The sequence below is a fragment of the Lagenorhynchus albirostris genome, chromosome 12 (genome assembly GCF_949774975.1).
Source record: "Lagenorhynchus albirostris chromosome 12, mLagAlb1.1, whole genome shotgun sequence".
NCBI lineage: Eukaryota > Metazoa > Chordata > Mammalia > Artiodactyla > Delphinidae > Lagenorhynchus > Lagenorhynchus albirostris.
The window spans coordinates 47,895,487-48,012,087 of record NC_083106.1 but is presented as its reverse complement, the minus strand read 5'-3'; the positions used below and the strand labels follow the sequence as shown (position 1 = coordinate 48,012,087).

The following is a 116,601-nucleotide window of genomic DNA, read 5'->3' as shown; positions in this document are numbered from 1 at the left end:
TTTATATTCATTTAAATTGTATTGGGAAAAAGCATAACAGTAATTGAAAAGCAACTAATTATAAGCAATTACAAGCCAAATTATGTTTATACCAAAATTAGTGTTTGAGGTGGTTTAGTAGACTGATTCTTCATTTCAATAAGCAACTATCAAATAATCGAATAGCTTGTAAAACACATAAATACTTCTTTTATCTTTATTCCAAGTGTAACCACCACATTCTCTTTGAATTATTATTATAATAAAATAAGCAAAATTCATTATTTTTTGTCCCAATCCCCAGTTTGAGTTGGGTGCTTTTAAAAACAAGGCAAGAGTAGCATATGTACCTAGTGCATAACATAGCTTCTTTCAACAGGTTTGACATAGAAATGCGAACAAATTCATGCTCCTGTAAAGACAACTACTATCCTGCAGGGAATCTAGAGTACAAACTCAAAGCACTTGACGCTTACAACATTGTCTTATTTCACTTGTAGTTGAGGTAAGTCTTTCTCTAAGGATGATAAGGAAAGGTCTTTTGTCTTGTGACTGCTGATTTTTACATCAGGTTGGTTTTTTTCTCCCATATTTCTGAGTAAAAGTCACAACTTTGTTACCACAATTTTGCCACCTCAGGTTAAACTGCTTGACTACGACTCGACAACTTTTACAGTTTACTTGATTACTGAAATTACAGATTCATGGCTCTAAATCACGACTAGTGATAGCTCTGAATCCCTGTTACGTTCATTTCCCTGCAAACAATTTCAGATTATATTTATTTTTGGTTCATTTTTATTGAATGAAGGAGTCTTTAAACTCTATAGTGCTTCACAATTTTCAAGTCTCACACAGATGATTTCATACAATCCCAAAATAACCCCCCCCTCCCTCCTACCCCTTTATGTCCCACTTTCAAATTATACTTAATAAATCAGGTTCTAGAAACAGTTTTGCAGAATAAAGTCCCACCAGTTGACCTAATTGAGCGCGGAGTTGCCAGTGCTTCACGGCAGCTACTGAGCTGGGCCAACTCGGAGGCTTGGCGAGCCACATGCTGGGAAGTAGGTAGAGCCGGAGCCCTTCGAGGCTGGGCGCCACGTTGCTTCTCCCTTTTTGAATAGGGAGACAACGCTTCTGGCTATTGTGTAAACCGGTCGAGAACTGCGTTCATTCGCACATCAGTTAAAGCGAGAGCAGCATTAAAGCGCCTTCTAATCCGACCCCTGGCAACATGTGCGTCACGGACCAATGTTGAGTTTTAATGCCTGGCTTCGTTCGCCTTGGGGAAGCTTACTTGAGAGAATGGCCGAGTACCTCGACAATCGCGACGAAGTGCACAGGATCAAAACCCCCACGCCAGCCCAGCAGTGGCCACCGCCCCCGCCGAACCCCGCCAACCCTCCAGAGGATCCACCCATGTTCCCCGATAACCAGTTGTTTTACGCAGCGCTACACAGCCTTTCCTCACTCCGTCCCCGCTCTCCCACCCACTCCGCATTCGACCCCAGGTTTGTAGTCCCCAGCCGAACAACAGACCGCCGTCTCCCGCCCAGCTGCCAGCCCGAACCCGCACCGCAGCGATGGAGCCAGCTCCCCGCGCTCCTCGCAGGCGGGCGGCCAGCCAGCCGCAACTGGGTGGTTGGTGATTGACAGGAGGCTGGAGCAATGAGCCGCAGGGGCGGGACGCTGCGTCACTTCCTGGCTTTTCGGGTAGACGGGGTATATAATTTCGGTGCTCACGCAGCGGCCTCGCTCCCACAGTATGGCCGGCGACATTAGCTAGCGCTCGCTCTACTCTCTCTAACGGGGAAACAGCGGACTACAAGAGACTGAGCTGTATCTGCCTCTATTTCCAACAGACTCACGTTCAACTTTCGCTCACACACACACAAAAAAAAAGCCGGGAAAATTTTATTAACCCTTTTTTTAAAAAAGTTAATATAAAATTATAGCAAAAAAGGAACCTGAACTTTAGTAACACAGCTGGAACAATCCGCAGCGGCGGCGGCAGCGGCGGGAGAAGAGATTTAATTTAGTTGATTTTCTGTGGTTGTTGGTTGTTCGCTAGTCTCACGGTGATGGAAGCTGCACATTTTTTCGAAGGGACCGAGAAGCTGCTGGAGGTTTGGTTCTCCAGGCAGCAACCCGACGCAAACCAAGGATCTGGGGATCTTCGCACCATCCCAAGGTGGGTGCTCGGGGCTCTCGCCCACAGTCGGGTCTGGGGGCTGTCGCCGCCTGGGAGGCACCAGCCCCAGGCTGGGGGGCGGGGGCTGGCTTCCCGCAGCCTTCAGGTGAGGGCAGGTTCGCGGGCGGGGGTCGTTTGGGCGGGCGGGGGTCGTTTGGGTGGCCGTGGAGGGCGGCCCCGGCGCTATCGGGAGAGGCCAGGTCCACGCGCGGCCCGAGCCGGCTTCTCCCGCCACCGTTGCAGGGCCGGGCGCTGCCCGGGGGGAGGGGAGAAGGCCGGCGCCGCCGCGTGCTCAGGTAACGTCCCCCGCGCGGCGTGCGGTGCAGCGGGCGGCGACGCTCGGGGTGGTTTGGCGGCCCTCGCCTCCCAAACTTACCTCCTCCTCCACGGGAGTTGGCGGTTCGGGGCCCTGGGTGAGGTGCCCGGGGGTGGGGGCCGCGCGGGCTCCCTCCCAGCAGGTGTGGCTCGGCGGGCTTAGTCAGGCGCTAATTCGGGCGTGTCTGCCTCGGGAATGGAGGAGGGAGGGAGCGGGACAGGAGTCCGACTCGTTCTCTCCGCGTGCTGCGGGAGGAGGGGGCCCACCCGGGGCCGGGCCGAGGGGCTGACGAGCAGGCCTCCCGCCCGCGGTCGGCGCTGGCAGCATGTGGCGCCCGGGCGGCGGGGATTGGGCGGGAGCAGCTGTGTCGCAGTGGCTGGGCCCCACCGCCGCCCTAACGTGCTCTGCACCAAAGCCTTTTCGGGGCGGCCCAGGGAGCCCACCGAGGCTCGCTCCCGACTCTCTTGACCTTGGGTTGTGTAACCTGTTACCGAGTCGGCGGGGTCCGGGCGAGGTGCGGGGTAGAGTGACGCTTGCCTATATTCACGGGCTAGAGGCCCGTCCGAGCTCGGACATAATACCTTTAATGCCTAATCCAGCAAAGGAATCTGGGGCCCCAGCCTCCCACCCCGGGCAGTCACGCGAGAGAGCTGGGCGATCGCGCAGAAAAGGAGAGGTCTTGTAGTGGCCTTGATCCAATCGCAGACGAGGGCGCAGGCGACCCCTGGGGTGGCTGGGCCGGCTACCCCCGGCTGGGCTCGCTAAGCACCCCTTGGCTTTCTAGGCTTCTCCGCGCACAAGTGCAGCTAGCTAGAGTGGCCGTGCGGCGGCGGCGGCGGAGCCGGCGCGGCCGCTTCATTGAGAGGCGACGACCAATGAGCTCGTTGGCCCGACCGGGAGCCTGGCCCCGGGGTGTGGGCCAATGGGCGTTTCAGGAATGTTGGCTGCGCTCGCCGCCTTCTCTGACAAAAAGCAACTGGAGAAGGGAATCCAGGCGGACACGTGCTGCCGGGACTTTAAGGCGATCTATGTTGAAGGAATCTCCTGTAGAAGAGCATCGCGTTAGCTAAAGTGTGACCGGTTTCATTTTTCAAGCTTTGTGCGACACTTAAAAATGTCTTAATATATCCCTTTACTCTAAGCACTTTATGTTTATAGGAAGCAGTTACTTACAAAATATGGGGAAGCTTAGTATTTCCTCCATTTCACAGATGGGGAAGCTCCCTGGTGTTGTTAATGCGCCTTTGGTAAAACGATTGTGATGGGATTATCTAGAAAATGTTGTCAGGAAGAACTAATGAGTAAGAACAGTCTTATAAAATGAATAACAAAATTTTCTGCTCTGGCTCTTTAAATGGGTTGAAGCTTTATTTGTAAGCACGCGTTCTTAATAAAGGGAAGGGAGTGTTTCCTCCCCGAGTTCTTGGGCAAAAATGCCAGAATTTAAGCTTGGGCCTTTTTGGTTAAGGGTTCCCTGAATCAAGGAGGAGAAAGGCTTATAAATGGCCAACTTGCTTTCTTTAAATGTTTGAGAACCGCTTTTGTACTTTAATCAGCTGAAATTGTTTTACTGCTTCAGTGTGGATCTTAAAATGATGGCAAAAGTTATACCTTCAAGGACAGGATGTTCAGTTTTGTTGAATTCGTGATTTAGTGCCATACGTTTTGTAGACACTTAAAATTTGTTACGTTACTGTTGTGAGAGTTTAGCACATTTCAGCTGTTGAAACATCTATTGGATTTAACAGAGATGTCCGTTGGTAACCTTCGAGGAACATTTTTCAGTGACCTCTCAGGCAGAGATCAACTGGTTAGGTTATTTATTCAGAAGTTTAAAAAAAAGTACCTGAAAAACAATACATGCTTGATACATCACCTAAAACCAATGGCCTGGCCAGAGAAAATCACTGGCTTCTGGTCTCCGAGGAGGTGGGGTGCAGGCCTCAGAGACCACAGAGGAGTTATCAGTCATCCAGAAGAGTAATGCATAATGAGATGGTTCGTGGATGACCTATGGCATGTCTAGATTTGAATTCAAATATCATCTAATAGCTAGCTGTTCGATATTTCCATGTCTCTAAAATGGAGAAAATAATGGTACCTACCTCATAGGGTAATTGTGAGGATTAAGTGGGTTAATACATATATAGTACTTAAAAACTGACTGACAAATTGTAACCATAAGTGTTAACATCTTTATATTTGATTCTTTGCCCTTAAGGACAGAATCTTTTTTTCTTTTCCTTTCTTTAAGCAAACCAGGCTGGAGGAGAAAGTATATCAGATACTTAACATTAAAGGGTGCTCTACCAAGTTCATGTATTTTTATTCAAGTAGAGGAGATATGGTGAGTTTTGGATTGCTTAATGCAGTTAAACCTTAATTCTTCCACAGAATAATCAGTCTTTAGTAGCTTTGTTCTTTTTTTAATGATATAAAAGTTTGGAAGCCAGAAAATCCTTCCTTGTCCTTAACCTCACATCTCCAACCTCAGTAATACTGCCAAAATGCAAATAGACAAAAGTCATAGTCGAAAGACATTAACTAACAGACTGGAATAAAGTTAACAACTTAACTACACTGTTTATAAAACATAAAACTTAAGGTTATGGAAAGGGTTAAGAGGTCCTAAGAGGGCATCACTATCGATTAAAAGATAACAAGGATATTATGGGGAAATTCCTAGAAAAATACTTTTCCACACTGATGCAAGAAGAAACAGAAAATCTTAATAGTCCTATTACCATTGCATGAATTGAATTAATCAGTAATCATCCCATGAATATAAATCTAGGCCCAGATGGTTATACTGGAGTGTTCTAACATTCAAGGAAGAAATAATTCCAATCTTCATACATTCTAATAGTTAACAGAAAGGGAATACACATCACAGTTCCTTTTGTGGTTTGTATAATTTTGATATCAGACCCCTGACAAGCTGTGAAGGAATCAGAATTTTCATGCACTGCAGATGGGAATGGAAAACAGTATATCCACTTTGGAAAATGGTTTGGCAGTTTCTTAATAAGTTAATACATCTGTCATATGATCCAACCAGTCTAGTCCACTCATGTATCTGTCCAAGTGAACCGGAAATGTGTCCATACAAAGACTTTTACATGAATGTATTCATAACAGCTTTATTTTCCAATAGCCCCCAAACTGGAAACAGGTCTCTATTAACAAGCAAATAGATAAACAAATTATGATTATTCATACGATAGAATACTACTCAGTAATAAAAAAAAGAGATGAACTGTTATTGATACATGCAACAAATAATTGTGCTGGAGAAAAAATAATAAGCCTCACAAGAAGTACTATACTGTAAGATTTCATGTCTATAAAACCAGAAAATTCTAAGAATCTGACAGGCAGATCAGTGGTTGCCTGAGGATGGAGTTAAGGGGGAAGGGTGGATTACGGAGAGGCCTGAGGGACCTTTTAGGGGTGATGCATGTGGTCAGTGTTTTGTGATAGTTTCCCAGGTATACATGTATGTCAAGAATCTTGTAGATTTAATGTAAATGAAAAGATTCAAATGAATTTGAAGTTTAGAGTACTATATGTCCCCAAATTCTTTGTACAGTAACAACGATGAATATGAATTTGGAGAATTTGAAAAGCTGCTGAAATAGTTTTATAGAAAAGATTCTGCTATCATCAGGTATAAGGATCCAAAAAAATACTTAGTTGGAAGCAGTGTGGGGTTTGAAGAATTTGTGACATGAAAATTATTCCACAGACATCAACCAAGAGAAAAAAAACCGTAGGGCCATTTTGAAGGAAATATTCCAGCAGAGCTGGAGAAAGTGGTAATCTGCCAAAATAAAACAATATGATTTGAAAAATCTGACTAATAGTAAAACAGCATATCTTCTGAATACAGATATTTTGGGTTTTTTGAGCTTTTTGTTGAAGCATAACACAAAAGTTAAGAGAATCATGGGCTTCTCTGGTGGTCCAGTGGGTAAGAGTCCATGCTCCCAATGCAGAGGGCCCAAGTTCAGTCCCTGGTTGGGGAACTGCAGCGAAAAGACCCCGCATGAAGATGCCAAGTGCCGCAACTGAGACCCGGCACAGCCTAAATAAATAAATACTCATAAGTACATCTCTGATTTTCACAAATTGATCACATTCATGTAACCAGCGCTCAAATCTGAAGAATGTAACTAGCCAGAAATCCCCTGTACCTCCTTCCAATTATAACTATTCCCCTCTCCACCTAAGGGAACCACTGTCCTGATTTCTAACACACCATAGATTAGTTTTCCCCATTTTATATATAACATGGAGTCATTTAGTATGCATTATGCCTCCTTTGGTCAGCATTATGTTTGAGGTTTTTTAGTTCATTCTCAATGTTGTATTTTGTGTCCATATGCCACAGTTTATCAAATCTATTGTTAACATGGGTATTTGAGTGATTTCCAGTTTGCTAATACAAATATATGGCTATGAACACTAGTGTGTCTTTTAGTAAGCAATATGTATGCTTTCCTGTTAAATATACACATACCTAGGAATGGAATTGCTAAGTCATAGGGTGTGCATATAGTCAGCATAAGGGTGCTGGTTGCTCCATATCTTCATCCAACACTTGTATTGTTTTTTTAATTTTAGTTATTATTGTGGGTATATAGTGGTCTACGTATTTCCCTTCAGACTAATGGAGTTGAGCATCCTTTCATATCTTTATTCACCATTTGGCTATCTTTTTTGAAATGCTTGTTCAAGTCAGCCTGTTTTTCTTTTGGGATGATTTTTCAGTTTGCAGGAGTCTTTATATATTATGGATGAATTATACGTCCAGTATGTGTATTACAGATATTTTATACACTCTGGTTTCCTTTTTCGTTTTATTAATGATAGCTTTAGAAACAAAAGTTCATAATTTTAATGTAGTCCCATTTATCAGTGTTTTCACCTTTAATGGTTAGTGGTTTTGTATCCTATTTAAGATATCTTTGCTCATCCTGAGGTAACGAAGATGTTATTTTTTCCCTCTAAACTTTGTTTTACTTTTCATATTTAGATCTGCAATCCATCTGGAATTGATTTTTTAATATGGTATGAGGGAATAGAAAGCACATGAAGCAAAGTTGGCCCATCTTTCCAAGCTTTAACTCCAAGTCAAGCTGGAACCCACTCTTTCTTTTTTTGTGGGGGGGTGGGTGGCAGCACTGCGCAGCTTGTGGGTTCTTAGTTCCCCAACCAGGGATGGAACCCAGTGCCATTGGCAGTGAGAGAGTGTAGTCCTAACCACTGGACTGCCGGGGAGTTAATTCCCTGGAACCCACTTTCTGTTAAACATTTCCCACTCTCCTGTAGGCCATTTAGTAGAATTGCAGCATTTACCTTCAGTGTAATCTGAACAAATGACATAATACTGAGAATCTTTTTTTTTTTATTAATTTCTCAAGGGAGTCAAAAGGGGCACATTATATAGATTTTGTTTTATTTTTTTAAGAAAGAAAATCTTTTCTGGTATGGCTTGGGTTAAATAATACTGGTTAACAATATGTTGGAGAAAAGCAGTAGTCCAGACATCCAAATGAATAAGGAACAGATGATGTGTTCTAAAACTGACTTATTTCACACAGTAATTAAAGTTGAAATATAAAAAGAGGGAGTAGTATATTAGGTTTAACCTGCAGTTTTCTCTACTGAATTTTTCAGATTTCAAATGATGTTGAATAGAAATAGACCATTTACGTCTATTTCCATAATGTCTTAGAATTGCTGGACTAAAATCCTGGACCAAACAAAAGCCTTTTTATAAGAAATGGCAGCTATGGGGAGGAAGTATGTTAGAAGATAAGAAATTTTGGTGAGGAAAGATAGTTTAATCTGATCTTTCAGGACTCTAAAATTGGCTTTCCTTTTTGCTTTAGAATTCATCTCAGACCTGAGCTATATATATTCTTAGTAATGAGGTAGGTTCACATGGGAAATTGTAGTGGATGGAGGTGAAGAGAATATTTTACTAATTGTGGGAAAGTTAGAGGTGTTAGACGTGTTACTAATTGTGGGAAGGTTAGATGAAAACTACCATCTATAATTTTAATATTGGAAAAGACATTTAGGACTAGTGGCATGTTCTGCTCTTCTTTCTTTCCTTCACTCAAATTTGTAAGCTAAAATAAAATCTTCAGTAAAGGACTGGGGGCAGTTGCAAAAATAGTAAATTACACCTCAGCGTTAACTTTCCCAGAACTCATGCCTTACTTGACTAAATGCACCATATTGCAATATCAATAATTCACATTTAAGGAATTTACAACCCATTGCCAAGAAACCTTTTAGCCTAAATGTTTAGGAGTGAAAAGCTTCTTATTGAGTTAAGCTTCTCGTTACACTCCTCACAGCAGTTTCAGAAAAGTTTGAACTGTTCTCTTTAAACCACCTTTCTGGGCTTCCCTGGTGGCGCAGTGGTTGAGAGTCCGCCTGCCGATGCAGGGGACACGGGTTCGTGCCCGGGTCCGGGAGGATCCCACGTGCCGCAGAGTGGCTGGGCCCGTGAGCCATGGTCGCTGAGCCTGCACGTCTGGAGCCTGTGCTCCGCAACGGGAGAGGCCACAGCAGTGAGAGGCCCGCGTACCGCAAAAAAAAAAAAAAAGTTAAACCACCTTTCTTTGAGAGGTACACATTGAAAGTAATAATCAAATGAAAGTAGCAGTAATTATACTCATTTAATTTTTAGGTAAAGCTTGAGATGGAGAATTTAGTACTCTGATTATAATTAACAGTGCATTCTGGGTTGATTTCTTTGAACAAAAGATAAAAGCTTATTTCTCTGGATAATCTGAATTAAATTCTGGTCAGTCTAGACGTTGCTAAAGAATAATCTCATGTTCTAGGATAGGTTTGACTCAGACTGCTATTACTAGTACTACTACTTTGGGTATGGTGTTGAGGCCTGAATGTAATGTGATAAGGAGAGTCTCTGAAACAGATAGGTCAAGCTAATAGCTAAGGTCACAGTTCAGGGAAGCTTCAAATAGTTCAGTTGGGTGGCTTTTTGGGTAAATTACTTGATAGTCCTGAAACCAGTGATTTTTGCTTAAAGGAAGAAAACCATTAGAGGAATCTAATCACATGGAGCCCTTTTATGTAAATGTAGGTTTCGAGGCACCATCTGCAGAGTATCTGACCTACAGTATCTATGGGTAGAATCTAAGTGATAAGAGTGAAATGAAACTCTGCTCTAAAGGGTTTCTTCCACCTGCTTGCAGCATTTTGTTCCCTCCATCATTTACTTCTTTTAATTGATGTTTTAAAAAGTCTAACAAAGTGTACAGTTAAGCAGTATTCAGTGTGTGTGTTTACATTGTTGTGCAGATCTGTAGAACTTTTCATTTTGCAAAACAAACTACCCATTAAACACTAATTTCCCCTCCCCTCTTTCCCCAGCCCTTAGCAATCACCTTTCTTTATGATTTTGACTACTTTAGATACTTCATATGAATGTATTGATTACCTCATTTAAGTGGAAACCTACAGTATTCATCCTTTTGTGACTGGTGTATTTCACTTAGCATAAAATTCTTAGATTCATCCACGTTGAAGCATGTGATAGGATTTCCTTTAAGACCACATAATCCATTTTATGTATTATACCACATTGTCTTTATCCATTAATCCCTTGATGGACATTTGGGTTGCCTCCTTCTCTTGACAATTGTGAGTAACAGTGAACATGGATCTGCAAATATTTCTTCCAGATCCTGTTTTGTATTATTTGTGTATATACCCAGAAGTAGAATTGCTGGATCATGTGGTAAATTCTATTTTTAAATTTTTGAGGAATGTCCATACTGTTTTCCATAATGGCTGCACCATTTTACATTTTCACCAACAGTGCATAAGTGTTAAAATTTCTCCACATTCTTGCCAACACTTGTTCTTTCATTTTTCCTTTTAAATAGCAGACATCCTAATGGGTGTGAGGTGGTATCAAGAATGTGATTGGCGTTTCTCTTATGAATAGTGGTGTTGTGCATCTTTTTACGTGCTTGTGGGCCATTTGTATATCTTGGAGAATTGTCTACTTAAGTCTTTGCCTACTTTTAAAATGGGTTATTTTTGTTGTTGGAGTTCTTTGTTTATTCTGGATATTAATCTCTTATAAGATATATGATATTTTTCCAATTCTGCTTTTTCACTCTATTGAATGTTTTCCTATGATACATAAAAGTTAAGTTTTATGTAGATCCATATGCCTATTTTTGCTTTTGTTGCCTGTGCTTTTTGTGTAACATCCAAGAAAGCTTTGCCAAATCCAATGTCCTAAAGTTTTTCCCTATGTTTTCTTATAGGTGTTTTGTGTCTTAATTTAGGTGTTTAACATTTATATATATATATATATATAAAATATTTATTTATTTGGCTGCACTGGGTCTTAGTTGCGGCACGGGGGATCTTCATTGCGGTATGTTGGATCTTTAGTTGCAGCAGCATGCGAACTCTTAGTTGTGGCATGTGGGATCTAGTTCCCTGGCCTGGGATCGAACCCCCTGCATTGGGAGCGAGGAGTCTTAGCCACTGGACCACCAGGGAAGTCTGTTAATGTAGGTGTTTAAGTCCATTTTGAATTATATGGTGTAAGGTAAGTATCTAATTTCATTCTTTTGTGTGCAGATCCAGTTTTCTCAACACCATTTGCTCAAGAGACTCTTTGCCCAATTAGTCTTGTACTTTTGTTAAAGGTCATTTGACCTGAGGTGTTTACTTCTTAAATTTTTACATTAAAGAGTGTAGCCAGGGAATTCCCTAGCGGTCCAGTGGTTGGGACTAGAAGCTTTCACTGCGGTTGCCCAGTTCAATCCCTGGTCGGGGAACTAAGATCCCACAAGCCATGTGGTGTGGCCAAAAAAAAAAAAGTACTCAGTTAGCCATTACAAGTGTTATTGAATCAGATGACATAGAAGTCTCTTGTCATTTTAATTGCCTCTCTTACTGTGTTAACACCCCAGTTTGTTCTATTTTTATTAGACCACAGACTCTTTAAGAAAACTTATAAAATATGGCATGCCATTAATGTTTTACTTTTCTGGCATAGGGACTAAGATCATTCAATCCATGTACTGTCATTTGTAAAGAGCATACTATTTGGGATATTTATCATGATCTGAGTGTGGCTAGGATCCAAAAAAAGCTTTATTTACAAAAGGAGGCTTATTTTCCCCTCAGAAATGTGATATTAATAATTTGCTGAAATTCTCAGCTGTTTGGTTTTCTCCTTCTTTGTGTTCATGTATGGCATTGTATTAACTTCTTCAATTCTGTATCTCTGTTGCATCTTTCCTGCCCTTTGATTTATTATTTTTTTGAGCCAACAGTGCTCCTAAGATTGTGTTTTTATAATCACTTGGTTGATAGACTGTTCAACTGTGTTTGGCTTAGGGTGTTTTAAAGCAATTCCTTTCATACTGTGACTTTGAAAAATCCTATTTGAAGGTTTCTATTAGGTGAGGAAGAGTTTGGTTGTAGAATTAACAGTGATGAATGAGTGCAAGAGCATTCTTGTTCCATCAAGATGGAATAAGCACACTCTATTCTCACTAAATGCAACTAAAAATCCTGGACAGAATGCATGGAGCAGCTATCTGAGAACTCTGAAAAGTAAATGTTAGGTGAATTGGAGAAGGAAGCCAAAACTCAAAATATCACTGAAATAGTCGGGAGTTTGTTTCTTTTTTTCTCTGGTATCTCCTGGGGTGGTCTCAAAAGCTGCCAGAAACCTGGAACTGCACACAAACTGAGCTCTGAGAGAGGTCTTTTTCTGGAATGCAAAGAAGGAAGGGAAGGGGGGCCCCTTTGGGTTAGAGAGAGTGGGGAAAATCCCTTTTTTATTTTCGTATTGCTTTGCTTTTTTTCTGTTCTCTCCTGCCACAGCTCAGGCAGTCCTGTAGCAGACTGCTGCAGAGTGGGGAAACTAAATTGGCTTTCTAGCCAGAGGACCAAGAAGCAGGCCATCTTCACTACCACCCCAGTCCGCCCCCCAAACCCCCCCCCCCCGCCTTGAGCCAGAAGTTGTTGTGGAGATTATGGAGAGAAAGAGGTGAAGAAGGTGATCCCTTAATGATTTATATGAACACTCCTTAGCTGATCATATGTGGATCTGACCCTAAACAGTGTATCAAAGGCTTTGAAAACTGACAGATTGGCCACTGGGTGGCACATATGCAGGGCAGCTCAGAATTCCATAGCAATGGCTTTCATAACTCTGAAATCGTAACATAACCCATAGAAGTTGGATAAGAACAAGACTGAACTTAACCATTTCAACTGTCTGCTAGCACAATTTTTTTTTTTTTTTTTGGCTGCGTTGGGTCCTCTATGTGGTGCACGGGCTTCTCATTGGTGGCTTCTCTTGTTACAGAGCATGGACTAGGCGCACGGGCTTAAGTGGTTGTGGCTCGCGGGCTCTAGAGCGCAGGCTCAGTAGTTGTGGTTCATAGGCTTAGTTGCTCCATGGCATGTGGGATCTTCCCAGACCAGGGATCAAACCTATGTCCCCTGCATTGGCAGGCGGATTCTTAACCACTGCATCACCAGGGAAGTCCCCTAACACAGTTCTTTAAAATCAGCATGCTCCATAGGATTTAAAGGAGATGTAAAATCGTATAGTGTGATGTCCAGGATGCGATCATAAATTACTCGACATACAAATAAATGACCAGGAAATTCTTTCAAAGGAAAACAATCAATAGACTCCAGCCTCTAGGTGATGCAGATCAAAATTTAAAAGCATCTATCATAACCATTCTATAAGAAGTAAGGAGAACACTTAGAAGTCTTAGCAGAGAAATAGAAGATGGAACTAAAAAATAACTACTGGAATAAAAAGTTTACTGAATGGGCTTTATTTAGTAGGATGGAGATGACAGAGAGTGAGTGAACTTGAAAACACATCAGTAGGAATTGCCCAGTGTGAACAACAGAGAAAATATTGAGACTGAAAATGAACAGATCCTGGTGGGACAAACCAAAAGTTTTAACATTTTGTGTCAGATTCACAGAAAGAGGAGTGTGATGCAGAGAAAATAGTCCATGTCTAGGTTCATTATAATGAATGGGTTCTATAACAGCTAAGATATTAGACAGTGAAATGACTAAGCTTCATTTATGCAGCTTAAGATAGCATTTCAAGTGGAAGATATATGTGTAGCTCATTAACAGAATAATTCTGTTAAATGAATCTTTTATTTTTTCTTTTTAAGAACTCACCCTCTAAATACCTGAATTATTATGGTGACAAATTTAAAAAACTGAATGGGATCATGTAGCAGTTTAGATTTTTTAAATTTAAGGCTCTTTGATTTTTTAGTAAGTTTGTAAGATCTAATCAAAATTATTGCCAGATGCAACAAATATTTTAGGACCTGCTGTGAACTGGGCTAGGCACTGAGGATGGAAACAGTAAATTACACATTCAATCCCTAACTACGTGGAATGATTCTGGTGGGATTAACATGAATACCAAAATAGCCACACAACTAAAGCACTTAGGTAAGCCTTCTGAGTTTTAAAACATTTTAATGGCAGACTTGATCTGGTGGGGGTAGTGGGGTGGCTTGAGCTGGAGGAAGGGAGGTGGGGACAGAGGTTCTAGGTAGAGTGAAATCCATTCAGCAGTATCCAGAACAGTCAAAGTTTGCACCTGTTGTCTCAGCATAATTATAAGGATCTAGTTCACTCTCAGGTGGCTTGATTTGGGTGAATTAGTTATCTATATGTCTGTCAATGTACACTTTATTTGCTTTAATTATTCTTCTCATTGTCTTTTGTGTGTGGGTGGCTACGTTGGGTCTTTGTTGCTGCCCGCGGGCTTTCTCTAATTGCAACGAGCTGCGGGGCTACTCTTCATTGCAGTGTGCGGGCTTCTCATTGCGGTGGCTTCTCTTGTTGCAGAGCACAGGCTCTAGGCACGAGGGCTTCAGTAGTTGTGGCGCACAGGCTTAGTTACTCTGCGGCATGTGGGATCTTACCAGACCAGGGCTCAAACCCGTGTCCCCTGCGTTGGCAGGCAGATTCTTAACCACTGCGCCACCAGGGAAGTCCCTCGTTGTGTCTTTATCATATAATGTGTCAGATGAGAAGGGGGGATCCCAGGAGATCTGAAGATTAGATAATAGTTTACTCTTTGGAGAGAGTAAAACAGGATCTTTCTGAAGTAAGGGAAGCAGGTACAGTTGAGGGGTAGAGTCACTACACGGAAAACAGAATAAAAAGTTTATACTGAGTGTGAGATCCGTAGCCCTTTATCAGCTCTTTTACCTACCAGAAATCTTAATATGCTCCAGGCAAGACAACCGAATATTTGGGTAATCTGACCTACCCAGGAAAGAACAACAGCAAAAAAACACGGAGTTCCCAAGTGAAACAGCCTAGATAGAGAGAGGTCCACTAAACAAGCATAGAACTTCTGACTAGCTAAGTCTTAGCACCCTATTCTTGGCCAAGAACCACTTAAAAGAAACGTTGAAAGAGGAGACATTTGGGGGAACATCTGAGGATAAATTTGGATAAGTGTGTAGAAAACAGAAGCAAATGAAAAAGCAAGACAGCTTTGAAAAGCAAATGAAAAGCAAGTCCAGGAAAAAAACCTATACAAGCGAGGAAAAGTTCTTGTTATACTATATCTAGCTCAGCCACAGAACACGTTTAAAAGTCTTAACATCCTATAGTTAACACTGCTGTATGATATGTGAGGAAAATGTTAAGAGAATAAACCCTGAGTTCTCATCACACCGAAAAAAATTTTTTTCTTTTAATGCCTTTTTTTAAATTGTATTTATGTGAGGTGATGAAAGCTAACTAAACTTATTGCAGTAGTCATTTTGCAGTATACATAAGTGAAATCACTATGATGATGGGCACCTGAAACGTACACAATGCTGTATGTCAACTATATCTGAATAAAACTGGGGGAGGGTAGTTAACTTTAATCACCGCTTTTCAGTTCTATTCACTATTTATGTTATGTCCCGTGGATAGAAGAGAATATTTGCAGGAGTGCTTAATTCTAGTGGGAAGTCAGTATGTAATGACATTAGCCAGTAGCATTATTGGAAGATCTGAATTAGATCTCTAAAAAGATCCCTGTGCTCCAGAATTTTACTTAAATGCTTCTAATGTTTATAGTGGGTATTTTTATTATTTACCTTCATATTCAGTATTTGAATTCTAGTAGGTAAATTTTGTATGCATTATGTAATTTATTATCAGTCATGTGAGGTAGGTTTTATTAAACCAAGCCCAGGGGTAATTGTAAGAAATGTCACAAAGCAGAAAAGCAATAGCTTCAATAAGAGCCTCATGTTTTCCTTTAGTTCTGGTTATTTCTTTTTGCATGAAGGCATATTCTTTGTGGAATTGAAATACTGTGGGTTCTGGAATGTTGTTTGCACATTTAGTGACCTTTGAATCTTAGAAATATGAAACTGAAAGCTACTACTTCAGTACCTAAGACAATCTATAAATTTGTGTTAACTCAGAACTGGGTCTTAATTGCAACTGTTTTTCCTTCCCTAAACAAATTGAACCATTTTTAAAATTTGAAACAAACTGCAAAAACATGGCCAAGTCTAATACGTATTTTCTTCTTTATATAAACAATCAGTAGCACCTCTTAAAAAGAGTAATTGTTAGCTCTTTTTAAAAGTTGCTTTGTAAAAAAAAAAAAGTTGCTTGATAAAGTTATGGGCAAATAGGCTTTATAATTAATCATTAGCAAGGCTAAATTATTTAAGTTTTCAGATGGGTCTGAGTAATGTTCAATTTAATCTACCAGTGGGAGGAATTACTACTGCCTTGTGGCTGGTCATCCAATAGCCCATTGGGCCAATAACATTCTTCCCCCCCGCCCCGGTACGCGGGCCTCTCACTGCTGTGGCCTCTCCCGTTGCGGAGCACAGGCTCCAGACGCGCAGGCTCAGCGGCCATGGCTCACGGGCCCAGCCGCTCCGCGGCATGTGGGATCTTCCCAGACCGGGGCACGAACCCGTGTGCCCTGCATCGGCAGGTGGACTCTCAACCACTGCGCCACCAGGGAAGCCCCCAATAACATTCTTTTAGAAAAATGATGAAACAGGCACAAAATTCTAGCAGGATTGATTGGTATTATGTTTGCCTTTAATACAAAAGAATAAGCATACCTATTTCTGTGCTGGCTGTGCTGTTGAGGATTTCTCTCACAAGGTCTTAACTGGAAAAGAAAACTTTAATGTGCCATTTTCTTGGGTATACAAGAATGAGTTGCCAAATATTAAGAGGCTTAAAACATATTTCTAGCCTTTAATCTGGTTATTTTAAGCTGTCCTGTGGGAATATTTTATGTTAACTTTCTGTTTATAGTGGGCACACTGAAGAGGAAGCACTACCTTAGGTCTCAATTGGGTAGATTAAGACTAGCCCATGACTTCCTTTTTGCTGTCTACTGCCTTACTGCATTTCAGCTTTGTTGAAATGGGCATTTTGTCATCCCATTAGAGTGTAACAGTATTCCCAAGATCTTATGGGTATGCTTGTACTATTGAATTGTCAGCCAAAGGCATTTTTTGGTTTTTTTTGACAATGCTTCTAGACCTTTAAACAGCACTGGGCATTGTGATTAGCTGCCAATTTGATAGCAGAAAATAGTATCAAAACTGTGAGAGTACCAGCTTACTTTTGCTGTCAAACTTAAATCTCTTTGCCAATCTAATTGGTGAAGGAAATGATGCTTTTAAATTGTAATTCATATAGTAAGGTTAAAAATCAGAATTTGAGGGACTTCCCTGGCAGTCCAGTGGTTAAGAATCTGCACTACCAATGCAGGAGGCGCAGGTTTGATCCCTGGTCGGAGAACTAAGATCCCACATGCTGTGTGGTGCATCCCCCCCCCCAAAAAAATCAGAATTTGATAGGGGAAAAAGTATCTCATTTTAACTTGTATTTCTTTAATCACTTAGTGAAAGGTAATGTTATCCCTTGGTTTATTGGCCTTTGGTATTTCCTCTGTACATGGCCTATTTACATTATTTTGTCCATTTGTCCACACCCCCCCATTTGTCTTTTTCTTAATAAATTGCAAATACGTAGTATAATTTCCTGGGTTTCGGTTTGCTTTTTTGTTTTTTACATGCTATAGCAAAATGTATCCATCTTATTTGGTGGATATGTCTTTTTTTTTTTTTTTTTTTTGTACGCGGGCCTCTCACTGTTGGGGCCCCTCCCGTTGCGGAGCACAGGCTTCAGATGCTCAGGCTCAGCGGCCACGGCTCACGGGCCCAGCTGCTCCGCGGTATGTGGGATCTTCCCGGACCGGGGCACGAACCCGTGTCCCCTGCATCGGCAGGCGGACTCTCAACCACTGTGCCACCAGGGAAGCCTCAATATAAATTATTTTGAAACAAAACTAAATGTTGGTATTCATAAGAGAAGCTGGAACAAGAATGTGACAACAAATATAAAATGTGGTCTTAAATCATTGGAAACCTTTGAGACCTTTGTAATTTTTATGAGTGTACTGTTATGAATTAATCATCCTCTTTTTGGTTAAATAATAGATCCGAGTGGGACATACTTTTGAAGGATGTGCAATGTTCAATCATAAGTGTGACAAAAACTGACAAGCAGGAAGCTTATGTACTCAGGTAAGTCCTGTAAAACAAGTGTTGGCTAACCAATTTCAGTCTGAATCATACTTTACATGGAATAGCAAATCATTTTTCTGGATCTTAGTTCTATAATTGTTTTCATCTTATTTTTTAAAATATGATGTAAAATAAAATGTTTACTTCTGATGTCCCTAGGCAGTAGGTTTTTGAAGTCCTACCTAATAGCTCTTCAAGATGGTTGCCATCTTTACTACCTCCTTGAGGTTAGCAGGAAATGTCTGTGAAGGAGGGGAGGGTAGAATGGCACTGTTCCTTTGCCCACAGTCCCTGATACAGGTCTTCCTTTTTAGTATATGCCTCTCTCTCTCAACTTCAGGCAAAGTGAAAATTAGCTTCATCATACAAATAGGATTGCTGTATGTAAGAGAAGAAAGCCATGCAACCTTTTTATAGGTATAAAGATACGATATTGAATTCTTATAATAATATTGTAACGGGCCTTGGGGCTATTGTATTGAACATGGTGCCTGCTTTTTATGAAGCTTGTGCTTGGCATGTACAGATGTTTATCAAATGATTATTATGTGCCAGGCCCTAGGGATATAATGGTGAGTAAAAACAAACATTCCTTTCCTCATAGAGCTTATTATCTAATGAAAAGTAATGAGATGGTTACAGAAATACATGAGAGTGGGCAGTTCAAAATGAGGTAAAGTATGAATTTAGTGTCCTAGGTTAGGTTAGGTTAGGTGAGGAGGAAAGTTGACTACTAAAAGAGAGTTTGTGTAATGAGCTAATATGCTTTATACCTAATTTAAGTTCTGTTTCTGTGGGGTCCTATAACCTTACACTGATTTTTATATAATAGAAGAGGAAGAATACGATAGTACATTATTTGCCTCCTTGAGATCTTAACATTTAAAATTATTAGCCAAAAATTTACACTGTAAATGACAGTGCAATAATAGATTAAGCATCTCAGTAGTACATAAACATTGTTATAATATTGTGACTTTTTTTTAAACTGCAGTGAGAGTAGCATGTTTGTCTCCAAGAGACGTTTCATTTTGAAGACATGTGGTACCACCCTCTTGCTGAAAGCACTGGTTCCCCTGTTGAAACTTGCTAGGGATTACAGTGGGTTTGACTCAATTCAAGTAAGTAATCAAAAATCATTTATCCTTTTGCGGGGTGGGGCGTAAATGTTAGGGTTTGGTGATGTGCCTGGTAAATAAATTTGTATACTTGTTCAGTTTTAATGGGTAAGGACGTTCACAACATGGGGAGAAAGAGTGCCTGTTGCTCATTAATAGCAAAAAATATGGAGGAACCAGAGAATGAGTTGGGATAAAACTCAAATGGGAGAAAAGAAAACCAGACACTTTCAGTAGTTAATTCCTTAATATTATTACTATGAATGGTAGAGAAACTAAGGAAAAGAAAAGCAAGAAAAATCATCCAGTCTTCATAATAAAGAATTGATTATGTTAAAGAGCAATAGTCAGTTAATTCTTGAATGCTATCAGAATTTATACTTAGGGTATAATTGTTCTGATAAGCAAATGTTGAATTTTAATAATTAACTATGGCAAGGATAGCTGTCATTAGGACCTAAAACAGTTTTTGTTAATTATTGACCCTTTTAAGAAAATCTAAATTTAGCAATATGTTCTTAATTTTTGGATCAGTGACTCTTTTGAAACTAAATATACACATGTTCTGCCACAAAATTTTTGCTTACATGCCTGTTATAAAGCTCAGATTAGGGACTCTGGTGGCACAGTGGTTAAGAATCCACCTGCCAATGCAGGGGACACAGGTTCAAGCCCTGGTCCAGGAGGATCCCACATGCCACAAGCAACTAAGCCCGTGTGCCACAACTACTGGGCCTGCACTCTAGAACCTGTGAGCCACAACTAGTGAGCCCACGTGCTGCAACTACTGAAGCCCGAGTGCCTAGAGCCTGTGCTCCGCAATAAGAAAAGCCACCGCAATGAGAAGACCGCGCACCACAATGAAGAGTAGCCCCCACTTGCTGCAACTAGAGAAAGCCCGCACGCAGCCAAAATTAAATTAAAAAAAAAAAAAACGTATTAGAAACTCCTGCTCTAGGGCTCCCCTGGTGGCACAGTGGTTAAGAATCTGCCTGCCAATGCAGGGGACACAGGTTCGACCTCTGGTCCAGGAGGATCCCACATGCCGTGGAACACCTAAGCCCGTGCGCCACAACTACTGAGCCTGCGCTCTAGAGCCCATGCTCTGCAACAAGAGAAGCCACTGCAATGAGAAGCCTGCGCACTGCAATGAAGAGTAGCCCCCGCTTGCCACAACTAGAGAAAGCCCATGCACAGCAACGAAGACCCAACACAGCCAAAAAACTAAATAAAACAAAATAAATTAATTTAAAAAGAAAGAAAGAAAACTCCTGCTCTAGGGAATTCCCTGGCCATCAAGTGGATAGGACTCCGTGCTCACACTGTCAAGGTTCCAGGTTCAATTCCCTGGTTGGGGAACTAAGATCCCACATGCCACGTGATATGGCACAGAAAAAAACAAAGAAAGAAAAAGAAACTTCTGCTCTAGAAATAAATATTGTACCTTGTCTCTACAGTTGTTATGACCCATCATTAGTAGTTGGGCATTTTTTAGTTTCTAGAAATTCAGTGACACTATCTACATGGTTAATGTTCTATTTAGACTCTCTTCACAGCTGAAAAACAAAGTTGCTCTGTATAACACTAACCCATGGGTATTGGTCTGAAACCTTGCTCTTTGACACAGTGGCCTTTGCCTTTGTTTGTCGGCCAGCAAAGTACTTATACATCTATTTAGCATATTAAAGGAAAAACACTATGTTAGGTGTCATTGGGGAAAATATTTGTGGATATAGTTTTGATTTTGATATGTATATGTAGAAAATAGTTGATTGGTTTAGGAAAGGTGATAGAATTCAGTGTATGAAGTTATCTGTCTGTCTTTTTATAGAGCTTCTTTTATTCTCGTAAGAATTTCATGAAGCCTTCTCACCAAGGGTACCCACACCGGAATTTCCAGGAAGAAATAGAGTTTCTGAATGCAATTTTCCCAAGTAAGTTTTAATAGAATTGAATCCTGCTTTCTTAAAGTTAGAAGATATATTCTCTCGAATGTGTGTGTGTGTGCGCGCGCGCCTATGTGTCAAATGCAGCACATTATATAGTTAAGATAAATATATCAGTGTAGCTGATTACAATTTTTGGAGTATGTTGTGTAAGTGTTGTTGAAATGATGGGGGGAAAATCAAGGAATTGATCGCCTGCCAGAGGGAGAGCTCATCTTCATCTAGCCAGTTGCCCTCATTTATATCTAACTTAGTGGTTATGAAGGCTGTAATCCCTTCACCCAGAAAAATGCCCAGTCACCTCATAAACCCAGGCTAAGGCACTGGTCCATGTTAAGAAACTCTGTCGCGCATTCTATATAGGAATTGTCCTAGCTTAAAAATGGTCAACTTAGTGAGAGCATAGTGTCACTTCAAGTAAATTGGCAAGATTTTTTCCATCCATTTGCTAAGCTTTTATTTATAGACCTTCCTTTTTGAGCTTCAAGGACAGGGAAGTAAAGTTTATCTAATCTAACACCCTCATATCCTAAAGGAGGCTGAAAACCTGGATGATTTTAGTAACATGGCACAAAGTTGTCCACAGGGATGATTTAAAAAGAAAATCAGATTTCTATCCTACTGTTCTTACCTCATCTACTAATATGAAATTGTACTAGTTATATAAATAAGAGTGCTGAGTATAATTTAGTTTAAATATCTACCAACTATTAATTTACTGTGTTTAATGAGGCTTTGAAACACTATGGACAGGAGGACGTATTACATAAAATAACTTTTTACTTGAGAGAGTAGATAAATGGGTGACCAAATTCCATTTCCTAATGGAGTTTTAGGGGAGAGTAAACCATAGTTTTCTCAGCACCATTTAGACTGACTCACTAGCTGAAGTGCATCTCTAAATGACAGCCAGTAAAGTTTTTTCTTAAAAGGTGAGGGGGATCCTGCCTACTTGCTATCGAATGGATCTGTTAAATTTATTTTATGTTCTCCTTCAACAGATGGAGCAGCATATTGTATGGGACGCATGAATTCTGATTGTTGGTATGTTGGACCCAATTTGATGGAAGTTTTGTTCTACATAAGATTTACTTTGAACTTGGAGTTGTCATTTTTAGAAACTATTTTGTACTTTTACATAGGTACTTGTATACTTTGGATTTCCCAGAGAGTCGGGTAATCAATCAGCCGGATCAAACCCTGGAAATTCTGATGAGTGAGCTTGACCCAGCAGTTATGGACCAGTTCTACATGAAAGATGGTGTTACTGCAAAGGATGTCACTCGTGTAAGCATTTTCAATAATAATTCTGTATTCTGCTTGGTGACTAAATATTTTAACTCATTCTCCATTTATTTTTCAGATTTGTTTTTAATTCAGTTTTTGGGCTTTTTTCCAGGAGAGTGGAATTCGTGACCTGATACCAGGTTCTGTCATTGATGCCACACTGTTCAATCCTTGTGGGTATTCAATGAATGGAATGAAATCGGATGTAAGTAAGAATATCTTGCTTAATAATTGAAATATTTAAGTGTGCCCTTTCCATTATTAACACAAAACTATTTCTCAAAGGGAACTTATTGGACTATTCACATCACTCCAGAACCAGAATTTTCTTATGTTAGCTTTGAAACAAACTTAAGTCAGACCTCCTATGATGACCTGATCAGGAAAGTTGTGGAAGTCTTCAAGCCAGGAAAATTTGTGACCACCCTGTTTGTAAATCAGGTAAAGTATTTTATTATCGACAATAAAATCTTACAGAAAATAAAGATAGTGAAGCATGTCATAAAATGTATTCTGAGATGGCACATAATCATTCAGCTATTCAGAGGTACTACTAATTGAGGTGTTTGGTAGATGAGAAGCTTTATGTGTTTCATTAGACTTCTGTTGGTCCTTGTTTTTATATCTAACCCAGTTCATGGGCTCCTCTTGTCCTATTTTCCCTGTTGATAGACCTTGGGGTGGGGGGTGCCAGGGGACATAAGGTGCCCCACTTCATCCCACCCCTAAGAAGTCAGCTAAAATATTTCAGTGCCACAGTTTGACTAAAATAATAGTCTTAAATATTTATTGCATGGCTGCTTTGTTCGAAAATACTTCTGCAGGTTGGAAGCACTCATGGTTAATTTAATTTTTTTCCCCAGAGTTCTAAATGTCGCACAGTGCTTTCTTCACCCCAGAAGATTGAAGGTTTTAAACGTCTTGATTGCCAGAGCGCTATGTTCAATGATTACAATTTTGTTTTTACCAGTTTTGCTAAGAAGCAGCAACAACAGCAGAGTTGATTAAGAAAAATGAAGAAGAAACGCAAAAAGAGAACACACATAGAAGAAGGTGGTGGCTGCTTTTTAGATATTGATACCAAGGGCCATGCTTTCCATAACCACCACCTTGTAGTTGCAGAAAGCCCTAGATGTAATGATAGTGTAATCATTTTGAATTGTATGCATTATTATATCAAGGAGTTAGATATCTTGCATGAATGCTCTCTTCTGTGTTTAGGTATCCTATGCCACTCTTGCTGTGAAATTGAAGTGCATGTAGAAAAAACCTTTTACTATATGAAACTTTACAACACTTGTGAAAACAACTCAATTTGGTTTATGCACAGTGTAGTATTTCTCCAGGTATCATCCAAAATTCCCCACAGACAAGGCTTTCGTCCTCATTAGGTGTTGGCCTCAGCCTAGCCATCTGGGACTGTTCTATTAAATTGCTACCAGGATTTTGCATCCAGTTACCTCCACTTTCTAGAACATATTCTCTACTAATGTTATTGAAACGAATTTCTACTTCATACAGATGTTTTTGCAGCACCAATCAAAGTTCTTCTTCCACGAGTCGAGTCCTCTACGAAAATGACTGCAGTTATCCATTTTGTGTATTACTATCTCACTGCTTCCTATACTTGTGTGACTTTGATTCATTCCTCACCATGGTGTCTCCCTCCCAACCACACCCCCTCCATAAAGCAATACACTGTTACACTGTGGGTTTACACTAACCTTATACCCCAGAGGGGGAACGGGGTTGGGGGTGGACCCTGGGCTTAATTTTCTTTTAAGGTCAAGGGAGTTTGGCATTTTTCGTTACCATGAGCTCTTTTGGAATAAGCTGGTGTTGATTAGTGAAGAAGGTGTAGATTGATACTAGGGAATATTGGCAGAACTGTATGCCATACTGTGCCCCCCATTAAATGAGATTAGCTTCTCATGGGTACCATGTCTTTATTAACTTGCTAAGTAGTAGTATAGGAAAATTATCACTAAATTTGTTAGCAAGGAGATTTAAGATAAAGGTTGTGTTGGATTCAACAAGTTGAGTCAGCTCAGATGATTCACCTCAACTTTTACTTTCATAGCCATTTCCACTAATTTCTATTAATGATATGCCATAAACTTTCGTTCAAAGCAGAATCGATGTCTTTGCCATCTTTGTGACTTAAAAAGTTCTGTGACTTTGTGATGCATGTGATAGTGTTCTGACGCTTCCTCTTACTGGTATTTCTTTCTCCATGGAGTAACATCAAGTGATGAATGAGAACTGTTCAGGTTATTCAGACATACTACACAGTGAAGCAGAGTGCTATCCATAAAACATAACATATAAAATTCCAAAATGGTCAATTGGAAATGACTAGAAATACAGGCTTAAAAGAGTTGGCATCTTTTAGCTGTATTTGCTAATACGGACATTTATTTAAGCAGCTGAGAAAAGAGCAAAGTTGACTCAATTTTGTATTTCTTCTTGTCCTCAAACAATTTTTGATTCATTCTGGATTGATGCAGTGATGTTTTTGTTCCTTCCGTACTTATAAATGAAACACTTTTTTTTTTAGTGTTTCTAAACATAAATTCTACTTGGTTTGAAATCAAGTGGTTGGAACACTTTTGACTTTTAAACATGTTGATTCAGAGCTTCATTGAAGAAGCTTTCAATCAATGGATCAGTCCGATTCTGTAATTAGTGCACAGTACCTAATGTTTTGGTGCTATTATGAGGACCAATGCTCAAAGTGGATTTTGTTCTTGAACAGTGTCCCAGTAGATTTGATGAACACTTATTGGCTTGAGGTCTGATCCCTGCCCCAGCCCAATAGATTTAAGATTTCTATTTAATGTTGAGAAACTGCACAAATTTGTATGGAACAAAGCCTAGAAAAATAAAAACTATAGATTGAATAGTAATCTAAATTAATCCTAGTGTGTATGATAGAGGAGGGAAAATTTTGGTGCCATAATTTCTCTCTTCATGGTGTTGGACTTAAATCAGTTGAAATGTATTTCTGTACCACAATTTAAGCTTCAATAAAGGTTTGCTTAATTCATTGTCTAGTGACATTCAGAAAGTTTTCTGTTGATGTACTTTTTTAAATAGTATACATGACCAAATACTAGACATCTAAAGTTTTTATAATTAATTGAGTAAATCAGTATTTAATGATCATTTTTTAAGATGTATGGGAGTTGTCATGAAGATAAGATCTCTAAGCTCCTGGGAGAACAGATTTAAACATTTTTTTGTTAGTGGCTTCATACCTGAAGCTCAAAGGAAATCATCCGGGCTATATACCAAGATATCAAAGAGTAGAAAGGGTGTAAGTAGTAAGAATAAGAATGCTAGAGTTTGGAGCTAGAAAAGTGAAAAGTTTGAAGGTGGAATAATCTAACATTTATTATGAAATAGGCTCTTGATGGTGGGGTGGGGGCAGAGTTTAACTCATGGTTATTTCTATTAACTAGAACAGAGTTATAAGCTTTTGATCATTGTGCCATGCGGGTACATATCTCATCTGAGTTTAAAAAGGTTGATCATAGAAAAGCAGGTTGTTACATATGTGTGCAATACTTACAGCACCAAATTCTTTTACATGAACAGGTAACTGAGTTTGGCAGACACTTGGTGTTAATCAGATTCAGGGACATAATCTGAAAAATATGGTAAATGTGATATCACACTATGAAAGATAAAAGGCTTTTATTGTCCTAGTCAGATAACTCACCATTTCCTGGCTACCCACCCTCAAACTTAACATTCTCATCTACCCTTTTTGTCATAATGGAAGAAGTATTGGTCCTTTGGATTCTATCCACCCATTCCTACTTTCAGAGACTTTATAACTGAGTTCACTGCAAGCATGTCCACTGTTGATCACCATCAGTTTGTTTTACTTTTCTGGTTTCTTCCCACTTATGTTTGCTCCTTAGGGTCTACTTTATTAGTCCTTTACAAGATGATAAGTGTCAATTCTTACCCCAAACTGAACCCTCTTCAGACTACTTCTTGCAATCTAGCATTTTCCTGAGTTGTTGAAACCAGAAACCTAGGATGAAATTGAGGCAGGGTCAGAGAGATCTGTTAATGTGACTAAGTTTGGAAGAAAACCATTGGCAGTGTCAAGAGATGTCCAATATGCTGTTGGATATGTGAGCTAGGAGCCCATAAAAATAGGTTGAGATTTGTAATTAAACATCTTAATTGGATGTATATTTAAAAAAATTGTACCTTGAACCTTCACACCCTAGCTTCGATAGTCCTCAGTTCTGCTTTGGTACATTCATCTGTCCGCTATGCACACCTCTTACTAGGTAAGATTTATTAAAAAATTGAAATACGCAAATCTTAACTACAATTTTGAAAATGGATACTTTTAGCCCACAGCCATATCAGGACAAGGGAAGTTTCCCTTATACCCCTACCTAAGCAACAAAGCCACTACCCCTACTTTAGTTGGTAGTTTAACTACTATCCATATTTTTTCACCATAGACTAGGGTTTCCCTCCCCCCCCAGCTCTGAAACTAAATTGAATCACTTAATGCTTTCATTAGTATAAAGTTTTGAGAGGTTGAACCATGTATTTCTTTTTATTGCTGAGTAGTATTCCATTGTATGAATGTACCACAATTTGTTTAGCTATTCTCCTGTTAATGAACATTTTGTTTCCAATTTTGGGAAAATATGAATAAAGCTGCTATGAACATTTGCATATAAGCATTGTGGCTTCTGAGTATGTAATAGTATCTTGTATTAATCTACATTTCTCTAATGAACATGCTCTGTGTCAATTAGCCATTTACTATATTCTTTGAATGAAAATAAGTTTTGTATATTTTAAAATTAGGTTGGCTTTTTATTAATGAGATACAGGACTTTTATATATTTTGGATACAATTTTTTGGTCTAGTATTTTGCAGATATCTTCTAGTCTGTCCTCATTTTTCTAAGTGTTTTGATAAGTAGAAGTTCTTAATTTCAAGTCTTAATTTATCAACTTTTTTAATGGATCTTTTCTGTGGATAAATCTGCCTTCCTCCACATTGTGATGGTGTTGTTTTCTTGTAAAAGCTTTATAATTTTTGGCTTTTACATCTATGATCCATCTCAAATTTTTCTAAGTGATACAAGGTAGGGATCGAGGTTCATTTTTATCCATATGATCAGTTAATCCAGCACCATTTGTGCTTTTTCCATTTAATTAATTTGGTGCCTTTTAATAAATTAGGTTGACCATGTAAGTGTAGGTCTACTTATTGCTTTGACTATTTCGTGTACTTTGTATTTCTGTGTAAATATTAAAGTAAGCCTGTTGATTTCTATTTTTTAAAAGCCTGATGGGCATTATGATTAACTAGCATTGAGTTGAATCCATCTGTCATCTTTAATTTTTCTCAGCAATATTTTGTGTAATGTGTGATTTTGATTGTCATAACTATTTTAGGTTTCTTGACGCTAAAAACCTATCAATGGGATTGTTTTTTTTCCAATTGCTAACTTACACAATTAAAAAAAATTTTTTTTCTTGTATCATGAGACCTTGCTTAAGCTCACTGGTTTTAAAAATTTTTTATTTTCTTCTCTATTGCCCTGTTAGGACCTCTAATACATGTTGAGTATAAGTGGTAAGAGCAGGCCTACTAAGATGAGGTTGGGAAGACAACCTAGGGAGCAGAATTCAAGGAGGTAGTGTCAGGGTGATGCAAGTGGGCATCTGGGAGTGAGTGCATCCTTGCATTTTGCTCCCTAGGGGCTTTCCTCGCCTCAGCCTTATCCTGGTCTTCTGTTAAGGCATGCTCATCCCAATTTTAGGAAGAAAAGAGCAGTCCGTCAAGAATGCTATTGGTAGCTAGCGGGAACCTGCTGTATAGCAGAGGGAGCTCAGCTCCGTGTGGCGGCTCTGTGACAACCTTAGATGGGGGGGATGGGGGGAGGTGGGAGGGAGGCCCAAGAGTGAGGGGATATAGGTATACATATAGCTGATTCACTTCATTGTACAGCAGAAACTAACACAACATTGTAAAGCAATTTTACTCCAATTAAATTTTTTAAATGTATTTGTATTAAATAAATATTTATTAAATAAGAAAAAATGCTATTGGTTTTATGTAGATGCCTAGATGGATACCTTTTACATAGTCTACTTCTGTTTAGTTTGCTCTGTTTTTCTCATGAATGGGTACTGAATTTTGGCAGACTCCTTCCCCCCCCATCCCCCCTCACCCACTTTTTGCATCCACTGAAATGACCATATGGTTTGTCTCCTTTATTCTGATAACATACTATTCCTGTCCTTGGGGAGGAGGATTTAGTTAATGGAAACTTAAGACTGAAACATCCCCCAAACTGTCCTGTTTAAAGTAACTTGCCCAAGGTTGCACAAGTAGAAATGTCTAGATTCAAAACTGGCTCATTTTCTTAATCACTGTGCAGTCTCAGCTAAACCTTTTCCAAATAAGTCTCCCTTTTATAGCTACCTAAAACTTGGGGATTCAGTTATTTCACCTACTTTATTTACAATTGAAGAATTCGTTCCCCATCCTTGATAGTACATTTGCTTCTTCTGACTTCAGTTTTAGCATTTTAGTAGTAAGGTTGAGTTGAACCCTGGAAGTTGGCCGCCTTCATTAACCCTGTGATGTCCTTTACCCTGATGCTCCACACAGGCTCATGGTATCTCCCAGTCAACATTTTCCCCAACCAGCCCTCAATATTTTGCAAGGATTAAAAGCCTGCAAAATAAGGAAAAATAATGAAATCTAATGCTGGTGAAGCTTTTATGGAAATACATACCAATTCAATGATGGTACCCTGGAAAATAGTTCCTAGGAAGGATGATCTGGCAGTGCGTTTTTAACTTGAGGAAATATGTAGGTAGATAGCCATATACAAAGTCACTTGTAGAAACAACCTAGATGGAAAAAATTAGGGTCCCAGTTAATCTGGTCATAATGTCTATGCAAGTACATTAAAATTTTAAAGGAAATGTGCTCACTATAATAACTAGGTAAAACTACATGAATAGTCAGTTAAAAATACTGGGTGTGAATTAAATGCAGAACATAGTGCTAGATGCTGAGAATATAGAAGTGAGTAAGACGTAATCACTGTCCCTCCTAGGATCTCATTCTAGTAGAGGAAGTAGATTATAAAAGGTGATCTGATGTAGAGAACAAACGGTATGGACACCAAGGGGGGAAAGCGGGATGGGGGGGGTGGGATGAACTGGGAGATTGGGATTGACACGTATACACTGATATGTATAAAATAGATAACTAATAAGAACCTGCTGTATTTAAAAACAAAACAGTGATCTGATAGTGACGTGCTGCAAGAGCCTCTTACCCAGGGAGGTTAGGAAAGATTTAATGGAAGAAGGTCATCTTTGAGCTAAGAGCTGTGGGAATATACTAAGTAACAAACAAGGATGTAGCCTTCTAAGCAGATCTTTTCTGAAAGAGTTCCAGGTGAATTGCTTGCTATAGAAATAGCAAGAATCTCCATTTAGGTGGAGGGACTGAGTGTGGAGGGAGGAGGGAAAGTGATTAAGATGGTGGAAAGATTGCCAGTGGGTACTTTGGTGCTAAATTTGGATTTCATTTCCCCCTTGGCTTGCCCCCCACCCCCACCCCAGTACTGGCTACTGGCGGCTCATAGCTGACTCTAGAAATTGTTCTCAGCTAAAGAGTTCTGTATCATAAGGAAAATTTTTTGAAGAAACTTAACTTGGGGGCAAAAAATCCTGGAGGGAGCTTCAAAATGGATTGCAGAAAGTTAGGCTGGGAAGTTCCCTGGTGGCCTAGTGGTTAGGATTCCGGGCTTTCACTGCCGCGACCCAGGTTCAGTCCTGGTCAAGGAACTGAGATCCTGCAAGCCGCACAGTGCGGCCAAGGGGGGAGAGAAAAAACTGGATGTCAGGAGACCAGCTAGACTCCTTCAAGAGGAGAGGTAAGAAATGTTACCACTAATGCAGTGAAGTCACTGCAACAGAAAATGATAAACATGAGACACTAAAGAGGTAAGTAGAAGACCTAGTGTTCTCTAGCTTGGCTCTACTGATAGTTCGGGAAAGGGAAGAGGACTGGGGTCGGAGATAACAGGTCTGTTTTTGGACATGTTGAGTTTAATGAGCCAAAAGGTGGATAAAGGAGCCCAGATTTGCTCTGCTGAGATTGTGAGATTATGGGCACTTTCATAAAGAATAAACTTTTATGCAAACTTCAATTTATTTACTTACAATTTGAAAGAATTGCTTAACAGGCCTGTGGGCCTGTAGGGAACTGGTTAAATAATCGTCCATTGAAATGTGTTGAAGCTGTCAAAACTTACAGGTCTATGTTGGCATGATAACAATTTTGTAACATGTTAAGTGAGAAAAGTAAGTTACGGAGCTATAGTAAATAAGAGTATCTAACAGAAAAGTTCCTGCTGTTGCTCACAGCTCCCCTTGAGCCACCTACCATACTCTATACCATTCAGGGACAGTAGTATGAATTTAGAAGACAGCTCCCTCTGGGCAGGCACAGCCCTGTGAAGACATGCTGGGCTGAGTATATTGTGTTTCAGCCCAGATGCAAATATATATAGGATGGAGGCCAAGGTTGCAGTAAGGCCAGGTGGGTTCAGAGACAGGCCAATGGAATTCACACATTCAAAAAGACAAGGCTGGATTGATGCAGGAATCACTAGGCCTTTTTTTCTGTTGGTATTTGGGCTAAAGGGTCACCTAGAACAGTGTTAACATTTTTGACATGAAGGACCAGTTTTTGTTTCCAATCTGTCATGGACGGATGACTGTGTAAACTGCTATAAGTCAATAACTATGAAAATGAATTTTTAAAAAGATACAGCCTGATTTTTAAAAGTTCAACCGACAAAATTACTCTGCCAAGTATTATAAAAGCTCTTAAACGCTTGCCCTCAGTTTCTGTACTTAACTGGTTGCAAGCTGGTAACAGTTTGGGACTGACAGGAGTCACCAGACGTTTTGTAGCACTGATAAAGCTCTGTACTTTAGAATGTAGAAACTGGGGAACAGGGGAGGGGAGACATGACACGAGTGTCATTTTCCCATCTTTCTGGAAGCCGTGCCACCCTGATAAAGAAAACAGGGATCCAAATGCATTTGGGGGCAGATGCTAACCCACCACACAGCTCACTCATTCATGATGTTGTTCAAAAAACACTGAAGTTCTGGTACCACCTGTCCTGAGGAGATGAACTCTATGCTAAGGCAGAATAATTCTGAGTAATTTTTTGAAGATTTTATTTATTAGGCATTTATAAAACATGTTATTAAAATACACATAAACAAGTGTAACAACACTCACTTCCTATAGAACATAAAGTTCTTACAGCTGAAAAGCAGGTCATCACATTTAAAATAATTTTCATTGTAGAACCTAATTAAAGTGGTTGCTTCACAGTCTAACCTTTCTTGCACCTGACAATTATGACCAATAAGTCACTAATCTAGTAGCTAACTGTTCTATGCCCTGGAAGGAAATTTGATCAGATTCTTTCTTATTAAATTATCAGATCTTAACATTGTACTCTCCTTTTAAAAACACTACATTGTGACTCAGTGACACTATATTTGTGATGCACTGCTTGTGGTCATAGTATAAAAAGCTATCATGTGTTGTCAGAGTAGACAAAGGGAAGCCGCCTTTATTTCCATTCAAAAGAATGAGACAGTGGGACTGAAGACCTTTTTTTAAGTATGTAAATTATCTTAATGGTATTTCTAAATTATTTTTAGCTGCGTGGTGTAGCCTGAAGGTTCCACTATGTTTTATCTGCCTCAAAACAACTCCCCTGATTCACTTTGTTATAAAGCAGAAACTAATACACCATTGTAAAGCAATTATGCCCCAATAAAGATGTTAAAAACAAAACAAACAAACAAAAAGAAAACTCCCCTTCTGGCTGCCCTATCGGGCAGTCATCACTATTAGTATGTAACTCTTAAGTCAGCATTTTCACATATGGCTCCCATTGAAATCAGTCCACAAATACTTACTGAACAGAAGTGCAAGACATAGTAAGAGGGAATGAAAAAAGTATAAAACCCTCTGCTCAGAATCTTCCAATAGTTCCCCATTTCACTCAATTTTATTCCCTCATCTCTAACCTCATCTACTTTACTTGCACACTCCACTCCAGGTATGCTGGCTCCTTGCTGCTCCTAGAACACATCAGGCATGGTTCTGTCTCAGGACCTTTGCACTGTGCCCTAGAATGCTCTTCCTTTAGATACCTACATAGCTCACTCCCTCCCCACCCAAAGTCTTTGTTTAAATATATCAGTACGACCTACTGTGAACATCTTATTTTAGAATTGCAAACTGACCCCAAAGCAATCCTAATACCACTTAATCTTTATTAAATAGTTTTTTTCCATTAGTTGCTGAGTAATTTATCATGTTATTATTTATTGTCCAGCTGCTTCTACTAGGATGTAAACTTTGAGGGCAGGGAGTTTTGTTTCTCTATTTCTCAAGTGTGGAGGCCACCTTCCAAGATGGCCCCCAGTTATTCTCACATTGATAGTGCTGATTTAAGTAGCCAGTATGATAATGCAGAAATTATAGAGTATGACTTCCAAAGAAAGGTCATAAAAGGCATCTTGGAAATTAATCCTCTAGACCCAGTCAAGCCGTTAGATAACTGCAGTCCTGGTCAACAACATCTTTTCTACAACCTCAGGAAACCCTGACCCAGAACCAATTAAGCTGCTCCCAGATTTCAGACTTATTGAAAATTTATTGTTTTAAGCTGCTAAATTTGGGGCTATTTAACATAGTAAGAGCTAATGTACCAAGCACCTAGAACTATTTCCCTGGCACATAGTAGGCATTTAAGAAATAACAGAGGAAGGAAGGAACAAAACTGCCAGAAATAACCCAACTTTCATCAATAATAGCCAGGATTATTGTCACTTAGCAGAAAGTGACGTAGGCTTTGAGGTAAGCAGGTATACAGTAGGTAAATTTTAGAAAGAGAAGCTGAGTTTGAGATGTAACATGAAGTAGAAAGGAATGTTACTCTTCCCCAGAATTCCCTCCCATCTTTTATTGCCAATCATGTCTTACACCTAAGAGTTCATTAATTTTTGAGCATTAATAAAGTTGCCTAGGGTACCATCTCTGCCATTTTGCCTATGTAAATTATAAATTAACTATGGTATTATAAACACATAATATTATTTCTGTAAAAGTTGGAGATAAACTTACGCTTCTGGCCAAGATGGACTAACAAGGAAAGGATTTACCCTCTCACCTGAAACAAGTAAAAAACTATGTACTTCACAGGACATTGGATAGGCTAAAGGCTTTTGCTTCAATAGTGAGCCCTTGACCAAGTGCTTCCTGCAAAGCAAGACCCAAAGGGATCTAATTGCTTCTAACTATTGATAACTGGGTCCCAGAACAAAGCTCAAGAAATGCTATCATCCAATACATTACCAGGCATGCAAAGAAGCAGGAAAATACAACCATACTGAGGAGAAAAAATCAATCAAAATGGACCTAGAAGTAATTCAGATGATCAAATTTTGAAGACATAGCAATAGAAAAGATCCAAAATGGAACAAAAAAGACTAGAAAAAAGAGATGGCATCAGTGAGCCATAGGACAACTCCAAGAGGCCAAATGTACATGTAATTGGAGTTCCTGAAGGGCGAAGATATTTGAAGGAAGACTGGCTAGAAGTTTCCCAAGTGTCATAAAAACTAAAATCTCACAGTTCCAAGAATTTTAATAACCCCCAAACACAGGAAACATGAAGTTTTAAACATGCTTAAAATCAGTGATTAAAAAAGATCTTAAAAACAGCCAAGGGAAAAAAGAGATACATTACCTACAGAGGAACAAAGCTAAAGATGGGAACAAATATCTTGTCAGTGCAAGCCAGAACGTTTTCAAAGGCATGAAAGAAAAACTTCTAAACCTAGAATTCTCTACACAGTATTTTGAAAATACCTTTCAAAAACCAAATGAAATAAAGACTTTTTCAGACATACAGTATTATTAATCATCAGGAAAACGCAAACTAAAAATCACAATGAGGTGTCACTACATACCTATAAAAATGGCTTCAATTTAAAAGGCTGCAGTGTAGGGCTTCCCTGGTGGCGCAGTGGTTAAGAATCCACCTGCCAATGCAGGGTACATAGGTCTGAGCCCTGATCTGGGACGATCCCACATGCCGTGGAGCAACTAAGCCTGTGCGCCACAACTACTGAAGCCTGCACTCTAGAGCCCGCGAGCCACAACTACTGAGCCCACATGCCACAACTACTGAAGCCTGCATGTCTAGAGCCTGTGCTCCGCAATGAGAAGCCCGTGCACCGCAACAAAGAGTAGCCCCCGCTCGCCGCAACTAGAGGAAGCATGCGTGCAGCAACGAAGACCCAACGCAGCCAAAAATAAATAAATAAAACAAATTTTTAAAAAGCAAAAAGAAAATAATAATTTAAAAATTTAAAAATAAAAGGCTGCAGTGTAGAATTAACACAAATGTCCATACACTAGTGGGTGGGTTTCTGGTATAACCATACAATGGAATAAACGGGAATGAAGTACGGATACATGCTGCAACATGAATGAACCTTGAAAACACTAATGTGTGTAAGATGCCAGTCACAGAAGTCCACATATTGTACGATTCCATTTACGTAAAATGCCCAGAATAGTCAAATCCACACAGACAGAACGTAGATTAGTGGTTGCGTACGACTGGTGTTGAGGGCTGGGGAGCGAATGAGGAGCAGTGACCTCGCTGTGATGTGGGGTTTCTTTTGGGGATGATGAAAATGTTCTAAAATTGACTGTGGTGACAGATGCACAGCTCTGTAAATACACTAAAGACAATGTAATTGTATACTTTAAATAAATGGGTGAATTGTATGGTATGTGAATCATATCTCAAAGCTGATTTCTTTTTATAAATATATTTGTTTATTTATTTATTTATTTTTGGCTGTGTTGGGTCTTCGTTGCTGCACACGGGCTTTCTCTAGTTGCAACGAGAGGGGGCTACTCTTTGTTGCTGTGCGCGGGCTTCTGATCGCAGTGGCTTCTCTTGTTGCAGAAATCTGGCTCTAGGCACGCGGGCTTCAGTAGTTGTGGCACGCAGGCTCAGTAGTTGTGGCTCACAGGCTCTAGAGCGCAGGTTCACTAGTTGTGGCGCACGGGTTTAGTTGCTCCGCGGCATCTGGGATCTTCCTGGACCAGGGTTCGAACCCGTGTCCCCTGCATTGGCAGGCAGATTCTTAACCACTGCGCCACCAGGGAAGTCCCTCAAAGCTGATTTTTAAAAAAGGTTGGAGTGTTGGAGAGAATGTGTAGCCACTAGAACTCCCATGTACTGCTAGTGGGTACAATCACTTTGAAAAAGTTTGTCAGTTACTTAAAAAGTTAAGAATACAACTACCACATGAATCAGCCATTCCATTCTTATATATTTACACAAGAGAAGTGAAAGCATATGTTCATTCAAAGACTTGTACATGTAATGCAATGTTTATAGTAGCCTTATTTGTAACAGTCAAAATCTGGAAACAACCCAAATGTCCAGCAATAGGTAAATGAAAAAACAAATTATGGTATATTCACACAATGGAATACTACTCAGCAACGAAAAGGAATAAACTGATGTGAGGGGTATGGTTGGGAGGTTGGTGAGGTTATAGGAGGGCAAAATGAGAACTTTGCAGTGATAAAACTCTTCTGTATCTTGAAGGGGGTGGTGGATACATGAACCTACTTGTGATAAACTGTATAGAACTGGTGTGGGGGGGAGGACAAATTAGGAGTTTGAGATTAACATATACACACTACTTTATATAAAACAGATAATCAACAAGGACCTACCGCATAGCACAGGAAACTCAATATTCTGTAATAACCTATATGCAAAAAGAATCTGAAAAAGAATGGATATATGTATAATTGAATCACTTTGCTAAAACTAACACAACATTGTAAATCAACTATACTCCAATATAAAATAAAAATTAAATTAAAAAAGAATCAATAACAAATAAATTACTCTTAAATTTAAAAAGAACTATAGAACTAAATGTACCCACACAAAAGACTATAAGATTAGTAGATTGTATCAATGCCAATATCCTGGTTGTCATATTGTACTATAGTTTTATAAGATGTTACCATTGGGGGAAACTGGGTAAAGAGTATACAAGATCTCATTGTATTATTTCTTTCTTTTTTTTTTTTTTTGGCTGCGCCATGCAGCATATGAGATCTTAGTTCCCCCACCAGGGATTGAACCCATCCTGCAGTGGAAGCGAGGAGTCTTAACCACTGGACCACCAGGGAAGTTGCAAGCAAAGGGGTTTCTGTTTTTTTTTTTTTTAGGTGTTGGGGGTAGGAGTTTATTAGTTTATTTATTTTTGCTGTGTTGGGTCTTTGTTTCTTTGGGAGGGCTTTCTCTAGTTGTGGCAAGCAGGGGCCACTCTTCATCGCGGTATGCGGGCCTCTCACTATCACGGCCTCTCTTGTTGCCGAGCGCAGGCTCCAGACGCACAGGCTCAGTAGTTGTGGCTCACGGGCCTAGTTGCTCCGCGGCATGTGGGATCCTCCCAGACCAGGGCCCAAACCCATGTCCCCTGCATTAGCAGGCAGATTCTCAACAACTGCGCCACCAGGGAAGCCCCTGTATTATTTCTTACAACTGTATGTGGACCTATAATCTCAAATATTTTAATGAAAAAAAATTCTTCATACTTACAACATAGATAAACCTCTAAATAATTATGCTGAGTGTAAGAAGACAAAAGAGTACATACTGAATGATTCCATTTATATAAAATTCTAGAAAATGCAAACTATTCTCTAGTGATAGAAAGCCGTCAGTGGTTGCCTAGGGAGGGGAGAGGGCCTGGAGTGACAGGAGGGAGGGATTACAAAAAGGCACAATTTTTACAGGCGATGGAAATGTCTGTTATCTTGACCGTGGTGATAGCTGTACCCATACCAAAACATGCGCAATTTTTGTACATCAATTATACTTCAGTAAAGCTGTTTAAAACTCTGAAAGTTAAAATATCTGCAACAAAACTAAATTTTGTAATCATGATTTCACCAAATTTGGCCCTCCTAGTTCTGTGAAAGAATAAGGGGTTTCATGATCTAAACTTTGTTTGGGACTGAGTGGATCAATTCAGATTAAAAGCCCAGTACAAGCTGTCCTGTCGGGGTTAGTTGTACAAGAAAGCACAAAACCCCTGAAGCCTTGAGTGGAGGTTGGCCACCAGCTGAACCTATTCAACAGTGTGTCTATTGTATGAAGTGAAACTGCCTCAGGCGTCTTTTGAAACCTTATCTAGAGAATTTTGATTGCTGAGAAGTTTTCCCTACATTAGCCAAAGGCCAGAATACTTCAGTTCCCTTATTTTCACAAACACCAACGTTTTTGCTTGTTTCCCTGCAGCAAATATGCACACACACATACTATTTCTTTGACTGTTAAGTTTGTAACATTCTTTGAATGTTACAACTTAGAGAAAGCTCGCTAGTCTATAAAGCGTGTCAAATATTTGAGCGACTTTCTTTGTATATAAAACCTCTATTCCTAGGTTTCTGCTTACTATTTTCAAACCTCAATTTTTAAATTAATACTTATATATATAATATATTCAGTAACTGAATTCATAAAAGTGCAAATGATACAAAAGAGTGTAGAGTGAAAGGTCACCCTCCTACCTCTATTCCCCACCTGCCCAATTCCCCTCTCCAAGAGCATCCAGTTTTGCTAGTTCTTCTTATGAAATGCCAGAAAGTCTATGCATACAGAGGCAAATATACACAAACACATACACATACACATATATGTCTTAGTACACAGTCTTATTATCTCAGTTTTTAAAAAACAATTATGACTTTTGAATAGATTACACATGATGTGTTAAAATCCAGTAGGCATAACACTGGTTCCCCTTCTACCCATGCCTGTTTCCATCTTCTTCCCCTCCTAAACAACCAGTGTTACCAGTTTGCTGGATTCCTTCTAGACTTAGTCTATGCATATAACTGTTTTTCTGTGGTTTTTTTTCTTAAACTAATAACACAATCTTGCTCCATAAATGCAGGGACGTGGCCTACTTGGGTCACTCTTCCTGCCCGAGCATGGAACACAGTTCCTGGCATATAGTAAGTGCTCAATAAATATTTTTGGAATTAAGTCATCTAGACACAAACATCCTTACCTTCCTAATCTCTCTCTTCTGCATTTTCAAATATATCTAGCAAGTCTGATTGATTCTCCAATGGGAGAATTTCATCCCTTCCTCACTTTTTTCTGTGATCACAGTCCATGCTCAGGGTCTAATCACTATATGCCTCAGAATACCACAACCTCCTCAGGAATCTCCTAGGTCTCTATCACATAGGTAAAGAGCTCTATGGAGGGCTTCCCTGGTGGCGCAGTGGTTAAGAATCCACCTGCCAATGCAGGGGACACGGGTTCGAGCCCTGGTCCAGGAAGATCCCACATGCCACGGAGCAACTAAGCCCATAGGCCACAACTACTGAGCCCGCGTGCCACAACTACTGAAGCCCGCGTGCCTAGAGCCCGTGCTCCGCAACAGGAGAAGCCACTGCAATGAGAAGCCCATGCACCGCAACAAAGAGTAGCCCCCACTCGCAGCAACTAGAGAAAGCCACGCACAGCAACAAAGACCCAATGCAGCCAAAAATAAATAAAATGAATAAATTAAAAAAAAAAAGAGCTCTATGGAAAGAGAGGCCACGTCACATAAGGGGTAGGAACACCAGGTTTAGAGTCAGACAGCCCAAGTTCACATTATAGGTCTGCTATATCAGAAGCACTTTAACAGATCTTCGCCTCAGTTTCCTTGTCTGTACAATAGAGATGTCAGTGTCTTCCTCATAGGGCTGTTGTAAGATGAAATGGGCTAATACATAAATCACTTACATATATGCATCTGGCACATAGTAAGTGTTCAATAAATGTTAGCTATTATTGTTATAGTGCAATTCATCTTCCTCAAGTGCTGTTTTTTTTTTCAAGTGCTGTTTTGAATACATCGCACATCTGTAAGCAGCTCATAGACACTGTCCATAATTTACACTGAGCCTTCTGCTCCCTTTTCAGTTTACCTCTTCCTCCTTACTCTACCATTCTCTTAACCTGCTGCGGCACGTGAGCGCCACTCCAGCAACCCAGTCGTTTAAATATACCACACAGACGTCATCCCCACTCACCCCAAAGCTTCACACAGCACCATCCCTCCTTCCTAGGACCCATTCTCATCTCATCTAATCTCACCTCCCCTTCCTTCCTTTCTTCCTTCCTTCCTTCCTTCCTTTCTTCCTTCCTTCTTTCCTTCCTTCCTTCTCCCCTCTTCTTGCCTCTCTCCTTCCATCAGGCCTTCTTTGACTACTTCTGGCTCTGATATAGAGATAGAATTGTTCATATATCATATATACATTTGTATTTCTATGTTATACATTCTTACATATTTTCAATTGTGTGTATCCAGAGTATCCCATTAGATTATACTGAACTGCAGTGTCTATAATGTCTATTCTTTTGCTACCCTTTGTACAGTATGTTCATGATTAACCCTTGGAAAAACATTTTGACTTTTTTTTTTAACATTTGATCTTTCTCCAAATCCCCTGGCTTCCAGAAAAACTATGACAATAAAATATAGAGAAGGCTATGGCTGGGTACAAGCTGAGCCAGGGTGCAGGGATTTGGAAGGGAGGCCTGTACTGAGGAACACAGGAGCAAAGCTGTCACTCCCAAAGCACTTGCCTCCTAGAAAACATGTAAGTGAAGTATTTGGGGTTTGCTATAAGCAACTGATCTGAACCCTCAACAGTAAATCACTTATTATTGATCATTACGATCACTGAGATCATCATCAAGAAATTATTTAGCACCTATATTGTGAAGGCGCCATGTTTACAGGATACAAGGAGACATTGAACTCCTCTTCCCTATGATAAACTGAAAATCTAATGTGATAGAGACCCAATATGCTCAGCCACCTGAGTGGTACAAAAAAATAAGCCATCATCAAAGGCTGTGACAACCAATTAGTGCTTCACGGAGAAGGCTGAACCTGATCTGATTCTGAAGAAAGGGTCAAATGTTCAATGAGCATAAGGAAAAGCATACATTTTAGGTGGTAGGTACTATTTGAATATTATATTCCTTATGTGAACCTCTATTTAAGAGTTCGGTTTCAAAAAAAAAACAAGGGCTTCCCTGGTGGTACAGTGGTTAAGATTCTGCGCTTCCACTGCAGGGGGCGCGGGTTTGACCCCTGGTCGAGGAAGTTCCGCCAGCCACACACGGTGGCCAAAAAGGAAAATAAAAGAGGGGAAAAAAAAAAAAGAGTTCGGTTCCATTATTATTTCATTAACAAAGAGATCATTCCAATGACATTTATTGAGTACCGACTATCTGCAAAGCACTATGCAAGGTAGAATGGGATACAGACCTGAATGGGGTGTGATCCCTGCCTTGTAAGAGATTACAATATAGTGGAGAACACCAACATTTAAATCCCGGACTAACAGCTTGCAGAGTAAAGGAAGCTCAGAAAGTTGGTCCAGGACAGAAGCAAAAATCTCCTGACTGCCACACTGTTGTGTAGTCCATTTCCAGAACACAGTAAACCCCTTTAAGGGCAAACTCTGGCAAAATGCTCTAATTGTGGATGACATCAGGTAAATAACAAGAGGGTCTGGTACAGGGCTACAGAATGGTGATACTATGTATTTTTCTATCATCATCCTTTTCACTATTCTCATAGGAACTGTTTTTTGTCAATTCCTTGTCTCAGCCAGGAGACCTTTTTGTTCCTGAAAAAGCATTAAGCAAGCTGTGTGGAAGGGACCTTAGTATTATCCAATCCATTCTTCTAATTTTATAAATGAAACAGCTGATGTCTGTTACAGAACTTGCTTAAAGGTCATGAGGCTTTTTCTTTAATTCATTTCTTTAATGATAACGGCACTTACATTTAAGTTTTATGTTATAATTTGCCATTTTTAGACATTTCTTAAACTTATCTCATGACTAATCCAGGATGTGACACTGGTGACAGTAAGTTAGACTGATATAATTAAGTGCTCTGAGAAGCTTCTGCTGCCCATCCCCATCTCCCCACTAGTGATGCAACACTTTCTTTCCGTGACAGTTAAAAAAGAACCTTTGGTACCTCTCCAAAGAAAACTATCAAACACAATAATACATAAGAAATTTAAAATTACTTTTTATTAGTACATATTTTTTCCCCCAAGCTTTAAATGACACCCAATTGGATTTGTTAATATACTTCTGAATAGAAATATATGTGGTTTTAATGTTAGGAACATTAGAAGAACTGAGGTTGCTTTGTTCCCCCAAGTCAATCCTTTTTTGCCCTTATGTACTGAATTTTTATCTGCAAACTGGACTTTTGCAATGAATTGTTCCAATTCATCAAATATGTATCAATTTCCTACAATGTGTACTGTTTTATGCTTGACACTGAAGGACACAGTAATAAGTAACACATAGTCCTCTACTATCCAGTTGCTTATCAGATACTGGGCAGTGTTTCATGGAACACAAGTTCATGAGAGATAAATAGCTGCTGTTAATTTAGCATAATGTGAGTAAGATATTTCTTCTTTTTCCTAAAGTGTATCTAAAGTTATCAGAGGCTTATGAAAAGCCACGGGTGATACCCATTTGTGTTCCGAACATACCAGAGTGACTTCCATATAGAAAATTATGTGATGAATCATTATAGGAATTCTGTGACACTGAAGCGAGCACCTCCCTCCAAGGGAAAAACAACCCCAACCCTCCCCCCCACACACAAAAAGCAGGTGTATGAATTAACACCTGAGAAAATACATATAAACAAAAAACAGAACATGAGGGAATCCACTCAAGATGAAACTTAGTAGTGCTCATTGCTTACAGTCAAGATGTCATTTTAAACAAAGAATGAGGTGAAACAAAATAAGAGGAAGATCCAATGACAGCTACTTAATCAGGTTCTTTTTTTAAAACACTGGACATTTTCTGTTTAATGTTGGAAGCTCTTATCCTTAACTAGTTGCTATCCTGTTTCACTCAAAGCATGAGAAGAAACATTATCTTCGTGGAAAAAATCACAGCCTCATAAATCATAGTGCAGACTAATCAAATTGCATCATCAACTTTTAAATTTATTTCCACATTTCACGAATATGTAAAAGAGTATCTCGCGTAGCAAGGGAGCTTGATAAATATTCACTGACACTACATTTCTACAAAAGGCAATAAGGATAGCTGGGATTTTTTTTTACCAGTAGCCTTTGGCCTATCAACACAACAAAAATAAGGTGTATTTTACTTGTGTTCATATTATAAAGTATTTTTCTTCAGACCTTAAATAACCAAAGACACATTGGCACCAGAAAGATGGCAATACCCTCGCAATATCTGATGCTACTAAAACAGTAGGTCATGTTCTATTCATCTGGTAAGAGGCCAGTTTCACATCAGGGAGCACAGAATGATGAGGTTATAACTAAGGTTTAGACATCTTTCACAAATGTGTCCTCTTAAATATGAGAAACAATTGTGTTCTAAAGGCTTTGCTTAAAACCAGGAACAAGGGTCTAATTGTTGCCAACAATTTGTTGCTATAGAACCTTCTTGCTCATAGACATGAGCTTGGCTTACAACAGGCCATTTTGTGCTCTGATTATTTACGCTGATCTATATAGTGATGATAACTAACTTTCTACCCAAGGGTGCTCTGTTTGGAAAAGACAGCACTGGAAATTTAAATGCTTAAATAAATGCCAAGTATTATTACTGACCCTCTGTCCTCTTTTGCCCCTCAGAGCTCCTGTGGCAATTTTAATCTAAGGGCTCCTGTGTTAATTGTCCACTATACCCTTATATGATCTCACAAACTCTATTGCTATTGATGCCAAGGTAATCAGGATTCATGTGGAGATCTGGACTGAATGTGTATTCAAGGCTGACAAGGGAAAGGGTTTCCTTAAGTACTGCAAGCATCCAGTGAATGTTAACATCATTTGGAAGACAATGCAATAGAAGCAAGTAAGAGAAACTTCTTAAAGATCTGTTTGACACCATCCAATTTCAGTGCAACTTCAGCAAAAAGGAAACAGCTAACACAATAATGAAACTGCAGAAAGCAAAACTGAATCCTTAGAGAGTTCAGAACTGGTCGTTTTAGATCTCTGATTTGATACTTTGATCGTTCATCCATAAGCAAATGCAATTTTATTTTAAATTCTCTTCTCACTCTGAAAGAAAATGCTTCAGTGTATTAGGGGAAAATAGGGGAAAATACAGAGAAGTCTTTGTTGAGCTCAGCAACTCTCAAATGAGCAAACTATGAACATGTTTTATTCTTTCATTCATTTAGGGCACCAAAATACTCTTTAGTAAATACCTATTGAGCGAAAAGACTGTATTAATAATTCTTACAGCTAGATTTTTATCTACCATTGTTCAAGTCAGAAGATGCTACAATTTGAAAATGATGCTATCAACAATGATTATTATCTGCCTGAGTGGGTGTTGCTGAAAAGACCGATACTGGATTACTCTAGAGTTACTGGGTGTGGTACACTTTTTCCAGTTAAGAATTAAGGTTAGAAGGGCATCATGCCTGCAACTCACTCTTTTTATTTTTTTATTTTTTTTATTTTTTAACATCTTTATTGGGGTATAATTGCTTTACAATGGTGTGTTAGTTTCTGCTTTATAACAAAGTGAATCAGTCATACATAAACATATGTTCCCATATGTCTTCCCTCTTGCGTCTCCCTCCCTCCCATGCAACTCACTCTTAAATGTCTCAGGAAAAAAAAAAAAAAAAAGTGGATACGTGAATAAAACTAAAGAAATATACTATATGTATGTAATGTTTTAAGGTGAAGACTAGCCAGGAGATTCTTTATACTATTCTTGCAACTTTTCTGTATATCTGAAATTATATTTAAAAATCTTTAAGTATAATTAAAGTTCATGGAATTGAAATATACTTTTGATGAATGATGGAAAATTAGAATCATTTTTAATTGAGATATATACCATAATGAAATAATTTTAAAAAGAATTTTTTCATTAAAACATCAATTAAAATTATGATCCCAAATTATTATGAAAAATATGTATTCACAGAAACCATAAAAATTCTATATCTTATGTTTAACAGCAAAGCTTCTATTATATTCTCATTAGATGAAATACTAGAAAATAATTCTTTATGTTTTTATTCATTAGCTAGATTGTCAGAAATAATACCAAAAAAGTAAAATACCAATGCATTAAAATTTTTGGCCTTCAAGCAAAAATTTCATCATTTCCCCAATTTTATCCCTTTGTTAATAGCAAAATTAACTAAATTCCACATGTTTTATTCCTGACCCAACCACTTACTTGCTCTTTAACCTTAAGTAAGTCCCTCAACCTCTGTGGACCTAGCTTCTTTATAAAAATTTACTGAGTTGTATTAAATTCTTAGATGTTCCTTCTAGCACTAACATTCTAAGTTCCTTTTTACAAATAGGGAAATAGAAATTCTAAGTAACTTTCTAGAAGTCACATGATAAAAGTCTAATTTTAAAAGAGTCTATTAATCATATCCAGTCTGGAGTCATACACCAACATGAAACCCATTGTCAAAAAACCTTCCTAAACTTCCCAGGCACACCTGCTGTCAAGGACTCATCCTCGAGTCATCAGTTGCCAAAGCTCATCTCACTCTATGAGGGAGAGTTATAAACTCTCTGGTTTGGTCTTGGGAATGTTTTCCATCCACCAGAGGCTAACAAGTGTCCTGGAGACAAGAGTAGGAAGGAAGAAGAGGCCCCACAGTCAAGGTGATCTCCACAGAGACTTGGGACACGAGATGACTTGGCTGTAGGACTGTGGCTACAATAGGCTGTTTTGTTACTCTTTGTAGCTATCCAAACACTTTCTGGTAAGTGAGAGAACATGTTAGACTCATTTGAATCCCTGCCCTTTTTATTTGATTTTAATTATGGGTAAGCTGTACAAAAGACTGAATACTGCTCTCCGGCTCAGCAGCATGTGGCAAAAGATCTAAGCTTTCTTTGTGCAGGTTTGCTCTGCAATAAGGTAATACCCTATCCTGAAGTGTCTACTCCTTTAAAACAGAAAAGGAGAAAGGAAATAAAGAACAAACTCTGCGGGTTAGGTCTTCTTACAATAAGACAGGCTATATATAGAAATGTATCTTTTTGTTGTAAAGTACATACTTTTCTGATAATGGGAAGTATAAATATAGTATTTACACCGCCAGGCTCTGTTCCAGGCACCTTAACGTATATTGACTCATATAACCCTCACAACAACTTTCTGAGATAGACTGTTCTTCCCATTTTGTAGATGAGGAAACTGAGGCACAGAGGTTAAATAGCATGCCCAGAACATACATTTAGTGATAAGCTAAGGCAATCTGGCTTCAGGGTCTGTGCTCTTAACTGCTGAGCATTCATGGGCCTTGTTTATTAATCCTACAATACCTTGTACTTAGGGCAATGGTGCTCAGACTTATGGGAGCATCAGAATCACCTGAGGCATTTGTTATAAGCGCATATTTCTGGTCTTTACACCCACCCACCCACCCACCCAACCTCACCCCCAGAAGATTCTGATTCTGGTAGGTCTGTGGCTGAAGAATCTCTATTTTTAACAAGCATCTCAAGTGATTCTAATATAGGGGGTCCAGTATCACACTGAGAAACACAGACTTAGGGAAGGAAGGCTCTTTCTTCTAAGGGTAAAACATTTTTCTTTGCAATTTATTCATCCACTCCGGAAACATTTATTAAGTATCCACTGTAAATTCAGAATTATATTAATTCTAAAAATTTGTGTGTGAAATTACTTCAAGTATTGGGCCCCTGCAATGAAAGAACTTGTACCATTATTGCAAAGGCAACATTAATTCCTTTTAATAATTAATAAGTGTTTTCTGAACACTTAACATGTGTCAGTCACTGAGTCAAGTCTTCTGTAGAAAAGAAATAATGTAAACAGTGAATGAATAAGGGTAAAAATTGAGTGATTCCAGTAAAAAATGCTTATGGAGGACTGCACAGTATATAGAGATAGGTCACTCAGCTGAATCATCTACAACATAACCCTCAAAGCTGTTTGGACTTAGAATGACTTTCTTTAAAAAATAAATAAATTAATTTATTTATGGCTGCATTGGGTCTTTGGTTGCTGCATGCGGGCTTTCTCTAGTTGTGGTGAGCGGGGGCTACCCTTCGATGTGGTGCGTGGGCTTCTCATTGTGGTGGCTTCCCTTGTCACAGAACACGGGCTCTAGATGCGTGGGCTTCAGTAGTTGTGGCATGTGGGCTCAGTAGTTGTGGCTCACGGGCTCTAGAGCGCAGGCTCAGTACTTGTGGCGCACAGGCTTAGTTGCTCCGTGGCATATGGGATCTTCCCGGACCAGGGCTCCAACCTGTGTCCCCTGCATTGGCAGGCAGATTCTTAACCACTGCACCACCAGGGAAGTCCTTTGAATGACTTTTATCTAGTTAAGACTTAAATTCTAGTTAAGTATTCCCCTCAAATCCTCTGAGTTAAACCAGTTTCACATTATTTAATTCATCCATCCACCCATTCATTTAATGATCTTAATGAACCCACAGCAGTGTGCAAGGAAGCCAAAAAAATTAACTCAAGGCACTTAAAATCAAGTTGAGGGCTTCCCTGGTGGCACAGTGGTTGAGAATCTGCCTGCCAATGCCGGGGACACGGGTTCGAGCCCTGGTCTGGGAAGATCCCACATGCCACGGAGCAACTGGGCCCATGAGCCACAATTACTGAGCCTGCGCGTCTGGAGCCTGTGCTCCGCAACAAGAGAGGCTGCGATAGTGAGAGGCCCACGCACCGTGATGAAGAGTGGCCCCCGCTTGCCACAACTAGAGAAAGCCCTCGCACAGAAACGAAGACCCAACACAGCCAGAAATAAATAAATTAAAAAAAAAAATCAAGTTGAGAAAAAAATACACATACATGAACTAACAAATACAAAACAGATGTGAGCAATATGATATAAAGTTGTCTTAAAAGATAAAGTGAAGCATATTAAAAATTTTAAGAGTTTATTTGAAAAAAAATCGGGTCCCATTAGGCAGTGCCAAACTGGAAGTGGTCAGGAGTGCTCCATCCACAGAATCTGGGGACAGACTTTTTTAGAGAAGACAGGGAAGCAAAGTAAGGAATTTATTGGTTGGTTATAGCTTAAAGCTTAGTTGGCTGTTTGTGATTTGTTGTCCTTAGGTTTCAATTTCATAACCTTGAGGCATGTACAGGCTTAGATCTCCAATTGCTTACTTAGGCTGCCACAGAATTAGAACCACTTCAGTCTAATGTCCTTTTTGTTTAATTAACAGCTGCATAGAGAAATTCATAGGAAAAGTAGAGGGAGGGTCTGGCATATATTAAGTGCTAGTAAATGTGGGTTGAATGAATGAATATACTATTAGAGTAGGCTAGTCAGGACAAGTTTCCTGGAGTATGAGAAGTAATAGGCAGAGATAGACTAAGGAGCAAAGGTCAGCCTGGAAGAGCAAATGACATTAGGAAAGGCCCAGTGGCAAACAGAAAAAAAAAAAAAAAATGCAGGATGTAGAGTTTCAACAGATTGGCTTGGTTGGAACAAAAGGGTTAGTTGATGGGTGAAAAGGAAGAGTGTGAGGTTTGATAAGGTATGGTACATTGGTACATATGGTACATTCTGATACAAGCCAAACTGTCATAACAAATTAAACATTTGTAACACCCTAAGTATAACAGTTTTGTTCTTAAAACTTTGACTTCCTCTCTTGAAATGTATTGATAATAAAACGTTAATTCTGTAAGACCAAGCTATTTAAATAAGTAATATTTTGTATATAGAATAAATGCCATCAAGATGATAAAGCAAAAATATAATGGCCTAGGCAATGCCATGGATGGAGAAAATTTAGAGACTCTCTCTTCTAATGTAACCCCTCTTTATAAGCTGAGGGGTCAAGGATCCAGGCAAATTAGGGTCCTAAGGTATTGACAGTGCCAAGTTAGGCTGCTGCCCTATTTACCAACAGCTGATGGAATCTTTAATGTTTACAATTCCACCTGAACTGCATAATTGTTATAATTTGAAGATCAATACAGAAAATATGAAGCATATAAATAATTAGAAAAAGAAAAGATAAAGACATCATACACAGAAGATGTTGAAATTGAAGGGTGGGAAGTTTAGACCTGGATTAGGGCAGTAGCTGAGGAAAATGGAAGGAGAGGTCAAGAGATATTCCAGCTAAAAGTACTAAAAGTAAAAAGTTTGTTTGGGTTTTTCCAAACGACCTTTTTGGCCAACCCAATACTTTTTTGAGTGACTGCCTGAATAAGGAGGCCAATAAGAGAGTAAAAACAAACAAACAAAAAACTGCAAATATGAACCTGAGCATCAGACCTGATGGTTAAGTTTGGAAGTTGCTCAGTTGTCCAGGTGGAATGGTGATAGTATTAATATAGATTTCATCAAAAATTAGTTCTTTAAAAAGCAATTCTTTGGGCTTCCCTGGTAGCACAGTGGTTAAGAATCCTCCTGCCAATGCAGGGGATACGGGTTCGACCCCTGGTCCAGGGAGGTCTCACATGCCGCGGAGCAGCTAAACCAGTGCACCACAACTACTGAGCCTGCGCTCTAGAGCCCGCCAGCCACAACTACTGAAGCCCGTGTGCCTAGAGCCCGTGCTCTGCAACAAGAGAAGCCACCACAATGAGAAGCCCACACACTGCAACACAACAAAGAGTAGCCCCGCTCGCCGCAACTAGAGAAAGCCCACGTGCAGCAACAAAGACCCAATGCAGCCAAAAAAAATAAATAAATAAAATAAATTTTAAAAAAAGAACAGATACCTAAAACACCTAAAATTAAAAAAAAAAAGCAATTCTTTGCAAGATGAAAAAATTCTGGGAGTTCCCTGGTGGTCCAGTGGTTAGGACTCACGCTTTCGCTGCCGTGGCCTGGTTTCAATCCCTGGTCAGGGAATTAAGATCCCGCAAGCCATGTGGTGAGGCCAAAAAAACACGAAAGAAAAAGTTCTGGCGATTGGTTGCACAACAATGTGAATATACTTAACCACTGGACTGTACACTTAACAATAGTTAAGATGGTAAATTTTATTTTAAAAAAGAATAAAAAATAAGTGCATAATTTTTTTAAAAGGAATTATTTCTATTAAACTTTTGCTCCATCTACTCTGGAGCTATATCAGCTTTTTATGTTTTAGGAGCACAGACTCACAGGTCACCTCAAGTAACTGGAAGCCTATCTATTTTAAGGATACACATGACAATAAAAGATAAGAATATCATAGGTACCTAAGAATAGCAGTATGATTAGGCTTCACTTGGGAACTGAAATGAACATGGAACTAGACAAATTCCATGTGCACCTAGAGACTGGGTTAACTTGTCACTCTTGGCTGCCGCAGGAATGCAGTATTCCCCAGCCATAGTGTGTCATCATTCCTGTATCCCTGTGACTACCAGCCAACCACCTCATTTAGTTAGTTATAGCTCTGCTTACTCATAATTCCAGCTTACTCATAGTATCTATGGCTGACTTCCAGCTTCTCTCCCCACAAGCAACAGACTGATCCTCTCTGTATATCCATTTCAAATTCTTAAAAGGAAAAAAAATCTGGCCTAGCTCCATTTTCACCTTAAGTGTGCATCAGAATCACCTGGAGAGTTTGTTAAACCACTAATTGTTGGGCCTCATTCCCAGTGTTTCTGATTTAGTAGCCTGGGGTAGGATCTGAGAATTTGCATTTGTAGCAGAATCCCAAGTGATGCTGACTACACGGGTCTGGGGACCACACCTGAGAACCACTGGTCTGGTTAGTCCCTCTTGTATCTGTTTGGACAGAGCAGATGGGGCTCTACCTCATGTTGTAAATACCATACTTCTGACTCTCAGGCTCATAATTGGAGACTTTTTAAAACTTCCATCTCTTAATGGCCTCTTCATTTAGGCAGTCACCCAAGTCCTATTGCTTTTTCAGCTGGAATGTCTCTGACCTGCCCTTTTATTTTCCTCTGTCACTGCCCTAATCCAGGGTCTCATCTCCCCACACCTGAACATCTACAGAAAAGCGTCCTGTTCCAAGCCACACCAAACTACCTTTCCCACTGACAGTCCCAAAGTGCTTTTTCTTTTTTCTTTTTTTTTTTTTTTGTGGTACGCGGGCCTCTCACTGTTGTGGCCTCTCCCATTGCGGAGCATAGGCTCCGGACGCGTAGGCTCAGTGGCCATGGCTCACAGGCCCAGCCGCTTCATGGCATATGGGATCTTCCCGGACCGGGGCACGAACCCGTGTCCCCTGCATCGGCAGGCGGACTCTCAACCACTGCACCACCAGGGAAGCCCCCAAAATGCTTTTTCCATTGGCTCCCTTTGCCCATCTCATGAAACTAATCACTGTAACACCTCTAAACTTTTCCCTTTTAAGTCAATAATATTTACATGCTTATTTTCCCACACTGACGTTTCCTTTCTATCATGACCTCCTACTCTTTCCCTTGAGAAACCCACCTATTTGAGAGCTCTTAGGACCAGATTTACTTAGAAAAAAAACTTCAACTTCTTTTTTATAAAGATGACTCTAGAATTTAACCTCTAAACCCTCTCAAGTTCCATCACTACATTTCAACTACTAGCTGCTAGCTCCACCTAACTACTCTGAGAAGCTCGAACTTGGTGTCCAAAGCCAACCTCAACATTTATCTACTCATACAAGTTCCTCCTCGAGTTTTTCTTATTCCTTTAAAAACAAAACAAAATAAACAACACACACACACACACACACACACACACACACACTCCCATTGTACCAGTCATCCAGGCTCTTAATCACAGTAATTTCGATTTTTCTATCTGCTCCTCTTCTTTCTACTCCCCTCACCCTACTCCATCTAATGAGAAGCCAAGTTCTACGGATTGTACCACATATCACAGGTGCTGCTGAAACCTGGCACTTTCCAACTATGAATGTCATCATGATGTTCTAAGCCATCAACCACTTTTGATCTACACCAGTATTCCTCCAATGTTTCTACAAAAGTACCTCTAACAGCAGAGAAAATATAAACGGTGGGGAGGAGGGTACCCTTATGGAATGTAACCCTTAGCGGCTTTTAAATCTTTCTATACCCACTTTGGAGAAATTTCTTTGTAGACTCCTGTTATCTTTAAAAAGTTAGGCAGATTTCGCATCCTCCCCCATCCTTTTTTTAAGAATACAAAAGGCTTATTTACATATCCAAGGTACTCAGATCCTACAGATGTGGACATGCTAGCTCCTTCTTTTAGAATAAACTGATGATGGGCAATAATCAATATCTGAAACTTTGTATTACTCTTTTTTTTTTTAAATTAATTTATTTTTGTCTCCACTGGGTCGTCATTGCTGCACGCGGGCTTTCTCTAGTTCCAGCGAGCGGGGGCTACTCTTTGTTGCGGTGCGCGGGCTTCTCATTGCGATTCCTCCATCTATTTTCGCTTTAACATTCTAGGAAGCGTCTAGTTAGCTGTCGGTGAGACAAACTGATGCTTTGAGAACATTTTCTACGTTTATCAGGAGCTTCACATGGCGTATCTGTGTTCTGGTTTGAGAAGAATCCCTGTAGACCCCACCTGGTCTCTCTGCCCTCGGTCTGTGTGTATGTGCCATTTTACTTCATCACACACTCCAGTAGTGCCACGCTGCTACCAAATTAAGTATAAGCTGGTTTCTTTTGATTCAAAGCCCTCCAAAAATGATCACTCCAATTTTATTTCTGATACTAAGTTACTTTTTTGCAAGCTGAAATGCTTTGATTAGTATGTTCTCAGTATTTTAATTGAATCTGGTTGTTGGCATGTGGCTTACTTCCATAGCCATTTAGCTAGCACAGTGGTTCTCAGAGTGTGTTCCCCAGACCAGAAACATCAGCATCACCTGAGAACTTGTTAGAAATGTGTATTTTACGTCCTGTCCTATACCAGACCTGCTGAATCAGAAACTCTGGCTGAGCAATCTGCGCTCTAGCAAGCCCTCCACGGTGATTCTGATGCAGCTGAAGTTTGAGGGCCGCTGGTCTAGCATTTAGTTTTTGAATTTCAAATGGAGTAAGAAATGGATTTCAAAAAAAAAAAAGAACCACCTAATGGAATATAAACTATTATTTAAGTGCGAAATCTTTTTTTAAGACAAAATGTTAACACTCACTAAAGGCTCTTTTACTAGAATTCTGCTACTAAATATAATTTTCATATAGGTTCTTCTTAATTTAGAAAATGTGTTCTAAAGGAAGACCAGATTAAACAATTTTTAGTTCATTTGTCTCCTCCTAGTGGCAGGCTTTTAAATATTGACCACGACAACCTCATTTATGTTTCATTTATGTTTCTCAGAAATCATAGTTCTGAATTTTTTTCATGATTCCTCTTATTAGCTACAATTAAAGTCAATTGGCCCTCCTACCAAATTACATAGATTCTTCTATATTAGCTCCAACTATGGCTGTAGAAAACCATGTAATTTATCTCTTCCTTGGCTCTTTTTTTTTCTTCTCTTTTTTTTTTTTTTGCGGTACGCGGGCCTCTCACTGCTGTGGCCTCTCCCGTTGCAGAGCACAGGCTCGGGACGCGCAGGCTCAGCGGCCATGGCTCACGGGCCCAGCCGCTCCGCGGCATGTGGGATCCTCCCAGACCGGGGCACAAACCCGTGTCCCCTGCATTGGCAGGCCGACTCTCAACCACTGCGCCACCAGGGAAGCCCCCTTGGCTCTTTTTAATCTGACTTGTAAATCTTCCCTCATTTTATTACCAACTTCTTAGCAGTAGAAATTCATTACTTAGAACATTTGAAATGAGTTTTCTTCCTTTACAGAATATCAACAACATCCAGGTGTTTACCTTTATTCCTCTCACCACCGCTCCCTTTCTGGCAATGCCACGGGAACCACACAAAATCTCCAGGGTACTGGGAGAGCCACTGCCTCCGAATCTCTTTTCAGTGAACACTTTGAGCCCTCAAGCCCCTAGGCTATATTGACTTAGGGTGTGAACAGATTCCTTTGACTCTTAAAATCAACAAGACAGGTTTGATTTCTTCCAAAAGATTTTATGAATATGGCAGGATAATTTATGGAGATACTAGTACACTACATTTTCCCCTTGATCTCTTCCAAGTGGGCAGCCAGGCCATTTGTATTCCTTTCCAAAGGATGGAAAGCTGAAGCTACTTGAAGACCGTGGCTTTTCCCATCTATTGTTAGAGTCTGAGCTCACTGAGGAAATTATGCTACATGTCTGAGAGGTAAAAGGGAAGAGGTGCCTTTATTTACACTGGAGGAAATAAATGAGATTTCCTTAGGCTGGGAAGGAGTGTAAACTGGTGCATCCTCATTCCCCTAGCAGCACCCTGGAGAAGTGTCAAGACCTATGGTCTGCTTAGAAAGGCTAGACCGCTAGCACTAATTGCCTATAGAAAGGGGTGCTGGGGGACAGGGATGGAAGGCTTACTTTTCAGTCTCTATCCTTTCGTAAATCATTCAAAATAAAAATAATAATTATGTCTTAAATAGTAAACAATAATAACCTCGACTAGAAGTATGAGGTTTGTTTATTTTAAAGGGACATCTTGATTACACTGACCTCGTAAAACATATTTTCATTCCTCAAGCCTTCCTTCACTGTCTGCTGCTCCCTCAGCTTGGATTGTCCTTCTCCTCTTTATCTTCCCTGAACCTTCAATAAAATCTGACAGTTTATATAATTTTTCAATTTACAAAGCACTTTAAAAAAAAAATTTTTGGCTGCGCTGCAAGGCATGCAGGATATTAATTCCCCAACCAGGGATGGAACTCTGTGGCCCCTGAATTGGGAGCAGGGAGTCCTAACCACTGGACCACTAGGCAAGTCCCCTACAAAGCACTTTTAGATACATGATCTAATCTTCAAACAAAAAAATATATACAGTGAAGATGAATAATTTTATCCTCATTTAATAAATAAGAACACAGGGGATGAGAAAGTGCAGCAGCTTGTGCCAGGTCACAATTCTTATATTTCAGAGCTATAATTCAAATCTACAACTGCTAACAAGTCCAGTGATTTTTCCCACTTTTTTTAAGCTACGAAATCCTATTCATCTAATGGAGGAACTGGGTAAAAATGCACAAAGATGTTTACTAAAGTGTTGTGCAATATCAATATTGCACAATAAATACCATCACATAGATCTGTATTTATCATGGAAAATATAGACAAACATCCATAATACTACATATAGTGAGAAAAGCAAGTTTAAAACAGATGTACACATAAACAATGTGTTTATGTAGAAAGAAGCTGGAAAGATATGTGTAGGTGAAATGCCCAAGGTCGCGAGGCCCCTCCACAAGACCACCAGAGTCGAGAGTCAAAGCCAAACGGCAAGGGTCATTTATTGCAGGTTCGAACCTGGACCTCCGCGCACTCGTTGCCGGTGACGCTAAGAGGTCCTGGCGGAGTTTAGTACAGCTCTTTTATAGACCGGTACAAACATAGTCGCCGATTGGTTGACTTTTAAACAAAGACACTAGTCGCCGATTGGTTGACTTTTAAACAGACACTAGCCGCCGATTGGTTGACTTTTAAACAAAGACACTAGTCGCCGATTGGTTGACTTTTAAACAGAGACACTAGTCGCCGTCTGATTGGTTGGACGGTTGCGGGGGCGGGGTCAGCAGGCGTAATTACAGAAGCGAGAGCGGCTGGTTAAGTTTCGGTTTCCTGAGGTTTTGTTTCTTAATTGGAAATACTTAAGGCGGGGCCATGGTCGCAAAAAGAAATAGTGCAAACAGGAGGACTGATACAACCCTAGCAGTGCTGTGGCCTCCACCAGCCCAACGGCAGGGCGTCGGGAGGCTGTGCGCCCAACTTCAGGCGGCGCTCCCAAATGTGGCAAGCCCAGCGCCGCGCCCTGGAATGGTCCTTTTTCGGCCCTTCCCCTCCGGAAAGAACAGAAAAGAAATTCCAGGAAAAGCACAAATTGAATGCAGGGCGTCAACTCAGTCCTATTCTCACCAAACTAGAACATAGCCCCCTCATTCCCCCCTTTCTCATGAACCAGAGGAGCCAATCTTGGGTCCTCAAGGCTCCGTTTCTTCAATTTCTGAGGCCTCGCAGGGCTGATATTGTGTTCTTAATATCATTAGCTGGACTGTATTTATTCTTTCGCGAACAAAATTCATGACTTTACTGAGTATACAGGGGCCTATAGTGAGGAGAAGGAGGCATAGTAGAGGGCCCAGGATGGGGAGGAGGAAGGGGAGCATCCCATGAAATCCTGACCAAAGGGGATTATCCGCTAATTCTTGCCGGCGGCGAGCTAGGTCTTCCTGGAGCTGGTGGATCTTGTTTCTTACAATGCCTGATTTATTTGCATAGAAACAACATTTTTCTTTTAGGGCGAGGCATATCCCACCCTGTTCAGCTGTCAGCAAGTCTAAGCCCCTCCTATTCTGTAGGACCACCTCGGCCAGCGAATCTAATTGGTCCTGTAAGTCCTGAATGGTCCCAGAGAGAGTTGCTACATCTTCTATTAATTGCCTAGACAGCTGACTATAGGAGTGAAGGGAGACCCCAAGACCTGTACTCCCTGTGGCCACAGCTCCTGCAATTCCTAATCCTACCAGGAGGGGTAGGACTATAATGACTCGTTTGGTTCTCCCTGCCCAGAGGTCAAAGCTGGGAATGGGCAATGGGGTGTCTCCCGAGATCAGGTCTACATTGGGGAGGAGGGTGGCCAGGGTGCAGACCCCTGTCCAATTCGGGGGTAAATAGGTGTATGCTAGGTTACTTCCACAGACAAAGACAGTGGTATTAGGACTACAGAGGGAGGAGTTCACGGGGATATATTGACTACATCCAGTGGATGAAAGGATTCCCAAGTCAATACTGGCGTTAGAGAGGGAATCGTTCTTGACAAAGCATGAGGTATTAAAGGTGGTTGAAAATTTTGAAAATTGTATGGGGAACGGCTCGGGGAGTGAAGTAGGGTTACATCGTTCGCTGATATTTAAATTGGCGAAGGTGGGGATGGCTATAGGGCGGGGCGGTCCTTGAGGAAGGCAGAGCCAGCAATCCTGTGCTAAGTTGGGGTTGGTGGTATTCAAAAGCGCAAAAGTAGCTTCTAGTATGGACATGGTCTGGGAGTCCAATTCAGAGGGATCGACCTTAGGGAGAATTAGGGGTGGTAGCTGAGCTGTGGGTACAGATGCCGATAGGCCTCTTCTATTTGTCTTCGGGTTTCTATCTGGCGCACTGCGTCCTGGGCCCCCCCACCGTCTGACATATGTGTGGGGGCCCTGGTATTCCAGCATACCGGGGTCCCGGGGGTACCAGTGCATCCAGCCTGAAGGTGTTTATTACCCTCACTAATGGTGGGGCTTTTATTATTCTGTAGTATGGCTGTGAAATAAGTCTTGTTATTGGCCCCTATACATTGCTGGTAAGAGGAATAGCACATGCTATGCATTGATTCCTGCAAGGTAGAACAGGGGCAAGTAGCTCGAGGGGGGAGTGGCTTAGGCTTATGGTAGCATTGCCAGTTTTGAGAGGCCCCTGTAACCCTATATTCCTGAACAAGATACGCAGTTATGCCCCCGCAGTCCTGCATATGAGTATACCCTCGGGGAACAACAGGAGTCTCCATAGTACCTCCCCTGCACTCGCACGGTGCACCATATAGTAGTTGTATTAAAGTATTCTTATTGGGGGGAGGGCCGAATCCTCCCCTCGTGGCCCGAGGGTTGAGGGTTAGGACTATCATTAGGGCTATCAGCAGTACCTTGGTCATCATGGGGGAGGGAACGGCGCAAAGTCAGTTTGAGGGGATTGTTCTTACTCCGGTCAACAGTCCAGGTGACGTCAGCTTTAGTGGACTTGATGAGGTCAGAAAATGGGTCCACCGGCTTGACGTGTGTGTAATGGATCCAGGCAGCTATGCTGTCTACCTTGATGGCTGTCGGCGTTGTCAGGATGATCTGGTAAGGTCCTTTCCACCTGGGTTCTAGGGTCTCTTGTCGATGGCGTTTGACAAGGACCCAGTCACCTGGCCGGAGCTGGTGTGGAGTAGGTGGGGGTCCTGTTGCATATAGCTCTTTTAGTTTGGGCCAGATTGTCTCGTGTGTCCGCTGTAAGGCTTGGAGGGAAGACAGGAGATTATTTTCTGGGTCCAATTGGATAAGGTTAGTCTTTAGATTAGGGATGATAGGAGGAGGCCTACCATGCATTATTTCGTAGGGAGTAAATCCTAGCTTATAGGGGGAATTTCGCACCCTAAACAGAGCGTAGGGGAGTAGGACTACCCAGTTAGCGCCAGTCTCCATGGTCAATTTAGTCAAGGTCTCTTTTAGAGTTCTATTCATCCTTTCTACCTGTCCTGAACTCTGGGGGCGGTATGCACAATGTAATTTCCAATTAGCCCCAAGTATGGAAGCCAGATCCTGACTTACCTTAGAAACGAAGACTGGCCCGTTGTCGGACCCTATCATAACTGGAAAGCCATACCTGGGCAGGATCTCTTCTAGTAGCTTCTTAGCTACTATTTGTGCAGTCTCATTCTTGGTTGGGAATGCCTCAGTCCAACCTGAAAATGTATCTATAAACACCAGTAAATATTTATACCCATATTTGCCAGGCTTTACCTCCGAAGTCCACTTCCCAGTAGGCTCCAGGCTGGTTTCCTCTCTCCCGGATGCCAGTGGTTGGCGGGTGGGTGCTGGCATTATGGAGTTGGCAGACTGCACAGTCAGCAACCAGTCGTTCAGTCTTCTCGGAGACATTTTTAATTTTAAGTCCAGTCTGCCTGATGAGATCCTGTAGCTGTCGGGCGCCCAAGTGGTTGCTACGGTGGATCTGTTCAAGGACCAGGGTTCCTAGTCTCTCAGGAAGGAGGATATTGTTCTTAGCGTCCCGCCACCATCCGTCTCTAACCTGGGTTAGAGGAAGCTTGCTCATCCATCTGATGTCATCCTCCGAGTAGTCGGGTTGGGGCGGTAGTTCCCGGGGGCCTGGATCCGGCAGTTGCAGGGGAAGTAATGGTATTGGAGTGTGTGCCGCCTTTCGAGCCGTCTGGTCTGCCAAATTGTTGCCTCGGGTGACTGGATTCGTGGGTTTTTGATGCCCCGGGCAGTGTACAATGGCTAGCTTTTTGGTTTCCCATATGGCCGCTAGCAAGGCCAGGATTTCCTCTTTGTTCTTGATGTCTTTGCCCTCTGCTGTGAGTAGTCCCCGCTCTCGGTATATTGCCCCATGTATATGTGCGGTAGCGAAAGCATACCGGCTGTCTGTGTATATGGTAGCTTTTTGGCCTTTGCTCATCTTGAGAGCTTGGGTCAGGGCAATTAATTCAGCTTTTTGGGCTGAGGTCCCTGGGGGGAGAGTCTCTGCCTATATCACCTCAGTTTCTGATGTTACTGCTGCCCCCGCATACCTCTGACCTTGCTGGACAAAGCTGCTGCCGTCAGTGAACCATGTGACTTGTGCATCCGGTAGGGGCTGGTCACGTAGGTCTTCCCGAACCCCATGGATCTGGGCCAGTACCTCTGCACAGTCATGGAGTGGGGAGTCCAAATCTGGGTCAGGTAATAGGGAGGCAGGGTTTAATGCCCGCGGCGGAGTGTAGCTGATTCTGAGGGGATTTAACAGTAGACCCTGGTAGTGGACCAATCGAGCATTGCTCATCCATCGGTCGGGAGGCTGTTTGAGAACCCCATCGATGGCGTGGGGGGTGGTGACATGTAACTCCTGCCCCATAGTTTGTCAGCATCCTTTACCATTAGGGCCGTGGCGGTGATCATCCGGAGGCAAGGAGGCCAGCCGGCAGCCACTGGGTCCAATTTTTTTGATAGGTAAGCAACAGGCCTGGGCCAAGGACCGAGGGGCTGGGTCAACACGGCCTTAGCTATGCCTTTGCTTTCATCTACAAAGAGGTGGAAGGGCTTGGAGACATCAGGGAGACCCAGGGCGGGTGCGGATAGCAAGGCAGTTTTGATCTGCTGAAATGACTGCTCAGCCTCTTCTGTCCATTCAAAGGGCGTCTGCTCTTTGGTGGCTAGGTATAGCGGTTTGGCCATTTCAGCAAATTTGGGTATCCATAAACGGCAGAACCCAGCCGACCCCAAAAATTCCCTCACCTGTCGAGGCGTGGTGGGCCTGGGGATGTGGAGGATGGTTTCCTTCCGTGCATCTGTGAGCCATCGTTGCCCCCCTTTCAATAGGTATCCCAGGTAAGTTACCTCAGGCCTGCAGATCTGTGCTTTCTTGGCAGAGGCTCGGTATCCCAGGGTGCCGAGAGTCCGTAGGAGGTTTCTGGTTCCCTGCAGGCAGGCTTCAGCGGTCTCAGCAGCTATTAAGAGATCATCAACATACTGCAGGAGGGTTACATTGGGGTTTTGTCTCCGGTACTCACTGAGATCCTCGTGTAGGGCCTCATCAAACAAGGTAGGCGAGTTTTTGAATCCTTGGGGAAGTCTGGTCCAGGTGAGTTGTCCGTTTATACCTCTCTCGGGATCTGACCATTCGAAGGCAAAGAGTTCTTGACTTTTGGGCGCCAAGGGTAAACTAAAAAAGGCATCTTTGAGGTCCAGCACAGTATACCATTGTTTTTCTGGACTAAGGGCGCTCAAAAGAGTATATGGATTGGGCACAGTAGGATGGATGTCTATGACCCGTCTGTTGACTTCCCTCAGGTCCTGCACTGGGCGGTAGTCTTTACTGTTAGGTTTGCGGACTGGCAGCAGGGGTGTATTCCAGGCCGACTGGCAGGGACGCAGTATCCCCAGGTCAAGAAGCCGGCGAATATGAGGAGTGATACCAGTCTTGGCCTCTAGGGGCATGGGATACTGTCGGACACGTGCAGGATCTGCCCCCGGTTTGATCTCTATGAATAGGGCTGGGCGGTGTTTGGCTAGTCCCACCCCCCCTGTTTCTGCCCATGCTTCGGGGAACTGCTGAAGCCATGACTCTATATCTTGATTTTGGGAGGGTGGTTCCTGGTGAAGTCGGTACTCATCTTCCAAGTTCAGGGTGAGCACAGATATGGGTTGGTCGTGAGGGTCTGTTACGATTGGCCCCTCTGGCCGAAAATGAATTTGTGCTCCCATTTTAGTGAGTAAGTCTCTCCCCAGTAAGGGGCAAGGGCTATCGGGAATGACCAGAAAGGTATGGGTTACCCTTCCCGTGCCCAAGTCCACAGTTCTCTGAGTGGTCCAAAGGTAACGTTTGACTCCCGTAGCTCCCTGGACCCAGGAGGATTTGTTAGAAATTTTCCCGTGGGGCTTAACCAAGACCGAATGCTGTGCCCCTGTATCCACCAGGAATTGGACTGGTTTCCCCTCCACTCGTAGGGTTACCCTGGGTTCGGGGAGGGGGTCCGAACCCCGTCCCCCCTACTTTGTATCATGTGTAAACAGGACTGGGGTGGCGTTCGGTTGCCATTGCCCCTGGTTGGGGCGCGGCTGTCTTTTCTTGGGGCATTCCCGAGCCCAGTGGCCCTTTTCCTTGCAATAGGCACATTGATCTCTGTCCAATGGTCGCCTGGGAGGTCGAGTGGCTGGGGGGCCCTCTTGATCTTTCTGAACAATGGCCGCCAAGACTTTAGTCATTTTCTCAGTGGCTTTAAGTTGTTTATCCTCTGGGGCGTCCCGGTTATTAAAGACGCGCTGGGCGATACGGAGTAAGTCCTGTATCTGTTTGCCCTCCAGATCTTCTAACTTCTGGAGTTTCTTTTTAATATCAGGGGTTGCCTGGTTAACGAAGGACATTACAATGGCGGCCTGATTTTCGGGGGCCTCTGGATCCATAGGGGTATACTGCCTAAAGGCTTCCATTAATCTTTCTATATAAGAGGAGGGACTTTCTGTTTTACCTTGTACAATTGAATATACCTTGGCCAAATTAGTGGGCTTGCGCGCGGCAGCCCGGAGACCCGCCATTAGAGTCTGGCGATAAATGAGCAGTCGTCCCCTACCTTCTCCGGTGTTATAGTCCCATTCATCCTGCGGGGGGCGAGTTAAGGGAAAAGCTGCATTGATGAGGTCAGGGTTAGCGGTGGGTTGACCATTATCTCCAGGAACCAGTTTTCTCGCCTCCAGCTGGATTCGCTCCCGTTCTTCGGTAGTGAATAGGATCCGGAGGAGCTGTTGGCAGTCATCCCAGGTGGGCTGATGAGTGAACATAACGCTATCTAGAAGAGCTATCAAGTCTTTAGGATTATCAGAAAAACGGGCATTCTGGGTTTTCCAATTATATAGGTCACTGGTAGAGAATGGCCAATACTGGAGTCGGGGGTTCCCTGTCTCATCGGGAGGGCCTATTTCTCGCAGGGGTAGGGCTATGGTGGAATCAGGATGGCGGAACCCTGGGTCGCGCTGAGTGCGTCCGCGAGTGCGCCCAGCCGGCCCCTGGGAATTATTTTCATTGGGCAGGGGGACCGGTAGTGCCTCTGCCTCTCGGTCCTCCGGTTCTGGCCTGGGTGGCCCTCCGGGAGGGGCCGCAGGAGGTTCTACCAAGGGGAGAGGAGCAGAGCCAGGAGCAGGAAGGGGGACTGGTTGTGGGGCCACAGGAGGAGATTGATATGGGGGGGGTCTAGGAGAAGGAGGTCTTGGCTGTCAGAGAGTATGGGTGCAGTTCGGGTCTGAGGCTTGGGAGGTTTAGTTGGTCGGGCCGCAAGGATCTTATATGATCCTGATGACAAAAAGGGGGTCATCCAGGGAGGAGGGTTTTCTACCAGGTCCTGCCATACCAGGATGTAGGGGATCTGGTCCGGATGGCCTTCTTTTCCTGGCAAGAAAACTCTAGATTTAACTTTTAGGATTATAGGAAGACAAAAGGTACCCTCGGTGGGCCAGCCAACCCCGAAAGTTGGCCATTCAGAGCGGCAGAAGGTAATTAGTTTTCTTCTCCGGATATCCAGACTGAAGTTGTGTCCTCGGGACTTTACATCCCCGAAATTAGCGAGAAGGAGGGAGAGGGGGGTACTCTGTGCTTGGCCCATGTCTAGGTCCTGGAAGAGATTGATTAGAAAAGGTTACTCTGAAAACAAAAGTGATTAAGAGCAGTCCCAATAGCGGAGTCTGTAAAAGGAGGAAGGGGAGGTTATCGCGTGCGCGCTTCAGATGGGCTGTCAGCCCCAGATGGGTCGTGGTGGACGTCTCCAACCACACCCGACTAGGTGTCCTATAGCGCGTCCGCCAGGACTGTCCTAGTCCCCAAAACAGAAGGTACCCTGAGCCGGCTTACTTACCGATCGGTTGTCAGCGATGACCCGTTGACCTGATGTCTGGTGGGCTTGGGGGCATCCCGGACGAGCCCCCAAATGAAATGCCCAAGGTCGCGAGGCCCCTCCACAAGACCACCAGAGTCGAGAGTCAAAGCCAAACGGCAAGGGTCATTTATTGCAGGTTCGAACCTGGACCTCCGCGCACTCGTTGCCGGTGACGCTAAGAGGTCCTGGCGGAGTTTAGTACAGCTCTTTTATAGACCGGTACAAACATAGTCGCCGATTGGTTGACTTTTAAACAAAGACACTAGTCGCCGATTGGTTGACTTTTAAACAGACACTAGCCGCCGATTGGTTGACTTTTAAACAAAGACACTAGTCGCCGATTGGTTGACTTTTAAACAGAGACACTAGTCGCCGTCTGATTGGTTGGACGGTTGCGGGGGCGGGGTCAGCAGGCGTAATTACAGAAGCGAGAGCGGCTGGTTAAGTTTCGGTTTCCTGAGGTTTTGTTTCTTAATTGGAAATACTTAAGGCGGGGCCATGGTCGCAAAAAGAAATAGTGCAAACAGGAGGACTGATACAACCCTAGCAGTGCTGTGGCCTCCACCAGCCCAACGGCAGGGCGTCGGGAGGCTGTGCGCCCAACTTCAGGCGGCGCTCCCAAATGTGGCAAGCCCAGCGCCGCGCCCTGGAATGGTCCTTTTTCGGCCCTTCCCCTCCGGAAAGAACAGAAAAGAAATTCCAGGAAAAGCACAAATTGAATGCAGGGCGTCAACTCAGTCCTATTCTCACCAAACTAGAACATAGCCCCCTCATAGGAAAATGGGTTTTTTAAACAATGTGTTTACGTAGAAAGAAGCTGGAAAGATATATTGTGTAGGAAAATGGGTTTTTTGATTTTTTTAATAAACTTTTTTTTTTTTTTTTTTTTTACTTTTTATTATTATTTTTTGTCCGTGCCATAGGGCACGCAGGATCTTAGTTCCCCGACCAGGGTTCAAACCCGTGCCCCCTGCATTGGGAGCTCGGAGACTTAACAACTGGGCCACCAGGGAAGTCCCCTCGTTGTTTTCTTTGGCCGCACCGCGTGACTTGAAGGATCTTAGTTCCGGGACCAGGGATTGAACCCAGGGCCACGGCAGAGAAAGCACCAAGTCCTGCCCACTGGACCGCCAGGGAATTCCCGGAAAACGTTTTTTAAAAGTTGTAATACTCTAAATTTTTATATATTATTACTAATACTAGATTAAATGCACATTAGTGCTTAATATGTGAATAGTGGGATTATCTCATTTAATCCTCACAATAACCAACTTGCCTAAAGGCTTACTGTTAAGTAACGCAGCAGAACCGGAAGGGTATCAAACCCCAAACCTCATGCTCTTTGAAGGTAGATCATCCTGTCTCACGTACAAAGATCATTTATTTTATAATCAGAAAAATCCATGAGGTTAGTTTAAGAAAATCCTGTTCAAAACTCCACTTCTCGGAGTCTACTATACTCCGCAGACAATCTGGGTCTCTTACAGCACCTAGGGCCATCTGATTAGTATTGGTTGGTCCCTTATTCTACCTCTCCTAGCTGCCTGGAACCCCAGCTCACTTCCACGCGCAGTGGGCGCCCGATACGTGGAACACTGAGGACTGCCCTTTACTTAGCTCGTGGAGAACCTGAATTGATGATCAGTGCTCACACGACATTACGAATTTCTTTCCAAGCATTGTAGGCTGGGGCCACACGAGGCCTCTCCATTTCCCTCGCGCACCGTAGCCTCCTTGCCTGCACCTACTTCATCCCCTCGGCTTCCATAGTGCTCTCGTCCCAGTTGGGCCGGGAATCCGAAGGTTCCCTAGGTCGCGGGACCTGCCCGGCCGACCCGCCAGGGCCCCGGCTCCGGCTCTCGGGACAGGGACAACAGGCTCCACGTGGGCCTGGGAGCCGCCATCTCGCGTGCTGGCAGGAGCAACTGGCGCTGTCGGAGCCGCGGCGGGGCGGAAGCTGCTGCCCGTACTCAAGATGGCGGCTCCGGCGGGCGGGGCCCACGGCTCGGAGACCGCGCGGAGGAGCGGCGGCATGGCGGCGGTGGCCGAGGAGACAAGTCGGGGATACTGGGACGAGGAGGAGGAGAAGGAGGAGGAGGAGGAGGACGCAGTGAGTGCGACGGCGGAAGCCCGCGCGGCGGTGGAGAGGGTGGCTGCTCGGCTGTGTGCGCGGAAGGGAGTCGGGACGCGGCGGGCTTGCGGGGGCTGCTGGCGGGATTGTGCCTCAGGGCGCGCGGAGCGGCGGGCAGCTGGCCCCAGCCTTATGGGCTACACGGAAGTTCGAGGGGGAAGGAGGGAAGTTACCTTAAGTAACGGCGCGCGCTTCCTCTTGTTGAAAGCAGGACCTAGTTTTCACAAAGGTGGGGTCGTTGCACTGGCGAGGCTTGGCTTCTCTCGTTAATGCCTGCTTCTTCCTGCACACTCGCAAGCTAGCGCCTTTAACCCCTCTTTCTTCCACCAGGAGCAGTTGGTTCTGGTGGAATTATCAGGAATTATTGATTCAGACTTTCTCTCAAAATGTGAAAATAAATGCAAGATTTTGGTGAGTCTTGTAGAATTGGGGGGTGGTTGTAGATTTTCTTAAATTTAAAACAAGAATGACTGGTGAAATATACCCGTCCCTAAGATTGATATATTAATTTCACGTGAACAAAGCAGTGAACACTGGAGACAATTACAGGAGTACAGGGGGACTGTGGGAGCAGCTGGGAGAAAGTTAATGCCTAACTCTGCCTGAGTGTCTGCCTGTGTGGCTGGAGAGAGGTAAAGATTTGGAGGGTTAAAGCATTTTGATATGGAACATTAGGTTTTGAAAAAATACACCGTTTTATATAGTGAGGAGGGTGAGTAAAACACAAAGGGCAGAGAGGATAATTAGATATGCACACAGAGGTTAAACATGCAAACTGGTATATATAGAATGGGTAAACAACAAGGTTCTACTGTATAGCACAGGGAACTATATTTCAATATCCTGTGATAAATGATAATGGAGAATATGAAAAAATGTATATATGTACAATTGAGTCACTTTGCTGTACAGCAGTGATTACACAGCATTGTACTTCAACTATACTTAAGTAAAAAACAAAATTAAAGGGGCTTCCCTGGGGGCGCAGTGGTTGAGAGTCCGCCTGCCGATGCAGGGGACACGGGTTCGTGCCCTGGTCCGGGAAGATGCCGCGGAGCCTGCGCGTCCGGAGCCTGTGCTCCGTAACGGGAGAGGCCACAACAGTGAGAGGCCCGCCTACCGCAAAAATAATAATAATAAAATAAAATTTAAAAAACTTCAAAAAATAAAATATGGAAAACAAACAAAAATAGTGTGGAGAAGGGAGAGAGAATACCTATTAAGAAAGGACTTCAGGGCTTCCCTGGTGACGCAGTGGTTGGGAGTCTGCCTGCTGATGCAGGGACGCGGGTTCGTGCGGCCCGTGAGCCATGGCCGCTGAGCCTGCGCGCCCGGAGCCTGTGCTTGGCAACGGGAGAGGCCACGGCGGTGAGAGGCCCGCGTACTGTTGACTTGAGCTATGGTATCGGGAGTTACCGTCTGTTTTATGTTTAAAATCTTTTGAGCATTTTTTTTTTTTTTTTTTTTTGCAGTTCGCGGGCCTCTCACTGTTGTGGCCTCTCCCATTGCGGAGCACAGGCTCCGGACGCCCAGGCTCAGCGGCCATGGCTCACGGGCCCAGCCGCTCCGCGGCATGTGGGATCTTCCCGGACCGGGACACGAACCCGTGTCCCCTGCATTGGCAGGCGGACTCTCAACCACTGCGCCACCAGGGAAGCCCTCTTTTGAGCATTTTTGACAAAACTTCCTCTGTTCTTACTTTATGTTGAAGAGGATGTTGATTGAAATAGACCTTGCTACTTGGGTATGAATTAAGTAGTCTTCAGTTTGTAGCTGCTGTGATGAGAGCAGTTTTAGCTTATCTTTTACTTGCTAGGACAAGAAGATCCAAAGGTTCCCCAGCTTTGGAAATCAGTCTCCTTGGTAGCAAGGTTTCATGTAAAAGTCTTGTTCTTTTTTTGCCATGCCACACGGCATGCGGGATGTGGGATCTTAGTTCCCTGACCAGGGATCGAACCCGTGCCCCGTGCAGTGGAAGCGCAGAGTCTTAACCGCTGTACCACCAGGGAAGTCCCTTGTGCATTCTTTTTTAAATTGAGAAATAATTGACATATAACATTATACTAGTTTCAGCTGTACAACGTTTTCAATATTTGCATATATTGTGAAATGATCACCACAATGTCTAGTTAACACCCATCACTACACATCGTTACAATTTTTTTTTCTTCTGGTAAGAGCTTTGAAGGTTTACTCTCTTAGCAATTTTCAAATATAAAGTACAGTATTATTAACTATAGTCACCATGATGTTCTTAAACATCCCAGGACTTATTTATTTTGTAACTGCAAGTTGGTATCGTTTGAGCCCCCACTTCACCCATTCCCCCCACCCCCAAGGCTTTTTCTAATGATGATTTTTTTAATGATCCTATATTCTGTTGTAGGGAATTGATACTGAGAAGCCCATTCTGCAAGTGGACAGCTATGTCTTTGCTGGAGAGTATGAAGGTAGGAGGAAGTCAGAGAGATGAAACTCCCTTTTTTTTTATATGCCTTTCAGAGAAAGTAGCTCTGTTACTTCTCAACAAGTTGCCTTCATGTTTTTCTACAGACACTCTTGGGACCTGTGTTATCTTTGAAGAAAATGTTGAACATGGTAAGTGATTGCTATGTTGACTCAACTCTTTTTACTATGAAATATTTCAAACATACTTATGTATGGTGGATATTAAAATTATAAGATCTCATGTACGCCTTGTCTAGCTGTATCAAATCCTCCCTTTTGGTTAGGTAGTTAAAAAACATTCCACATACCTTTGAAGCCCCTTGTATACCCCTCTCCAAACCTACTCCCTTCCTCTGTCTTCAGAGTTAATCACTCTCCTGAATTTGGTGTTTTTCTTTCCTATACCTGATTTTATATTACATATGTATGTATCCGCACACAATAAATAGCACTTTCTGTGTATTTTCACACTTGATATAAGTTATAGCATATTACACATATTATTCTATGTCTTTTTTCAATTAGAGATGTTTCGAGATTTATACGTGTTGATATATATCTGTTTTCCCTGTTGCTTAAGATTCTATTTGTGACTATACCACAGTTTATTCTCCAATTTATGGACATGTAGGTTGCTTCCGTTTTTACCAGTAATTATTAATAACTACTAAAATTTATTGAGTGCTTTCTGTATGTCAGGCACTGTTCTAGGTGCTATAAGTATTAACTCATTGAATCCTCACCACAAGTCTATGAGGTAGATGCCATTGTTTTCATTTTATATTTGAAGAAACTGAAGCACAGAGAGGTAAATAACATTCCCGAGGTCATACACAAAATAAGAGGCAGAGCCAGGATTTGAACCCAGGTGGTCTGCTCCAGAGCCCATTTTCATAATTATGCTTATTAACTCACTACAGAAATGCTGCCATGAATAGTTTTATGTTTCTTTTTGCATATATGTAAAAATGTCTTGATGAGTGTGTGTACTAGATTCAACCATATGAAATTACCAATTTGGGCCGAATAGCGACAGTTTCATGTGGTTGAACTTAATAGATGTCACTGTGTTGCTTTCTAAAGTGTAGTATCAGCCACACAGTGGCAGGGTGTGGAAGTTTTCCGTGTGCTTCACATCCTTAGCACAGAGCCTCATCCTCCCTCCTTCCTACGCCCACAGTTTTTATAAAGCTGTGACCCCCAGCAGCAGGTTGGCAGCGGTTTTTTTCTCATCTTCTTTCATGATCGGTAATGTTCTCCACTCCAGTCTGGCTTCAAGCAGTAGGTCTACCTTTGGTCCTTCACTTTGAGTGGCAGAGTTTTCGACCTCATTACCCTGTAAGGCCAAATTCCTGGCCTCCCTTTCCTGCTTCCGAGCTGGAGCCTAATAGGCCCATAGCTTTAATCTCACTTTGTGTTTCTGTCCCGTAGAGATGTTTGTTGTCTTTGAGTTCACTGTGCCTTTTGTTCTTATGTATTTTATCTGATATTTCTCTGTGCTTGGAGCTGGAGGAAACTGGAATCATTGAGGCTTAACATGATTATTTGATGGCATCAAGCAGCATAATAGTGTTCATTTTATATTCTAGTGGATGCAGAAGGCAATAATAAAACAGTGCTAAAATATAAATGCCACACAATGAAGAAGCTCAGCATGACAAGAACTCTTCTGACAGAAAAGAAGGAAGGAGAAGAAAACATAGGTTAGTTCACTTAGTTCTCTGAAAATAGGTGATTTAGTATTGGCTTTATGAAACACTGCTGCCAGGATGTTCTTTGTACTTTGTAGTAATAACTATATGTGATAGGTAAAGTATATTAAAATTGAGGGTACTCCATGAAAAGTACCAAACATAGATTTAAAATTGAGTTGAATTCTCACATAGCAGGGGGCACTGGAGACATATAAGAAATTTCTATCTTCTTTGCATTGGAAACGATTGTGAGGAGTTTGTCAAGAAACTTGACATGATTTCAACCCCAGGGAATTCAGCAACTACTTATCTCTCTCTCTCTCTCTCTCTCTCTCATTAAAACTTCTTTGTAAGTGCAGAAGATATGATGATAGCAGTTCTCGATTCCCAAGGAGTAACCCCATAGGATCTCCTGAACTTTTGGCAGATGCAGTAACCTTCCCCAAGATGCTCACAACTGGAAGAAACTGGCTTTATATGTGGGAGGGACTCTAGGACCAGAGTTGTTAGTCCTGGGTCTCGTTCTTTAATAAGCATCCATTTAGCCTTCTCCAGTTGCTCGTCATCCCACACTAGAGACCTTAGGCCAGTGCTTCTTGCACCCATAGCAGGCGCATGTTTGTGGAGATGAGCAAATAAACACTTGGTGGCTTAAAGCCCATTGTTCACCACACCAACCTCCTTCTCTTGCCCTAGGGAATTTGTGACACAGTCAGAATAAAGGTGTTTGTCCACCAAAAAAAAAAAAGACTTATTGCTCAAAGACATATTTGAAACTCTAGTAAATGAGACCCTATTGATGAATATTCATGGTTTGATTTATTATATTTTAAGGAATAAACATTTGAAGGTACATTAATCATTTAGAAATTAATTATACCAGCTACACGTAACTATATAACAAATCTTTGTTCTTATATATTCCACAATTATCCCTTTTTTTAGGCACTCCAAAAATAATAGGAAGTAGGCACTTGAAGTTCTAGAATGAATTCGAAAGGCAGATACATACCAGATAGCTTAGCTGTCATTTAGATATTCTTTTTAAAGGAAGTTATACAATTTCCTCTCCTATAGTTCTTAATAATCTAATAGATCTTTGGGAAGATTTGTGTGTATCTTTCAATCAAATAAATTAGTAACGAACTATTCAAGGCTGTATTGGTTACCTGTTGCTGCATAAAAAGTTACCCCTAAACTTAAAGGCTTAAAACAACAACAACAGAACACCATCTTACACGTTTCTGTGAATCAGGAACTGGGGAGCAGCTTAGCTAGGTTGTTCTGGCTGGGGTCTCTCATGAGGTTGCAGTCATTGTGTTGGCTGGGCTGTAGTCATCTGAAGGCTTGAGTAGGGCCGGAAAATCTAATTGTAAGATGGCTCACTCACATAGCTGGTGAGTTTGTGCTGCCTGTTGCAGGAGGCCTCACTTCCTCACCTCCTCACACTACTGTTTGAGTGCCCTCCTGACATGGAGGCTGGCTTTCCCAGACCAAGTGATCCTTAAGAACAAGGTAGAAGCCACAATGTCTTTTATGAACTATCCTTAGAAGTCACATTCTGTCATTTCTGTGATATCCTATTCCATGTGGGAGGGGACGACACAGGGGCGTGCTTGTCAGAAAGGTGAGGATCATTGGGGACCATCTTGGAGGCTGTTTGCCAAACATGGCAAGATGCTGGAGGCAGAACAAAATACACAGGAAATGTAGTCCTTACTTTCTAGGAACTTGTACTCTAAAGCAAATCACGTTGAAACAGACATGGATGACTATGACTCCACACCCATTTCATTCAACTTATTTTAAGTATCTGTTATGTGCCAAGTATTATGCTAGATAACAGAGTAGGCTTTAGGATGGCTTTGAGGTTTTAAACTTGGTGACTAGGAGAATGACGTTATAGCAAGAAAAAACTATGAAGTCAATAGTTGAAGCTGAACTGGAGGGAAAGAACAAATCGATTTTTGAAAGAGGGAGACTTTATAGTAGTAATACATGAGGAAAGATATGGGATCAACAGTAAGGATGTTTCAACAAACAGCTGCAGAAGAGTTAGTTTATGAATGGGGACAGGAACAGATGGATGCGTGAACAGGGTGACAAGATAGGTTGGTATATCTTACATATATCTAATGGAACTTTGAAGGTGAGAGTAAACAGCTTGGGCTATAGGAATTGAGGATCCATTGAAAATACTTAACTGAAAGGGTCATAAGGATGAAAGAAAAAAATGGCTAGCATTATTGGAACAATTTTTTTTTTTAAGATTTATTTATTATTTATTTATTTTGTTTATTTTTGGCTGTGTCAGGTCTTAGTTGCAGCACACGGGATCTTCGTTAAGGCATTTGGGATCTTTCGTTGCGGCGCATAAGCTCTTCATTGTGGTGCACAGGCTTCTCTCTAGTTGTGGTGCACAGGCTCCAGGGTGCGTGGGTTCTGTAGCTTGCAATACGCAGGCTCTAGTTGAGGCACGCGACCTCAGTAGTTGTGGCATGCGGGCTTAGTTACCCTGCAGCATGTGGGAGCTTAGTTCCCTGACCAGGGATCAAACCCGTTTTCCCCTGCATTGTAAGGAGGATTCTTTACCACTGGACCACCAGGGAAGTCCCTGGAGCAATTCTCAATTATGGGAGTTCATTGACAGGTAAGGGCTTTGACTGTGAGTATGGAAAGGAACAAAAAATTTTTTCAAGGGTGTTTTTTGAGAGGTGTCTTATTTCACAATTGGATTTTTCAACTCAAAATGACAAATAAATGTTGACTCAAGATGATAGAGTGGTATCATCCATTGTATTATGAAAACTGAATGGGTAGGGAGAAAATTGTAGGGAAGTGACAAAATTTTCTTCAAGACAAAAGATGGCAGTGGGAGCTCAGTTATCTCTCAGAATGGGTTGGGAATTGGACTCTGGGAAAAGGGCTTGGAATAGTAACTGCAGTTGATTACTTTTAGTGATTTTGATGATGCATACCCTATAGGCATTCCAAGGTCTCCATGTAAGATGGAAATTATATGATCATTTATCAGTAGGTACAGGCACCATGTTCCTTTCTTTACGTTGGGGTTTTATTTTGATAAATATTCATATGAACAATTAAATTAAAAATATATGTAAGTAACTGAAATTCCTTTTTCATGTTTCTTGGTTTGTCCCCCTGCCTCCTCCATTAGGTGGTGTGGAATGGCTGCAAATCAAGGAAAATGATTTCTCCTGTAGACCCAACATGATTTGTAGTTTTCTGCATGAAAATGAAGAGGATGAAGTTGTAGCTCCAGACCCAGATAAATCTTTGGAGTTGGAAGAGCAAGAGATTCAAATGAAAGATAATTCAAACCTGAGTTATGAACAGGAGAAACCACCAAACTTGGATATAGAGGATTCTGGTCCTCTTATTGATATCCCTTCTTCTGAGACAGAAGGCTCTGTTTTTATGGAAACTCAAGAAACTGCCTTAGAAATCACTCCTAGATGAAATGTTCCTCATAAAAACTAGTCATGATGTTTTTAGAGTTTTTATATAAAATAACTGGCTTTGTAGTTTTCAGTTCACAATTTTATTATTTTTGTTGGCTATATACACATTTCCAATTATAATATAGTTTAATATACTAGAATCATTAAGGACCAGATACGAGTTTTTAAAAATATGGTTTCAATGACTGTAGGGACCCTTCTGTGATGAGTCCTTTAAAAGGGGGTTTTACTAAGGTAAGTGTGAGTTTCTATTGCAGCCATCACAAATTACCACAGACTTAGTGGCTAAAGTGTATTAAGCTACACAAGTGTATTGTCTTATAGTTTTGTAGGTCAGCCATCTGATATGGGTCTCACCTGGGCTAAAATCAAGGTATTTGCAGAGCTTCATTCTCTTCTGGATGTGGCATGGGGAACTCCATTTCCTCGTTCATTCAGTTGTTGGCAGAATTCAGTTCTTTGCAGCTGAAGGATCGCGGTCCCATTTCCTTGCTGTTGGCTGAGAGCCATTCCCAGCCAAACCACTTCTAGAGGCTGCCTGCATTCCTTCACTCATGGTCCGCTTCTCTTCAAAGCCAGCAATGGTCAAGTCCCTCTCAGTCTTTGAATCTCTCTTGCTTCTTCCATAATCCTATTGATGATGGACCCTTCTGCCTTCTTTTAAAGGTCCATTTGATTACACTGGGCACATCTGGGTAACTTCCCTGTTTTAAGGTCTATAACCTTAATTCCATCTGCAAAGTCCCTTTTGCCATGTAATTTAACCAGGCATAAAACTGAGAATTATGGCATGAAAACATTTGGGGGACCATTTTCCAGTCTACCAATGTCAGTATTACTCCTGAGAACAGAAAAAGAATTCAGAAGTGCTTAAGGGTGAAGGTACAGTTCTGATATTCCAGCTGTAATTTCACTTCTTTCCCACTGAATAAAGATGGTTGGAATTCAGCTGTAACATTCTACAATATTATGGTGATAACCTAGATCTACCCTAACTTGTATTTTTTAAGTAAATTAGTCACACACTTTGATACAGGTTGAACTATATGAAATTACCAATATTTGTTTCTGACTATAAAACTCTGCAATTTTATATGGTTTAACCTGGTACTAATAAGTTAAAACACTCCTCACGTTAATTATATCTCACAACTGTTGGAGGTGTAACTGTTGTGACAGATTAGAGAACTAATGTTCTAGGATGAGGAATTTTTTCCTTCAGTAGGTTTTGTAAATTTTTACTGTTTATTTGGAAAACAACTTACCCTGATTAAAAGCATTTCCAAATCATAAGTGTGTATCCTCCCAATTTTTATATGACTTTAGTGTCAGCTTTTGTTTAATCAAAAGCTTATTTTTTTCTACCAAATGGTATGAAGTCTCTATGTGGAGAGACTGCTAATTACTTGAGCCAGCATCTGGTCTTCCTTTCTTTGTAACAGAATCCCAGAATTTATTCAGGTTAGCAGTGTGCACAGCTTTCCTCATGTATATGAAAGTGGCCGTATTATCTAGATGTTAGTTCTTCCCAGCTTGATCTATAGTTTCAATGCAATCTGAAATAAAATCACAGCAAGGTTTTTATGGATATTGTCAAACCAACTCTAAAGTTTATATGGAGAGGGAAAGACCCAGAATAGTCAATACAATATTGAAGAACAGTAGGAGGACTTCACGACTTACTGTAAAACTACAGTAATAGAGACAGTGGGAACTGCTGAAAGAATAGACAAATAGGCCAATGGAAGAGAATAGAGAGCCCAGAAATAGACATACATATAGTAAACTGATCTTAGATCAAGGAGCAAAGGCAATACAATGGAGCAAACATAGTCTTTTCAATAAATGGTCCTGGGACAACTGAATATCCATATGCAAAAGAATGAAGCGGGACCCCCCCCATCTCTACTATATGTATATATAGATTTATTCAAAATGGACCAAAGGTCTAAATAAATGTAAGAGCTTAAAATGATAAAACTCTGAAGACAGGAGACATGGGTTCAGTCCCTGGTCCGGGAAGATCCCACATGTTGCAGAGCAACTAAGCCTGTGTGCCACAGCAACTGAGCCTGCGCTCTAGAGCCTGTGAGCCACAACTACTAAGCCCATGCGCCACAATTACTGAAGCCTGCACGCTCTAAGGTCTGCAGGCTGCAACTATGGAAGCCCACATGCCTAGAGCCTGTGCTCCCCAGGAAGAGAAGCCACTGCAATGAGAAGCCCACGCACCGCAACGAAGAGTAGCCTCTGCTCGCTGCAACTAGAGGAAGCCTGTGCTCAGCAACGAAGACCCAATACAGCCAAAAAAAAAAAAAAAAAAATCGTTTATTATGTTGGATTAGGAAATGTCCTCTTAGATATAACACAAAAATTGCAAGCAACGAAAAAAAAATGGATACATTGGACTTCATCAAAATGGAAAAGTTTGGGCTTCCCTGGTGGCGCAGTGGTTGAGAGTCCGCCTGCCGATGCAGGGTACACGGGTTCGTGCCCCGGTCTGGGAAGATCCCACATGCCGCGGAGCGGCTGGGCCCGTGAGCCGTGGCCGCTGAACCTGCGCGTCCGGAGCCTGTGCTCCGCAACGGGAGAGGCCACAACAGCGAGAGGCCCGCATACCACAAAAAAAAAAAAAAAAAAAAAAAAAAAAAAATTGAAAAGGTTTTCGCTTCAGAGGACACTATCTAGAAAATGAAAAAGCCTATTCAATTGGAGAAAATATTTCAAATTATATATCAGATAAGGGACTTGTATGTAGAATATATTGGAAACTATTACAACCCAACAATAAAAAGACAACCCAATTTAAAAATGAGCAAAGATTCGAATAGACATTTTCCTGAAGAAAGGTATACAAATGGCCAATCAGCCCATGGAAAAAATGCTCAAAATCGTTTGTCATCAGTGAAATGCAAGTGAAAACTACAATGAGATACTACTTTACACCTGCTAGGATGGCTTAATGAAAAAAGATGGACAATAGCAAATTTTGGAGAGGAATGGAGAAGTTGGAACCTGTGATTAATAGAATAATGCTCTCCCCAAAAGATGCCCATGCCTAAACTCAGGGATCTGTGAATACGTTACCTTATTTGGCCAAAGGGAATTTGCTATATGATTACGTTAAGGATCTTGCGATGGGGGTTATTATTGTGGATTATCCAGTTGTGCCACATGTAATCACACGGGTTTTATAAGAGGGATTCAGAAGTGTCAGAGAGAAAAAGAAGTTGTGGCAGTAGAAACAGAAGTTCAAGTCATGCCTTTTGAAGATGGAGGAATACTAAGGAATGCAAACGGCTTCTATAAACTGGAAAGGCAAAGAAACAGTCTCCCTGGAGCTTCTGGGGGAATGTACCCCTAGTGACAACTTAATTTTAGACGTGTAAAACTAATTTTAGGCTTCGGGCTTCTAGAACACTAACATAATACATTTGTGTTATGACAGTAAATTTGTGGTAATTTGTTACAGCACCAATAGAAAAACCAATTCCAAACCCTCTTACATTGCTAATGAAAATGTAAAATGGTGCAGACAGAAAATACTTTGGCAGTTCCTCAAAATGTCAAACATAGAATTACCACATGCAGTTCTACTCCTAGAGAACTGAAAACAAAAGTCTACACAAAAACTTGTACATAAATGTTCAAAGCAGCATAATGCATAATAGTATAAAAGTGGAAACACAAATGTTCATAAATTTTTGAATGGATAAACAAACATGGTATATCCATAGAATGGACTATTATTCAGTCCTAAGTAAAGAAATTAATGTACTAAGAAAGAAGTACTGATACATGTTACAACACATATGAACCTTAAACATGGACACTTATGAACATAGTAAGTGAAATAAGCCAGATGCAAAAGGCCACATATTGTATGAATCCATTAATATGGTATGTTCTCAATAGTCAAATTTACGGAGACATAGGTTAGTGGTTGCCAGGGGTTGACAAGGGTGGAAAGTGGAGAGTGCTACTGGGTTATGAGAGGGTGATAAAAATGTTTTGGAATTAGTGGTGATGGATGTACATCTTTGTGAATATACTAAAAACCAAGAAATTGTACACTTTACGGGGTAATTTATGGCATGTGACGTATACGACAACTTAAACATTGGGGGGAAAATAACAATCAGAAGTGTTATTTTCTGCATACATTTTATGTGCCAGGCACTGTGGCAGTTATAAACTCTGTTTATAAACTCTGCCTCACTGATCTCATAGTTTTGTCAACAGTGCATATTTCACATTGATAATTTTAGTGACTATGAATACCTACCATGCCACCAACCTTTCTAGCATCCTGGAGGATTCCCAGATGAATAACACCTGGTCCCTGAATATCTGAGTCCAGGTATACACATGAGACAGGCTGGGACCTGGGACCATTTCCTGCAGAGCTGCAATGCTTGCACCTGAACAAACGTCTCCTGGAGTAACAAAATACAAAAAAACTATAAGAGACTAAAAATATGTGCATGCACAGTTGGGGCAAATTATGGGCAAGAAACAAAAAGATCAGAAAAACCCCATTGCCACTTCTGCAGAGCTGGGTGCAAAGGGAGTAAAAGCAGGGTACTGCGCATGCCCCCTGCAACCAACACCACCAAATGCATGAGCAAACCACCTAAGCTACCCCTCCAGCCCACCCCTGGACACACCCTACCCTCACCCCATATAAGGAACCAGCTCACCTGCGCCCCACCCCCTACCTTCGGGAACTAGCAAGGGAACCTGTTACTTGGTTTTGCTCCTTCCTGCAGCCACAGAAGCCCCCCAAAAGCCTTGTCTGAATTTCTTGGCTGGCCTCTTACCAATTTCTATTGATTGGGGAAGGCCGAGAACCCTGGTCTATCACACACAGGTGTGTACATCAAGCTCCAAGAGGAGCCTGTTGATTTCCGGAAAAGAGCCAAGACAAACACCGGTAACCAAGGAAACAGAGCGCTATTTCATCCCAAACGGCCCCCAGCGCCTCCAAGCCTCCACGTCGGCGGCGGTGCCAGGAAGTGACGTCACGCCCAAGTTCCGGTTCCTCCTCGGTCGTTGCGCTGCGGTATCTCCTGTAACCCTGTGGTACACGTGCGTGCGCCAGGTGGGCGCTGCGGTAGCATGGACGCTTTGGATCGAGTTGTGTAAGTGCAGTGGGTTCTTTCCCCGGGTAACGTTGGGGAGAAGGGCCTCTGTAGCGGGACGGAGGAGTAGCGCCTCTGCCTCCCGTTTCTCCTGGCCGCCCACGCTCCTTCTTCACACCCGTTGCGACTCCGTGCGGATGTATCCACTGGTTTGGGTTTCCGTCTGTTGGGACGGCCTGCGGGGAGACGGAGAGCAGGGAAGGCCGTGTGTGGGAGCCGCGGCGTGGAGGTGGCACCGAGGCGTTGGCCGCTTTTATCCTAGACAATAAGAAGTGTCTCGGCTTCCGCAGAAGTGAGAGGAAGGTGAGAGAGGTGTTCTGGGCACAGAACACCTGAGTGAGGTGCTCTGAGCACAGGCCTGGGAATGTGACAGATTTAGGTGACAGTCCGGGCCCGTCCACGTAAAGCTATGCGACTGGGACATTTAGTCCCCCTAAGTCTCAGTTTACTCTGTAAAATAGCGTTCATAATAGTCGTACTTCATAGAACTGTGAGGAATATTTGCGAGAATATATGTAAAGGCTTTGCGGCAGCACGTAGAGATGCTCATTAGCTTTTTTTCTTTTTCCCAAACTTGTACACTTTTCTGAGTTATCCTTGGGTAATGTCTGCTTTATATTAGTCCAGAAAATGTTTATCGATCTCATAAATAGTTCTGCTGTTATTTGTTATGGGTTTCTTGCGTTTTACCTGGGTTAACATGTAATCAAAAGGACAAATTATTCTTTTGGTCATTAAATCAGCGATTTTTGCACATGTGCTGAATATTCCTCTGCAGGTGCGGGGACCGCAAAAATGAGTAAGACTAGTTTACTGTCTCATTGTGGGACAAACAGCTAATAAAACGTACAAGGTGTTATTTGCATTAGTTGCTGGTTAGTCAGAAGTAATAAAGCACATGGAATATAGAACATATAGCACTTTTATTGGGTTAGAGACACACTAAATCTCTCCTGGTTTGACTTAAAAAGTACTGTGTATCTTTATCAACCAGTAAATGATTAGAAGCTTTAAATGTGCTTGACATTTTATCTGGTGAATTTTTAAAGTCTGCATGGTAAAGTAAGTTTGTGCATATTCTGTTTTGCTTTTACTTCACAAAGTGTCCGTGGGACTGGAAGGAGGGAGGGTCATAGTTATTTAAGAGAAGAGGAATTATTTCAGTAGATGGCAGAGAACTGTTGGAAAATCAAGATTCTCACTGTAGTGTAAGCAGAGGTGAACAGAGTGTATAAAAACATTCTACTCCTGCTGTAACATCATACAATCAGAATAATGGATTTGTTTTCCCTTCATATCTTGCAGAGTGATTGGTCTAGGTTAGTTTTTTTTTTTAATGCCTTTTGTATTTATTTTTTAATTTTTTGGCTGCATTGGGTCTTCGTTGCTGCATGCAGGCTTTCTCTAGTTGTGGCGAGCGGGGGCTACTCTTCGTTGCAGTGCGCGGGCTTCTCGTTGCAGTGGCTTCTCTTAGTTGCAGAGCACAGGCTCTAGGTGTGCAGACTTCAGTAGTTGTGGCACGCGGGCTCAGTAGTTGTGGCTCGTGGGCTCTAGAACGCATGCTCAGGAGTTGTGGCGCACGGGCTTAGTTGTTCCGCGGCATGTGGGATCTTCCCGGACCAGGGCTCTTACCCGTGTCCCCTGCATTGGCAGGCAGATTCTTAACCACTGTGCCACCAGGGAAGTTCTATCTCTTTTTTTAAATAAAAGGTTTAGAAAACAGTAATAAAAGAATGCTGGGAATATAAAAATGGGAATCTTTTTAAAGACCATATCTAATAAAATTAACACTTACTTAACAGTAAGAGCTGAATATCTTTTACTAATATTCCCCTAAAAAGTGAGATTTTGTTTAGTGGTGGAATCCTAACTGATAAATGTCATGTAATGTCTTTGTTGATTTTTAAGAATTTGCACATAAGTCATGGTTTTGTAATATGAGGAACATGTTTTAAGTTGTTATGAATTGTGATTTTTCCGAATAGAAAGCCCAAAACAAAAAGAGCCAAGAGATTCCTTGAGAAAAGAGAACCGAAACTCAGTGAAAATATTAAAAATGCTATGCTGATTAAAGGGGGCAATGCAAGTTCAACAGTGACACAAGTACTTAGAGATGTGGTACGTATATATATACTTACTTTTTAAATGGTGTTGAAATCATTTTAGGAAATTTTTAGCATACTAGTTGGACTGCCTGAGAAATACATAGATAAGTTTGGCTTGCTTTAAGAAATGCTAGCCTTAGAGAAAAGCTAACGTCTCACCAAGGCCCTGACTACTGGTTTTCCTTACAGCACCTAGTTCCCTTAGTAAATTTCACCTGATTTCAATTACTAGCATTTGATTTACTCACATTTCAGGAACATATCTAATTTGTAAAACGAGGTAACTGCATATTACTATCTATTCTTTCAACAATACCAACTACTGTGCTAGGTGCTAGGGATTAATAGTTACGTAAGACATAGTCTTTCCCTTCAGTGAGCTTAGTGAGGAAGACAGACAAGTAAAAGTTAACAGCATTGTGAATGAAGTGCTGTGCTGGAGGTACACACAGGATAGGATGGGAGGCTGAGTTAAAATCCCACGGGGGTTGCCACACACAGGATGGGCTTCCTAGAGATGACACTTAAGCATCATTTTGAAGGAGGAGTTGGAACAAGGAGGAGAAAAGGAAGCGGAAGAGAAGGGCTTCCAAGGCTGAGGAAAAAGCTTGTGCAAAAGGGCATGTGAATGAGCATGATGCATTTGGGGAACTGCAGAATTGGGGATGGCTAAAGGAGAGTGGGCTAGATGAAGCTAGAATTTAAGGAAATGAAGGGAATCATTTAAATTGGATAGAATATTGAAAGGGCATAGAAATTTTTAATTAGGAAAGTCCCAGCTAAGAATACTAAGCTCGTGTTGCATGTTATAAGTGATCAAAAGGGAGCCATGCAGAAGATAGCAGAATAGGATTCAGGGACCAGGATAATCTTGTATAATGACTGTTATCATGCTTGATTTTTACCTCTGCTTTTCAGAATGTGCTTTGTTTTGAAAGCTATAAATTATGTTTTACAGTATGCACTGAAGAAACCATATGGAGTTCTGTATAAAAAGTAAGTCATGATTTCTTTTATTTCACTTGTTTCATTATAAAAGTAACAACCAACCACTTTATGGGAGATTTAGAAAAATATTTTGGTTAAAAAATACTACAGTTCCTTATATACATAGCTATGAGTATTTTTATTTAATTTATTTATTTTAAAATATTTATTTATTTGGCTGCGCTGGGTCTTTGGTTGCGGCGTGCGGGATCTAGTTCCCTGACTAGGGATCGAACCCTGACCCCCTGCATTGGGAGCACGGAGTCTTAACTGCTGAACCACCAAGGAAGTCCTGCTATGAGTATTTAAAATTTGTTTGTTTCCTGTTTGTGTTTTCATTTGTACTGAATATCCTTACAGAGTTGTAATCATAGCATTATGTATTATTTTTAAATAGTAATAGACTTACAGAAAAGTTACAAAAATAGTAGCGTTCCCATATACCCTCTCCCAGCATCTCTTAATGTTATAACTTCCATAACCATAATACAGTTATCAAAAGTAAGAAATGGACATTGGTACAGTAATGTTAATTAAATCATAGGCTTGATTTGGTTTGCACCAGTTTTTCCTTTTTCTTTTTTTATAAATTTATTTTATTTATTTATTTTTGTCTGTGTTGGGTCTTTGTTGCTGCGCACAGGCTTTCTCTAGTTGCAGTGAGCAGGGGCTACCCTTCGTTGCAGTGCGTGGGCTTCTCATTACGGTGGCTTCTCTCATTGTGGAGCACGGGCTCTAGGCGCGTGGGTTTCAGTAGTTGTGGCATGCAGGCTCAGTAGTTGTGGCTCACGGGCTCTAGAGCACAGGCTCAGTAGTTGTGGCGCATGGGCTTAGTTGCTCCGTGGCATGTGGGATCTTTCCGGACCAGGGCTCAAACCCATGTACCCTGCATTGGCAGACGGATTCTTAACCACTGCGCCACCAGGGAAGCCCCAGTTTTTTCATAAATATCCTTTTTCTCTTCCAGGATCCCACATTGTGTTCAGTTGTCGTGTCTCCTTAGTCTCCTCCAGTTTGTTACAGTTCCTCAATCTTTCCTTGTCTTTGATGACCTTGAAACTTCTGATGAGTGTTCGTCAGTTATTTTGTAAAATATCCTTCAGTTTGCACTTGTCTTAAGTTTCTCATGAGTGGATTGAGATTATGCATTATGGGCAGGAGTACCACAAAAGTGATGTGCCTTTTTCAATAAATCATACCAGGGAGTACATGATGTCTTATTACTGTTGTTGTTAACCTTGGTTAAAGTGGTGTCTGCTGGGTTTCTCCACTGTAAAGTTTCTATTTTCCCCTTTGTAATTAACAAACTTTTAGAGGAGATACTTAGAGACTATGCAAATAATCCTATTTCTCCTCAAACTTTTGTGTATTCATTTTAGCATTCATCAGTGGATCTTGTCTACAACAGTGATTACTGTGGTGTTCTAGTAGTGGTTTTCGATTTCTCTCATTCCCTCTGCGTTTATTAATTGGAATTCTGTAAGGAGAATCTGTCCCTTTTCCTCCATTTAATTACTTATTTATGTCAGTGTGGACTTACAGATATTTATTATGTTCTTTGGGGTTGTAATCCAGTGCTGTCATGATTTATTTATTTAATTTTTGGCTGTGTTTGGTCTTCGTTGCTGCGCGCGGGCTTTCACTAGTTGTGGCGAGCAGGGGCTACCCTTTGTTGCGGTGCGCGGGCTTCTCATTGCGGTGCTTGTCTTTGTTGCGGAGCAGGGGCTCTAGGCTCATGGGCTTCAGTAGTTGTGGCACGCACACTCAGTAGTTGTGGCACATGGGCTTAGTTGCTCCGCGGCATGTGGGATCTTCCCGTACCAGGGCTCCAACCCTTGTCCCCTGCATTGGCAGGCAGATTCTTAACCACTGTGCCACCCAGGAAGTCCTGTCATGATTTATTTTGTTGCATAAATTGTTCTCCATTTGGCCATTGGGATCTCTGTCAGGTTGGCTTTTCAAAGTGCCCCCTGTGTTTGAGCACTTCCTTTCTGGCACCACAAGATGCTCTGGGTTCATCTTGTAGTTTTCATTGCCATGGCCTTGGAATCAGCCCTGATTCCATATATTGGAGACTGATAATTTAGAAACAGATCTATGCTCAGTTGCTACTGGAGTGTCATTGTCTCTAGGTCCTCTCAGCAGACAGAGTTTGAAAATAAATATTATGTACATTAACCTATGCATGTATGCATGTCTATATTTGTTTATATTTATTTATATATTAAAAAACCCTGAGTTGATACTGATACTTCCTAAAAATTCATGAGTGCATACTAGTGCTTCCAATTCCAGTCGAATACCAGAGACTTCATTCCAGCCTTTCTCCTTTTCTTCTTTGTATCTTCTATCTTCTGACAGTATGAAACCTTGCTTTTGTTATATTTACTTATTTGTGTAATTCTAGTAGTTTCAGAATTTCTAACCTTATAAGAAACAATTTTACTAACTAGAGTATGGAATTTATGTGCAGTTCTTTTTGTCTTTAACCTCACAACATGCAGTAAAAATATTGTTTTCCAGTGTAAGTCAGGTTAGGTTATTTTTGCCCCTTCAGTGTGATTGTGTTATTCATTTATACTATAGTTAAGGTCATTTATTACAGTCTGTATTCTATTTTGGGTTTTCTATTACTTCCTGGTTTTTTTTTTTTTTTTTTGCGGTACGTGGGCCTCCCACCGCTGCGGCCTCTCTCGTTGCAGAGCACAGGCTCCGGACACGCAGGCCCAGTAGCCATGGCTCACGGGCCCAGCCGCTCCGTGGCACGCAGGATCCTCCTGGACCGGGGCACGAACCCGCGTCCCCTGCATCTGCAGGCGGACTCTCAACCACTGCGCCACCAGGAAAGCCCCCTGGTGGTTTTTTTAATTTATGTATGTAAAATTTACTGTTTGTGGTGTATACTTTCATGGGTTTTGACAAATACATTGAGTTGTGTCTGCCACTGCAGTCATGGTACAGAAAGTTTCATTATTCTGACAATTCTTTTGTGCCTTTTTCATTTGTCTTGTAAGCATTTTTCTACTGATAGGTGTCCTTTATATATTATTTTTAATGCTAGTATAATGCCTATTAAATGGTTATACTAAAATTTACTTAACTGTTCCTTAACTTGAGGAAATTTTGATTTTCTTTTTTTTTGTTGTTGTTCTTATAAATAATGCTAAAATGGCCATTTTTTCACAAATGAGTTCTTCTTTTGTATTGGTTCCTACATGAGATTTCTAGACGTGAGATTACTGGGTATAGCTTCATGCCCAATCTAGCATATTAACAGTAGTGCTTTTTGAGAAGTTTGGCAGAGTAAAATGTACGAGTTTCATGGGTCACTACCTACTTTTGGTTTGTTTTTTAAAATTAAGAAGTGAAAATGACATTTTGTTTAAACTTGCATTTTCCCTATGTTTCCAACAGGTCATATTTGCCTATTTGTGAATTGCCGTTAGCTGTTAATCATAAATGCTGCAGTAATTTTTCCTGATTTGTTTGTGTTGCATCATTTTTTTAAATACATTTTTTGTTTTTTACTGATTAAAAAAGTAATATATATTTATCTTAGATAGTTGGGATAAGAGTAAATAATCACCCATAGATAAGCACTATGTATATTTTGTCCTCATGCAGTTTTATATCTATATATCTTTGAACAAAATTGAGATCATGTGTATATGATTTTATTTCTCTTTAAATTCATAAAAATTATGAACTGTTTTATACTTTACTTACATGACTAAAAATCCAAAAATATACAGTGAAAATATAAACACACACTCTTCCCAGAACAGCCACTATCATTAGTTTCTTATATGTCTTAACAGAATTTCTTTATGCATATTTAAGCAAATAAAAATACATAATCTTATTTTTCTCCCTTTTGCATGAAAGATAGCATTCTGCGTTTCTCTACCCACTGTTTCTCCATCTCCACTACTACTATTCCTGGTCCAACCCACCATTTTTTTCTTTCTCTCCTGGATTACTGTGATAGCTCCTTACTAACCCCTTCACTCTTGCTGTGGTACATTCCATCCTTATATAGCAGACAGAGCAGTCCTTTAAAAAGAACATTTGGGGCTTCCCTGGTGGCGCAGTTGTTGAGAGTCCACCTGCTGATGCAGGGGACACAGGTTCGTGCCCCGGTCTGGGAAGATCCCACATGCCGCAGAGCGGCTGGGCCCGTGAGCCATGGCCACTGAGCCTGGGCGTCCGGAGCCTGTGCTCCACAGTGGGAGAGGCCACAACAGTGAGAGGCCCGTGTACCACAAAAAAAAAAAAAAAAAAGAACATTTGGGGCTTCCCTGGTGGCACCGTGGTTAAGAATACGCCTGCCAATGCAGGGGACATGGGTTCGAGCCCTGGTCCGGGAGGATCCCACATGCCACAGAGCAGCTGGGCCCGTATGCCACAGCTACTGAGCCTGCATTCTGGAGCCCGTGAGCCACAACTACTGAGCCCACACTCCAGAGCTACTGAAGCCTGCACACCTAGAGCCCGTGCTCTGCAACAAGAAAAGCCACCACAATGAGAAGCCCGCGCACTGCAACGAAGAGTAGCCCCCGCTCACTGCAACTAGAGAAAGCCCGGGAAAAGCAACAAAGACCCAACGCAGCCAAAAATAAATAAATAAAATAAGTAAATTAAAAAAAAAAAAAAAAGAACACTTGAATTCAATCATATCACTGTCTTGCCTAAAACCCCCCAGTGCTTCCTGTTACTCTTTTAATAACTTACGTTCCTTACCTTGACCAACAAGGCCCTACATATTCTGGGCCGAGTCTACATCTTTGACCTCATACCCCACCGTTAACCCTTTGTTCACTAAGCTCCAGTGACATTTGTCGTCTGTTTCTTGAATAGTCTAAGCTTGTTTCCATCTCGGAATCTTTTCTTATTCTGTTTCCTTTTCCTGGAATACTCTTAACCTCAAAACTTTTCCATGGCTAACTCCTCATTTATCAGGTCTCAGCTCAAATAATCATTTTCCATTCTTCACACTAACACAGTGCCCTGTTTTATTTTTGTCACAACAGATATTACTTTTTGAAATTGTTCATTTTTCCTCTAAAATGTAAGCTCCGTGAAAGCAAGGATCTTGTTTGACATGGTATTATGGTATCCCTAGCTCCTAGAACAGTGCCTGGCACATAATAGGCACTAAATAAATATTTGAATGAATAAATATTCTTCTAGCTTCTTTTTTTTGATCATCTGAATATAAAATTATCTTAATATTTATTGCTATGGATGAATTATTAAGATTATTAAAATTAGGGTAACTTTTTTTAATATTAGGAAAAATATTACAAGACCGTTTGAGGATCAGACATCATTGGTAAGTAGAATCTTTCTGATTTAAGAAGGCATATAAGTGATTATTCAAACTAATTCATTTAATTTAATAGTACTCCTAATTTATGATTTTGAATTAGAAATCATCCTATGTGAGGGAATTTTAATGCAGAATGCAGGGGAAATAAGACTTTTATACTTTCAAAAAGATGACTATAGAGCTTACATTTCACTGAATGTTACGTATTCACTGCTTGCAAGTATATTGATAGAATTTTAAAAATTGAATTACATTTTAAGTGCCTAATTAATGGATTGTCAAAAGGAAGCTTGTTATGGATCTTTTTATAGAGCAAGTTTGATTTAAAAAAATTTTACTTTTCTTTTTTTGAGTGTTTTTAGAACAAGAAACACTACCCAAATGATTACTAACAATTGTCAGTTGCTTTACTAGAGTTAATCAAATTCCCGTTTGAGTGTATTAGCAATCAAAACTAAATGAAAAAGTCTAGTGAATGAAATCAGAAGATAAAAGGTGGTATATAATAAATGGAGAATGATGAGTGGACTCTGAGTATGTGATGATATTAGTTTCTTACTAAAGAAAATCTTAAGGGAATACGTGGATTAAACTATTTAAGTTGACTTAAAAAAAATCAGAACGTGATTATGTTCTCTTGACAGGACCGCCATTGCTTGTTCTTTTTTTTTTTTTTTTTTGCTTGTTCTTTTAGTTAGTGAATTTAAAAGAAAAAATGTTTGAAAAGAATCTCAATAACTAATTAGAAAACTGAAATTGAGCATCTTATCCTAATTTGGCAACTAACTGCAGTGAAAATTATATTAAGAAAATATTGTCAAAATAAACATTTTTTTTAATAAAATTGCTTTTATCATAGTCTTGGGTTTTTCACCGTCATTTTTGAAGAGATCATGAAAGTAAAAATGGAGGGTCTAACCCAGAAATCTCTCTCTTCCACATGTGACTTATCCAGGGCTGATTTTGTTTTGTGACACCATGGTGCTTTCAGTTGAGTGACCACTTTGTAGAAGTGTTATGTTGTAGAATCTGTAGCATTCTGTACTTTTTTTTCAATCCAGTGTCAATATGACAACTTTTCTTATACTTAAAATTGTGGCATTTCCTCTCTTTGATCTCCCACTTCCAGAGACAGGAGATATTTCATTGGCTGTAATAAATCTCAGACCACTAGAGCTCAAAATGACTGTGGAAACAGTGATCATGTTGGAAATTTGGTTGAATTCCTCCTCCTGACTGCCCATCCCCCAATAGCACATTTCTTACGCTGTAATCTTGGAACTGTGCTTAGTACAAGAGTTAGCAAATATACCTCCTGTGGGCTAAATCCCTGTTTCTGTGAGGACCACAAGCTAAGAATGGTTTTTACATTTTTAAAGTTTTTTTTTTTACACCATATAAAAAGTCTAAAATATATACTATCTAGTCTTTTGAAGATAATTTGTCTACTCTTGCTGTAGAATTTTAAGAAAAAGCGGACTTTATGGAGAAGGATGACAGATGAGTACTATATATATGTGAAAGGTAGTTTATGGAAAGCTTTGGGCTGTTAACATGAGAATGTAAAAAAAAATTTTTTTTAAGAAAGGATTTTCATTGATTTGGACATTTAAAAAACATTTCTGAACACATGCTTTGTGCCAGACACAGTGTAAGTTGCTTTCCCATATGACGTGTCACGTGGCCCTTGCAGATTTTTTCAGGAAGTGTTATTGTCTTTGATTTACACATGATAAAAGTAATTCTCAGAAAGGCTGACCAGATCCCATAGCAATTGGCAAAGCCAGAATTCTTGGACTTTCTGACTCTGTATCCTCTACATAGGGAGTGGATAGGCAAGTAGGTAGTTGTTTGTTCCTATTTGCTTCTGCTTAAACACTGGAATGAATGATAACCAAACGAGGGGCCCATACCTCAGGGGGTCTTGCACTCAATAAAGAAAAGTTGAGGACCGTGGTTGCTTCGAATGTTCTTTAACATTTTTGTCATTAATTTAGGAAGCTTTTCCAACTATGCTAGAACTAGACAAGAACACATTCACTCTAATTTTTGTGCTAAGATTGGGAATCTCAATAAACTGAATCAAAGTATGTAGGATATAAAGTATAGGCACTAGTGTAGAAGGAGCTGTCCAGGATTGAAACCCCATAATTGTGTTTCCATCCCTCTCAAATCTGTAATAGAAGTCAATTTTTTTTTTTTTTTTTTTTGCGGTACTTGGGCCTCTCACTGTTGTGGCCTCTCCCACTGCGGAGCACAGGCTCTGGATGCGCAGGCTTAGCGGCCATGGCTCACGGGCCCAGCCGCTCCACAGCATGTGGGATCTTCCCAGACCGGGGCACGAACCTGTGTCCCCTGCATTGGCAGGTGGACTCTCAACCACTGCGCCACCAGGGGAGCCCTCACATCTTTTTTATTCATTCATCTGTTGATGGACCTTTAAGTTGCTTCCATGTCTTGGCTATTGTAAACAGGGCTGCAGTGAACATTGGGGTGCATTTGAATTATAGTTTTGTCTGGGTATATGCCCAGGAGTGGGATTGCTGGTTCATATGGCAACCCTATTTTTATTTTTTAAGGAACCTCCATACTGTTTTCCATAGTGGCTGCACTTAGATTCCCACCAACAGTGTAGGTAGGAGGGTTCCCTTTTCTCCACACCCTCTCCAGCATGTTACTTGTAGACTTTTTAATGATGGCCATTCTGACTGATGTGAGGTGGTATCTCATTGTAGTTTTAATTTGCGTTTCTCTAATAGTTAGTGATGTTGAGCATCTTCTCATGTGCCTCTTGGCCATTTGTATATCTTCTTTGGAGAAATGTCTATTTTTTTTTTTTTCAGGTTGGTTTTTTTGTTATTGACTTGTATGAGCTGTTTGTCTGTTTTGGAAATTAAGCCCTTGTCAGTCTCATTGTTTGCAAATATTTTCTCGAAGTCCGTAGGTTGTCTTTTTGTTTTATTTATGTTGATCAGTTCTAGTAGTTTTTGTGTGGGATCTTTAGGGTTTTCTATATATAGTATTGTGTCATCTGCATATAATGACAGTTTTACCTCTTCCTTTACAATTTGGATACCTTTTATTTCAAAGAGGTACAATTCTTAAGGTTCTTACATTTATGCATTGATTGAAGGAGATTTCTTTGGTTTTACAGGAATTTTTTTCAAAGAAGTCAGATTGTTCTTTATTCATGTTTGGCTCCCATAATAAGAAGCGGCCAAATAATCTAGTAATAGGTAAATATCATTTACTTTTTAATACTTTTATTTTATAGAGTCAGTTCTGTGACTCAGATTAATTGATGGTATTGAGGATTCAGGAGTAGCCAGTTAGCACTGAACTAGTTTTTTATTTTCCTTGTGAGTGTGAATAAAATTTATTTTTACCTACCAGTCTTCAGGTAAAGAAGGGGCATGTAAATATCACCCTACCTCAAGTTGTGGAAGTTTTTCAAATATAAAACATATATCCTAAATCAGTATTAGAGTTAGAAAAAGAGAAGTAGCATACTCACACACACAAATTAACCCTTCCCTAATAAATACCTGTATAATGAATACATTTGAAAATAAACCCTTGCCCTGTATTGTGTATTGAGGCTTGGGCTGACATGCTCACTGGCTTAGGTAAAGCCCTTTACCCTCTGTGGGCCTTTATTTACTCTTCTGTAAAGTAAGGGAGTTTGGCTAAGTGATCTTTTAAGATCCTTTCCAGGTCCAAAGTTGCAACAGTACATTCTAGGTAGAGTTGAAAATTTAAGAAAGAAGAGACATGTTTGGGAGGTTTAAGGAGAAAGAAAAGAGGCAGCTATTAGGACATTTTGAACACGCAGATAAGTAGGTGAATATAAGGTAGCTGTTTGGGAAAAAATAAATGGTTAAAAGAAAATGTATTTTCCTTCTAGGTCGTATGTATGACTACCATGTGCTGGATATGATTGAAGTAGGTATCGAGAAGTTTGTCTCCCTTAAAGATATTAAGGTAAGATACTGATCATAAAAATAAGCATTTTATAACGTTGCTCTTGGGCAATAGTGACATCTTGTGGTGAAGAGTAAAGATACAGACTTAAATAAGAAAGAACTTTGGTTTTATTCTAGTGTGCTCTAAACTGAAAAGCACAATTTCATTTTACCTTTAAAAAGAGAGAGATGTTTACAGCATATAACACATATGTAGGCAGTTAGACTTAGAGTCATTACTAACTTCTTGTCTAGGCCCCATAGTTGAGATGCTCTCCTCTCCCTCTGAATTATCACAGCACCCATTTTATGTAACCTCAGAAATACCACAATTTTCTTTCTTTCTTTCTTTCTTTCTTTCTTTCTTTCTTTCTTTCTTTCTTTCTTTCTTTCTTTCTTTCTTTCTTTCTTTCTTTCTTTCTTTCTTTCTTTCTTTCTTTCTGTCTCTTTCTTTCTTTCTTTCCTTTCTTTCCTTCTTTCTTTCTTCTTTTTCTTCCTTCCTTCCCCTTCCTTCCTTCCTTCCTTCCTTTCTTTCTTTCTTTCCTCCTTCCTTTCGTCTTAACTGTATTTATTTATTTATTTATTTATTTATGGCCGTGTTGGGTCTTCATTGCTGTGCACAGGCTTTCTCTAATTGCAGCGAGCAGGGGTTCTGCTCTTCATTGCAGTGCGCGGCTTCTCATTGCGGTGGCTTCTCTTGTTGTGGAGCATGAGCTCTAGGTGCGCGAGCTTCAGTAGTTGTGGCATGTGGGCTCAGTAGTTGTGGCTCGCAGGATCTAGAGCACAGGCTCAGTAGTTGCGGTGCACGGGCTTAGTTGCTCCATGGCATGTGGGATCCTCCCGGACCAGGGCTCGAACCCATATCCCGTGAATTGGCAGGCGGATTCTTAACCACTGCGCCACCAGGGAAGTCCCCACAGTTTTCAAAGTGAGCCCTGTTTTAAACCTAGGAAGCTTTGGCTGATCCTACAGTATTTTGGCTGCTGGGAACCAAATTGCTAGCTCACTTTTCCCCTTGAGGACTTGCATCTTTGTGTCTCCTTTGTTTGAATGGAATTATGAAACAGAAAGGCAAGAAAACTGTCCTAATGCAGTTCCTGGATCCAAATTGGGCTTCTGCTCCCTCAGACCTCTGCTCCTGGCTTAATCTAGTCCATCAAATACATTATTTCACTTAAGATCTCTTAGCTACCCTCTAAGGCTGAAATTATTTTCCCTATTATATAGATTTGGTGACTGAGGCCCAGGGGAATTCCACTGGTGACCTGGAGTCATACATACAGTAAATGGTATAACGAAGATTAGGACTGAAGGGCTTTGAAAGAAAGGATATTGAAGTTTGTAATGGAAAGTTACATAATTGTTCTCAGTCTGTGGGTCTTTGTATAGTTGAAAGAATTATAGCAAATATATAATCACTCCTTTTCCCAGCCTCCCCTAAGAAGAGGACATGCCTTCTAGGTTTCCTGTGTGTTTGAAAAAAGGCTCTTACCAGATCGCTACTTGGTTAGCTATACCACCTTCCTCAGGTACAGGGCAGAACAGTGAGATTGGATTTGGAGGCAGAACACTTGGGTTTGAGGCCTTTCTTGGTCAGTTAGATAGCATTTGTGACCTGACATTCAGTTACTTCCCTGACCCACAATTGCAATCAAGTATTAAACAGGTATAACAACATCAAACGAGGTAATATATGTGAAAATGCTTATCAATGAATTTAATATATTGAAAGGTATTTTGAAAACTGTATAAACTGTGATACTTTATTATGGATGCCATCATTTTATTACAGTTTATTACAGGTTGTCTTTGGGGCTGTGTGTGAATCCCTGGAGATGAGCAGTACCACTGCTGTTAGCATGGTTACCAGTTAGTGGGTGTGAGCAGTGGCTGATGCCTGCATGCCAATCCCTCTGCTCTTTCCACTTCCCTTCCAAAGCAAAGAAATACCCCGTCACTGTGCAGCTTCTAAACTGAACCACAAAATCAGTATCGTTTGGCAGGTGTATTCTTAACAAGAACCATTTAAATTGAGTACTAGATCTCGTGGCTGTGTCGTGCGCGTGAGCGCCATAGGGCCAGGGAGGCACCAGCTGCCGCGCAGGGCGGAGGCCGAGGCTGCAGCTTGAGGGAGGCCCTGGTCCCTCTGCACCTGTGTATGGCAGAGCTGGTGTGAGACCAAGAGACAGTCCTTCCCAGCCGCCGGGATCATCAAGAGTTTTGGCCGGAACTTTGAGCACACACCGAAATAGTGAGGAGCCAGGTGAAAAGCACAGATGATGGTGCTGAAACGGATTAATAAGGAACTTAGTGATTTGGCCCGTGACCCTCCAGCACAGTGTTTTGCAGGTCCAGTTGGGGATGATATGTTTCATTGGCAAGCCACAATTATGGGACCTAATGACAGCCCATATCAAGGCAGTGTATTCCTTTTGACAGTTCATTTTCCTACAGACTACCCCTTCAAACCACCTAAGGTTGCATTTACAACAAGAATTTATCATCCAAATATTAACAGTAATGGCAGCATTTGTCTCGATATTCTAAGATCACAGTGTTCTCCTGCTTTAACTATTTCTAAAGTTCTTTTATCCATTTGTTCACTGCTATGTGATCCAAACCCACGTGACCCTCTAGTGCCAGAGATTGCACGGATCTATGAAACAGAGATAAGTACAACAGAATATCTCGGGAATAGACTCAGAAGTATGCCATGTGATGCTACCTTAAAGTCAGAATAACCTGCATTATAGCTGGAATAAACTTTAAATTACTGTTCCTTTTTTGATTTTCTTACCCGGCTGCTCCCCTATCAGAACTCATCTTCTTTAATTTTATTTTTTGTTTACCTCCCTCCATTCATTCACATGCTCATCTGAGAAGACTTAAGTCCTTCCAGCTTTGGACAATAACTGCTTTTAGAAACTGTAAAGTAGTTACAAGAGAACAGTTGCCCAAGATTCAGAATTTTTTAAAAAATGGAGCATGTGTATTATGTGGCCAGTGTCTTCACTCTAACTTGGTTATGAGACTAAAACCATTCCTCACTGCTCTAACACGCTGAAGAATCATCTGAGGGGGAGGGAGGTGGATGCTGAGTTATCACATCAAAGGAAGCAGCATTATTCTAGCAGCATCCATTCATGTGTAAGCCTTCCACTGTTAGAGATTTGAGGTTACATGATATACTTTATGCTCGTAACTGACGTGGCTGGAAAATTGGTATTGAATTTATAGCATCAGCAGGACAGAAAATGTGATGTATTTTATGCATGTCAACAAAGGAATGACCTGTTTTACAGAGAATGGAAATTGGAAGTCAAACACCCTTTGTATTCCAAAATAGGGTCTCAAACATTTTGTAATTTTCATTTAAATTATTAGGAGGCTTGGAGCTATTAGTTAATCTATCTTCCAGTACACTGTTTAATATAGCACTGAATAAATGATGCAAGTTGTCAATGGATGAGTGATCAACTAATAGCTCTGCTAGTAATTGATTTATTTTTCTTCAATAAAGTTGCATAAACCAATGAGTTAGCTGCCTGGATTAATCAGTATGGGAGCAATCTTTTGTAAATGCAAAGCTGTTTTTTGTATATACTGTTGGGATTTGCTTCATTGTTTGACATCAAATGATGATGTAGAGTTCTAGAGAGTGAATATTTTGCCATGTTCAGTTAAAAGTGTGTAGTCTGTTACAGGTTGACACATTGATGGACCTGATTTATGCAGAATTAATAAGCTATTCAGATAGTGTAGCTTTAGTATGCTGCACATGATACTGGCAGCCCGGGGGTTCATAGATGGACTTGGGACCCAGCAGTTTTCAAATGTGTATATGGAGTTTAAGAAATTTATTTTCCAGGTGCAACCCCCATCTAACTAAATTTTTTCTTCACCTTGTACACTTGATAGTTGAAAAAACCATAACATTGGAGTAATAATGGGTCAAAATTTACAAAATACTGTTTTGGTGTGGGGAAAAAAATAAAAATAAAAAATTGAGTACTAAATTTTCACTCATGGAGCATATCCATAACTATAAAATTCATTAATTGATGAGAATGTGCTTACATTGGCAATTCCTACATAGACTATTAGCCAGTCCCCTTCACTTTGACCCCGTTATTTGGCTACAACCTCGTATTTTTAGTTTGTTCTGGAGTTGCATGTTTTGTTGTACTTTCCTTCCATATTTATTTCTTCTTTATTTCTACCTCCTCGTTTTTAAGACATCTTTACCAGGTATTTCTTCTCTTACTTGCCCACTTTTATTGCCAAGCCTCATCCCTCTATTAACTCTTAAGCAACAGGTGATTAGACTCTACCAGGAAATAGAGTGATTATTCTAGAAGCCTGTTTTCTAAGATGGCCAAAATTCTAGGGATGGTTATTCTGCATAAAATAAGCCTAAGAAATGAGATGATTTAAAATTAAAGGTTAGCTGGGCACAGGTGGAACACAGAAGAGTCATTGGGTCTGGAAGGTCTATTCAGGCCCACAATCAGACAGACAGATTTTAGGCCCATCTCCTAAGTTTAAACAGTTCAGGTTCGTGTTGGAAGCAGAGAATGTCAACAAGAGTGGTCATGGTGAACAGCGAAGCAACACGTGACCTCTGGTCCAAGGGCAGAGGATGTTTGTTTGTTTGTTGTCCTGTCTCCCCCTACCCCCTCCACTTGGATAATCCTTGATTAGTGTCAGAGCAGAGATATTAGAATCAGTGGGAAGCTCAGACCGATTCTTCTTCCTCCATAAATTAACCCTTCAGTTAAAGAATTTTTTCTATTTGATTTTTTCTTTCACTTTGGTAAAACAAAAATTCACATTCTTTTTGGTATAGAAAATCCAGAACTAGGGAGTTCCCTGGCGGTCCCGTGTTAGGACTCCACACTTTCACTGTCGAGGGCTCGGATTCATTCCCTGGTGTGGAAGCTAAGATCCCACAAGCTGTGTGGTGCAGCCAAAAAAAAGAAAGAAAAGAAAATCCAGAGTGAGACAAAATATCTTTTAGAGTAGAGCTTCGATCCTGCTGAGTGAGGATTGCCCATATTTTCTGTAGCTTGTATAACATTATATTGCTTCCCATGTTAATGTTTAGTTGGTAGTTCAGTTTAGCTTTCATTTAAAAATACTGCTGGTGTGACATAGTAGGAAAGGCACATTGTTACAAATAATTCAAAGAAATTAAATTTATTTTGACTCTGAGATGTTGGCTGTTAGAGGGCTGTGTTTGTTTTGCCGCAGGTTTAGCTTTTTATTTTATTCTTTGCATAGAAAGTGATAAAAAGTAGCTTACATCATTCTTTAATCACTTATTAATTTGGCACTAAGAGGGAGTGGAATGAAAAATCATTTTTTAGTATAAAAATCTGTAAATTAAAAAATCCCCACTCTGGTTTTAAGTCTAAAATCAGTGTTCATAGGGACATCCTTGGTGGTCCAGTGGTTAAGGCTCCACGCTTCCACTGCAGGGGGCACGGGTTCAATATCTGGTTGGGGAACTAAGATTCTGCATGCTGTACCGTGTGGCCAAACTAAATAAATAAATAAAATCAGCATTCATAGACATAGTTTTAGGACAGTTAAGAAAATGTGAAAATGAGTCACTGTATATCAGCGGTCCCCAACCTTTTTGGCATCTGGGACCAGTTTCATGGAAGACAAGTTTTCCACAGATGGATGGGGGGATGGGGAATGGTTCAGGCAGTAATGCGCGATGGGGAGCAGCAGATGAAGCTTCACTCGCTCGCCTGCCACTCACCTCTTGCTGTGCGGCCCGGTTCCTAACAGGCCGAGGACTGATGCCAGTCCAGGGATTGGGGACCCCTGCTATATATAAATATTGACTGCTTTAAAATCAGCATATAAACAATTTAGACTTGATAATTATGTAATTACTTTTTTTATTTCCTAGAATAGTAAATGTCCGGAGGGAACAAAACCCATGTTAATATTTGCAGGTGATGATTTTGATGTAACAGAAGACTACAGAAGGCTAAAAAGCCTTCTTATTGGTAAGTATTTTAATACATATCTGCAGGATAGCTCAGGTAGGCATTCTAAGAGTTGCCATTGGTCGTGGCAGTTTGCAACTTCACTCTAGATATACAGCTTTTTCTCTTTGATCTCTTTTTCTCCTTTTCATTATTTTGTTTATTCCCCACTAGAAGCAGGAGAGAGTTAAAAGGATGCTATACTCTATAGATCATTATTACTTTTTGATGGTATAGTAACTTTGGTAGCAACCTGTTTAATGCTTGCACCCGTCTCCTGTCATTATTGGCATTATTAAATTAAATTTAGAAAATTGAAAAGTTAAATTTTCGAGATTATTATACATCATCCACTTCCAATTCAAAAACTTCTATTAGTTTTTCTTAGTCTGATATACAAGGCTTTTCACACTATAACCCCGTATAACTTGCTTTCTTAATCTCCACCAATTTCATTCCTCCCTTTTCCATTTTAAAAAAACAAAAAAAACCTTGTAAGGTTGTTTTAAAGGTGATTGGTTCTTAGTGAACTCTGCTCATTCCTAATGTTTTATCTAATGACTACATTACTTTTTGTGTGTTCACAAGCCACCTTCTTAAAATCCAATATACAATATATAGTTATTGTCTGAGATTGATGTTAAATTTACCAATTTTAAACCACTTTTTCTCTCCTTTTTTGAAAAGCTGACATTATTGTTCTCCATGGTTTCTTAACGGTTACTAATACTTAATATTGTGTGATCACATCTGCCAGCTCTGTTCTTACTCTGGAAGGTAATTTAGTTCATCCCTAGAGATATGAACTCTTCTTATACTTAGTGGCATTTTCTGAAGTTTAAATAATTTATTCTATTTGAGCTTTTCTTGCACCGTTCTTACAAGCTATGGCTTAACTTTTTTGGTTGCCCTTTTGGATTTTTATATACTTTGCCCTAGATGACTTTTAAAAAGTTGGTGGGGGATATATTATAAATTATATACATGCTTTTTACAAATCTGAGCCAACCAAAGAATGTTTGTGGGCAGACACATTGCTTTCGGTTTTCCTTATTGGGATTAGCTATGCTCTTATTGTTAGGAATACAGTTTTCGGGACTTCTCATTTCTCTTGTTCATAATGGCTATTTTTGAAAAACTAAGTATCACTGTTACCTGTTTAATCCTTACTAAAACTCTTGAGTTTGGTAACATTTCACTTTACAGATGGGAAGTTGGAGGCTCAGAGAGGTTAAGAGCCATTAAGTAGGTGAAGCAGAATCAAAACCCAAAGCCTGTGCTTTTCTTCTTTTGCTCTTCATCCTGCCCACGGTGAATAATTCCTTTGCAGAGTCTTTGCTATAGGTTCTTACCTCTGTTTTCCATGAATTAAAAAAAAAAAAGAAAAGGGACTTCCCTGGTGACGCAGTGGTTAAGAATCCGCCTGCCAGTGCAGGGGACACGGGTTTGATCCCTGGTCCGGGAAGATCCCACATGCCACGGAGCAACTAAGCCCGTGCACCACAACTGCTGAGCCTGCGCTCTAGAGCCTGTGAGCCACAACTCCTGAGCCTGCGTGCCACAGCTACTGAAATCCATGCACCTAGAGCCCGTGCTCCACAAGAGAAGCCACTGCAATGAGAAGCCTGCATTGCACGTTGCACCGCAACGAAGAGTAGCCCCCACTCACCTCAGCTAGAGAAAGCCCGCACGCAGCAACAAAGACCCAACGTAGCCAAAAAAATAAATTAATTAAAAAAAAACCATACATGGAAGACAGCGACCAACATTTCTTTGAATATTACATAGCCCAAAACATCAAGGGAGTTTTTTTTAGCCAAGATTCCTAGTAGTTGTACTGCGTTGGCTCAGATTTCCTGCTTTTTTCCCCTTGTTCTTCTGTATAATTATTAGTGAGGGAATTACTTATAATTTGTTATAACAGAGCTTTGTTGCTTCTGTTTAAATGGTTTTATCTTACTATTTTGTGCTTCCACTAGATGGCAGGAATAACCACATGATGCAGTAATGAGAGGGAGGGAGTGAAAACCAAAAAGGAATTAAGAAAGAAGAAAGACAGGTAGCAGGATGGAGTGACATTGTCTGGCACTAAGCAAAGTTGAGTTTTTAATATAAATAAGAAGTAAGAAAGTTGCAGAGTTCTTGGTTTGTGTTGTGTGTTCAAATGAAATAATGTAGAGCAGTAGGTAAAGAGAATTTTATCAAGGGCTTTTTTCCTGTTTGGAAGTTGTGTTTTTGTTTTCTTTTTGTAATTGGCCAGAAAGAAAAGTTACTTCAGTATTTTCATGCCAGATACCCATTTTGTTCATTCGAATTTTGCTTCTCTTTTGCTTTAAATATTATATAGATTTGTAGTTAATCTTAGCAGGTCCTGCTTTTCTTTACAGAAAACCAGTGCCTGTTTTTTGATTCAGTCCATCCTAATTTTTTTTTTTTTTAATTCTGGTTGTGCCGTGTGGCTTGTGGGATCTCAGTTCCCCAAAAAGGACCAGGGATTGAACCCAGGCCACAGTAGTGAAAGTGCCAAATCCTAACCACTAGATCACCATGGAACTCCCAGTCCATCCTACTTTTTATGGTTATTTTTTAGTATGACTACTCCTCGTATATAAAGATGATAATGAATCAAGTAATAGGTTAGTTTTATTAAGTGTCCCTTTAAAGCCTACCTTTAACTTAACTACCTAACTGGGTTTTGTTTGTTTTTTTCTTCATTGCCTTTGTCTATATTAGTGGTCATATCTACATCTGTGGTCATTGTTATAATTTTTTTTTAACCTTTCTCATTTCCTAATTCTTATTCCACTTTAATACATATAATAATGAAAATAACTACCATAGATTAGGTCAGATAATTTATTAAATTTAATCCTTTCTACAGCTCTACAGAGATAATTGTATTAGTCTGCTCAGGGTGCCATACAAAAGACCATAGACTGGGTGGCTTATAAGCAACAGAAATTTATTTTCTCACAGTTCTAGAAGTCCAGGTTTCTGGTGAGGACTCTCTTGCTGGCTTCTTGCTTTGTGCTTACAAGGCTTTTCCTTGGGGAGGAAGGGAAGGAGGGAGATAGACAGAGGAAAGAGGGGTTTAAGTTTTCTGGTGTCTCTTCTTATATGGACTCTAATCCTATGGGAGCAGACCCTACCCTTATGACATACCTCATTTAACCTTAAGTACTTCCTTAGAAGCCTTATTTCCAAATATAGTCACACTAGAGGTTAAACAAACATTCAGTTCATTATGGTAATATTATTCCCATGTTGTGGATGAAGAAATTGAGACCAGTTCACTGATGTCCAGAGTGAAGAGTTAGTAAGTGTCAGAATCAGGATCTTATCCATTCTCTGACTCCACATCCCCCAGTCTTTCCCGTCAACACCCTGGTCATCCTCCTGTGCCCTTTCCCAGTGTTTTTACTCATGGACACAGTCACACTAAAGGTGTTATTTTTGCTTGGAATTGATCCATTGAAAAAATGTCCAAACTGGGGCTTTCTTTCTAATTATAACCAATTTATCTGCTACCCCCTTATTTCTGTTTAACCAGGTTTTTCTCCTTATCCCTATTCTCATAATATCTTCCTTTTTACCTCAACCATCATTCCTGCCCAGTTTAGGGTCAGCCTTTTTGACAGTGCTCTGAGTTTCAACACATTTTAATCCATCACCCCCTTGATGTTTTAGACTCCTCTTGTACTTTAATTGCTCCAGTCCTGGAATCAGCTATTTCTGTAAGGATCCTGGGTTTTTTTTAAGTGAGATTATTTTAGAAATCACATTTTGTGTGCTAGGGAGTATTTCTGGGTTGGTCATTGTTTCTAGGCTTTTTCAGTGGACAGAACTATGAGATTTATTTGTTAAGATAAAATATATCCTGAGTTCATACTGAAACTTCTAACTCAAATTTAGGACAGAAGGATATGTACACGTACATACCTTCTTTCATCCATGACAAAAATCCAGGTTCTCAATGACTCCAACATAATGATGCATTTACTTTATACTGTACTACACATACAACAGTCTCAGAATAAAATACTGTTATTACTACTGGTAGTATGAATATTGAGTGCAGCTGAATGGTGTTTGGTTTCTTTTGTGTGTGTGGTTTTTTTTTTTTGCAGTTCTGTATGTCTATATATCCTATTAGGAATATGGTCAAATTACTGTGTTTTGAAGTCATTTGAAACAGTCCTTTTCTGTATGATTATGCCTTCAGCCCAATACACAGGTTCATTTCATTTTGTTTTCAATTTTTAGGGATAACTTTATTAAGTTTTTTCATTATAAATTATTTTTGGGGGTATGATTTACATACAATCAAGTGCACGTATTTATTTTTAAATTCTTTTTTTAATTCTTTTTTTTAAAGTTTTATTTTTTGGCTGCATTGGGTTTTTGTTGCTGCGCACGGGCTTTCTCTAGTTGTAGCAAGTGGGGCCTACTCTTCAATGCGGTGCGCAGGCGGTGGCTTCTCTTGTTGCGGATCATGGGCTCTAGGCGCGCGGGCTGCAGTAGTTGTGGCATGCGGGCTCTAGTGCACAGGCTCAGTAGTTGTGGCGCACAGGCTTAGTTGCTCCGCGGCATGTGGGATCTTCCTGCACCAGGGATCGAACCCTGCATTGGCAGATGGATTCTTAACCATTGCGCCACCAGGGAAGTCCAAATGCACATATTTAAAGTTTTAAAATTTAATGGATTTTGACATATTTATATACCTCTAAAAACACCACTGCAATCAAGATATAGAACCTTTCCACCACCCCCCAGAATTTCCCTGTGCCCTTTGGTAATCCATTATTTTTCTCTATTCTAAGCAAACATTGATCTGCTTTCTGTCATTTTTGCATTTTCCAGAATTTAGGTAAATGGAATCATAGAGTATGTACTTTTCTTGGCCTGACTTCTTTCACTCAGTTTGTTTTGAGATTCATTCATGTTGTTGTATGTATCAATCCTCCATTTCTTTTTATAACTGAGCATTTATAGCTATTCTGCAGTTTGTTTATACCTTCATCTGTTGATGGACATTTAGATTGATTCCAGCTTTTAATTATTACCAGTAGAACTGCTATGAACATTTATATACAAATTTTTGTGAGGACCTATGTTTTTATTTCCTTTGGGTGAATACCTAGGAATAAAATGGTTGGATCATTTGAATAGCGTATGTTAAACATTTTTTTTTTTTGCGTGGGCCTCTCACTGTCGTGGCCTCTCTTGTTGCGGAGCACAGGCTCCAGACGCACGGGCTCAATAGTTGTGGCTCATGGGCCCAGCTGCTCCGTGGCATGTGGGATCCTCCCAGACCAGGGCTCGAACCCGTGTCCCCTGCATTGGCAGGCAGATTCTCAACCACTGTGCCACCAGGGAAGCCCTATGTTAAACATTTTTAAGAAACTGCCAAACTGTTTAACATGGTTGCACTATTTTGCATTCCCACTAACTGTAGGGGCTCCATCTCCTTGTCAATACTTGGTAGGACGTTCTTTTTAATTTTAGTTACTCTAATAGGTGTTGAATACTGACAGTAATATGTTTCCAAAGTCAAATCTACAAAATAAAGGAGTGGTAGTGTTGCAGTTTTAATTTGCATTTTCTGGTGACTTATAAGGTTGAACATCTTTTCATGTGCTTATTGGCCATTTGTATATCTTTGGTAAAGTGTGTGTTCAGATCTTTGCCTGATTTTTTTATTTGGTTATTTGTCTTTTTATTGGGTACTAATGTGGAAGAGTGTGTGTGTGTGTGTGTGTGTGTGTGTGTGTGTGTGTGAGAGAGAGAGAGAGAGAGAGAGAGAGTCTTTTGTCTGTCTGACATATATCTTTGAATATTCTCTCCTGACTGTGGCTTGCCTTTTTGTTTTATTGATTTATGTATTTATTTATTGGCCACACCATGCAGCATGTGGGATCTTAGTTCCCCAACCAGGGATTGAACTCGCTCCCCCTGCAGTGGAAGCACGGAGTCTTTAACCACTGCACCACCAGGGAAGTCCCTTGCCTTTTTGTTTTTAATGATGTCTTTTTTAAAAAAAAAAATTTTTATCGAGATATAGCTGATTTATAATATTATGTAAGTTTCAGGTGTACAACATAGTGATTCACAATTTTTTTTTTTTTTTTTTTTTTTTTTGTTTGCTGTACGTGGGCCTCTCACTGTTGTGGCCTCTCCCGTTGCGGAGCACAGGCTCCGGACGCGCAGGCTCAGCTGCCATGGCTCACGGGCCCAGCCGCTCCGTGGCATGCGGGATCTTCCCAGACCGGGGCACGAACCTGTGTCCCCTGCATCGGCAGGCAGACTCTCAACCACTGCGCCACCAGGGAAGCCCAATTCACAATTTTTAAAGATTATGCTACACTTACAGTTATTATAAATTGTTGGCTATATTCCCTGTGCTGTACAGTATATCCTTGTAGCTTATTTATTTTATGCATAGTAGTTTGTACCTTTAAGCCCGTGTCCCTCTCTTGCCCCTCGCCTTTCCCTCTCCCTACTGGTAACCACTGGTTCTCTATATCTGTGAGTCAGCTTCCTTTTTGTTATGTGCACTAGTTTGTTGTATTTTTTAGATTCCACATACAAGTGATATCATACATTGTCTTCCTCTAATTTCACTTAGCATGATGCTCTCCAAGTCCATCCATGTTGCTGCAAATGGCAAAATTTCATTCTTTTGATGGCTGAGTAGTATTTCATTGTATGTATGTGTGTGTGCATGTGTGTGCGTGTGTGTGTATGGACACTTAGGTTGCTTCCATATCTTGGCTATTGTAAATAATGCTGCTGTGAACATTGAGGTAGTACATGTATCCTTTCAAATTAGTGTGTTGTTTTCTTTGGATATGTACCCAGGAGTGGAATTGCTGGATATGATAGTTTTATTTTTAGTTTTTTAGGAACCTCTATATTGTTTTCCTCAGTGCCTGTAGAACTTACATTCCTACAAGGACTCCATTTTCTCTACATCCTCACTAACATTTGTTATTAGTGGTCTTTTTGATGATAGCCATTCTGACTGGTGTAAGGTGATATTTCATTGTGCTTTTGATTAGCATTTTTCTGATGATTAGCAGTGTTGATCATCTTTTCATGTGCCTGTTGGCCATCAGTATGTGTTCTTTGGAAAAATGTCTAGTCAGGTCTTCTGCTTTTAGGTTTAAGTAGGTCCCATTTGTTTATTTTTGCTTGTGTTTCCTTTGCCTTAGGAGACAGGTTCAAAAAAAAATATTGCTACGATTTATGTCAAAGAGTGTTCTGCCTATGTTTTCTTCTAGGAGTTTTGTAGTTTCTGGTCTTACATTTAGATCTTTAATGCATTTTGAGTTTATTTTTATATATTGTGTGAGAAAATGTTCTGATTTCATTCTTTTACGTGTAGCTGTCCAGTTTTCCCAGCACCATTTACCAAAGAGATTTTTCAACATTGTATATGCTTGCTTCCTTTGTCATAGATTAATTGACCTTAAGTATGTGAGTTTATTTCTGGGCTCTCTATTCTGTTCCATTGATCCATGTAACTGTTTTTCTGTCTGTCTGAAGTCAGGGAGCATGATTCCTCCAGCTCTGTTTTTTCTCAAGATTGTTTTGACTATTTGGGTCTTTTGTGTTTCCATACACATTTTAAAATTATTCTAGTTCTATGGCATTGGTATTTTGATAGGGGTTGCATTGAATCTATAGAGTATTATGGTCATTTTAACAATATTAATTCTTCCAATCCATGAACGCAGTATATCTTTCCATGTGTTTGTGTTGTCTTCAATTTCTTTTATCCATGTCTTACAGGTTTCCAAGTATAGGTCTTTTAACTCCCTAGGTAGGTTTATTCCTAGGTATTTCTCTGACAGTGTGCTGTTAGTGTATAGAAATGCAACAAATTTCTGTGTATTAATTTTATATCCTGCAACTTTACTGTATTCATTGATGAACTCTAGTAGTTTTTTGGTGGCATATTTAGGATTTTCTGTGTATAGTATCATGTAATCTGCAAACAGTGATGTCTTTTAAAGAGCAGAAATTTTAAATTTTTGTGAAGTGTACTTTATCCAATTTTTTTCTTTAATGGTTGTTCATACAGTGTTTTGTTTAAGAAACCTTTGCTTATCCCAAGATTGCAAAGATTTTTTTCTCTTATAAATATTTTTTTGAAGTCTTATAACTTTAGATCTTACATTTAGGTTTATGATCCATTTTGAGTTAATTTTTGTATATGGTGTGAGGTAAGGGTCAATGTTCTTAAAACTTTCTACCTCATTTCATTCTTTTTTTGTTTTTTTTTTTCTTTCTTAAAAGCTTATGGAAAAAGCACATGCCTATAAGGTTTGCATTACAAAAACTGTTTCAGGGGAGACTGGAATGTACATATCTTGTTCCCCAGAATGACTCTGACTTCAATAATGCTGCCACAACCGTGAGTGGGGCTTTATTAACTTGGTCACTGAAGGAGAGTCAGGTTTTGGCAAAACTATGGGAAAGTTCTTCATTAATTAAAATCAATTTTTAGATCAAAATACCTTGAAAACGTACATATTTGGTTTATAAAAGTACCCCCAAGGGATTTTTATTTGTGGTAGTAAGGAAGGGTGGTGTGTACAGGAGTATGCACACTTAACGTCTGCTTTATGTATGTTAGTGATGTGATTTTCTTTTAGTTATCTGTAAGAAGGAAAAAGCAAACTGTAAAAGATGTATATGTCCATGCACATGGAGATAATTCCCATCTTATGAGCTAATGGGAGGAGGGAAGCAAGTGCTGAGTGGCTACAGATTGGGACAGAATGAGATATTTCCTGTTTATGACATCACCTGTCTTAGGGCACCTCTTCCTAAGTAATTAATTTGGATGACCCTTTTATGCCTAACTTTTTCTTAGCTAGATGTTATTCATGTGTTCCCATTTAGCCTCCCCCCAAGTTCAGTCTTTTTATCTGTAAAAATGAGGTGACCAAACTTGTTTGCTGTTTTCCAAACTCTTTTCATTCATGTGCCACCTTCATAACGTTAGCCATGTCTGTGTAGTATCCATAGCATTGTTCACTGGAGATTTTTCTGTAAATTGACTCCTCTTTTTATTTTTTATTTTTATTTATTTTTTTTGCGGTACGTGGGCCTCTCACCGCCGTGGCCTCTCCCGTTGCAGAGCACAGGCTCCGGACGCACAGGCTCACCCAGCCGCTCCGCGGCATGTGGGATCTTCCCGGACCGGGGCACGAACCCGTGTCCCCTGCATTGGCGGGCGGACTCTCAACCACTGCGCCACCAGGGAAGCCCCTGACTCCTCTTTTTAAAAGGAAACCCTATGTCCCTACTCTCAGTGCAAAATGGTGTATGATAACATAAATAATGCATTGTAGATTATATCTGCCTGTGTATCATTTAAAATTATCTCATATGTGCCACTTGGGTATTATTACCACTCTGTGGGAAAACAGTCTACTCATTGATCTTGATGGTTCTTTTCTGGCTTTGACACTAGATAGCTTTTCTTTGCTCATATAATTGAGATACCTTGTTAGAATTTTCTTGTTTGTTGGCGTCTGCCATATGACAAACACTAGTTCAATTTAATAGTCAAAGTTTGAACAGCCATTTTTATAGACTTTTGCCATCTTAACCTGTCTGTCTTAGTTGATTAAAATTGTATACCTTGTTTTACATTTTCTAAAAAATTACTGTTCACAATAAACCTGTTATACTCTGGTGCTGAGCATTGGCTTAGAGGGAGAACTGCAAAACTGAAAAATTACATGGCTCAGTGAATTAAACAGAAATACAGTCATGAGATTAAATGGTAGAGAGGCGGGACCATCAGATTTTTCAGGCATGAGTTTTTGTGCTGCTTTTTAGATGAGATACAGAGAGTTGCGTTTAGAGTGCAGCTGATTTGTAACAATTAATCTTAATTAGTCTTTTAATTAAGATTTTAATTAAGATTTTAATTAATTAAAGTTAATTAATTTTAATTAGTCTTTTAATTAATCTTAATTAATCTTTTAAAATTTTTAATTAATTATTTTAATTAATTTTAATTATTTTTAATTGATCTTTTAATTAATCTTAATTAATCTTTTTTTTTTTCCCCAAACAACCTGATGTGTGCTTTTAGATTTCTTCAGAGGCCCCACAGTATCAAATGTCCGTCTGGCTGGTTTAGAGTATGTTCTGCACTTCACTGCACTGAATGGGAAGATTTACTTTCGAAGCTATAAGTAAGTGCATTTCTTAGCATGTTTTTGTTAATCCTCAGGGTTAGCATTTTAGTGTGACTGTTTTATAGAGCTCAGACTTAGAATTGGTGTCTGGCCAAAAGTTTATTTGGAGAGTTTTCAGAATAGCAGTGACAAAGTAGCTCTGTGCTGATCCTCAGGTCTGTCACTCCCCTGCTAACTTCTGCCTCCCGGAAACCCTGCTTTTCCAGGGCGCTGGGGCATCAAACAGTACACTCCCTCTGAGCTTAGAACGCTTATTCAGTCCTAACTTGCCATACTTTTATGCAGTATCTCCCTGTTTTTCTTGACTAAATTTAGAGCGCCAAGCCACAAGTCTTAGCCCAGCCAAAGCAAATCTCAAAGTCCTGAGTCTAAAAAATGGAGTCTGAAAGTAATAAGATTCAGTGACTAGATTCATTTTACCTTCTTTCTCCAGCCCAGGCCTCTACCCATACCCCCACCACAATATAAATATAAATCCTAACAAGCACATTCTGTTTTCATAAAAACCTTAATGACGTGCTGCAACTGCCTTTTGAGGTAAGCATGACTTGTTTTTTCCCTTATTTAAAATAAAGTGTTAGCGCTGATTGATGGAGCACACACTTTCCTAGAGAATACATTGACTCCCACTAACTGCCTCCCTTGGTACATTGAATTCAGCCTGACATCTGCTTCGCGCTGTGGCGTGGCAGTGCGGCCTGAGCGCCGGCAGCCCAGTGTTGACAGTGTCTTCCTGCAGTGGTGCCGTTTGTGCAACCATTCGTGGACTTCAGCATTTCATCCATGGTTTTAATTTTGTTTTTTTATCATAATGGAATACATGGTTGACCAGCTTGTGTCCAGTGAACATCCAAATGAACTAAGTAATCACCTCTTTTTTGTTAGTAATGTCCATCTTTGTCTCAACTGTATGGAGTCAGAGATGCTCGGTTCTTTTCACCACATGAGTGGTACCACCATTTCTATTTTTCTATTTTTTTCTCATTTAAATAATAACAGGCAAAGGATTTTATAATCATTTTTAACTAGTTGAGATTGAAAGTCCCTATAATCTGTTGTTTTCATTTCCAAACTTGATTTTCGGGCAGCTAAGAATATTATGAAGTAGGTGACTCCTATTTATAGAGCAAGAGATAAAAGATGAAAAATCACTAACATAAAAAAAAATCTTTTTGAAAACTTATGTTAAACAAGGAGACCCTGGGATACAAAGGAGCTAAAAAATAAAGATAAAAGTCTTTGAGAATGAGAAATGAATAATAATAATCTAAAACTCATGGTGAACAATTTCAAAGGAAGTATTCTCTTGTATCAGAACTTGTATTTAGTGAAAAGAAAGATAAATTTGTAAAGAAAGAAAGAAAATACAGAGAAATAAAGCAAAATGGACAGAAAATTAGCAAATCAGTCTTAAGAACAAGGATAAATTGGCAGTGTAACTACACATATTCATCCGTCCACTTACTTTAAGAAGTATGTAATTGCTGGAATCACTGTTAGGTTAGCATGGCATCTGCCATAATGAAAAAAAAAGATTTGAAATTTTTACGAAATTATTTTATTTATTTATGTATTTATTTTTGGCTGCATTGGGACTTAGCTGCGGCACTCAGGGTCTTCTTTGCACCATGCAGGATCTTTCAGTTGCAGCACGCAGGCTTCGCTAGTTTTGCATGGGCTCCAGAGTGCTTGGGCTCTGTAGTTTGTGGCACATGGGCTCTCTAGTTGAGGCCCATGGGCTTAGTAGTTGTGACAGGGCTTAGTTGCCCTGTGGCATGTGGGATCTTAGTTCCCCTGACCAGGGATTGAACCTACGTCCCCTGCATTGGAAGGCAGGTTCTTAACCACCGGACCACCAGGGAAGTCCCAGGATCTGAATTTTTAAGATCAGAAACCCTATTGTAAAATTTTTTTTTTTTTTTTTTTGCTGTACGCGGGCCTCTCAGTGTTGTGGCCTCTCCCCTTGCGGAGCACAGGCTCCAGACGCGCAGGCTCAGCTGCCATGGCTCACGGGTCCAGCTGCTCCACGGCATGTGGGATCTTCACGGACCGGGGCACGAACCCGTGTCCCCTGCATCGGCAGGCGGACTCTCAACCACTGCGCCACTAGGGAAGCCCCCCTAGTGTAAAATTTTTTTTTTTTTTTCTAGTGTAAAATTTTAATCCCAGCTTTTCATATCTATATCCTGTAATACCTGCTAGCTATTGATTTGAAATAGAAAGTGGACAGTGTGATTGAGAGCAAGCTGCTACTGGGGAAAATCCCTAGATGTGGATTAGCTTAGCCTCCAAGGGCTGTGCTCTGCTTGGGAGAGGAAGGAAGAGGTGGTCCCGGGAATGAGCATCACCTCTGAGCCTAGTGACCTGGCTCTTTGCCAGGCTTTGCCACATGACGTGGGCAAGTCACTTCTCAGGGCCCCTGTTTTTCCTTTGCAAAGTGTAGTAATATCATATAGGTAATTCTGAGGTCCCTCTGAGACGGATAATTCTCCTTTATGAGAGGGAGAGGGGTGCAAATAGAGGTGGGAATGTGCCATAGAAGTGTGTCTGACCTACTGTGGCTCCTCAGGCATTCTCACAGGCTGCTCTTGGGTGTCCTGCCCTCTTCCAACCAGCCCTTAGGCAGTTGGTTAAAGGTAGTTAATATTGACGCTTATTAATTTGTGAAGATCAGTAAGGCTTATAAAATGGTTTTGAGCTTCTTGTATGAAAGGAACTCTGAGCATGGAATTACATTAATAGAACCTTTGACCTTTCCTGTTTGGGGGAAATAAATCATAGTGTTACTGGCACCTTCCTGTATATCCTATAATAATTAATTCCTTGGAGAATTTTATTCACTTTAGGGCCAGAGCTATTAATATGAAACTGAAGATCTTTAGTAACTGCCACGTATGCCTTTGCCATGGCATTGGGTAGGTTTTATGGGGAGAAATATGCAAAACAGGAAGTATTAGCGTACCTTAAAAAGCAAACACAACATTCTAGGCAAGGAGTTAAGTAATGAAAACAGAATGTCAACAGAAGAGAGGGATATGGAAGGGAGAAAAATAAGGAAATTGCAATTTAAACAAGAGTGGTAATGCCAGTCTTTCTCAAGAAATAGGCAAGCACAGTCTCCGGACACGCAGGCCCAGCGGCCATGGCTCACAGGCCCAGCCGCTCTGCGGCACGTGGGATCCTTCCGGTCCAGGGCACGAACCTGCGCCCCTTGCATCGGCAGGTGGACTCTCAACCACTGCGCCACCAGGGAAGCCCGAATGTCACTTTTGATTTAGAGCTTATAAGGAAACAAAACAAACAAAGCTTGAGGTTAAGATCTGAAATGGAGATTTACATGGGTGTAAAGGTTCTGGGCAATAGTTCTTAACTTTCTGTGCGAGGGCTTTCTCTAGTTGTGGCAAGCGGGGGCCACTCTTCATCGCGGTGTGCGGGCCTCTCACTCTCGCGGCCTCTCTTGTTGTGGAGCACAGGCTCCAGACGCGCAGGCTCAGTAGTTGTGGCTCACGGGCTTAGTTGCTCCGTGGCATATGGGATCTTCCCAGACCGGGGCTCGAACCCGTGTGACCTGCATTAGCAGGCAGATTTTCAACCACTGTGCCACCAGGGAAGCCCAAGGCTGATCTTTTAAAAACATTATTATTTAGTCCTTTTTTTCCCCTGTATGGAGATCTGGCCACAGTAACAAATTGAGTCTTTTAACTCAAAAAACCTTCAGGTCTTTGAGCAGTTCTTGTTGTATCTCTCACAAAAAAAGAATTTGTGACTCTCCCTTCCTCCCCATTGTATCCTTCATATGCTTTCAAATCCAGAGCTATTTGGACATATGGTATCTAGAAAGTTGTGGTTTTGTTATATTAAGTTCATTCCAATCTATAGAGATCAGTAAATGTCTATGCTATGGACAAAAGTTGATTCTGAATAGGTCTTAGAGAAATAAGAATTTGTTAATCAATCATGTAATATAATGTTTCAAAAACCCAATTAAGATTTTTTTATAATCATGTAAATCTTGCGTAAGATGAAGAAGTCAAATAAAAGGATTCCACTTCACTTCTTAGAACTATATCACCTGCTGTTTCTCAACAGTATTGCATACTCTTATGTTTTATTTTGAAAATAAGTAGACTAAAGAAAATACTTGGTCTTGGGGCTTCCCTGGTGGTTCAGTGGTTAAGAATCCGCCTGCCAATGCAGGGGACACGGGTTCGAGCCCTGGTGCGGGAAGATCCCACATGCCGCAGAGCAACTAAGCCCATGCACCACGGCTACTGAGCCTGCGAGCCACAACTATTGAGCCCACATGCCACAACTACTGAAGCCCATGCACCTGGAGCCTGTGCTCCGAAACAAGAGAAGCCACCGCAATGAGAAGCCACGCAGCGCAACAAAGAGTAGCCCCTGCTTGCTGCAACTAGAGAAAGCCCGCAAGCAGCAACGAAGGCCCAGTGCAGCCAAAAATAAATAAATAAAATAAATAAATTTATTTAAAAAAAATAAAAAGAAAACACTTGGTCTAAATATATAAAGTATTAAGCTTAGCCTTTCCTTTTTTTTTTTAATCTTTTTGGCCATGCTATGTGGTATCTGGGATATTAGTTCCCTGACTAGGGATAAAACCCATTCCCCCTGCATTGGGAGCGCAGAGCCTTAACCACTGGACTGCCAGGGAAGTCTCTAAGCTTAGCCTTTCTAAACATTTTATGATATTTTATGGAACTGTAATCTTCTAGAACAAAAATATTTGTGGGGAGGGCGGCGGGACTTTTATCAAAGTCAAAGCAACATTTCTTTTTTGCTATTTCATAAAGGTTGCTGTTGAAGAAATCTGGCTGCAGAACACCTCGGATTGAATTGGAGGAGATGGGACCCTCATTGGATCTGGTTCTGAGGAGGACACACCTAGCATCAGATGACCTTTATAAGTTATCTATGAAAATGCCCAAAGCCCTCAAGGTACATGGCTTGTAGCTTGGTGCCATGTTTATTTGTATATTCCATTCTTCTTTCCAAAAAAGGATTTGTGGCATATTATATTGAAGAGCATACATAAAGAGGTCAATAAAATAGATAAAATTAGACTCTCAGAGCCAAAGAAAGGAGGAAGAAGCAAATAAGCCAACCATAATTGATAATAAAATTGTAGAAACCAGGCATCAGGTGTTGCTGAGAGCTTCCTAGTAGTCAAGACTGCCAGTTTTCAGCAAAAATGGGGCTCATTTTAGGCATTGTGAAAATGTAATTTCAAGCATAGTATGTGTAACCCATACTTGCATAAAAATGTGTTTTGACTTTTGAATGGTTTTAAAAAGCAAGTAGACATGGCATCTCTGGAATGCCAATAAAGATTGAAATGATAGTTATAATCCTTAAGCTAAACACAGGAAATTCTCTCAGTGCATGGCAGTGATTAGTCTGTTGTGTTGCTTCTCAAAGTATGGTCTGACAGTTTACCTGAGAATTGTTAGAAATGCTGAATTTGCAGATCCCACCGGAGTCCTACTGAATTAGAATTGGCATTTTAACAAGCTCTGAGTGATCTGTTTATACCTAAGTTGGAGGAGAAAGGGCTGTAGGGCTATAGACTCTATATCATTAAAGGTGTGCTCACTAATGGAGATTGTTGATACGATAGTTGTTGTACACTAGATTTTTACCAGTTCATGGTAGTAGACCCAACTAAATATAATATATTCTTGTTTCATAGCCAAAGAAGAAGAAAAATGTCTCTCATGATACTTTTGGTACAACTTATGGAAGAATTCATATGCAGAAGCAAGACCTAAGCAAACTACAAACCAGGAAAATGAAGGGGTTGAAGAAGCGACCTGCAGAAAGGAAAGCAGAACACCAGGAGAAAAAATCAAAGAGAATTAAAAAGGATTGATGGAATATAGCCAGTAACTGCATTTTTATTGTAGTCTTTACTTAGACTTATCAAGCATCAGTTATTTCAGAGTTTCTTGTAAGGTTTTATTGTATATTTTTATAACTTGATAATTTACCTAAATTATATATTATATACATTGTGAACAGTAACATACTAGTATTAGGTTGAAAGTTAGGCTCTTACTGGAGACATTACACCCTGGTATGCCGTTTTCTCTCTGTGATGTGACATTTCCCTCTGCCTACCCCATACAAAGTCTCCTATCTCGTTGGGTGGGTGAGTGAGGAGGGATCTCCAGAACAATCATTGGTATTTTAGAGAATTTTGGGTTAAGCTTTAGATAAAGGGAGGAAGTTATGGAAAGTAGCAATGCTCCAAAGTAACTGTATACATGCTCAGTATGAGCTACCTGGAAAGTTGACCCCATCTCCCAGCATATACATATAACCTGACTTTTATTTTTTTACTTTCCTGTTGTTTTACCTGAAATTCTACCAGTTAGAGATTAATTTTGAAATTTTAAGCTCTGTGTCTTAAAACAGATCTCTGAGATGTCCACTACCTGATCATTGACATGCTACCTTACTATTGATTAGTTTAAGAGATTCTGCTAATAAAGGAGCCCTATTCCTCTTCTTTGGGAGAAAGAAAGTTTTGATAAGGGTTGAAGTGAGAAAGGAGAGATTAGATAAGTTAAGACACACGACATTTTAGGGTACTGGGTAGCCGTAGGTAGCTAAAGGTCACATGAAGGCCCTGGGTGTTTGCATACAGAGTAGGAGTAAGCCAAAGCCAAACAGCTTATTTTGAAATTTCTTGAAGATTGGCCCTGTGCCTAGGAAAGTGGGGGAAAGCTTTCTGCTTCCTGCTTCTCATACTGCAAACTTGCGTTCCCTAAATGTACAATTTAGTTTCCTTGACTGAGTCCCTGGCAAAGAGGCTCCTTTATACAAGCACAAGCCAATTATGCTGTAAAAGTACAAACATACATAAACCATGATGTGTTATGTAAAGTAGAAATGCTATTGTTTTCATTTCCATGTCAAGGAGCTCCTCCATGTCTATGTGTGCATGCATTTATGTGAGTTTGCTAAAAGCTAGAACCTCAATTTTAGTTTTTTTATCCTTTCCCTTCTCTTTTAAACCCATTCCTTAGCCTTCCTTCTCCCCAGCCCTTTCCTGGCTAATAGTCTCTTAAAAAAGAGGGAGCTGGTATCACTCATTTACACTTGTTACTTGATTATACATTTAACCAAAGACTACACGGTTTTAGATCGGAAGTAGGCATTTGCATTATATGTCTAAATGGGGAGAGAGGGCGAAATTAAAATGATTCATATCCTGCCATCTGCAAGTAGATGGACAATGGACAATAGTTGGGGAGAAGGGGCGTCATGAAAGGGGCATCAGAAATGATGGATGCAGGACTTCTCTGGTGGCACAATTGTTAAGAACCTGTCTGCCAATGCAGGGGACACGGGTTCGAGCCCTGGTCCAGGAAGATCCCACATGCCGCGGAGAAATTAAGCCCATGCGCCACAACTACTGAGCCTGCTCTCTACAGCGTGTGAGCCACAAGTACTGAAGCCCACGCACCTTGAGCCCGTGCTTCACAACAAGAGAAGCCACTGTAATGAGAAGCCCACACAGTGCAACGAAGAGTAGCCCCCACTGACCACAGCTAGAGAAAGCCGTGCACAGCAACAAAGATCCAACGCAGACAAAAAAAAAAGGAAATGATGGATGCATAGCCCTTACCCAATGTGTGACCCCTGGCTGGTCCAGCTAGCAATAATGAAGGTAGGCAGATTCAGGAGGCAGAGCCATGGGTCCTTTTCACCAGCCACTTACAGGAAGGACCCTGCCACACTGTATGGCTGTTAGCATAACTGATGCCATCTTGGGCCTGTCCAGTTCCTCCCGTCCTTCAGCTGACCCTACCTAGGGCTGTACTGTGTAGTAAATCTCTGTTGTCAGGGGCTTTGTAGTTAATAGATGTTGTTTAATGACCATTAGGTCCAGGTGGCCCCTGTGCTGTTAGTCTCCAAACAATAATGAAGAGCTTCGCTGACGTATTCCCGGTGCCCATGAGACTAGTTACCCGTTCATAAATCTGGACTTTGGAATTCACTTCCTGTTTCCAAGCACGTACCCCCATACCCTGGGTTAACTATAAAATTCTCCCAGTGGCAGTTATGGATGCTTCTGGATGTCATCCACCCTATCCCACCCTGTGAGCAAACTGCCTTATAATAAGCTGATCCACTGATTATATGGAGTGGCCTGCCTCATTTTTCGGTTTCAAGATCCTGTCTCAGTTTGGTGGGTGTCTTTCGTTCCCTTTGTATTTTTCCTATTTTTCAGGATGCTAATACTAATACCAAGCTATATGATTTCATGAAATCTGATTCCTTTTAATAACTTAAATTCTGCTATTTGTTTTCTTGGTATTGAACATAATCCAAAGTAGAGATGTTATTACCCAAATCAATAAAGAAAGAGGGCAAAAAAGAACTTACCCCAAGTTAGTTTTCAATTATCTGATTATCTAGCTGCTTCTGATCTCTCCTTCCTTTCATTTATATTTTTAGCCACTTCTCCTCCCCCCTACCCAAGGGTGAGGCCAGGAAAGGATTCACAGAAGCTTTAAAATGGAAGAAGTTAAAATCACTAAAACCACTGCTAAATTTGACCAAGAAGAGAAGGTTTGTTTTTTAATGGAATTTCAGGTATCGGTACTTTGTCCATTATAAAATTAAGAGCCTGCAAAAATACAGGGTCTTTATCATGTCCTTAATGCACTTTTAATCATAGAAATGGTCAAAACATCCCATAATTGCATGAAAGGCACATATATCCTAGTATATATATACATTATGAAATTATATAGACTATTATTCACATCCCTTTAAATAAACTACTGTAAACAAGAAGATAAATTAGGCTTGCTGGCGTGAGGTTTATGCCAGCTGTGAGAAGAAAGTTAATTTGCTTTTAAATGTATGTTGTTTTCCTCTCATACCAACAACGCGAGTGGTTGAAGTTTAAAATCAGAGAAAATGACACTGAGTTTCCTGTAAGTGGACCATGTTAGGCCATGTTAGAAAGTTTGACTGCCTTGCTTGAACTGGAGCCATTTTGCAATTTTTCCAATTCAAAACCCTTAGGGAAAAAGTTTTAGAACATGGCCAACCATGTTCTAGATAACCAACATGCATTTTAATTTTGTTCTTGTTCTGCTGCGTCCTTTAAACAACTTCCCTCCTCCTTTCCCCAACGCATTCTCACCCCCCACCCCGACCCTTCACATTCTGAGCATCTGAAAATAGGTTCTAAACACAGGGAGAAAGGTCTGGCGCTGGGCAGGCACCTGCTACTTAGTGGGCTTGAGGCCTATATGAAAGAAGGTTAAAAAAAGGGAAATGGCAAAGCCTTTAGAACTCAGCAGTTAAGGCTTTTGCGAAGGAAAGATCAAAGCCCTTGAGCTTTTAAGTCTTTTACTGGATTGGGATTGATTCCTCAAGCTCAAAACAGGCTCAGCTAGAAGCAGAGTAGCAGGTGTTGGATCTGTGAGGCATGCCCTCTGGCTAAGCTGGAACCCAGAGCTGCAGAGGTGCTGGTTCTGGATGCCAGATCTGGGGAAAGGACCTGTAACCAGAGTCAGAGTTGAGCTTAAGCAGAGACTGTGTTCAGGGATCTCCTCTGTCCTTCTCAAACACTGCAAGTTAGCTCAGAAAGAGGTTCCTGGAGGGCAGAGCACAACCTGTTTAACGGGTGCATCTGGAATGGACTTGGAAGATTCACACCCATCAACTTGAGAAGTTTATTTTCTCAATCCCTTAGCTAGTTCCCCAGAGTCAGCTGACAAAGCAGATGGCAAGGTGACCTGAGTAGAGATATCACTTTAGATGACAACCTGCAACAGGGCCTCTGGCTTGGCACTCAGAGGCAGCCCTAGGGTTTATGGCACTGTGGGAAAGAGCAGGAGAATTCATTGCTGTCCCCTTAAGCCCCATTTCCATCCATTTGACTCACCACTTAAAGCTAGTCTGTGTCACAAATGTGTCTGAGTTTTATGCCCAGCACCTTCCTTTGCATAGGGAGACCTTGGGGAAGGATTAAACTGAATCTTGAAAAATCAATAAACAATGCTCAAGTGGCTAGGAGCTCCTCAAAAGTGGAATATGTGGGAGATAGGGACAGCAGGTAGTGCAGTGTTGGGGCCGAAAGTTGTGGCCTTAAAAGAAACTGACAGGGCTTCCCTGGTGGCGCAGTGGTTAAAAGAATCTGCCAATGTAGGGAACACAGGTTCGAGCCCTGGTCCAGGAAG

General features: G+C 40.8%; 4 protein-coding genes, 1 long non-coding RNA gene and 1 pseudogene across 8 annotated transcripts; 4 read left to right on the top strand and 2 right to left on the bottom strand.

Moving 5' to 3' along the window:
- Positions 1 to 1,749: 1,749 nt before the first annotated feature.
- AMD1 (adenosylmethionine decarboxylase 1) lies at positions 1,750 to 28,569 on the top strand. Of its 2 annotated transcripts, none has more exons than XM_060167526.1 (9): positions 1,750 to 2,173; positions 18,044 to 18,130; positions 19,125 to 19,251; positions 21,101 to 21,182; positions 22,196 to 22,238; positions 22,337 to 22,481; positions 22,594 to 22,686; positions 22,767 to 22,922; positions 23,345 to 28,569. In XM_060167526.1, exons 1-9 carry the CDS (start codon positions 2,064 to 2,066, stop codon positions 23,483 to 23,485), a joined length of 984 nt encoding a protein of 327 aa, XP_060023509.1. In that variant the 5' UTR covers positions 1,750 to 2,063; the 3' UTR covers positions 23,486 to 28,569. The 2 variants fall into 2 exon arrangements, with proteins under 2 accessions (XP_060023509.1, XP_060023507.1); XM_060167524.1 differs by having other exon boundaries at positions 21,080 to 21,182.
- A 30,730-nt stretch (positions 28,570 to 59,299) lies between these two features.
- LOC132530473 (uncharacterized) lies at positions 59,300 to 64,790 on the bottom strand. The gene is given in 2 exon segments (XM_060167680.1): positions 59,300 to 62,124; positions 64,709 to 64,790. Coding segments are annotated over 2 exon segments (2,907 nt in total).
- A 56-nt stretch (positions 64,791 to 64,846) lies between these two features.
- On the top strand, positions 64,847 to 73,934 carry GTF3C6 (general transcription factor IIIC subunit 6). 2 transcript variants are annotated; one of them, XM_060167976.1, is made up of 6 exons: positions 64,847 to 64,996; positions 65,351 to 65,428; positions 67,404 to 67,467; positions 67,571 to 67,615; positions 69,055 to 69,168; positions 72,338 to 73,934. In XM_060167976.1, the coding sequence occupies exons 1-6, from the start codon at positions 64,862 to 64,864 to the stop codon at positions 72,637 to 72,639; spliced, it is 738 nt and encodes a 245-aa protein (XP_060023959.1). In that variant the 5' UTR covers positions 64,847 to 64,861; the 3' UTR covers positions 72,640 to 73,934. The 2 variants fall into 2 exon arrangements, with proteins under 2 accessions (XP_060023959.1, XP_060023957.1); XM_060167974.1 differs by having other exon boundaries at positions 65,348 to 65,428.
- Positions 72,606 to 77,636, bottom strand: LOC132530670 (uncharacterized). Its single transcript, XR_009543850.1, has 3 exons — positions 77,462 to 77,636; positions 76,927 to 77,077; positions 72,606 to 73,482 (listed from the first exon to the last, which is right to left on the bottom strand). It is a non-coding gene; the product is annotated as an uncharacterized LOC132530670 (long non-coding RNA).
- Positions 77,637 to 77,690: 54 nt separating this feature from the next.
- RPF2 (ribosome production factor 2 homolog) lies at positions 77,691 to 112,273 on the top strand. Of its 2 annotated transcripts, none has more exons than XM_060167212.1 (10): positions 77,691 to 77,782; positions 79,768 to 79,900; positions 80,846 to 80,883; positions 86,167 to 86,206; positions 89,358 to 89,439; positions 90,108 to 90,184; positions 96,086 to 96,185; positions 106,276 to 106,378; positions 111,193 to 111,337; positions 112,089 to 112,273. In XM_060167212.1, the coding sequence occupies exons 1-10, from the start codon at positions 77,760 to 77,762 to the stop codon at positions 112,266 to 112,268; spliced, it is 921 nt and encodes a 306-aa protein (XP_060023195.1). In that variant the 5' UTR covers positions 77,691 to 77,759; the 3' UTR covers positions 112,269 to 112,273. The 2 variants fall into 2 exon arrangements, with proteins under 2 accessions (XP_060023195.1, XP_060023196.1); XM_060167213.1 differs by lacking the exon at positions 77,691 to 77,782 and adding an exon at positions 77,842 to 78,085.
- LOC132530215 (ubiquitin-conjugating enzyme E2 D3-like) lies at positions 92,309 to 92,884 on the top strand (annotated as a pseudogene).
- Positions 112,274 to 116,601: the final 4,328 nt, after the last annotated feature.

Excerpts from the sequence above, each read along its gene's own strand:
- AMD1 (XM_060167524.1), top strand. The coding sequence starts at position 2,064 with ATGGAAGCTGCACATTTTTTCGAAGGGACCGAGAAGCTGCTGGAGGTT. Across the intron at positions 19,252-21,079 it reads GTGGGTTTGACTCAATTCAA|AGCTTCTTTTATTCTCGTAA; the intron begins GTAAGTAATCAA and ends GTCTTTTTATAG. Across the intron at positions 22,239-22,336 it reads CGCATGAATTCTGATTGTTG|GTACTTGTATACTTTGGATT; the intron begins GTATGTTGGACC and ends ACTTTTACATAG.
- GTF3C6 (XM_060167974.1), top strand. The coding sequence starts at position 64,862 with ATGGCGGCTCCGGCGGGCGGGGCCCACGGCTCGGAGACCGCGCGGAGG. Across the intron at positions 64,997-65,347 it reads AGGAGGAGGAGGAGGACGCA|GAGCAGTTGGTTCTGGTGGA; the intron begins GTGAGTGCGACG and ends TTCTTCCACCAG. Across the intron at positions 65,429-67,403 it reads AAAATAAATGCAAGATTTTG|GGAATTGATACTGAGAAGCC; the intron begins GTGAGTCTTGTA and ends ATTCTGTTGTAG.
- RPF2 (XM_060167212.1), top strand. The coding sequence starts at position 77,760 with ATGGACGCTTTGGATCGAGTTGT. Across the intron at positions 77,783-79,767 it reads GACGCTTTGGATCGAGTTGT|AAAGCCCAAAACAAAAAGAG; the intron begins GTAAGTGCAGTG and ends TTTTCCGAATAG. Across the intron at positions 96,186-106,275 it reads GCTAAAAAGCCTTCTTATTG|ATTTCTTCAGAGGCCCCACA; the intron begins GTAAGTATTTTA and ends GTGTGCTTTTAG.